This window comes from Trichechus manatus, unplaced genomic scaffold (assembly GCF_000243295.1).
Source record: "Trichechus manatus latirostris isolate Lorelei unplaced genomic scaffold, TriManLat1.0 scaffold00014, whole genome shotgun sequence".
NCBI lineage: Eukaryota > Metazoa > Chordata > Mammalia > Sirenia > Trichechidae > Trichechus > Trichechus manatus.
Genome location: NW_004443950.1, coordinates 18,885,626 through 19,006,257, shown reverse-complemented (window position 1 = coordinate 19,006,257; position 120,632 = coordinate 18,885,626). Strand labels below are relative to the sequence as shown.

At 51.0% G+C, this 120,632-nt stretch overlaps 1 protein-coding gene and 1 non-coding gene across 2 annotated transcripts; both read left to right on the top strand.

Annotated features, from left to right (window-relative positions):
• Positions 1–3,087: 3,087 nt before the first annotated feature.
• CHST8 (carbohydrate sulfotransferase 8) lies at positions 3,088–83,370 on the top strand. The gene is made up of 3 exons (XM_004371605.1): positions 3,088–3,217; positions 81,592–81,629; positions 82,243–83,370. Exons 1-3 carry the CDS (start codon positions 3,088–3,090, stop codon positions 83,368–83,370), a joined length of 1,296 nt encoding a protein of 431 aa, XP_004371662.1.
• Positions 59,409–59,479, top strand: TRNAE-UUC (transfer RNA glutamic acid (anticodon UUC)). The gene has a single exon. It is a non-coding gene; the product is annotated as a tRNA-Glu (tRNA).
• Positions 83,371–120,632: the final 37,262 nt, after the last annotated feature.

Sequence of the window (120,632 nt, the reverse complement as noted above, 5' to 3'; positions counted from 1 at the left end):
GCCAGCTTCTGTGCAGGCAACGCAGTGATCACAGATGCCTGAGTCTCCTTTGTTCGTCCTCAAGGAAGCTTTGGGCCTTGCTTTGGAGGCGCTTCACTGGCCATTTTACCAGGCAGCCGTATGCTCCAGCCACCAAATTGTCGTCCTTTCTTCTCTCCTTCTCTCTTTCCCACGTTTCTTCCCGCCTTATGAATGGCCACCCTGGATCAAATTGGCTTTGTGGCCTCTGTCTGCCTTGGGAGTTGGGTTGCTGCACCACAGCCAGCATGATCAGAGGCTCACGAAGGTGTCTTTACAGCTGGGGGCCTTGCCGGCACCCCCGATGGTGTGAGCATGTAGGCACGTGCCAGCATGCGCCTGACACTTACGCACGTGTGTGCATGTGTGACCTTGTCCACATAGCGGTAACTGCTGCAGAAAGTCCTGGACTCTCCCATCGCCCCGCTCTCTCATCTAGAGCCTGGCCCCTGCTACTTCAGTATACAATGTCATTCCTACTCTTCTAACTTCTTCCCATGGCTCCCTAGAAAGGGGTTAAGCCAACTGCTGTGGGTGGACATCCTGCTTCTGCATCAGTCACTCACTCCTCCCCAGCACCTCAGGAGCTCCCGGCTAGCACCTGTGGGCCCAGCAGGGTCTCTGCGTGCAGGGCCTGTCAGCACTTAGCAGTGCCGGGGAGACCAGGGCACCAGCCCTGGGCAGCACTGACAGCAGCCTGGTCCTCCAGTGAGGCCCGGGACCTGCACTTCATCTGTGTCTTCCAAGGACAGTGAGCCAGGCCCCCAGGACAGTCCCGTCCACAGCAACCATGGAGTAAGGGGCTTCAAGGTCTGAGCCTTTGGGGACTTGTGGCTGCACATTGTCATCCATTAGCCAGCCCGGGGCACGAGTGTCCTTTGTGGGTGTGAAGCCCTAGTGAGCCCTTCTCTGGGGCCGGCGCCATGGCGGTGAGTTTGATGCCAGCCCTGAACTCTGAGCCAGCTTCAGAAGACACGGAGGCTGGCTCAGCGCCACCTCTCACACAGCAATGCTGGGGGTCGTGGGAACCACCTGCTCAGCACAGCCCAGAGAGCCCACGTTCAGTCACATCCCGGTGCATAGAGGCCTGGGGCAGGTTAATTAAAGTTAACTGAGTGAAAAAAATAATTACAGAGACTGCAGAGGGGAGAAACCCAGACCTGCAATTTAACACTCCTCAGCCCCTGAGCTTTTCTCAGAAGCACTCTAGTCCTTGGAATTTTTTCTGGGCCCGGGAGGGAGGGGCATCTCTCTTCATCACTTCCTGCCCGGGGCCGTGAAGGCTGGATGCACAGGGTTGGTACATGGGGTGTCCTCCCTCAGTGCACGGGTGCCCGGTCAGGGATGGGTCCCTGGCCAAGCTCCGCATCCTCGTGCAGAGCAGCACACCTGGACTGGAAGCGTACAGCCACAGAAGCTGCTGGGAGCTGCCACTTGGCCTCGGCCTCCCTTGGGCACTGCCCTGTGTCAGTGTGGAGGGCCTTCACAAGGGCTTCTTGGGTGGAAAGAGGGTGGTGTCCCAGGACCCAGGCCAGTAGGGCTGGTTGAAGGTAAGGGGACAGAGTGGCTGCCTCTCAAAGGGGAGGTCCCTTGGGTACCTGCTGCCTGTCCAACCCAGGCTTTCCATGCAGACACGTCTTCGGCACCTCCCCCCTGCTATCCTACACGCTGCCCACTGCAGGCATGCCCATCCTTCCTTGGGCCAATAGCTTTAAGGAAACGCTTCTTGACCCACAGGCTGGCCCAACTGGGGGTAACTGGCTGGTATTTGGAGCCCTGGTGGTGAAATGGTTAAGAGCTTGGCTGCTAACAAAAGGTCAACAGTTCAAATCCACCAGCTACACCTTAGAAGCCCTATGGGCAGTCCTATAGGGTCGCCGTGAGTCGGAATCAACTCGGTGGTAACAGGCTTTTTTCTTCTTTTTGGTTTTGGTTGGTATTTAGGTGAGGCTAATGGTTAAACGCTAGGCTGTTAACCAAAAGGTTGGTGGTTCAAATCCACCTAGAGGCACCTTGGAAGACAGGCCTTGTGATCTGCTTCTGAAAGTTCACAGCCTTGAAAACTCTGTGGAGCACAGATCTACTCTGACACACATGGGGTCATCATGAGTCAGAATCAATGTGATGGCAACAGGTTTGTTCTTTGGGCAGGTTGGTTGGTATTTGGAATTTCTTTCTCAGCCCTTCAGGAGGAACCCAGGAGAGCAGCCTCCCTGGGTCTCCAGTGGCCACAGCATCAGGGCCCATCACTAAGGCTGAACGTCATGGCCAGCCTCTGAGCTTGGGTCAGAGGCATGTCCGGCTGCCTCATGAGGAGCAGGCCAGTGGTGGTCTGGCCAAGTTTCAGCTCTTCTGGGATAGCTATCCAGTGGGGCTTCAAAAACGACAGCTCAGGCTGGTGTGGAGAGAGTGACTGGGGCTGGGGGCAGTCAGTCTGTTCCTGAGTGTCCTCTGGGGCTGGGAGGCTTGTTCTGAAGGCCTCTTGCTCCACGGAGACCCTGGTCCACAGCATTCCCAGGAAAGAGTAACAGTGGAGGTAGATCCAAGGGCCTCTGTATCCACAAGGCCATTGTGAAGGACAAGGGTTGGATTCCTGCCTGTGTCCTAGACCCTGTAAGGGGAGCACTCATGCTTGTATGGAAGCTCAGCCTGGACAAGTGCGAAGGTGGCCACTGGTCACCTGCTGTGGCCCGCAGGGCCCCATGCGGGGCTTCCCCAGGCAGGTTCTGGAGAGTGTCCTGCTCTGTGGTTTTCTAGGAGTGCAGATACAGGAGGCCCTGGCAGGAAGCTGGTTTCCTGGCACAGGTGGTGACAAGACTTCCTTCCACCTCCTTTTGGGCTTGAAAAGCTGGAAGGGACACACTTGAGAAGCCTCTGGGGGGATCCATGCCACGCCTGGGTCACATGCAGTGACGGGCTAAGCCCACGCTGGGGGTGCCCTGTAACTCGGTGGTGGACGCTCTTTCTCCTCTTCTTCCCTGTAGACGTGGCCTGATGGATGCCCGGTGTGGACGATGAGGGACGAGCGTGCCTCCCACACCCCAGAGGTGACCCCAGAGCGAGCCCCGGATGCCCCTGCGACCCGGAACCATGCACCTGGCCTGCATGTTCTCCTCCATCCTCCTGTTTGGAGCCGCAGGCCTCCTTCTCTTCATCAGCCTGCAGGACCCCACGGAGCTCGCCCCCCAGCAGGTGCCAGGTGAGCCTCACCTTCCCCGTGAGGGTGCAGACTGGCGTGCTGAGCACAGGCCCTCCAGCTGGAGGACACAAGGTCAAGTGTGTGCCAAGATCCCCAGCAGCCAGAGGAGGGGTCTTGGCTTCTGACTGGTGGGCTTCAGCCTCAGAGTGGCAATGCTTGTCTAAGGTCAGACCACCAGCCTCTGGGCTCTGGCCTTTGACCTCCAACTGGCACATAGCAATGGGGCAGCCTCTCTGGGGAGTGCTGTTTGATGGGGAGCCTGACCGTCTGTTCAGCGGTTGCTCCCCTTTGGTGAAACTCAGATTTAAGGAGGATTCTGCCACCTCTTGAGACCTGTTCTACATTGTCTGGGACACCTCCTTGAGCCCATGATTCCGAAGTGCCTTAGTCATCTGGGGCTGCTATAACAGAATTACCACAAGTGGATGGCTTTAACAAAGAGAAATTTGTTCTCTCACAGTCTAGGAAGCTAGAAGTCCAAATTCAGGGCGCCAGCTCCAGGGGAAGACTTTTTCTCTCTCTTGGCTCTGGAGGAAGGTCCTTGCCATCAATCTTCCCTGCTCTAGGAGCTTCTCAGCACAGGAACCTTGGGTCCAAAGGTCGTGCTCTGCTCCTGGCACTACTTTCTTGGTGGTATGAGGTCCCCCTGTCTCTCTGCTTGCTTCTCTCCTTTGTATCTCAAAAGAGATTGACTTAGGACACAACCTAATGTTGTAGATTGAGTCCTGCTTCATTAGCATAACTGCCTGTAATCTGGCCTCATTGACATAGAGGTAGGATTTACAACACATAGCAAAATCTGATCAGATGACAGAATGGTAGACAATCACACCATACTGGGAATCATGGGCTAACAAATTTGACACACATTTTGGGAGGACACATTTCAATCCATCACACCAAGTGTGACTTAATTTTCCTGCATAGCCCTGAGGATCCCTTGAGTCCAGCACTTCCAGCCTGGGCAGAGGGGTTGGGGTCCTCCTGGCTCTGTGAGACCGAGAGCTGCTCCTGCTGGTCCCCCACTGGCCCCCCACTGGCTTACCTCCTGTGCCATGGCAGAAGCTGCAGTCATCTGGGGGCAGGTGGTTTGCTGGGAGTGTAGAGAAGTGAGGGCAGAATGGGTGGTTCATTGCCTCGGGGCAGATGAAATGTGGGGAGGGGGCTCAGGCAAGCTCCCTGCCCGAAGGAACCTGCTGACACCGCTGGCACGCAGCCTCCTTTGAGCATGGTAGGGCTGGAGGTCAGCAGGCGTGGGGCCGAGGCCAAGGATCACCTGCTTTGGAGTGTGAGGAAAGCGTCATTCTCAGGCCAGAGCAGCAACATCTCTCAGCAGTGGCCCTGTGGACCTTGTTGGGAGGGTCCTTGAAGATACTTGCTTACAGCCCACGTCCTCCAGAACACGGATATGCCCGTGCACCCCCGGAGACTCCCTTCTCCCAAGGGACACACACACTCACATACACACACACACACACACACACACACACTCGTGCTCAGTGCTGTGAGCCAGGGGCAGCTGGAAAAGGGCAGTGGAGACCAGAGGTGCAGGCCGAGGGATTCCTGAGCCGTCCCTGCCTGCCTCCCACAGCACAGGCAGGTGGGCACCACACAGGCACGTGACCCCGTCCTCGGGCAGGGAGGAAAGAGCGCTGTCCTAGTTCCCAGGGCTGCTGGAACAAAAGGTCTCTGGGTGGCACAAATGGTTAAGCACTCGACCACTTGCTGAAAGGTTGATGGTTCGAACCCACGCAGCACCTCCTCAGAAGACAGGCCTGGTGATCTGCTTCTGAGAGGTCACAGCCTTGAAAACCCTAGGGAGGCGTTCTACTCTGCACACACTGAGTCGCCACTAGTCAGGATCAACTCGACGCCAGCCAACAACATCAGTTGTAACAAAGTTCCTCAAACTGGGTGACTTAGAAGAACAGAAATGTATCGTCTCACAGTTTTGGAGGCTAAGAGTCCAAATTCAGGGTGTTAGCAGGCCCATGTTCTCTTGGGAGGCTCTAGCGGAAGGTCCTTTCTCCCAGCTCCCGGTAGCCCGGTGGCCTTGGCTTACAGCTGCAACGTAACTCCATAGTCACGTGACTGTCTTCTCTCCCTCTGTCCCTTTTTTATAAAGGCACCGCTCAGATTGGCTTAGGACTTGTTATGACCTTGTATTAACTGATAACATCTCCAGAGATCATGTTCACAAGTCACGTGCACAAGTACCAGGTGTTAGAACTTCAACATATATATTTGGAGACACAGCTCAGTTTGTGACAGGTACCCTGGCCTGCAGGCTCCCTCCAGCTGTGCCCTCAGCTTTTACCCACCCACCCAGCAGTGCTGCTCCTCTGTCTCTGCTCCCGATTGCTTTGCTGCTGCAAACAGGTGTATTTGCCCGCTCTGGGTGGCCCTAGTGCAGACCAGGGGCCCAGATGCATGGGAGGGAAGGCAGGAGGAACACCAGGAGGCCAGAACTGGGGCCCTGCACCTCCCCTTCCCCCGCCCCTGGGCCTGGCAGCTGCCACCAGAGGCCGTTTGTTGGGGAGGCTGATGAGTGGATGCTTTCATCACAGACAGTGGGTCAGAGGCAGCTGAGGCGGGCGGGTGGCCCCCAGGGGACGGCAGGCGAGTCATCACTGCTGACTCCTGTCTGGGCTGAACCCTCACAGTTGTAGCTGTCAAAAGTGGGTCTGGCTGCTCCCCAGGCTTCCAAAGAAGCCAGCACACGTGACTGAGCTTGCTTCTGTGCGGGGACTCTGCAGCCTCCTGCAAGTGCCCCGGAGTAACCAGTGACACCCTGAGTCAGCAGAACCAGCCCTGCTGACCCCCGAGCCCCACAGGGCAGCACCATCAGGGAGGAGGAGAGCCGGTCCCCGTGGGTGGGTGTTAGCTGTGCTTAAGCAAACTCCAGAAGTGGCGCTCAGACACTGCTGAGACACGTGTCTGTATGCCCTTGGTGCGTGCCTGAGTGTGAGTGTGCATGCGTGGTGGTGGGGACATGGGCAGAGCGGCCACATGCATTGATGTCACTGTCAGTGCCTGCTGTGGAACAAGCCTGGGAGAGAAGGATGAGCGAGTCTGTGGTGTCCCCAGGAACGGGGACCACACGCCCAGCTGCAGTGCACATCAGGTGCAGGCGGGATGTTCCTGGGTAGGAGACTGTCCTACTGCACTGCAGCCAGCTGGCAAAGCAGAGTGCTGGCCTCTCCTTCTGCGGGCAGTGGGCTCCCATCCCTCACATCAGCTAGCATCTCTGAGTGCACGCTCCTGTGCACCACCCCCTCCCTGTTACCGGGATTCCTGCTGGAGTGCACTGCTTGGAGAAGTCTGGAGCCTCTGGTAGGGCAGGCATCTAGGATAGCCTAAAGCTGGGGTGAGCAGCCGCAGCAGCAGGGTGGCACCAGCCTTGCAGAACCAGGTAAGGAACACGCTTGGGTCCTGAGCCATGCCCTTTGACTGTGAGTGGTGCTGGACTGCCCTTGGCTGGTGCCAGGTGATGGGCAGACCTTCATCACATCAAACCACAGTCATAAAACTTTAAGTAATGCTTACGTTACTTTTCCTGAGCAAAGTACTCCTGACACAGGCTGTTTGTGTTGATTTGTTACTATTCATTTATCCTTCCCCTGTACTTCTCACAGCAGCCTAATTGTGATTCGGGACCAAGAAAGCAATATCAAAGTAATTTTCCACAACATTGGTTACAATTTTCTTCTGATCTTTCAAGTGAAACAATCCCATCCTGTTGGCTTCTCTGAACATATAAACTTTGATTACGTTTATCTGTTGGAAACCAGTGCTTACAAAGTATATGTGTCCAGCCTTCTCCCAGTGGATTTCTGCCGAGGGAGGTGCCGACACAGGGCTGCCCTGCCATCTAGGTCGGGAGAGGCCTCTCGGGGGCCCCCGTCTGCAGAGGAAATTCCACACGGGTCGCTCTGGCTTTCACTCTAGTGGAAAATTTCCTGCGAACCAAGTTCCCTGGGCTCTGCTGTTGGAGGCACTGACGCAGGCAGGAGAGTAGGGATGGGCTTGAGAAGGCAGGTGGGAGTTCTTAGATGCTTGTGATCCCTTGGGATCGGGACGTCTTTCCTATTTCTCCCATGCACCACCAGGTGTCAACAGGAAGCAGCAGCCCCTGGACGTCTCATGGACCAGTCAGCAAACCTCACCTGGCTTCATGCATAAGAAGGAATCTTAGGAGATTGCCAGGTTTTGTAAATCAAGCCATGTTTTTAAAAAGTTTTGCAATATTAAATTAAACTTTTTGAAACCTGAATAGCTACCCGTTAACTTACCTGCAGGGGTAGTGGTGGTTCAGTTGTAGGATTCTTGCCTTCCATGCTGGAGACCCAGGTTCGATTCCCAGCCAATGCGCCTCACACGCAGCCACCAACCATCTGTCAGTGGAGGCTTTTGTGTTGCTATGTTGCTAAACAGGTTTCAGCAGAGCTTCTGAACTAAGACAGATTAAAAAGAAAGACCTAGCCATCTACTTCCAAAAAATCAGCCAGCGAAAACCCTACAGATCCCCAAGTGTCCATCAATAGATGAATGGATAAACAAAGCGTAGTGTATACACATAATGGAATATTTCTCAGCCATAAAGAGAAATGAAGACCTGAGGCGTGCTACTACATGGATGAACCTTGAAGACATCAGGCTGCGTGAAATAAGTCCATCACAAAACGACAAATATTGTTATGATCTCACTTCTATGAAATAAGCAAATATCTAGAAATCAAAGATTATTAGTGATTACCTGGGGTGTGAGGGAGGGGAAAGGGGAGCTTTTTGCTTAGGGGGCATTGAGTTTTCTGTGAATGGTGGCAGAATAATTTGGAAAAGGATAGTCAGAATGGTTGTACAGCTTAAAAAATATAATCCGTGTCACTGAATTGTACATGTAGAAACTGGTGAGGTGGCATATGTTTTGTTATGTATATTTTCACCAAACAAAGCAACAACAGTAAAAAGACCCTCTGGATCACAGTGGTCCAATCCCGTTGTGCATGGGGTTGCCCTGAGTTGGAGTCTGCCTTGATGGCAGCTAACCACCACCACCTAGCTGCATTCTAAAATTAGACTTTCTTACCCACCAGAGAATTCTCTTATCCAGTTACAGTTATTTTTTTAGCCTCCGGTATTGCCCAAGGTGAGGGCTTCTGCCCTCAGGAAGCTGATTCCTTGGTCCAGGAGACTCGTCCCTTCCCCAGGTGGAAGATTTGGAGACCAGGCTCGAGGTGGGAATAACAAACCCCAATGTGCTGGCTCTGAGGGTTGCAGAAGGCAGGCTTCCTGTGGTTGGGCAAACTGAACTTTTATGAGCTGACTTTCTTTATGAAATTTTTAGTATGGAGAGTTTGGGACATACCGAAGTAGACTAGAAGGGTACAGTGAACCCCATGTACCTGTCACCCAGCACTCCCAATGTGGTTAGGCTGGCCTCAACCACTTACTTCCCTCCTTCTGTATTATTTTGGAGCATATACCAGATACCATATCAGTTCATCCATAAACATTTCAATATATTTCTCTGCTTAAAAGATAACTTTTTTTTTTTAGCATGACTGCTATACCAATATCAAACCTAAAAGACAGCTAATTCCTTAATATTATTAAATGCCCAACCAGTGGTCAAATTTTTAATTGTCTCATAAATATTTGTAGAAACAGCAGGGCGGTGGTGTCTGACCTCCTCTAACTTCTTAAGGGGAAGGAGAAACAAGATGAGCAGCCCAAGGCTGGTTCCTATGAGGCAGAGGTTAGACATGCCCCCTCTCTCGGCCATCCTTACCAATTCTGACACCAGCTGTCCCTCCCATGGCACTCTACTTCTTTGCTGGGTTCAATAATTTCGTTGCAATGGCCACACAGAACTCACAGACAATACAATTGCGGAGTTTATTAGGGAAGTAAGAGGTTATAGTTCAGGTTCAGCAACACTCAGGATACGGCTCTTCCATTGAGACAGCCTCGTTCTAGCTGTGCCCACAGGCACACGTCTCTGGCCCTCGGCCTCTGCCCTGCTCGGGCAAGTGTTACAAAGCTTTTAGCTCTGCTGGTAAGTGCCCAGAGGCAGCCTATTCTGCCAGCAAGCCTGCTGCCCAAAGGCACTCAACTTTCTCGCTCTGTGAGCTGGGAAGCCCACTTTGCAATCCTTTGCTCCTCTCTCCTGCCGCCATTTCTCTGCCACTGCTTCTCACTGTCTTCAGTGCCACAGCTCTCTCTCTCTGTGTGTGTCTCTCTCTCTGTGACTCTCTCTCTCTCTCTCTGTGTCTCTCTCTCTCTCTGTGTGTCTCTCTCTCTCTCTGTGTCTCTCTCTCTCATTTTCTGGGTCCAGGAGCCTCCCAGCCAGGGATTCTGGGTCCAAAGGATGTGCTCCCCTCCTGGCTGTTCTTCCTTGGTGGTGGTGGGATCCTCTCTCTGCTCTGGAATTTTAAGCCTTGTGGGATGGCAAAACTGACCAGTCCCCTTGACGGGCCACAATTACCCTGTTTGCACAGTCTCGCCCAATCACTTGGGTGGGAGTTACAAGACCATGGCGAGAAACGCCACACAAAAGCGATCCCTCACGCTGCAATATTGTAACTGCTTTCTTCCCCCAGTTTGTTTCATCCAGTATCCAGATAAGGTCCACACATTGCACTTGGTTGGTAAGTCTTTTAATTTATAGGTTCTGTCCTAGTTTCTGAGGGCTGCCATACCAAAATACCACAAACTGGATGACTTGACAAATTCTCTCACAGTTCTGGAGGCTAGAAGTCCAAAATCAAGGTGTCAACAGGGCCATGCTCTCCCTGAAGGCTCGGTAAGAGGCATCCCTTCTTGTTGTTTCTAGCTTCTGGTGGTCCTACGCATTCCTTGGCTTGTGGCAACATAGCTCCAGTTTCTACCTTCATCTTCATGTGGCCATCTTCCCTGTGCATCCCTCCGTGTCTGTTTTTATAAGGACAACAGGCATATTGGATTAGGCCCCACCCTACTCTAGTATGACCTTATGTTAACCAATTACACCTATAAAGATGCCATTTCTAAATAACGCCACATTCCCAGGTACTAGGGGCTAACATATCTTATATTCAACATATTCATATTCAACATATCTTTTGGGGGAACCCAAATCAACCCATAATAGGCTTCCTCTCCATCTCTATTTTTCGCTTGCCATTTATTTGAAGAATTCTTGCCTTACATGCAGGAGACCTGGGTTCAATTCCCAACCAAAGCACCTGATGTGCGGCTACCACTTGTCTGTCTGTGGAGGCTTGCCTGTTGCTATGATGCTGAACAGGTTGCAGCAAAGCTTCCAGGCTAAGACAAACTAGGAAGAAAGGCCTGATGACGTACTTCTGAAAAATCAGCCATTGAAAACCTGGTGGATCAGAACAGGATGGAATCACAACTCACGGTGTCCCCACGAGTTGGAGGCTGACTCAATGACAGCTAACAGCGATTTATTTAAAGAAACCAGGTTATTAGTCCTGTAGAGGTTTCCACTGTTGGGATTTTGCTTATTGTGCCCCTTTGGTATAGTTTAATTTGTCCTCTGTTCTCTGTATTCCCTGAAAATTAATTAAATGTAGCAGTTTGATCAGATAAAAAGGTTGAGATATATGTGTGTGTGTATATATATATTTTTTTTTTTTTTTTTTTTTTTGCAACAACTCCCCCGCGGGGTGCTATGTTCTTCATCAGGAGGCTCTCATCCACTTGGCTCTCTTTGGTGATGTCATTAGCCACCAATGATCGTGCCTAGATCCATACACTCGTTAGGGATGACACGCGGGTGGTGTTCTAATTTTATTATTCCTTCTTCATTTTGTAAGTGGAATGGATTTGGTTTCAGTGGGGTGAGTTGAGTTGTGGTTAGTAACCCACGAAGCTGAAGTGAATGGTGGATTGACTGCTTTATTCATTAGTATATAAAAAATATGTTTTTTTGGTTTTTAGCTTTGGCTTTTGCAGAGAGAGTTTTCTTAAGTGGGGCCACTCATGTGCCAGCCGAAGTAGGTCTTTGCTCTCGCCTGGAGTTATGGGGCTGTGGATGGTGGTGTGGGGAACCAGGGCTGGGGTGACAAGGGGGAAGGCAGCCACAGTTGACAGCAGAGTTCTCTCTCAGGGACTTCACAGTGCAGGCAAAAGGACTGGTGGACAGCCCCTGATGGATTTTTGGTCTCTAGCCTGCCCGGGGGCCTTCCTTGCAGGGCACGGGGGCATTCAGGGGTAATAACAATAATGTTGTTATGTGCTGTCAAGTTGATTCCGACTCATAGTGACCCCATGGGACAGAGTAGAACTGCCCCTTAGGGTTCCCTAGGCTGTAATCTTTATGGGAGCAGATTGCCAGGTCTTTCTCCTGCAGAGCCACTGGTGGTGGGTTCCATCTGCCAACCTTTCGGTTAGCAGCTGAGCGCTTAACCATTGCGCCACCAGAGCTCCATAATAACAATAATAGCAAACATTTGCTGAGCATTTCATGGGCCACGTCCTGTGCTAAGCACTTTACGTATTTTAATGCATATAATTCAAGGGCTCAGCTGCTAACCAAAAGGTCGGCAATTCAACTCCGCCAGACACTCCTTGGCAACCCTATGGGGCAGCTCTACTCTGTCCTATAGGGTCACTGTGAGTCAGAATCGACCTGACAGCAACAAGTTTGGGTTTTCCGTTTGTTTGTTTGGATGATCACCCCCACTTTAAAGCTGAGGTGCCAGGCACTCACTGGGGAGGATTCACACAGTAATCATCGTTAGTGCTTTCAGAGCCCTTCCCCCCATGCCAGGCACCATCACGGGCAGCTTGCACGTGCGTAATGCTCATTTATACGTTAAAAACCCCACGCGTCTACCACCGCTGACGGCTCTGACCAGGATCACAACAGAGGGTTCTGGACAGAGCTGGAGAAGGTTGTAGAGCATAATTCTAACTCACAAAAAAAGACCAGATTTACTGGCCTAAAGGAGACTGGAGAAACCCCGAGAGTATGGCCCCCAGACACCCTTTTAGCTCAGTGGTGAAGTTACCTTCGAGGTGCACTGTTCAGCCTGGGAGCGGACAGCCCAGTAAAACCATGAGAGTAACGAGGTACAGGAGTCCAGTGACAAGGCCCAGAAGGCAGAAGGGGAGTAGGAAGCTGATGATAGGGAACACAAAGTAGAGTAAGGATATTGTTGATGTGTTGTGAGATTGTTAACCATTGTCATAGGGCAACATTTGTAGTAACTGTTAAATGGGAGACTATTTTGTCCTGTAAGCCTTCATTTTAAGTGAGAATAACAGCACAATTAGAAGAGCGTAGTCAATGTCACTTAAATGTGTATGTAAAAAAATTTTAGAAATGGAAAAAAAAAAATTCTAGGTACATGCAATGGTCTGTAACAACAAACTTGTGCTACTTTGTGACACTTATTAAAATATTATTATTATTAAGAAAAAAAAACCCACGCGTTAAGTACCATTGCACCATTTCACAGATGAGAATACTGAGGTACAGAGAGGTTAAGAGGTGTGCCCAAGGCCACACAGCTTCTCAGCTTCAGAGCTGGGATTTGCCCTTGGCAGGCTGGCTGTTGACGACTACAAGGTACTACCTTCCTGGCAGCTGTGACACCATGCACTCCCTGGTCTGGGCCCACAGCAGAGTGTGGGCAGAGAGAACAGCATGGATAAAGATTTGGAGGCCTGAGAGAGTGGTACGTGGAGAACTCTAAGTGTTAAGGGGCTGGGTAGGACCTGAGACCACAGCTCAGCAAGCCCTTGGAGCATTGCACGGGAGCCTCTGGCCCAGGCAGAGAGGAGCTGTGGCTCCTGAGAAGACTTGCTCTAGTGGTTGCATGTCTGGGGCTGTGGGCAGGGAGCAGGGGAAGAGACATGACAGGCTCAAGGAGACCAGCTGGGAGGGTGTTGAGTGACCCAGGAAGAGACGGCAAGGACTGGGGCAGATTGGGGGCGGGGGATTCAGGGACAGCCAAGGAGTCAGGAGTCGGGTGAAGAGTTGCTAACCCCGTGGGTGGACGAGAGGGTAGGAGGGGTGAGGAGGGCAGTGGTCTCCGTACAGGATAACTCTGGAGTTTCTGGCTCTGGCAGATGGGGGCCAGGGGCACCATTCACCAGGCAAACACGCCAGAGGGGGAGTGGTCTTGGGGAGCGGGCAGGAGATACGCATTCCACTTTGGGCTTTTGGCACCTGAGATGCTTGTCAGGATGTGTGGAGTGGCCCTGTAGCTCTTCCACCAACCACACAGCCCGGGACCGGGTGAGAGAAGCAGGAAGCCCCACCTTCTCTGCTCACAAGCGCATCCACTCCTTCACTCTCGTACACCAGGACTGGACCTTGGGCAGCACACTGAGCTGACCCCCTGGGACACACAGGGAGGAAAGGGCTACTGTCTGGGGCCATCCTGGCCAGGAGAGCCATCCCTGTGAGGGGCTGGCGTCTGTAGACTTGTGTCTGCTCCATGCTTCCAGGCCAGGAAGCTTCCTTGTGTGGCACCCTGCACTCCCTGTTGGGCTGGACGTCACCTTTGTGAATCCACCTTCCTGCTCCCTGTGTCCTGTTCAAGAGCACATGCTGTAAGCCTACCACAGACCCAGGGCAAGATCTCTCCCATCTGTGCAGACCCCTGTGAGCTCAGCCCGCTGAGCTGTGCTGGGAGGGGGAGGGGTGCAGAGGAAGAGCGAGAGCGCAAGGAAGAGACTTGGGCTCAGCTCTCAGGAGCTCACCATCTGTAGGGTCAGAAAAGGAGCTTACCCAGCCCTTTCCCTCCAGGACTCCAATCTGGGGGCAGTGGAAGGGAGAGTTGGCCCTACCTTGGAGGGGCTCTCAAGGAGGGAGACAGAACTCTCGCAGGAGACAGAGCAAGGCAGGCTGTGAACTCTGGCTTGATAGCTGCTGCAGTGTTGAGAAAGGGGCTCCCAGCAGAGCTAGAGGAGTCAGGAGGGTTTCCTGGAGGAGGGGAGCTGTGGGCTGCTTTTTTACCTTCTCTAGCACGCAAGAGGTGATCAGGAGGTGAGCTTCAGGGCTGACCTGCAGCATCAGCAGTGAAGAGGGCTCCATAGGAGCCTGAAATCTCTCCAGAGTGTACACTGCTGAGTGCCTTGCCCAAGATCTTACAGCTGGAAGTCGACACAGCCGAAATTCAGACCGACCTGCATCTGATGGGTCTGGGTCAGGCAGGGTGGTGTCAACCAGAGAAAGTGTGGCCCTCACCCTCCATTCCAGAGTCACCCGGGACATTCACCAGCTTGTGCTGGTGCCCACAGGCTCACTGCCATGCCAGAGGTTTGTCTTGGTCCCCTAGTGACTGTCTAGGTGTGTCCCCCCAGAGCTCTGTGATCACACCACCAGGCAAGAGCCCTGGGAGGGCTAGGGCCACAGAGAAGCTCCTGAGAGGCTCACAGCTCAGGAGCGTGAGGGTGATGAGTAGGTGGAAGTGCGTGGCCACCCCTCCACCACCCTCTGGGCAGCTGGGCCAGGCTGGCCTCGGGGGAGGGCCCACCTGCTGGACCTGGCCCTTCCTGAGCCAAGGTGTTGAAGTCCACGCTCCTTCCCAGGCTGGGGAGCAGCCCCTCTGGTTTGCGTGGAGCTGTTTGCTTTCCCCAGGCAGGTGGGTTTTACTGGAATCCCCATGAGTCTATTTCCTGAAACCATTTCTAGCAGCATTGCGGAACATCGTACATATTTCCTACAAACCTTGCGAGGCTGACACATCCTTGTTGTGACTGTGAATATCAGAAGTGACATGTAATTGCAGTGATCCATCCTGTTAAGTAGCTGGCAATATATCATTGCAAAATCAGCAGGGCTAGGACTCTCACAATCCAGTGTTTCTAAACAATGTACCTGCAGCATCTTCAGACTGTCTTACCAAACACTGCCGAAGGGTCACGAAGGCTGCCTGACCCTTCCATGGCTTGCCTTCTTGGATCCACAGCAAAGAGAATTTTACCCAGGGAAAAACCACCCACCAGATTTTCAGACTCATCAGATAATGCCCCAGGCTCTCAAAGTCAGGACTGTGGGTGGGCACGCTTGGAAAATCACTCCTTCCAAGCATGACCTTTAGCTTCCTGCCCCCCTTTCCTTGTAAACTCCAGAGTCTTTGTGGGAGTTCTTTCTGGTACCATGGGGTGGGCAGCGAGCGAGGGAGCTATACCATTGCTGTATAGGCAGAAGGAAGGAAGCCGGGTGGGGTCAGTGTGGACAATGGAGGATTGGAGACTGGAGGACCAGGCAGGTGGCCAGAGCCCAGGGGTACAGATGGCTGGGCCCCACCATGTTGTGGTAGGAGCATCAAAGCAGGGCCTGCTGCACTTCACAAACGCTGGGGGAGGAGGGGCACCAGTCACACTGTTCTGTGCTAATTCCGGGCTAGCATTCACTTAGACTAGGGTGTGAATGGTGCTCCCTGTAGCTGTGCAAAGTGGCAGTACTGATGAAGGGGCAGAGCATGGAGCCCCCACATGTCAACAGGCCAACAAGTGCCAGAAGTGAGGGTCAGAGGATGCACCCCTCAAGTCTGGGTATCCTGAGCCCCAGGATTTGGTGGGCTGGCTTTGGAGCCTCCACTGGATCTGCTGTGGGGAGGGGTGGATCTTGAAGGACCCTCACTGTGGCACTCCCTGGGAGACCCTGATCTTAGGGGTGCCATTGTGAGACTTATCTCTGCAGAAGGAGTTTATCTACCCCGACACCATTCCTGGTGCAGCCCCACCCACGGCTCTGGCATCTGCATCTGCCATCCGGTGTGGCTTTGACTTCCTGGGTTCCTCCGCCCCTGTGCATGTGGAGGAAATATTTCACTTCTTCCTTCAGAAGATGCCCTGGAGGTCTCTAGCCAGAGCCTCTCTTTCCTTTGGTGCACTGAAGTATGCTAAATGAAAAATAATGAGCACGTAGAAACTAATAACAGGAATCACCTAATTCAATTAGGAAACAGGCATCATATCGCTGTAATCTGAAAATTAATATTAATAGAAAATGGTCCCAGAATTGTTAAGTTAAAGGTTCCTAGGGGTGGGGAATTAAAAAGGAGAGCAGAATGGAAAATTGGGACAGTCATATCCAATAAGAGCAAGACTTATGTTTTTCAGCGAACTCAACTAAAATGCTAAAAGTACAAACAAAATAGTTGTGTGGGTCTAATGAAGTAACAAACATAAATGACTTTGAACACCACAGAGCTCCGCACGTACGTGTATGGTGATAATTTTTAAAATGAGACAATGTAATTAAGCTTCAGTGTGCGTGAAACATAGTAACAGTTATTGTTCACTGGGTGCCAGGCACTATCCTAAGTGCTTTCGTTTCATCTTCCTCCACCCTAAGAGGCAGGCATTATTACCTCTATTTACAGACGCCCAGGGGCTAAGTCAGTTGCCCATGGTTCTGCAGGGAGAGTGACTGAGCCAGGCTTCGAACCTGCGCCTTCAGATTCCAATTCCCTGCTCAGCCCACTCTGCCCCCCTTACCTGTTGCTACTAGTTAGTGTCATGGTCTGTATTTCTTTTATTTTCTGATGTTATTCTACCGTTTCCTCAAAAGACATCATTTCTTGCAGATTTCGGCTGCAGCCTGCCTCCCTGAACCCGCCTCAAAGACTCCCTGAGCTGTTTTGGTTAATAAAACCACGACAAAGACACCTTCTGAAATTACAGCCCTCTGGAAAACTGGGTCTCCCACTGTGTGCTAGCCTGGGCCGTTCTCAGGCGCCCCGTCCCCAGGAAGCCCTGGTTTCAGGCTGTGTCTCCACAGCAGCCAATTGTTTCACCGGGGCCCCCCACAGGGGTGAATCAGGCTCTGTTCCCCTGCCACATGAGTCACGGCTTAGGGGCCCAGAATAGGTCTCAGGTGTGGGCTGACTCCTTTCCCGCTCTGCCTGGCTGGAATGAATTGGAGGGGCGGGGGTGGGGGAAGCAGAGGGGAGGAAGAGGAAGAGGAGGAGGAGGAGGTCAAGGTACGTGTCTGAGATGCCCCCGATTTACGCCTGGTCTGGAAGGCTGTGTTGCGCCCAGGCCAGGTGTTGAGGCCAAGCAGGACTCTAGCCTGGGTGTTGGGGAGGTTTCCGCACGGTACTGAACTTCCTCTCCCCACACCTGCGCCCCGTCCTCCCCTCACCCTTTCCCCACTCACTGACCAGGCATCTTCAGTGGGGTCACCTGACATCAGTGCCAACCCCCACTCCCATTGTCCAACCTCTTGGCCCAGGAGATCTGCCTGGGAGAGGGGGAGGGCAGGGGAGACTCCAGCCTCAAAGTGTCTCAGTCTCCAGGGGGTGGCCCCTGCTGCCTGGCCCGCCTGCTCCCTCAGTCTCACCCTGCCACTAGTCGCTGGGCACGGTGGGGACCAGGGTCCGAACACACAGTGAATCTGAACACAGCACCACTGCCAGCATGGCGAAGGGACCCGTGGGGTCCAAACACCTTCCTATCGAAGCACCCCCCAGCCCCCCACCTTCCTGGTGTTCTCCTAGAGCCCTCCGTCCCAGCATGGGCGTGGGGAAAACGGTTCTGTGCCCGGCACACACTCGAGAACGTGCCCTGCACACGCTCAAGAGCAGGGCAGTTGCTACAGCGTCATTGTTCTCCATGGCCACTGGGTGGTTCTTGTTTTTTTAAACCCTGAAAAGGTCATGGTAGTAGTTATGACAACGAAGCGCTGGAGGGCTGGTTCTTGAGGCAGATCAAGGGCGTGGGCTTCTCAAGAAGGCCCATGGGGGGTGGGCTGAGGCCTGTGGCCTCAGGTGAGGCCTGTGTGAAGCTCAGCCGACACCACCTGCCTCCCGCAAGGTTCTGCTAATCCTGGTTATGGTGACACGCTTAGTGTGGCTCTGGGGGCAGCGGCCCCTCTCCCCCTCTTCCCCCTCCTCCTCCCAACATTTGCAGGAAGTTGGGAGTTGCCAGGCAGATGGGGTTTAACCGTCACCTCTCTGCTGAAGCTTTTTTGATGAAGCTCATTTCCCAGCTTTTGTGGGGCTCCAGTTTTAACTAAATCATGGTGGAACTCAGTGGATGAGTTCTCTCATCTTCAAATTTTATTTACGTGAGGAAAAAAAGCTTAAATCCGCTCAATTGCCCCAGACCTCTGCAACTCAGGGGCCCTGCCCGAGGCTGCTGGCACCTGATGGGGCTGGAAGCGTGCCTGAGGGTGCTCCAGTTCACTGGGGTCCAGGCGGGAAGTCGGGGGCACCTCTCCCCTTGCCCTGAGACCTGGTCGCAGCATTTCTTGGCCCTTCCTCAGAGGCCCGGAGACCACTTAGAGTGGGCTGACCCTGTCCAGACTGACCTCCTCACATGGTTGTCCCCAAAGCAGGCCTCGGAGGTCCAGTTCCTGCTCAGTGGTTCTCAACCTAGGTGGTTCTAAGCTTGGGTTGGATTGAGGGGGTGGTCTGTGAACCCCTCACCAAGTTTTGGTTGTGTGTCCGAATGTGTCATCCTGGGAAGGCCTCGAAGGTGATCATCAAATCATGGAAGGAGTCCTATGACCCCTTCCCTCCTCATGACATCACAGGGAGGAGTCCTTGACTTCCCCAAAAGGCTGCAACCACTTGTGAAGGCATTTGACTTTTGCGCTGGGGGCCTGGACCCACCTGGGAGGGAGGAAATGGAGAGAAAAAGGGATGAGGGGATGTCATTGACAACCATGTGGGATCATTGGGGTCCATCAGAAAGTATCTGAGTGACGCTGCCAGGGAGGGAGAGACCACGGTGTTTTGGGGGTCAGGGAAGGTGCTCAGCTCCCACTTGAGTTCTGTGTGAGAATGTGGACCCAGCGTGGACAGATCTCCCCCTTTTTGTTTTTTCTTAAAGAGAAGCTTATTATATGCCGTCCAGTCAGTTCTGACTCATGGTGACCCCATGTACAACAGAACGAAACGTTGCGCACTCCTGTGCAATCTTCCTGATCTTTGGTTTGCTTGAGTCCCTTCTTGCAGCCACTGTGTGCTGAGTACCTTCCAACCTAGGGAGCTCATCATCCAGCGCTAGAACCGACAGTGTTGTGCTGTGATCCATAGGGTTTTCACTGGCTCATTTTCGGAAGTAGATCGCCAGGCCTTTTTCCTAGTCTGTCTTAGTCTGGAAGCTCTGCTGAACCTCTTCGCTGTGGGCAACCTTGCTGGAATTTGAAATACTGGTGGTATAGATAGCTTCAGCATTCTATCAATTCGCAAGCCACCACAGTATAACAAACTGACAGACAGATGGTGGCAGAGAAGTTAGGAATCTATATACATATGTGAATCTGACTGATTTTCAGATGGCAGCTCAGATTTTAGAAGGTGTTTTTCAGAGTTCGATGACTGGTCCCGCTTGGCACCTTCTATTGGTTGGATTGGATGGACTGGATGGAGAGGTTCTGTCCAGTATCCCAAACCTGCCCTCCTAAAGGAGGCCTGGCCCCTGCAGCCATCACTGACTCTGCACCGGGCCTCCCTATGCCCCCTGGGAGGACAGAGGTGGTAGGTCTCCCCGATGGGGGAGGGGAAACTCTGCTGACTCTTTGCAGCCTTGGCTGGACTCCCATCAAGCCCAGCCCAAGTGGGTCATGGGCAGAGAGCTCCTCCAGGTGACTGCTGACTGACAGCAACCCCACAGAGTCCTGAGGAGCCCCTGTCTGAGTCGGGGGGCCAGGAGCCCCGCCCGTGTTTGTGATGTCTCAGACATTTGTTCCCTCTTCAGGCAGGGGGCCTGGGGGCCCAGAAGGTGGTCCACGGTGTGGGGGGGGGGACAGAAATCAGGGGTTGGGGTGCTGAGGGGGAGCACACAATTAAAACTGTCCTTTGTCTGCACACAGTTACTCCTGTGGAAATATTTACACCCACCAGCGAGCTTCCATTGCTGTGAATAAACGAAAAATCTTTTCTCAAGAAGATTTCCTGCAGGGGAGTGGGGAGGGGGGCTGTGGGTGCCCTGTAGGGTGCGATTGGGTTTAAATGGGAAAGGATTTCTCCCACAGTGAGGGGGTGGGGGATGGCTCCACTGGCATCATTTCTTCCCCATCTAGGACACCGTCTCTGTGGCTGTCACACTTGTCAAGGGTACGGGGAAAGGGGCCAGGCCTGGCCCAGTACAGGGCGCTTTGCAGACTCTTCCTTCCCTACTGCTTCTACATCGGGGCAGTGTCGTCGGGGCTGCGAGTGGGACTGGAGAGTCCCAGACAGCCTCAAGGAGGCGGCACCTGGAGGTATGGAGCTCCTACTGTGCCCCGGGCACTGTGCTTCCCATGCTTTACAAATATGCCCTCACTGGCTGCTCACAACATCCCATCTCCATTTTACTGATAGGGAAGCAGAGGCACAGAGAGGTGAAGCCACTTGCTCAAGAACACACAGCCAGTGGCAGTGCCTAAACTAGAACCTGGATCTTTTGACCCCCAAGACACAGGGTCTTATTGGTGACCCCAAAGCCCCAACTCTGAGGCCACAGTGGTAGAGGGCCAGCAGTGGGACCCTGCCCGGCACCGCCAGGCTGATGTCTGGGCTGTTTCATTCCAATGTATTGCAGACACACCTTCTTCTGGCCCAGGTACGCGTGCGTGTGCACTGGTGAGAGATGTGGGCTGCTGTGAACGTGTGAGCGTGTCTGGCTCTCATCCATGATCGTGGACATGTGCGAGTGTGTGTGCTCACCCCTGTATTAGTACACGACCATGAGGCATGTGCCTGCCTCCGGCGCACAGCTCCGGTGGGAGACACTTCACACACCAAGTGAAGTGTGCTGGCTGCTCTGGGCCACAATGACATTTTCACGGAGGATGAGCAGACCCAGGACACGCACCATTATGGCCCAAGGAGGGGCAGGTGACTCCGGCACCAAGAGCTGCGTTATCTGTCAGTTGTAAGCCATAGAAGTGAGTAATTGCCATTCCAGCAGGAACTCAGCAAAACCGGTTATTATAACCCCTGCCTTCGACCCGAACAGACCAAATAATGAAATTACCTTCATAATATTTCAGGTCGAGTGATCACTGCTTGAATTAGTTCCTCCCCAGAACCCAGCCAGAAGTAATAGCAGTAATTAAAGGATTTCCTGGGCTTAAAGCTAGTCTGCTCGTCAAGCACGTGCAGTGTGGGGTTTGCAAAATTCACTGTGTCTCATCCCTTCACCGGGGAATGGGGAGGACAGTTAGCAAGAGCAGAAAGACCACGGCAAGAAGGAGGCTGGTTCTGACTGCTGGAGGCACCTTTCCATTTTCACTCGTTTATTTTAGAAACATTTATTGAGCACCCACCTGGGATGGGCACTGGGATTCAGTGAAGAATAGGGCCACAAGATTCCTGTTCCCATGGAACTCATAATGAGTAGGCTGCGGAGAATTCCTGGTTTCCATCCTGTCTCCTTTCCAAGCAGGCGTTTCAGCAGAGTTCCCAGGAGTGGTGGGCACTCCTGGAACTGCCTCGTCCTCCACTTTGGGGCCCATGAGTTTGATCTGAGCCCGCACCTGTGCTGGGACTTCCCAATGATCAGAGAAAGAGAAAAGGAGGCTTGATGCACATCTCACCAGTCCTGTCTGCTAGACAGAGGGGCAGGGGAGCCAGGTTTAACAGCAGGAGGGGTTGAGTTGGGGCTTCCCTTCACACCCAGGCTGGGACATCCCTCCACCAAGGCTGTTTCTGATTTCTCTTTGCCTCACTTAGGGGAAGGCATAGCCCTCCACGGGGAGCTCCCAGACTTGGACAGAATCTGCCAGAATCCCATGAAAGCAAATACTGGTAGTGTGGCCAATCCCAGCAGTGTGGCAGACTGAGCTGATGTGCTCACCCTTCTGGGTAAAATAGAACCTAACAATTCTTTAAAACTGAAGAAGAAATCTCAGGAGCCAGAAAAGGAAAGAGACTTAGAAGCAAAGCCTTGAGTGAGCTCCAGGGGACACCTGCCAAAGCTTTTAAAAACAGCTTTATTGAGGTATCATTTACATGCCATAAAACTCACCTATTTTTAGTGTACGATGCTTTTTAGTAAATGCATAGAGTTGTGCAACTCTCACTACAATCCAGCTTTAGAATAGTTCCATTTTTCCCCCCACCCAAATCCCTTGTGACCATTTGTAGCCATTCCTATTCCCATCCTCAGTCCAGGATAACCAGTAGTCTACTTTCTGTCTCCATAGGTTTGCCTTTTCTGGACAGTTCATATAAATGTAATCACACAATAAACCCGCTGCCATCGAGTGGATTCCGACTCATAGCGACCCTATAGGTCAGAGTAGAACTGCCCCATAGAGTTTCCAAGGAGTGCCTGGTAGATTTGAACTACTGACTTTCTGGTTAACAGCCATAGCTCTTAACCACTATGCCACCAGGGTTTCCAGTCATACCACACGTGGTCTTTTTCCCTGGCTTCTTTCACTTGACATAATGTATTTGAGGGTCATCATGTTGTAGCTTATCTTGTAGTTCATCCCTCTTTATTGCTGAATAGCATGCCATTATATGGAGTTTTTTGTTTAGCCATTCGCTAATGGACAATCAGATTAATGTTGCTATGAACATTCGTGTGTAAGTCTTTGTGCAAACATGTGTTTTCATTTCTCTTGAGTAGACACTTAGGGGTGGAATTGCTAGGTTGCATAGTAAATTTACGTTGAACTTTTTAAGAAACTGCCAAGCTGTTTCTAAAGTGGCTGCACCGTTTCACGTTCCCACCAGTAGTGTATGAGGGTTCCAGTTTCTCCTCATCCTCATCAACACTCAGTTATTATTTCTTTTTAATTATAGCCATTCTAGTGAGCGTGAAATGGTATCTCATTTTGGTTTTAACTTGCATTTCTCTAATGACTAATAATATTGAGTATATTTTCAAGTGCTTATTAACTGTTGGAATATCTTCTTTGGTGAAACACTTATTCAGATCTCTTGGCCAATTTCAAAAATGGGTTATACGTCTTCTTGTCGAGTTGTAAAAATTCTTTATTTTTCTAGATACAAATTCTTTATCAGATTTGCAGATATTTCTCCCAGTCTGTGGCTTGTCCTTTTGCTTTCTTTAAAGTTGTCTTTTAAAGTGCACAAGTTTCATATTGTGATGAAATATAATTTATCACTTTTTTCTTTTATGGATTGTGTTTTGGTACCTCAAAGCCATCTTTGCCTCACCTAAGTTTATGAAGCTTTTCTCCTACGTTTTCTTCTAAAAGTTTTATAGTTTTTGTTTTTACATCTATGTCTGTGATCCATGTTGCTGTTGTTAGGTGCCGTCGAGTCGGAACTGAGTCGGTTCTGTCTCATAGCGACCCTGTGTACAACAGAATGAAACACTGCCCAGTCCTGCGCCATCCTCACAATTGGTCTTATGCTTGAGCCCATTGTTATAGTCCCCGTGTCAGCCATTTGTTGAGGGTCTTCCTCTTTTTTGCTGACCCTCTACTTTACCAAGCATGATGTCCTTCTTCAGGACTGATCTCTTCTGACAACATGTCCCAAGTATGTGAGACGTAGTCTCGCCATCCTTGCTTCCAAGGAGCATTCTTGTTGTACTTCTTCCAAGACAGATTTGTTCATTCTTTTGGCAGTCCATGGTATATTCAGTATTCTTTGCCAACACCACAATTAAAAGGCGTCAATTCTTCGGTCTTCCTTATTCATCATCCAGCTTCAGCATGCATATGAGGTGATTGAAAACACCATAGCTTGGGTCAGCTGCACCTTAGTCTTCAATATGCTTTTCAACATATTGATCCATATTGGGGTAATTTTCATGTATTATGTAAGGTGATGGTTTAAACTCATCTTTTTGCATGTGAATGTCTGATTGTCCCAGTACTATTTGTTGAAGACTATCTTTTCCACCATTGAACTGCCTTGGCACCTTGGTAAAAAAATAAGTTGACTATTAATGTAAGGGTTTATTTCTGGAGTCTCAATTCTATTCCATTGATCTGTATGTCTACCCTTACTCCAATACTACAATGTTTTGATACTGTAGTAAGTTTTAAAATCAGGAAATGTAAGTCCTCCAGCTTTGTTTTTTTTCAGTATTTTTTGTCTATTGTGGATCTTTTGCATTTCCATGTAAATTCTAGGATCAGCTTGTCAATTCCTGCGAAACAAAACAAAAAAAGTAGGTGGATTTTGATAGTGACTGCATTGAATCTAATGATCAATTTGGAGAGAATTACCATTCTAACACTATTGAGTCTTCCAGTCCATGAATACGGAATGTCTCTCCATTTACTTAGATATGCTTTCTCTTAGCAATATTTTATAGCTTTCAATGTACAAGTTTTGCCTTTATTTTGTTTAATTTATTCCTAAGTGTTTTATTCTTTTTGATGCTGTTGTGAATGAAATTGTTTTCTTACTTTTGTTTCTGGATTGTTCCTTGCTAGTACATGTAAATAAATTGATTTTTGTATATTAACCTTCTAACCTACCATTTGTAACCTGTCTGTCTGTATGTCCACCTCTCTGTCCACCATCTGTCCATCCTCACTTGCAGTGACATACTGTAAAAACTCACCACGGCTTAGTTTGTGACTCCTTTAAAAATGATGTGAGTCCTCACCCTCTGGACAGTAGCCAGGCATCACTCTCCTCCCCGGGGAGAATGACGCCAGCTCCCCAGGCTGAGCATCACCATTTGTTGGTAGGTTATAGTTCCTAGTTCCTTAGGATTTCTACATGCAGAATTTTCTACAGCATTCCATGTTGTCTGCGAATAAAGAGAGTTTTACTTACCTATTTCTGATTTAGATCTGTCCCTTAAAGTTGTTACCTGTGCTTTAGATTAACTGTTGTCGGTTAATACTCATATAGATAATTCTTTATAAGAGTGCTATGCTCGGGCAAACATTCTTTATTAATTGGACTAAATTGTAGTTTAATGATGGCTTCATGGGATAGTTTTTGGTTCAAGTTTAAAGCAGAGCCTCAAACCTGTTTTTTCTGGTTTGAACTCCTGCTGAGAGTTTGCATTTCTAACAAGTTCCCAGAGGATGCTAATACTGCTGGTTAGGGACCAGTTCTGAGAACCACTAGTAGATCCATGGTTCTCAAAATTTATTATACATAAGAATCACCAGGGCATCTTGTTAAAATGTGGATTCTGATTCAGTATACCTGGGATGGAAATGCAGATTCTCAGCAGGGGTTCAAACCAGTTCGAGGCACTAGTTTAAAGATTATTTCCAGGCTTTAGATTTGGGGGTTCTCCCAGTCTCAGTAGAGCCAATAAGTCTGGTTTCCATATGAGTTTGAAGTTCTGTTCCACACTTTTTCTCCTTTTGATCAGGATCCATCTTTTGGGTTCTTGATCAAAACGTTCAGTAATGGTGGCTGGGCACCATCCATTTCTTCTGGTCTCATGGTAATGGAGGCAGTAGTTTATGGAGGCACTTAAACCTTCAGTCCATTTCCTTCTCCAATTCCTGTGTCTCCTTCTTCCTCTGCTGTTCCAGGTGAATAGAGACCAGTTGTATCTTTTGTGGCCACTCTCAAGCTTTTAAGACCCTGGGCACTACTTACTGAACTGGGAGGTACAACAGAAGCTCTAAAAACAACATTAGGCCAATTGACTAGATAGACCCATGTTGCTGTTTCTTTTTGGGGAGAGAATTTGCTCTGCTTCTCACTCAGCCATTCCAGGGGTCCTGCCTCCAGGACTGGGGTCTTGATGCCACACAGACAGGAAGTGAGGTCTCTGGATGAGCTGCAGGTGTGACTGCTCTGTAAATAGTGCCTTCAGAAGGCATCAGAACCTCTGCCTATTGGCCCAGTTTGCCTGAGACAATCTTATTTTACACCTGTGGTCTGCTGTAATTGTCATTGTCCCCCTCACTATCAGAAATGACTTGGTTTTGAAGATGAATGGTATGGCCATTATGTAGATATACTATAAGAAGAAAATCTAGGTAGCAAGAGTGGGATGTAAGAAATAGTGGTAAGGAAATACCTTGTAAGCATATAAATAAATGTTAAAACTATTTAGTTTAAAATAATAGTAAAATTAACTTTATAGGGATCCTAGGACAGCAATAACAGGGAAGTTTAGATGGGGATCTTTATGTTTTGAGGGTGGAAAATGCAGATAGTAATAAACTTTGGACTTTATTTAAAAATAAGGTTAACTGCAGAAAGTATAATGTATAACTTCTGAGCCCCTGCCCTGGCCCCTCTGAGCACAGCTCACTTCTACAGGTGGGTGGCTGACTTTCACACGAGTCTGAGGATGCAAATGCCTCATCTTGAGAGGGGCAGCACTGAGTCAGCCCCGAACCAGAGGAGGCTTTTTGCCCCAGCCTCTGGACTCCTGTCTTCCACCCAGTAAGGGTGCTACAAACCTGCTTGGCACCTGCTCTGGTCATTCTCTGCCCTCCTAACCTGTCTGTATTGCCACCTCTCTGTCCACCATCTGTCCATCCTCACTTGCAGTAACATACTGTAAAAATTCACCACGGCTTAGTTTGTGACTCCTTTAAAAATGATGTGAGTCCTCACCCTCTGGACAGCAGCCAGGCATCACTTTCTTCCCTGGGGAGAATGACGCCAGCTCCCCAGGCTGAGCATCATGAGTTGTTATCACAGGAGAGGCTGCGATTGGGGTTTTGAACATGCTATTCAAAGCCTGGCTGTGGAATGTGGGACTGAGCAAGAGTAGCTTGAATACCACAGCTCCCACCTGGCACCAGGAGGGGCAGGCACTAGCTAGAATAACAGCTCTCAACTCGGGCTGCGTGTTAGAATCCCAGTGTCCTGGCTACATCCCAGACCAATCAAATCAGAATCTCTAGGAGTAGGACTGAGCCATTGGTAGTTTTCAAAGCTCCCCGGGTGATTTCATTGTGTGAGCAGGGTTCTATCCCTTCACCATACTTACTAAGTCTGTATGCTGAGCAAATAATCTGAGAAGCCAGACTGTATGAAGAAGAATGCGGCATCAGGATTGGAAGAAGACTCATTAACAACCTGCGATATGCAGATGACACAACCTTGCTTGCTGAAAGCAAAGAGGACTTGAAGCACTTCCTGATGAAGATCAAAGACTACAGCCTTCAGTGAGAATTACACCTAAACACCAAGAAAACGAAAATCCTCACAACTGGACCAATAAGCAACATCATGATAAACGGAGAAAATATTGAAGTTGTCAAGGATTTCATTTTACTTGGATCCACAATCAATGCCTATGGAAGCAGCTATCAAGAAATCAAATGACATATATTGTACTGGGCAAATCTGCAAAAGACCTCTTTAAAGTGTCACTTCGAGGACTAAGGTGCCCCGACCCAAGCTGTGGTATTGTCAATCACCTTATATGCGTGCAAAAGCTGGACAATGAATAAGGGAAACCAAAGAAGAATTGATGCCTTTGAATTATGGTGTTGGTGGAGAATATTGAATATACCATGGACTGCTAGAAGAACGAACAGATCTGCCTTGGGAGAAGTACAGCCGGAATGCTCCTTAGAAGCGAGGATGGTGAGACTTTGTCTCCCGTACTTGGGCATGTTATCAGGAAGAACCAGTCTTAGGGAAGGACATCATGCTTGGTAAAGTAGCAGGTGAGCAAAAGAGAGGAAGACCTTCAACGAGATAAACTGACATAGTAGCTGCAGTGATGGGCTCAAACACAGCAACGATTGTGAGGATGGTGCAGGATCAGGCAGTGTTTTGTTCTGTTGTTAATAGGGTCGCTATGAGTCAGAACCAACTCGATGGCACCTAACAACAAATCACATGGGCATCTTATTAAAATTCCGATTCTGATTCAGTAGGTATGGGTGGGGCCAAGAGTCTGTATTTCTAACAGAAAGATTAGGATCCTGCCACTGAATGTTTCATCAGTAGACCAGCAGTACCAGCAGCACTGGAAGCATCTTAAAAGTGCAGACCTTTGGGACCGACCCCAGACCTGCTGAGTTAGAATCTGCACTTTGACAAGATTCCCAGGTGGTTTGAAGATCCTTTGAAGTTTGAGAAACACTGGTTAGAAGACTTTAATGCCCTGTTAAGCCTGAGAGATGGAGGACGCTTTCTGGGTCCTGTTAGGGGTCTTAGGTGGACATCTCTTCATGGTCAAATGACAAAGCCTGGCTTGGGTCCTTCAAGCTTCTGATAGCTCTTTGTCTGCTCCTCCTCTGTCTTGTCTTTTGGGTTGTCTACTCTGGAAGATGGTCTAGCTGTGACTTTCTTTGCCCCTCTCCAAGGCCTCAACTTCATCTGCCTCCTTCCTCAGCCCATCCTGCTGTGGGATCCTGAAGTCCAGGGCTGGTCCCCCACATGGCCCCAAGTCCTCTGAACTTTGGCTCAGACTTTCTGAGACTCAGACACAGGGAGGAAGATGGCCCAACCTACTGACCACCAAGCCACTGTTTCTCAAAACACTCCATATTCTCACTCCTCCCCACCCCGACAGATCCAGCCAGCTCCCCACCTGCCTCCCTGCCCCCTCCCTCCACAGCATCCAGGCCAATGTCATCTTCTCCCACACATCTTTGTCTCTCTGGATGACTCATCCCTACTGTGTTTCATATTTGCCCTACTGCCCTTGAGCTGCCCCACCTTCTCCAGTCACTGCCTTGGGCCTTCATTCAGTAGCTTCCTCCTGTGTGAACTCTCTTCCCATCCACTACAACCTTACAAGAACAGAGCACTGATCTTGGGAGTGGGAATCCTGGGTTCCAGTCCTGCCACAGGGTTGCATCTGGCCTTGGCAAGCCACTGACTGCCTTATGCCTCACTTTCCTTACCTGTCAAGTTCAGGTAACCATGTCCACCCTACTTGTCTCACCACTTAGGCTGAGAAGCCAGTGCTGGCTATATCATTGCCAGAAGCTCCTGGTCCTTGGAGAAAAATTCCTGTTTCGAAGGACTGTAAAGAGCTCCAGCCCTGCCCTTGAAAAGTCACTTCCTCACCCTGCACCCTAGTCCTCCCCACAAGTGCCATTCGCCTGCAACTGCTGTTTGGTCAAGACTGTGGATGTGCTTTGAATGGCCTGAGCTCCCAATCTATGATTCAGCTGCTTTGTCCTGCTCTCCCAGTGTGATCTGGGCCCCTGCTGGAGCTCGGACCCCAGCCCACATTCCTGCATTCCTGCGTGTAGGTGATGTGGGGGTCTTGACTAGGCTGCTGCAGCTACTCCTGGAAGCTGAGGTAAAGGGTGGAAAACACTGACACGGTGGGGCAGTGACCGACCAGGCTCCACTGTTTGTGAACAGTTTCTGAACTGGTAGCAACAGGCCTGGAGGGAGAGCTGATAGGACAGTGATTTAGGCAATGGAAGACAGGACTTCCCCGGTCCTGTCAGCTCTGCATCCCTGCATGCTTCTGGTTGCCTTGGCAACTCAACAGTTTAAATTTCTCTCTCCTGGGCATTGGTGTATGTTCAGGCAGGAGGTGACAGGACCCCTGGGGGTGTGCGCCTCTTCAGCGGGCTAGCAACTTGGAGCTCAGGATGGTCTTCGCCTCTTCGCTGGAAGTGAGGTTCACTGGCCAGATTATATGAGCATGTTCAACCACCACCGATCCTACCATTGTCCCGTCCATCCTCCCATCAATCCATATATACAGCCCTCTGTTTATCCAGTGGAGACCTCGTGGCACTGTGGTTAAGAGCTTGGCTGCTAACTAAAAAGTTGACAGTATGAATCCACCAGCTGCTCCTTGGAAACCCTATAGGGCAGTTCTACTCTGTCCTATGGGTCATTATGAGTCGGAATCAACTCAACAGCAAGAAGTGGTTTATCCAATAAGCAGTTACTGAGCACCTGCTGTGGGCCCAGCCTCATGCTCACTGTATCAGTTATGAGTTCTATGAGTTCCTGGCCCTCCAAGTCAAACAGGAATGACTCTGTGGGTCCAGCAGCACCTGGGAAAGCATGGGGCGTCAGGAAGTTCACAGATTTTTCACCTGGCACATGTGTGGGCCCATTTAGAACTTATTCTCAATATACATATTTCGAGCCTGTCTTCCCACCTTCTGCCAGACCCTTCTTGTATATATATAATTTGCATAAATATAATGACACTCCAGATACTGTAATCTGCTTTCTTTCACTTAACACTGCATGGTGGACCTCTATCCGCCTCAGTACATATAGATTTTTTTTTGAATCCCCTTTTGCAGCTTTGTGCTATTCATTGTAAGGATGCATCATTTATTTGTTTAGCCAGGTCTTTACTAATTGATGTTGAAGCTGTTTCCAGTTTTTGGCTATTCCATAAATTATTTCTGTTTCCTCTGAGGACATCTTTTTCTGTTTGCTTCTTTTGGTCTCTCTCATGTTGAAAACTATCTTCAGATGCTTAGTGACCCTTCGCTGTCATTCATGGTTGAGAGTGGGCCATGAAATACCTGATAGTTTGATATAAGGTAGTGGGCAGGGCTTTACTTCAGGGTGTTTGCTTGAGGAGTCAGCCTTCTTGCTGGACAGTTGCAAGGGAGATACTTGGAATCTCTAGCTTCTAGAAGAGACCCTTGGTGTGTGCAGGATGGAGAGTGAGCCTGGGGCTCTGACCAGTTCATCTGTAGGCTTCCAATCAATTCTCTTATTTCAGTGCTGCCCTGCCCTTCCCCTCCCACCCTGGAGTCCAAGTCCTTTGCAGTCCCATCAGCGTGTAAAAATCTTCTATCTCTTGCCAGTGGCTGGGGTAGGGGAGCCCCCAGTTGCCCGGCTGCTGGATTTTCATTCCCACACTTCTCGCTGCCCTCTGCAGGCTCTAGTACCTCCATGCCCCAAGCTTCTCTGGATTCTGTGGGGCAAATCATTGGTCCATACCAGCCTCGGCAGGCTCCCTAAGCTTGACTTCCTCATCCTTTAGAATCTGCTACCACCCTCCATCTGCTTTGTCTTCCAAAAATTTGTTGAAATCTGTCATCTGCTGCCGTTCCCCCTCCAGTTCTCTTTGTTCCTGTGGACCTCTATCAGTTTTACTCCTTTGCTGTCATTTTCACTGGGATCTTCGGAGGGAGATGAGATAAATGTTTATGTCCAGTCCACCGTGCTTACCCAGAAGCCTCTTGGCTTCTCCCCAAGAGGAGGTGAATGCCACAGGGGCACAGAAGCAGCTCAGACTTGGCTGTGAGTTCTCTGGGAATTTGGGGTGGTGGTTGTTATAGCCACCTCTGGCTTAGGAGGGAGAGAGACAGAGGCTGTCAGTGGAGTACTGTGGGTCTGCCCTTTGAGGCTGCCCTGAATCCCTCTTGTTACTCTGGGAGAGGAAAGGAGGCTCCCCGGGTCTTGCTTGCATGACCGCGGGCTCTGGACTCCAGAGATGTGTCAGTTCCCAGGATGGCGTCTACCCCAGGCCCAGGCTCGTGGGACCAGGGACCTGCCCTGCCTGCCAGCCCCTTATTCCCCGGTGATGTCATAGGTGTGACACCCCAGAGCTAGAGACACAACGCACCGTCTGCCACCTCCAGAATGAAACATGTTTTCCAAACTGTTGCTGAAACTGCTCGAATGTTTTTTAAAAACGTTGACACTTCCCTCGATACAAAGCAAATCCCTTCTGTCGGCCGGGGGTGGGTCGGCTGGGGGAGCCGAGAGCCTGGGGAAGCAGGACCAGGGCACTCCTTCTCCTTGACTCTCCCCGGGGCATAAAGGAAGCCTGGGGGGAGACCCAGGCCCAGGGGTGGGGGGTGGGGGGCGGGGTTGAGTTGTGTCCCTCCAGGCCGAGGTGTCTATAAGACGGGAGGGGAACTTGCAGGACAGGCAGAAAGGGGCTGAGCAGCTGTTGCAAAATAATCTGTGTTGACAGTAATTTGTGTTTGGTTTTGGCTGACTTTTTCCTTCTGAGGCCTCTGTGTTTTCTTGGAGAAGTGTCTGGCTTCTGTATTCAAAAAGCCTGAGCTCATTGAGGAATTGTTCTAAAGAGACTGGATGGAGGTGAGGGTCTCTGAAGGACCTGGGGCAGATAGAACGTCAAAGCCAAGAGGAAAAGGAGTTTGCCCAAAGGCTGGGAAGAGGTCAGTGCTTGGGTTTCCCTGGGCAGCGGATGGCAGGCCCACGGAGGTGGCAGGACCTCTAGAGACAAGACTGTGGGGGACATCTGGGGAGGCTGGACCGTGGCCTGAAATGACCCCCTGTCTGAAATGAAGAGCCAGGTTAGGGAGCTTCGCAGGACTCGAGAGGGTGGGAGAGACTCCCCTCAGCAGGACGGGGGCCAGCAGCAGTTTTCTGTGAATTAGAAATCATCCAGTAACTTGTGGAGAGGGACGGGGAGCAGCTCACGGCCAGCCTGGGCTCTGCGCTCCAGCGTGGTGGGCAACGGTCAGGCTCGCGCGAGCAGCTCTCCAGCTGACCAGGGAGGCCAGCCGGGCTGGCTTATGGCAGAGCCACTGCTGTGGTCACACACCACCGTGTCAGGGGCTGGATGGAAAGGCTGTAGCCACAGAGAAGATGTTGGGCTCTGGCTTCCCGAGACGACAGCTTCGGCTGCTGTGTGCTTGCCCCACGGCAGCGCTTTGGAGGCAGGGGAATTCTTACTCACGCCCTGCACGTGGAGGCTGGGAGTTTGCGGCTGGGCCTCCTCGGCTGGAGATCCCACCCCTCAGAGGAGGGAGGAGGCCAACAGGTTCCTGGTACCTTGGGGGCGAGGAGGGACTATTTGGGCCCTATGACCTGCCCCCCACCCCCAGTCCCAAAGTCACGCCCAATCGAAACTCCTTTGCCAAGCCTGGCATCCTCTCACTGTGGACGGGGCAGCAAAGGACCAAAGAGAGGGTTCTACCCTTATTTCAGTCCTTTCGCCTGGGTCTCCCATGGCGACTGCAACAAACCGCACTGATGAGAGCTGGGTACTTTCTCTGTTCCAAACCCACAAGGGTGCAGGACTGGGGAGTGGGCAGGCAAGGGGGTGCAGTGTCAGGAGCTTCCAGGGACAGAGCACTGTCCTGTATCAAACGCCATCCCTCCGCTTTCTCTCCCTCTGCAGTGGTCAGCTTAGCCTGGGGGCCTGGGGTGTGGAGAGAGGGAGGCGCCACATCAGGAATAGCTATGGTGCTGAAAGCAGGGTGGCAGGCGGCACTCACTGTTCTCCGCCCGACCTGGAAGCAGGGAGCAATAGCGTTCAGGCCCTGCCCATCCAGGGTGGCCAAGGCTTTATCTGACCAGAGGTACTGGGAGCCTGGTTCCAAGGTCCCTAGTTCCAGTGATGGCTCCCAACCCAACCCATTGCCGTCAAGTCGATTCGGACTCATAGCGACCCTATAGGTGATGGCTCCAGAGGTGTGCATTTTCCTTGCCACCAGCAGAGGGCGCACTGAGCCAGCTCACGGTGTCTAGTCTGCCCTTGATCCTCCTCTGTCCTTGATCCTCTCAGACTAGACACCCCCAGGACAGGCTCAGTCTGTTCCTGTCTCTGTCCACCCCCAGAAGTCTTCCCGCCTCCGTCAACATAATGGGTGCGCAGCCTGACACATGCGAGATGCTAGGTGCTTAATAAATCGTATGGATGGATGGACAGATGAACGGAGGGACAGGTGAGTGGGTACGTAGATGTGTGATGAGAAGGGAGGAAGTGCCAGAGGCAGCTCAGCAAAAGTGTGTTGGTAAACTGAGGCCGTATCCCTGGGAGATGAAGTTCTCTCAGGAAACAGGGAAAGCTGAGCAAAATCTCCAGGAAAAGGGCCCCAATGCAGCCCCCCAGCCCAGGTTTCCCTCTGTTCCTGCCTTCCTTCCCTCCTTGTTCTCAGACTACACCCTTTCCTCTTCACCTTGGGCTGGGCATTCACAGTTGGTGACGCAAACCCGCAGTGTTTCTGGGGAGAGGTAAGCGTTTGCTGGCCCAGCAGCCCGATCTTGCACAGTGTTTTTTGCTCCTGAGCTGGTCCCGGCTCTGGCTGCAGATCTGAGTGCACTAAGTGGATTGATAACATGTCAGCTGTTTGCCAGGAGCAAGGGGAGGAGGCGTCTGCATGAATGAAGCCCTGAGTGACAGGTAATCATTTTTCACCTGCTGTTCACCCTGCCAAAGATAAGCACAGCTCAGCTCACGGGCCTGCTGGAAACCAGGAGGCCCTGTCAGAGACTCCCCTGCCAGCACCTTCCCATCAAGCCAGAAAAGCTTGCTTGGGTCACGTTTCCACTCCCAACATGTGATCCAGCAGGAGTGTTGGGGCTCTGTAGGTGTGTGTTCGTGCCCACGGTGTGTGAACACATGCATGGCTGTGAGTGTGAGCAGGAGGGTGTGTGCAGGCCTGGAGGGTGTGTGTGCATGCCTGGAGGGTGTATGTGCATGCCTGGGGGCACATCTGCAAGTGTGTGCACATCTGGCGTATGTGTTTGAGAATGTGCGTGTCCCTACCAGTGTGAATGTGTGCACATCTGTGCATCTCCTGGGTGTCCCTATGAGGGTGTTCACACACAGGCATCTGTGAACGGGTCCCCCTGTCTGTGTGCATGCGCATGTGTGCCTCCATAAAGGCATACAGGCCAGAGGCTGCAGCCCACTTAGAGACTTCTGAGTCCTCCATCCCGGATCCTACCCTGAGCCCTCCCACCCCCTCCGGCCAGTGCCTGGAAGGGAGGAGTGGTGGTGCTGTGCTCACCCACTGTCCTTCCTACCGGAGAAAGCAGGTGCCAGAGGGAAGAGGACAGCCTGGAGGGAGAAGGGCCCTGGGTTGGACAGAACGTTCAGTTACAAGTAGGGCCATCAGGTAGGGCTGCATTTAGGTGCTGTCTCGGTGCCATCAGAACTCCGCTTCTTCACTCCTGGCCTCTGCCTTCCCCAGGTGGGCTTCACCCCAGGCAGCCTGGCTCCCCGGTGTGGCCCTGGCCTCTCGGGCCCCCATTATCACCCTTGCTTGGTCACCTGACCACCCTTGAGCCATTTCTCGTGGCTAGGGACAGCCCGAGCTGGTCCAGCTGGATCCCACACCCCTCCCTGGTGTATGGGGCATCACCTCATCCAAACCACAGAAGCTGAGAGTGGGGAGAGGTGGGTTCCTGGAGGAAACATAGGTGCTGTCAGGGATGGGAATGGGGATGTTGGGTGGGCAGAGGAGTAGATGGGAAATCCAGGCAAGAGGCTACGTTCCTCTCTGGGATGTGGTTTTATGTCCCAGGCACAGCCTGAGGGCTGCCAGCCCTGGCTCGTTGGTGCCCCAGTCCAGAGGCAGCATAGTGGCAGAGCCAGCACCCCTACCCAGGCTCCAGCGGAGGTAGCTGATGTGCTCGCTCTGGCTTCAGGCTTGGGACCTCACTGGGCCTCTAGCCACGTGCCTCTTGACCAAGCTCCTCTTGTATCAGCTTCCCAGGCCCTGAGCCAGCTCCTGCCCCAACACCCAGGTCCTACTCCTGGCCAGGCCCAGCCTATCTCTTCCTGTTGCCCATCCCCCTTCCCGGCAGACCCTGCTTCACGGTGCCCTGGGTGTGGGCCTGGCACCTCTACCGTCCCCTAGCCCTGTGCTGTCCCTTAAAAGAAGGGGAAGGTGGAGGGGCCAGGCACCCACAAGGGGCCAGCTACAGCGGTAGGGGTGGGTGGCTCGTCTTCCCCAGTGATCCGCCCATGACGAGGAGGAGACCAGGGCCTCTCAGGATGCAGCCAGAGAAGCCGCCAGCAGCCCTCCTGCAAAGTGCAGCTGCTGCGGGGCTGCTCCAGGCAGGTGTCTCCATGAATAATTGAAGACACCTGAAGATGTGCACCCGCAGCCTGGAGGATGCCTCTACCCCACTGAGAGCAGGCAGGAGCCCAGAAAATGCTGCTGGGTGGGCCTCATCTGCCAGGGACAGGCCCAGACCAGCCCCTCTAGGCCCTGACCTCTGCCCCGCCCACGGACCCGCCTCTCCTACCCCACCTCCCCTTTCCTCCCCTCCTTTGGTGTCCCCAACTCTGGAAGGGGTCAGCAGAGGGCCTGCTGCAGGCGGCAAGTGTAGCAGAGCTGGCGGCGAGGAGGCTGCTTTTGGGCGGGGGCATCGTTGGGCCTGGTGAGGATTGATGCCGGAACCCCCAAGCAGCCCCTCCTCTCTGCACCTGTCTCCTGGGCTCCGAAAGGCCCGCTCCAGAGGCGTGCTGGGCCCAGGGAGAGAGGCCATAACGGCAGACCCCAGCTGGAGGCCAGGCCACGGCAGAGCAGGATACAGCTGCTCACAGGGAGATCCCTGGAGGAGGGACCTGTGGTTGATGGAGGGAGAGCCTGAGGTCGTGATGGCCCAGAACTCCAGGGAGCCAGTGTGGGGCAGGCAGAGCTCAGCTCCTATCCAGACACCAGCTGGCTCTGTGTGTGTGTGTGTGTGTGTGTGTGTGTGTGTGTGTGTGTGTGTGAGAGAGAGAGTCACCTATCTGGAGACAACCTGGGTGTGTGTGTGTGTGTGAGTGTGTGTGTGTGTGAGAAAGAGAGAGTCAGCTCCTATCTGGAGAAGACCTGGCTGTGTGTGTATGTGTGTGTGTGTGAGAGAATGTGTGTGTGTGTGTGTGAGAGAGAGACAGAGTCAGCTCCTATCGGAGATGACCTGGCTGTGTGTGTGTATGAGAGAGAGAGAGGAGGATGTTGTCATGAAGGACAACGCGTGTGTTCAATACTGCGTAGGATGTGTGGGCAGGTATGTGGTTGTGTGTGTGATTGTGGGGACATGACATGGCTGTATCTATGGTCTGTGTGTCACAGACTCTTTCAAGGCTAAGAGGGTCCCGGGCAGGGAAGAGCATCTCCCTTTGGCCCCAGGACTGACACCCTCACAGCCACAGGGGACTTATCTGAGCGGGCAAACCCCCCTGCCACCGCCCCATGGAGGCACCTTCCAGAACCTCACGCTTGGAGTTGAGCCTGAAGTCTTAGTATTCTAAACCTGAAATGACTGGTAATTACATTTGTGAAAGGTGAGAATGAAAACCCAACAGCCACAGCTGCTTTGTGGCCGCATTGGCTCGGGGTCCCTGCTCGGTCCCGGTGCGGGGCCCTCAGCCAAGGCACCCGCTCCACCCCTGACTGCCCCGCTGGCAAGCTGAGTGAGCCTCAGCATCCTTGTTAGTAACAACGGGCGGTTGGTTCTGCCTTCACCTTCATCTTCTCGTCTGTTCAACATGCTACACAAACGTAAGGTGCTATTTACACCCTCTCCATGGGGCGGTGTGATTGACACAGTGACTGCAACAACGGGCTCAGACATACCAACTGTGGTCGTCCCCGCTATCCGTGGTTTCGGTTTCTGAGATTTCAGTCACCCGCAGTCAGCTGTGGTCTGAAAACGTGAAAATGTGAAACCTCACGCCGTCCTCCTCCATCCTGCCCGGGGACCTCATTCGCGTAACTTTCATTACAGTACATTGTTAATAATTGTTCTGTTTTATTACTGGTTATTGTTGTTCATCTCTTACTGTGCTTCATTTATAAATTAAACTTTCTCATAGATGTGTCTATATAGGACAAAACGTAGTCTATATAGGATTCGGTACTATCCGAAGTTTCAGGCATCCATGGAGGGTGTCTTGGAACATATCCCCTGCAGATAAGGGGGGACTACTGCATTGTGAGGATGGCGCAGGAGCAGGCAGCGTTTCGTTCTGTTGTACGTAGGGTCACTATGAGTCAGAGCCGACCCCACGGCACCTAACAACAGCAAGCACAGGCTTTAAGGAGCCCTGGTGGCACAGTGGTTAAGGGCTTGGCTTCTAACCAAAAGGTTGGTGGTTTGAACCCACCAGCCGTTCTTTAGAAAGGCCTGGCAATCTGTTCCTGTAAAGATTACAGCCTGGGAAATCCCATGGGGCAGTTCTACTCTGTCCTGTAGGGTCACTATTTGTTGGAATTGACTCGATGGCAGCAGGTTTTTTGGTTTGCCATGGGCTTTCCCTGGTCCTCACCAGACTGGGAGCTGGAGGCCTCAGTACAGAGGTGAGGAGAGAAGGGATGGGGGGTGTGTGGGTGACCCAGAGATCAAGACTGGTCCCTTCAGCCTCTTGCCCCCGTCGTCTCTGGCCCCCTTTCCCCTCGTGTCTGTTTATCTGGTCACAGCAGATGCTCTGTGGAGGCCCAGGTAAGAGTAGCTGGGGCTGGAGGCCTGGCCACAGGGTCTGAGTGGCTGACACCCTGGGCTGAGATGGATTTGCCCCCCTGGGACACTGAGAATGGAGTCACTCAGGGCTCTTACCTGGAGGTGGTCCTGGGCCCTCTAGCCAAGAGAGGAGCTTCCAGGATGGGGCACAAAGGCCATCACTGTTCACTGGGGTGGGAGTGCACTCTCCCCCTTGCTCCCTCTCTGGATATGGAAAAAGGCGGTTGGCTGGGATTGGTGTTGTCCAGGGTCCACCCTGAGACCTCCATGGAACCAGGCAGAAGGCTCTCAAGCCACAGATCTTTCGAGATGTCTAATGTCTGTACTGCCTGGCTGGACAGAGTGGAGGTTGTGTTGGTGGACAGGGCAGGTGACAGAGCCAGCCACCCATCAGGTCACATGGGACTGGCCATTTAAGCGTGAGGCATTAGCCATGGGGTTGAGGGGAGAGGCTGCAGCCCCTCTGGGTGGAAAATGGGACAGGACTCAGCTCAGTTGGTTTCCCAAGTATAGAAAGCGCCAACCAGATATGCTGCCTCTGGACACAGGCGCCAAGCCCAGAACATGACAAAGGCCCGGTTGGGGTTTGCTTCTTCATTCTGACTGCTTCCGTAAAGTGAGTTCCCACTGGCAGGGGCCTGGGAAACACGGGCTGGGGGTTGTGAGCAAAGGGATCCCTGGGAAAGTATGTGCCAGTGTGCCTGGCATTGGGGCCCTCCCGTCTGCTCAGCCTCAGCCACGCCCCCACAGTCCTCCTGCCTCCCCGATTGCCCCTGACACATAGATCCCGTCCCAGCACACACATCCTGTTTCCTCCACCCACCTCCCTTTGTTGTGTCTACATCCCACCCACGGTCCAGAGCCCAGCTCTCCAGTGCCGTCCTCCCCCTTGCTTGATCCTGTGCTGCCTTCTCCCTTGAGGGCCCTATTCCTGTCAAAGTTGGTTGGGCCCCTTCTGTGCCAAAGATAAGCTTCATCAGAGTCACGCAGGAACCATTGACATCTCCCCAGGTCAGTAGCTTGAAAGCTGCAAGATGACCCCGACAAGACATGACCAGCCATACCACTTTGCTCTTCGAAACCACGCATTTCCTTGCGCTGAGGCTGACCTTGTGTTCCTGGGGTGCAGGGAATGTGGTGCTTTGGGCATCTCCCCCCTGGAAGTCCTCCATCCACAAGGCCGAGGATGGATAGGCTGGGCGGGACCACGTACTCGTGGGAGCCCAAGAAGCTGGAGCTAGACTCCCCACGCCAGGACTCAATGGTCCCCATGGAGTTCCTGCCATGTGTGGCCCAGGGGCGTGGGTGTGTTCTCAGGGCCCTGCAGGCCTGTGGGTACCTGCCCCGGAGTGAGCCCGTAAATGCCCCCGCATCCTAGTGCGGGCCGCAGCCCAAGGAGCTGCTGGCAGTGTGGGGGCTGCGTGCAGCTGCTTGCTCTGGATGTACATCTCATCGTGTGGCTTCTTTATTAATCCGTGTTACGAACAGACTCGGGAGTTCGTGTTGTGAATCCCACCGTTTGCTCCCGTTTCCTCCGGGCCCCCCTGGAGGAGGAGCACATGTTAAATATTTGCGGTTTTGCTGCGTTAGGTTTTAAAGTTCAGTAGTCATTACCGTGACCAGGTGCCAAGTGACTCTGCTCCTGGGGGAAGACTCCTATGGTCTCGGGCTGGTGGCTGCGCTCCAGGCCAGCCTTCTGCGTGCTGCTTGCACTATTGGGCTGGTGGCTGCGCTCCAGGCCAGCCTCTGCGTGCCGCTTGCACTGTCGGGCTGGTGGCTGTGCTCCAGGCCAGCCTCTGTGTGCTGCTTCCCCTAACCTTCGCATCTTTCCTTCCCGAGTTCCCCTGTCCTGGCCTGGCCTCCGCTGCCTGGCTGAGCCCTGAGCCAGCCAGATGGCATCATCTGTGGGTGGGGGCCAAGGAAAGGGCAGCAGGTGGCAGGCTCCAGCAAGTGCACTAGCTCCCACGAGGCTCACTGCCACGCCCCTGCCAGTCCACACCAGCCCTGGACAGCAAGTGGAACTTTCTTCATTTCCAGGATGGATTTTAATTTTGTAAATTCTAGACCCCCAGTCTGCTTCATGTCAGACAACCTAGCTAGACTCTTTTGGGTAAATTCAGTCCAACTCATGGTTTCTTGGACAAACTCAGGGTAACTAACATGGCCTTACCCAATTCAGATTCTCTCCTGGCTCAGGCCTGGGGTAGGGGTGGCCTCTGGTTGCATGATGCTGCTCCTGGGTGGCTCCAGTGGCAGGGGAGGTACCCTGTAGCTTTTGGGTGGCCATGCCTCTCCCCTTGGCTTTGCCCAGCACTCCACCCTATAGGCCTCAACAATGGATGCCCTTCAGGGTGCCAGCTGGTGCCCAGGGTGGAAAAGGAGCACATAGCTGAACCACACATACCCACCCCCACAGCCCTCATATAGCACAGAGAGAGTCGGCACATCTCTGACACTTGGGGTGGGTTTGGTTGGTATCACCAGCCTCTCCTCTGGGCATCCCTGAGTCATGGGCATCCAGATGGGCTCCACCTCTGTGATGGTTAATGTTGTGTCAGCTTGGCTGGGCCGTGATTCTCAGCGGTTTGGCAGCTATGATGCAGTTTGGCAGCTATGTAGTGATGCAATCACCTCCATGATGAGATCAGATATATTGTAATTACTTCCGTGATGAGATTTGCTATAAGCAGCCAGTCAGTTGAAAGGGAGTTTCCTTGGGGGTGAGGTCTGCATCCAATATAGGTCGACTTTCTGGCAAAGCTCACGGGCTTTTGCTCACTCTGGATCCTGCAGCTGGCTCCTCACCTGACCTCCAGTTCTTGGGACCTGAACTTGGGAAGTCAGCTTCCGCAGCCTGTGAGCCAGCGGTCTGCTGTCTGACCTGCCGATCTTGGGTTTGCCAGCCCCTGCAGCTACATGAGTCAGGAGGAGTGTCTTAGTCATCTAGTGCTGCTACAACAGAAATACCACAAGTGAATGGCTTTAACAAAGAGAAATTTATTTCTTCACAGTAAAGTAGGCTAGAAGTCCAAATTCAGGGTGTCAGCTCCAGGGGAAGGCTTTCTCTCTCTCTTGGCCTTCTCATCAGTGTTCCCCCGGACTAGGCGCTTCTCAGTGCAGGGACCCCACCCCACCCCCCGCAGTCCAAAGGACAAGCTCTGCTCCCATCACTGCTTTCTTGATGGTATGGAGTTCCCAACTCTCTGCTTGCTTCCCTTCCCTTTTATCTCTTGAGAGATAAAGGGTGGTGCAGGCCACAGCCCAGGGAAACTCCCTTTACATTGGATCAGGGATGTGACCTGGGTAAAGATGGTGTTACTATCCCACCCTAATCCTCTTTAACATAAAATTACAATCACAAAATGGAGGCCAACCACACAATTCTGGGAATCATGGCCCAGCCAAATTGTTACACACATTTTTGGGGGGACATAATTCAAACCACGACAAGGAGCTTCCAGCCTGACCCACAAACTTGGGACTTTCCAGCCTCTACAACCACATGAGCCATTTCCTTGAGATAAACCTCTCTCTCTCTCTATATATATATATATATATTCTTCTCTCTATATATATACAAGCTTCATTGATTTTGCTTCTGTAGAGAACTCAGCCTAAGACACCCTCAGAGGAGAGTTGCTTAGGAGACAGGTGCAAACCTCCAGTGGAGGAGCACAGAGCAGGTGAGGGAGGGAGGGAGGCCTTGTAAGCTGTGACCAGGATGGGGCCCCTGGCTGGAGGTGGCTCTCACACAGGATTGCTCTGTCTGTTTGGATCTGAGTGGGTCCTGTTTCTGTCACTGGATGGGTCACGATGGCCAGGGAGGACATAATGTTCTAATTGGCCAGGCTTGTTCTGAGTTACAGGCCTGTCTCCACAGGTGAGGGTGGAGTCAGCCACACCTGAAGCAGGGACCTGAGGGGGTGGTTTTCGAGGGGACCTCAAGGGTGCCTTTTAAATAGAAGCTAGGTGGTACACGCCACAGATGTCCACCCTGTGTCCACATGTGGGCAGTCATGGGTTCCCGGGGGCTGGAAGAGATGAATGCCCCCGATGTCCCCACCAAGGAGAACAGGCCCCCCTTCCCCCCACAGAGGGCAGCGAGGCTCTCCTAGTCTCCCCTCAGGAGGGAAGCCAGGCATTCAGGTCCACCTGGCTGCCGCCTGAGGGTGAGGTGAAGCTTGGAGAAATCCATCTCCCGGTGAGGAGGCCTAGGCCGTGTCTCCCAAGGACACCCCCTTTGCCTAGCTCTGATGGTAGATGAGCTCGGGTGACTTAGGCTGTCGCCTCAACCTCTGACTGTCCTCACTTCCCAAGTGTCATTTCTACCTTGTTTCTCTGCTGTCTCTGTTTGCACACACTGCTTCCTTGTGCCACGCAGCGCCCTGAGCTGGGATTTCTATTGGCGGGTATGGATGCTGCCGCCAGCTTTGGTGAGGCAGGCGGGCAGGGGGACGGGTGGCTGGACTGAACTTGTGTATTCCTCTGCCTACCCAATTCCTCATCTCCACCCTTATCGGCTTTGTTTTGTGATTGGAACAGGGCCAGCTTTGCTTTACCTCATCTCTCTGTGACATTTATCAATAGGGAGCCTGTCCCGCACCTACTCTCTGACCTAGAATCACAGAAGAAGAACCCATCACCGGTGATAAGTTCCACATCCCCAAGCTGAAGGCTACCCCCTGAACAGCCTCCACTTCCCAGCGCTCAGCTGACCCACGCTTGGGTCATACCCCAGCCCTCTTCCACTGCAGACTCTCCACCTCTGACAGCCCACTGTCCAGCAGCCGCCTCCAGTCCTTTGCTTCTCACTGAGGCCTCCCTGAGACCCTGCCCTGTCCTGACCCTGCCAGCTTCTCCCAGACCTCACAGCCTTCCCCCACAGACCAGCCCCCAGCAGACTCCTCACTCTCCACTCCATCCCGAGTGCATTTGTCCGCCTGTTTGTCTCTCTGGCCAAACCGGGGGCCACCTCATAGGGTGGGAGCAGGGCAGGGGTGCCTGAGCATCAGCACGTGGGTGCCAGATGGACTTTGAAGCCAGCAGAACGTGTGTTACCATCAGAGGAAAGGCCGGCTCACATGAGCTCCCACTGGTGAGGGAGCAGAGGTGAGGAGGTGGGATTGCGTGGGGCCTATCACTGGTGTGTGCTGGACCAGTTTCTGGGCAGATGCAGCTCTGGACTGACTGCAGATTTGAAAGCCTGAGGCAGAAGCTGTGGAGACTCTCGTGGGCCAAGCTGGGAGGGGGCGGGCCTGGGGCCTCCATTCCAGTGCAGCCCAGGCAGAGCCCCCCAGGTCGCCTGAAGGACCACACCTGGCACTTGGTGATAAGAGGTTAAGAGCAGATCCCGACCATCGGCTTCTGGGAAACACTCCTTCTAAGAGGAGGGTGAGAAGTTTCCTGTGAAAAGCTGTTGTTACTGTTAAGCAGAGCTACTTTCCGGAGTCTGCTCACTGCTGGGTTTAAAAAATTCTAAGGGGCCAGGAAGGAGGGTGCCGACTGCCGCTAATACCCTCCTCAAAGTGCCCCTAAAAGACTTCCCATGGAAGCTGGCAGCTCCCTCTGGACAGAGACAGGAGGGCAGTGTGTCACCGTGGTAAAGGACCCAGCTCTGCCCCTCATCTGTGGGGCCTTGGACAGACCACCTAAACCCTGTAAGCCCTTGTCTTATCACCTGTAAAATGGGGGCAATAATAGTACCTGTCTACAAAGTCAGAAAATCAGACAGTGTATTGCATTGGGCAAATCTGCTGCAAAAGATCTCTCTAAAGCATTAAACAGCAAGGCTGTCACTTTGAGGACTAAGTGCCCCTGACCCAAGCCATGGCGTTTTCAATCGCCTCCAATGCATTTGAAAGCTGGACAGTGAATAAGGAAGACCAAAGAAGAATGGATGCCTTTGAATTATGGTGTTGGCAAAGAATATTGGATATACCGTGGACTGCTGGAAGAACAAACAAATCTGTCTTGGCAGAAGTACAGCCAGAATGCTCCTTAGAAGCAAGGATGGTGGGACTACATCTTATGTACTTTGGACATGTTATTAGGAGGGACCAGTCCCTGGAGAAGGACATCGTGCTTGGTAAGGTGGAGGGTCAGTGAAAAGAGGAAAATGCTTGACAAAATGGATTGACACAGTGGCTGCAACAATGGGCTCGAACACAGCAGTGATTGTAAGGATAGTGCACGACTGGGCAGCGTTCTGTTCTGTTGTACAGAGGGTCAGTATGGGTTGGAACGGACTCAACAGCAGCTAACAACAACAGAAAAAAAGTCAGAAGGCTCAAATGAGATACAATAGGGAATGTTTAGGGAAGTATCTGACATATCCCGTTGATGTTGAGTCGGTTCTGACTCATAGCGACCCTACAGGACAGAGTATAACTGCCCCATAGGGTTTCCAAGGAGCGGCTGGTAGATTCAAACTGCTGACCTTTTGGTTAACAGCCAAGCTCTTAACCACTGCACCATCAGGGCTCTGTCTGGCATATAGCCCAGACCCATTGCCATTGAGTCGATTCTGACTCATAGCGACCCCATAGGGTTTCCAAGGCTGTAAATCTCTGCGGAAGCAGACTGCCATCTTTCTCCTGAGGAGCTGCTGGTGGTTTTCAAACTGCAGTCGATCGCTTTAACCACTGTGCCACCAGGGCTCCTATCTGACGTATAGTAGGGTTCCAAAAGCTTAGCTGTCATCGTCGTGAAGTGTTAAGTTAAATCTCCTTAGCTCTTGCCCCTACATGTTTGACCGGGCCTCCCCCCCTTGAAAATCACCCCCCGTATTTCTGGGGGTGTCCCAGGGTGTCTCACGGATGCTCATAGCAAGGCCTGTCTGCTGTCCAGTTGGTCACCGGGTGCTACCTGCCATTTCCGGCCCTGATCCGGCCCCTCTTCTGATCCTGTGTGTTCACCAGACACCACTGTTTCCCTCGGCTTCTATAAGCAACGAAGGCCTGGACGTCTCAGAGTGCCCCATTGTAAGGCGTGCTGGTGCAAAAGGAGTGAGGGTTCATCTCCCCACGCCCCTCTCTGCTAGATGCCAGTAGAGCAGCTCCCTGTGCCCAAAGGTCTTCCTCTCTATTTGGGAGATGCTTCTGTTTATTCACAGCCCCTCCCATAGGACACAGACTTGGCCCCACAGGGGTGGGCGGGGCGGGGAGGGCTTGGACTAGAGCAGCCAACACCATGTGGTGCGTGGGCTGCCTCTATCCTGAGGACCAAGTGCCCATCACTGGGGCAAACTCCGCCTTACGGTGCGTTCTCTCTCTGGAGGGACCCCAGCTCCTCTTGCTTCTAGATCTGCGGAGGTCTCCCCAGGTGGCTGAACACAACTGAGGCCCTGCAGTGGATAGAGTTTGGGGCCAAGCAAGATCTCCCATTGTGTGTAATTAGGTCTGGTGGCCAGAATCCTAACATACAGTCCCCATGTGACCTTGGGCAAGTAATTCCACTAATTTATTTCATTAATGTACATTGAGTGCTTACTGTGGGCCAAGCTCTGTCGTAGGCACTGTGGGTACAGAAAAATAAAGAATTCTTGTTCTTGGGCCTTCATCCAGTGCATGGAGGGGCATCATGGAGCCAAGTACATAACATTTCTTGCAGAACAAGCCAAAAATGTGTCTTAATTCCTACTGTTAGCAGAATGATACATCAGCTACCGGCTGTTTTTCTCCAAGTATTACCTTTTACTAGTATATTCTCAGCCATCAATTCATCCACCCAATTCATCCATTCATTCATTCATTCTACAAATATGTATTATAGAATGTCCCAGGCCCTGTCAAAAGCATTGAGGATGCAGCAGCGTACAAGACAGACAAAGTCTACACCCTTGAGAAGCTTACATTCTCTGGTGGGGAGGGCTGGTGGCGGGAGGAGACAGCAGCAAATAATAGAAGTGGACACGGTACTGTCAGACAGTGATAAATCCTGCGAAGGACACAGGCAGGTCTGGATGGTAGAGAGTAGTGAGGAAGGGTGCACGTTTGCTTTGGTCTAAGATGGGATAAGCAAGGATCTGGAGCAAGACATTGATATACTTGAGAATCAGAGAAGGCGAGTGTGGCTGGAGCCAAGTGAGAGACTGGCAAGCTGGCTGCAAGCAGGCATTGGAGAGGTTGGCAGGGGCCAGTTCGTGTAACCTCTTAAAGGCCCTATTGTGAAGTTTGGATGCTGCTTCCCTAAGTGGATGGTATATTAGTTATCTATTGCTGCATAACAAATCGCTCCAAAACTTAGCAACTTAGAACAGGAACACTGGTTATCTCACAGTTTCTGTGGGGCAGCTTAGCTGGGTGCTCCGGCTTAGGGTCCCTCACAATCTGCAATGCAGACATGGTTGGGACTGCAGTCTATCTGAAGGTTTAACCGAGGGAAGATCTACTTCCAAGCTCAGCCAGGTGCCTATTGACAGAGTTCAGTTCCTCGCAGGCTGTGGCCAGAGCCTCCTCCATTCCTTGCCACATGGACCTCTCCATAGGACAGCTCGCATCATGGAAGCTGGCTTCTCTCACAGCGAGTCAGCAAGGCAAGCTAGGCAGAAGCCATAGAGTCAGTGACTTATCTCACAGGTGACATCCCATCATTTTTGCCATATTGTATTTGTTAGAAGCTAGTCACTAGGTCCAGTCACTAGGTCCATTCATGGAAAGGGGACAACGAGGGGTGAAACCAGGTAGTGGGGCTCATTGGGGGCCATCTTGGAGGCTGCCAACCACTGAAGTACTTTCATGGGGAAATGACATGATCTGATTTACAGTGTAAAAGAATTGTTGTGGCTGAGGTATGGAGAAACAGCTGGGGGTGGGGTGAGAGTAAATAAAGGAGACCAGTTGGGAGAAATTTTATTTCATTGAGAGTAGCTTCGTTCTATAAGGTGATGTGGATCATAGTACCTACCTTATAGGACAGTGTGAAAGTGGAATGAGGTAATACAGGGACCGTGGGGACAGTGGTGGTTCCGTTCCCAAGCAGTGCACCTCAGGCGCAACTACAACCCGTCTGACAGTGCAGGCTTACATGCTATGACGCTGAACAGATTTCAGTGGAGCTTCCAGAATAAGAGAGACTAGGAAGAATGGCCTGATGATCTGCTTCTGAAAATCGGCCAATGGATCACAGTGGTCCAATCCACAACCTATCACGGGGATAGCAGCATTTCATTCTGCTGTACGTGGGGTCACCAGGGATCAGGGGCTGACTCAGTAGCAGTAACAATAACAAATACAGGGACCAGGTGGACACGTGGTCTTTTTTGCTCTTCAGCCTCAGGGAAACAGGAGAGCCGGTCTCAGCAGGCAGAGATAAGTGTGCGAGGATTGTCGTTGTTGTTGGTAGTTGCTATGCAGTTGGCTCCAATTCATGGCAACACGATGTAGACCGGAAAGAAACGTTGCCCGGTCCTGTGCTGTCTTCTTGATCCTTGGTATGTTTGAGTCCATGGTTGTAGCTACTGTGCCAGTTCATCTCACTGAGGGTCTCCCTAGCCTTTCCTGGCCCTCCCCCTTACCAAACATGATGTCCTTCTCCAGCAATCAGTCCCTCTTGATGATGCATTCCAAGTGTGCAAGTCCGACCTATTCTGTGATCCATAGATGTTTCACTAGCTAAGATTTGGAAGTAGATTACCAGGCCTTTGTTCCTCATCTTAGTCTGGAAGCTCTGCTGAAACCTGTCCACCATGGGTGACCCTGCTGGTATTTGAAATAGCGGTGACATAGCTTCCAGCATGACTGCAACATGCAAGCCACCACAGTACGACAAACTGACAGATGAGTGGTGGCAGGTGCTGGGGTCAGGGTCCTTCCCTGAATCCACATGCTGGGGCAGCTGAACCTCCACTCTAGCTCAGCGGTGTCTGCCTCAACACCAAGCCTGGCCCTGCAGGTTCAGCCAAGAGCTGGATTGTACACTGTTGTGATGATGCCTCTTTGTTTTGAGGGTCTGCAAAATAGTCCTCTGAGGCCCATGGTTGCCCTTACTTTAAGAATGAGGTCAAACACATCCACCAGCCAAACAAAAGATCCTCTTGTCCAATCCTAATACCAGGAATCATTGTTCTGCAGTGGCTCACACCTAGTGTATGAACCCAATCCCAAGTGCCTACGTCATTGCAAAATGCAACTTTCAGGCTTATTCCTGCATTCATTTTATGTCATCTTGTATGTTTTCCCTTCTTCTATCATTCTCACTTTTAATGCATGCTATTGTGTTCTTGTATGCTTTCCTAAACCCTCTCTGGATGGAACATTTATAAGTGATTGCCCATTCTAGCTCCAGCCCAGAAAGAAAGTGTAACATAAGAGCCGGAACTTCCTCTGTGCATCACACCTGACTTTCGGGAGCACGTTCTCAAGGCCCCACTTCCACACCCGCAGCCTGCTGCAAAGGGAGCTCTGTCAACTTCCGTCAAAGGCAAAGCTCCTTTCTCTGCCAGCAGACACTGGGGTGCTGCCCCTCAGGTGGGGTGGGCACGGAGAGGCTCCTGATTCCCCACCATGCCCAGCATACAGCTCGGGGAGCCCTGACTTACCTTACCTTGAGATTCTTCCCTACCTGGGGTTGGGGGAGTGGGTGGAGACCCTGCAGCATGAGCTGGGGGTGAGGTCTCTTGACAGCCATGCCTCCTCCCCAGGTTGGCCCCTGAAACATTTGCTCCCCTAAGTATCAAGCCAAGCAGAGGCTGAGCGGGGGGGTCTCTGTCTGAGGGTCTTCCGTTTCAGGCCAGAGGCTGTAGAAATGTCAGACAGGAAGCTCCCGTCCCAGCGGAGAGGGTGACATCCTTTAAAGGCATGTGCTTGTTGGTAGGCAGCTGTGCCAGCCCTGGCTTTTGATCAGAAAATCCTTGCCTTTGGCAGAGACAAAGACAATCCCTGGAAATAGCCTGGCTGGGGAGAGATGGAAGAGGAGGGGTGGGGACATCTTCAGCCCCTCCCACTGGCATGCAGCCTCCCACCCACTGAGTCCTGACCTTGCTTCTCAGTGGGGAGCGAAGGGGGCACGTCCAGACAAGGCTTACAACACCTCCCAGACAGAGTAAGCAGTTGAGTGCGAGAATTCACAGACTGATGAGGAAAGGCATCAGATGTGCCACTGGCAGCTTAAGAATGTGAGAAGAACAATGCCTCCAGCCAATCACTCCCCCTGCCTTCTGCCTCCCCACCCCACGGCAGCCAGAGCGTAGGGCCCGCTCTAGTACGCTCTCTCTTTCTCTCTCTCTGATACACACACACACATACTCACTCTTCACATCAGCCATAGAAAATCATATTATTCTGGGAACCAGCTCTTCCTCCTACCACAAGGAGCACTCACACCGGTAACTGGCATTAAGCGTTCTCTCCATGTGTTTCAATTTGAGGATGCCGTGTTTTCTAAGGCATCATTCCTCCACCTGGCAACATCCTTACAAAGGGAGCTGCTTCTCTGAGGGCCATGGGTGACCTCAGCCCAACACAGCCTAAGATTTGTGGCGGCAAACAGATGGAGGGACAGCTGGGATTCAGAGCCCCAGCCCCCTCTAGGAAGGGCCCCTTGCCTCACTCGCCTGTTAGGGACTCTCAGCCTGGGGGCAGTCTCAGGAGGCCCCATGCTGAGGTTGGGAACCCAGCAGTGCTCCAGACTCTGCTCCCAGGCTGAGTAATTTGCTTTCATCCTTGCCCCTGTCAGATATGCTTACTGAACTGAGAATTGGATCCTTGAAAAGCAAGAACGAAGTCTTGGGGACAGACTCGAGTGCTCCACAGTTGAGGTGGTTTTCTGGAAGTTGACAGTGGAGGACTAGCCAGGAATTGATTAAGCCAGGCTCAGCAGGGACATGGTATTCTGCTTGGCTCCCCACAGGCACCCTCGGGGAGTCCCTGCTCCCAGCTTTTCCCATTTGACCCCAACACCTGAGGGCCCCCTGCCTTTCTTCATCAACTAAGAACATGGGTGGGGAAGAGGAAGGCTTGGTCTAACCAGGGGCCTCAACCTTGGAGGCATATCAAGATCACCCAGACTCTCCCCAGACCGTCCTAATCAGAGCTGAGGGGTGGGGGTGGGTGGGCTTCCTGTGGGCATTTAGAACAGCCCCCAGTTGTTTCTGGTCTAGCCACTTCCACCTGCTTCCCCCTCGCAGGCTGTTTCCTTAGACTAGCCCTGCCCTCCCCATGGAACTGTGGCCTCACATTTACAGAGAAGGAGCTCTCTGAGGCCCCTTCTTAGGCACTGGGGTGTCTGCTGGAGCTCAGAAGAGATTAGTCCCCAGTCCAGTCCCTTCCAGGTCAACTTTGGGAATGTGGGGTTCTGAGGGGTCCCATGTCCTTGGGCTGCCAAGAAATGTCCTGTCCAGATTCCCTTTGTGTTCTTGAAGAGGTTCCCTAGGACCAGCAGATACAGGTCACCACGCACTGCCTCCATCCCTCGTACAGCAGAAGTTGGGAGTCTGTGGCCACATAGGATGCAGGTCACAGACCTGCCACCCCACACACATATGAAGGAAAGCCTGTGTGGCTGTATCTTTGGCCTTCAGACCCAGGGGCAGGGCTGAGTACATGTGGGAGCTGTCCCAAGCATGGAAATTGGCTGCTCTGGTGGCCAGAGATAAGGGTTCTTGTGGATATGATCAGAGCTGAGACAAATGAAGGAGACAATTCACCCCTCAACCCTCTCACCCCCAAGGTATCAGACTAACAGTCAACTTTTCAAAATCCAGAAAAAGGCCACAGGACATAACTCCAGGGAGGGGGAATTGTCCCCAGGGAGTCCCGGGGCTTGTCCCACTCTGCTCTCAAGGGCAGCTATTTCCCCAGGATGGGCATCCCGGTCGCCTCCTTTGGGGCTCCCCCGGACCTTCTCTATGTTCTCTGCCCGACTGTCTCCTTACACCTACGCCCGGGCTTCTTACTCTCCACCTGTCTGCGTGTCGTGATGTTTATGCAGCTGATAGCCACACACCTGGCCCCGGGCTGTGACTCAGCATTTATCTTCAAGTCCTGGAAAATTTTCTCCTGTCATCTTCAGCAACAAGTAGTTGCAGTTCTCATTGTCATAAGACCAAAAAAAAGAAAGAAAGAAAACCGAACTGTAGCTGAGAAAATAGATCTGTGACTTCCACCCTACAGTGGGAACATCTTGACATTTAAATCCAATTACCCTTTTCCCATCCCTGATGAGGATATGACATGCAGCTAGAGAACATTCTGCTAGATAAATATATCATATTCTCTGACTGCTCAAAACTTCCCAGGGCTGATTTTGGAATTCTGTGTACCCTGCCCCCCATCAGCCCCTGTGTGAGGACAGGGTCATAGACTGGCCAAGTTAAACGGCCCTGAAAATGTTTGCTTGGTTAATCTCTACAGGATTTGATTTCTGCCCTTCACCAAGTCATTAACTGGGAAAACGGAACTAACTGCAGAAGCAGGAGGACCCTTGTCCTTTGTAACGAATCTGCAGTCATTCGGAGCCCCCTCCCTGGGCTTTTGGCAAAGGGCCACATGCCGATTGGCTGCAGGGAGAACAGGATTCATTAAACACATCCCTGCATTACTTCAAAGCTCCAGTCCTCACAGACGCAGAGTCCAGATGAATCAGAAAGGCAGCAAGGATCCCTTGTGCTATAATTCTAAGGTAAATAATAGTTTTTTTCTGCCATCTAGAGAGGGGGAACAGACATTCTTTAGCAAGTGCCTGGCTGGAGAGGGAGGCAATAGGAGGAGAAGAAATTACCGGGATTAGCGAAGGCAGTGAGCACCCTGATTCTTCTGCCTTCCAAAAGGGCTCCCTGGTGTGGGCCGTATCCAAGGAGATTGGGCGAAACACCCCACCCCAACCCAGCCTTCCTTCAGAGACTCATTTACCGCTTAAATTACAGGATTTGTTGACTTGCCTCACTCCATTTCCACCTGCAGAAAGAGAGAGCAAGAAAAATATGAGTTCATGGAGAGTTAGAGTCTCATTTTAACTATTAGTTCCAACCACCTAATCTCTCCTGCACCCCACTCCCAGTCAAGACGGTAACCAGCCTGAGCTGACCCTTTCCCCAGTCCCGCAGGATGGAGTGCTAACAAACAGGGAAAGGCCACCCCCCACCCTGGCTTCACCCATCCCCTGGAAGTCACTGAAGCAGGAATCGCTCCCTCCCTCCCTCCCCTTCCATCTGGCTGGGGTGACCAATTATCTTCCTCCCCGAGGGAGCGTGTCATCATCCTTAGGCACCCAGACAGCCTTTGCAGTTGTTCGTCCCAAATTACACTCCTCTTTTATCCTGTGTGCTCAGAGCTGGTTAATAAATAGAAATTAAGTCATTTCTTTACTTTTTGCTTCAAATCACAGCGTGAGACTGGAGTGGTACGCATATTTGTGACTGCATGGGTGTGGAACTGTGTATCTGCTTGTGTGTTAAATGGAATTCAAGACTCATTCCATCAGCACCAAGACGTTCCCAGGAGTTCATACATATTTGTCTTTTTTTCGGAAAAGCACAACTGATCTCTTCTAGTAGTCCCTGAATGCTCAGGCAAGAGGTCAAAATGAGATGTCTCTCCTCAGACAGCAGGCTCTGGGCATCTCTCAGAAAGAGAAGGTCAAAGGGTCTGATGAGGCCAACAAATAAGGGGTGCCCCAGAGAGCCAGACCTAGACAGCCCCATTTCCTGCAATCCTCTAGTCTAGGGTGGCTACCAAAAAAAAAAAAAAACCAAACCCATTGTTGTTGAGTCGATTCTGACTCACAGCAACCCTATAGGACAGAGTAGAACTGCCCCATAGGGTTTCCAAGGAGCACCTGGTGGATTCAAACTGCCGACCTTTTGGTTATCAGCCGAACTCTTAATCACTACGCCACCAGAGTTTTCCCTGGGGTGGCTAGAGGAGGTCAGCTCTCAGAACCAGGGATGAAGGTCACTTCCCTTACAAGTCCTTCTATACTACTTTTAAAAGCAAAGTATGTATTTTAAAATATTAACTAAGTCAAATTGTAGAAGATGCTTGTAACTTGTCCTGGAATTCGATGCAGTTGTGAGCCTGTGCTGAGCCATTCAGTAAGCTGCCAGAACCCTGAGTGGAGGCGCACAAACTGGTTCCCAGGAGCACACCTCGTAAAGTACTCACACGAGTACTCACGGGTACGCACATTGGGCTGCGGGATGCCTTGCTGGAAATTCTCAATCCCTGAGGGGGAAGGGACTCTCCACTGACCTCAGGGATCTTCCTTGGGGCTCTGGGTATCTCAGGCAAACTACATGCCATACTACGTTCAAAGTCTGAGCACCTGGCAGGCTGAGAAGACCCTCAGATTTCCCTGTAACCTTGTGGCCTTGTAGCCTATGTGGCTGTCTCGGGTTCCTACTGCTGTCATAACAAAATACCACAAACGGGGTGGCTTTAAAGAACAAAAATCTTTTGTCGCACAGTTCTAGAAATGATAATTCCAAATTCAGGGCATTGGCAGGGCTGTTCTCTCTCTAGGGGAAGATCATTTCTTGTGTCTTTCAACTTCTAATAGCTCCGAGTGTTTCTAGCTGTTCCTTGGCTTGTAAATGTACCTTCACACGACATGTTCCCATCTTCCCCGTGTGTGTGACCCTCTTTGTATTTGTTCTCCCCTTTTGTAAGACTTCACTCAGAAGGGGTGTTAGAACTAGGACCCACCCTACTCTGGTACGGCTTAACTGATAATATCTTTAAAGAAAGACTTTATCTCCCTAAACAAGGTCACATTCATCAGTACAGGGGATAGAACTTCAGCACATCTCTTTGGGGACACAGTTCAATCCGTAACAGTGGCCATGGGGCATGAGAGATTGGGTCTGGGACAGAGACACCCTGTTGGATAGGTCAACTTCAGAGAATTAGTGGGAATACCTTCCCTGGCCATCACCAATTCCTTCTCCCCAGGGAGAGGAGAATCACATTGAAATAGACCCAGAATAAGAATTTAAGGTGAACACTTAGACTCCTGCAGGTTAAACCACAGCAAGGAGTTTCAACTAAAGGTGCAGAGGAGTTGCTCTGAACATTTTGAACATTTTGGAGGTCTCCCTCTCTTCCTTTCTTACACACACACACACACACACACAGCTCACTATTTCAGGAGGTTCAAGGACCCTTAAAGTCCATTACATGTTGACCAACCTGCCTTCCTGACTAGACAGTGAACCTTTTGAAGGATAAATTATATGTTTATTTTTGTATCAGCCCCCAGAACTGACCTCATGTGTGCATGTATAAATTTTGGCTTCTAAACTTTGTGTTAGGAACTTGAGGGAAGGTCATGGTGTTGAGATCCAGCTGTGGTCTTTTCAGTTAATCGTGCTGATGACCAGGACCTTACATGGATTATCCATGGTGTTGAAAGACTTTACACCCAACATTTCCAGGAGCCTCCTATCCCAGGGTGTGAGGGCACTGGTGCTTCAGAGGTAGAATTCTCACTTTTCACGCAGGAGACTTGAGTTCGATTCTTGCCCAATGCACCTCATGCACAGCCACCACCGGTTTGTTATTGGAGGCTTGTGTGTTGCTATGATGCTGAAAAGGTTTTAGCAGAGATTCCAGACTATGGTGGACTAGGAAGAAAGGACGGATGATCTACTTCTGAAAATCCTAATCCATGGGATTAGTGGTTACCAGGAATGGGAGGTGGGGGGGGGGGCAGAAGTATCACCATCCTCACTTCTTAGGAGCATTCTGGTTGTATTTCTTCCAGGACAGATTTGTTCCTTTTTCTGGAAGTCCATGGTATAGTCAATATTCTTTGCCAACACCATAATTCAGAGGCATCAATTCTCTTCAGTCTTCCTTATTCTTTATTATGCTCTTTTAAGAACTATTTATATGGGATCAAAGTGACACAGCAACTGGAAAGATTAGATAGGAACCTTAGGGGGCAGTGAGTTTATGTTAATGAGAAAGGAACAACTGAGAAAAGGAGGGTGAGCACGGTTGCACAACTCGAAGAATGTAATCAGTTTCATTGAATTGTACGTGAGTTGGTGTATGTTTTACTGTGTATATTCTCAACAACAATAAAACTCTATGGAATACAATGGTTCAATCTGCAACAGATCATGGGGATGGTGCAGGCCTGGGCAGCGTTGTGTTCTGTTGTGCATGGAGTCACCACCATGAGTTGGAGCCAACTCGCTGTCAGCTAACAGCAACCTATCCAACCCTGAATCCTGGGAGCTAGGCTAGGGGAGCTGGGGAGAGGCAGCACTGAGAGCTGTCCGTGGTCCTGAAAACAGCCTTGCTTCCCCTTCCCATTGGCTGAGATGCCACCACAGTGGTATCTGTGGTTCCAGGCCTCAGTCTGGTTTTGATGCTCTGATTCTCGGTCCAACTTAGACCTCAGCCAGAATCTGGCCTTTAGAGAGCCAGACAACCCCATATGACTCAGGGCAATCATGCTGTGAGTCCCTGGCATGATCTTGACTGAAATCAGCTCTGCCCGGAACCTCAGTCCTGACAGCCCCTACACCAGAGCTGGCCTCTGGCTGGAAAACTGCATTTCCACCTCCGCCTGTTGGATGTTGGGCTCCCTGGGAAAGCAGAAAGAGATATGTGTGCAGGGAGTTTATTGGGGTTATATTATGACACAGAAGGGAGGGGTTTAAAATAGCTTTAGAGCAAACTGTAAATGTACACTGTTGTCCATTCTAAGCCAGTATGAACTGTTTCTGATATTCCTTTCTGACAGGGATGGAAAAGAACATATTTGTCAGACCAGTGATCACATACCACGTATCTGAGGCCATGTAAATCTTCTCTAGCAAAAATATCACATCTGACACAGTGGTTGCAATTGGGGCTACAATGTACAGAGTTGCAGTAGTATGCTTTCATCCTCCAGGACTCATTTGTCTTTTGTAGGGATTAGGCTGGTGAATTTGATGGTGATGACTACCTCTACATTCTTTAGGTCTTTAAAGGTGGCACTAATCTCTGCCATTCCCCCAGGAAACAATATTGCTTTTGATTTAATATTTGACTCAGGGGACAAGGTCACTTTCAAAGGCTTCCACTATGATACCTCTTATCCCGCAAGTCAAGGACGTGGGGCTTCTGCCAGCTATCATGTATGTCCATTCCAACTACACATCCAGAGACTGGGGAAAAATGATCACCAGATGGGTCTCTGAGCCCAGTGAGAGCCAGACTTGGGCCATTTATTATCCCCATATGCCCTCATTCTAACAGAGAATGCTATGGTGACACTTTAGGTCCCCAGGTGTCAAGGTGTAAATGTCAACTTGGACAAAAACCCAAAAATGTTTGTGTGTGTCCCAGTGTACACTTATCCAAGTAAATGGCCATAGATCACTTTGGGGAAGGGCTGGGGAAACATTACTGTGTATACTTTGCCATGATGGTGTGTGGCTCTTCCTCTTGGAGACCTGTCCTCTCATTGAGTTTTGGATCTGAAAACTGGACAAAGGGACTGTGAATTTTATTGCAACAGTTGCCCTCAGCCTCCTGATCATCCATCCGTGAATTCTTTTTGTTGTGTGTCTTGGTTAATACCCTTGGCTACCCATCTTTCTTGACTTAGGGATACCATGTTCTATTAACCACCTGCAAAACTTTCTGCAGGTCAGCCCCTCTTGGCCGCCACACTGATGTTGCTACTCATTAGGATAATTGTGCACACCCTGTTAGTGATGGTTAAGCACTGGCACATGGTTTCTACTGTTTCAGGATCCTATCATCCCCATGACGACGACGATGATGATGATGATAGGATCCTGAAATAATAGTGGTGCAGTGGTTAAGAGCTCAGCTGCTAACCAAAAAGTTGGCAGTTTGGATTCACCAGCCACTCCTTGGAAACCCTATGGGGCAGCTCTACTCTGTGCTCATTGCTATGAGCTGGAATCAACTCGACGGCAACGGGTTTGGTTTTTTGGTTTTGATCATCCCCATCGGAGTCCAGGTGGCACAGTGGTTAAGAGCTTGGCTGCTAACCAAAAGGTTGGCAGTTTGAATCCACCAGCTACTCCTTGGAAATCCTATATGGCAATTCTACTCTGCCTGTAGGGTCGCTATGAGTCGGAATGGACTCGACAGCAACGGGTTTGGTTTTTGGTTTTTGTCATGCCTATTGACATCATGGCGCCTAGTTCTGTAAGGGCATCTCCTGCCTTCAGCCCTGTCCTACAGAGGAGAGCACCAATGAATTTCTCATTGATGCTGGTGCTGCTCTCATCAGTGTATTCTATATTGCCTTAGAAAATTAGGACATTCCATGTTCTTCCACAAAACAGCCATCTGGTGGACTTCAGCCTTATGTAGTATCTCCACTCCAGCATGACCACTTTTTTGAGCCTTTTGATCTCTACCATTACTACCTGCCACAGCAGTTCTGTCATTTCTGCTTCATTTGATGTGGACTATTGTTTTCTCCAAATTTCCAAGAACCATCTGAGTAGCATGTTAGCATCGTCTTCCGGGGTCCTTACCATACTGTTAAATCCTGCCAGGAGAGTGCTTCCTATCAATGACTTCTTCTTTTCTGTCCTCGTGACATGGCACTCTCAGGATCAAGTCCTGTATGTACTTTCCTGCTCCTGTTGGTGCCTGTTTGCTAGGTCCTTCACCTTTCCCAGGGTAGAGTCCTTTTCCACCCTGAACAAATCCAGCACGTGCCCAGGTAGGTCATGTTGCGACTTAACCCTAGTTATTGGTCTAGTGGAGTAGGGGCAGATCCTGAGGAGGGCATGTGTAGTCTTGCAAGACAGAGACCTGTGTAATGTCTTCAATTAAAAGAGGAGCACCAACCTTTAATATGGAGAAGTAGGACTCTTCTGCAGACCCAGAGGGTTCAGGGGAATGAGGGATTTGAGATTTTTGCCTATATCAACCCAGGTGTCCCCATCCCATTTCTCAGGGTCCCATTCCTTCTCGGTTAGGTGCCTGCCATTGCTGAGACTTTAACCTCTCTGAAGCTCTGCTACTCTTATGATTAAGTCCGGGGACTGGTCCTCTCGCTGCACAAGATGACAGTCCCTGTATGCTGCCAAAGAGACAGCAGCCAATCAAGTCCAGTGTCCCTAAGTTACCATTTACCCCATACTTCTCAACCTTCTGATACCTTTTTGGGCCCATCAGTGCGTTTCTTTCCACCAGTATACCATTCTAATTCACCACCAGTAATGATTCTAACAATTGCTACCTCTTTCTAGGGGCTATCTGTGCTCCACCGGTAGGGGGCGTCATCGCCAGCTGATCTGCAGGTGATTGAACTCTAAATTTTCGTCTTAGCATCTGCTTTCCAGACCACTGGCACCAACAGTCAGGTTGCCCGGGCAGCAGATTCTGAGGAATGCATTAGGGTGCCCTGGGGTCAACCCTTGTGGGGGAGGGGAGGGATACAGGAGTGGGCGGAGGGAGAAGTCAGGCTGGGATTTAATCAGCCAGCCCCTCAGGGAACTCTGGAGCTAGGATGACCCTGCAGAGTTGTCCTGAATTGGGGCGTGGGGACCAGGCCTTTATACTCCACATCAACCAGTTGCTGGATGCAGGCAGCCCTGGAGAAGGAGGTGTGACCTTGGATGAGGCAACTTTCATCAGCAGTCAGTGAGCTCTGGAGGGAGACTCAGCTATGAGCTGTCAGTCACAGAGTTTCCACGGCATCCACTACACAGCCCATCATGCCCAGAATCTTATCGGAGCCCACCCTCCGTGGAGCCTTCACCTCTGGCTCACACCACCCCCACTTGACCCCATCATTCCACATGTGACAGAGAGTGCCTCAAGCCTCCCTTGTGGGGGACAGTTTTTCCAAATTGCTTTGCTTACTTGGAGATGATGGAAAATAAACCGTGGCTGATGTTATTTAATGAGCTTCTTTTTCAGTTTTATAGGAGCCTTTTCCTTCCAGGTATTGCTGTTTACCTTCTGAGATACAAGCAAGATCTCTGCAAACCAAAATAGCTTTTTTTTTCCCAACAGAACACTTTAGAGTTCTAAAATATGTTCACACAATTTTTTTTTACCAACTTAATTGGGGGATAATTTATATATATAAGAAAACATATTCACTCTAAGTGAGTTTTGACAAATGCACACCCCTAATTGAGATATACGACATTTGCATCACCCCAGAGCATTCCCTCAGGCCCCTCTTCACTCACCACCCTCCACCTCTGCCCCAGGCAACCACCGAGCTTGTTTCCAAGTGGAGATCAGTTTTACCTCTTCTAGAATTTTATGTAAGTGAGATCCTACAGCGTGTACTCTGTTATATCTGGCTTATTTTGCTCAGCCTGTTTGTAGAGGGCATTGGTGGTTCAGTGGTAGAATTCTCGCCTTTCGTGTGGGAGACCCAAGTTCAATTCTTGGCCAGTGGACCTCATGCACAGCTACCACCTGTCACCAGAGGCTTACGTGTTGCCATGATGCTGAACAGGTTTCAGCAGAGCTTCCAGACTAAGATGGACTAGGAAGAAAGGCCTGGTGATCTACTTCTGGAAATCAGCCACTGAAAACCCTATGGATCACAACAGTCTAATCCCTTTGTACATGGGGTCACCATGAGCATTCGGGGGCCAACTCGACCGCAGCCAACAGCAACATTTGTGAGATTCATCCATGGTGTTATGTGATGGTAGTAGTCTGTTTTCTTTTATTGACAAGTAATGTTCCATATACTACAGTTGGTTTATTTACAAATTGTTGATGGACGTGTTATTTTAATTTATTGGACACAGGCCATGTTGTCCTAAGTGAAGCTCAGGCAGAGACATGGCGTGTACCGGCCATGCAGCCAAGAGGGTGTCAGTGGGAGGAGGGCTCTGTGAGCTGGGCTTCACTTCACTCCAGCATCACTTAACAAAAGACCCCCTAGGAATTAACAATCTGGCCAAATAATGGTGCATTTTGTTATTTCTTTCAAGGTGTGTATTTTTCCAGAAGGTGCTCTGGTCATTTTCTTTGGATGCTATTTCAGTTAGCATCCTGCCAAGCAATATTAATTCTCTTTTTTAATTCAGGATAACAGTAATTGAGGGGCAGGCCTGCAGAGCAATCAGCTTGGCAGATGCACGTCAGACTATATATCATAACATGAGACATTTTGAGAAAATTGCTTTTCCTCCTTGAATGCCAAGTCATAAATAATTTCAGGTTGGAAAGAGCTCTGGGAAGCGTGTGTTTGACTCCGGGGTACGGCCTGTAAATACTGGGAGCCATGGAATAAAAAATGAGGGGGCAGATTTGTGGGGTCACTTCTAGTCTGGACCTTGCTATAACTTGTAGTAGACGGTGTAGGTGCCCCGCCCAGACCAGCTTTACTTGGTGGGTGCACCCATCCCCGGTTGCTATGAGTGTGGGTTGCTAATGGCTGATACACCTGCACCCTCAATCAGAGACTTGCCCTCCGCTGACAGGAGTTTCATCTCCTGGAAAGTGACGCCTTGACCCTGGAGGCGACCTACAAAAAAAAAAAAAACCAAAGTCCTGATTTATAGTATTTGCCAATTTCTGTGGTGTAAATACTTCCACTGTGGCTAATCCCAAGCTACCATGCAAAAATAAATAAGTTGCTTAGGGGCATAAGCATATGCAATAAAAGCATTTTTAAAAGGCAAGGGAATATTATAAACACAGACATGAATATAGTAGTTACCCCTGGAGGGGCGGCAGGGGGATGTCTGAGAGGGGCACAAACGGCGCTTCAGTGACATTGATAAAACTCTGTTTCTAAAACTGGGTGCTGGATACCTGGGTGTTTGTTTTTATTGTTCTTTATACTGTATCTGGAGCCCTGGTGGCATGGTGGTTAAGAGCTCGGCTGCTAACCCAAAGGTCAGCAGTTCAAATCCATCAGCTGCTCCTTGGAAACCCTGTGGGGCAGTTCTGCTCTGTCCTGTAGGGTCGCTATGAGTCGGAATGGACTTGACGGCAATGGTATACTGTATATAAAGGCAATGGCGGTTCCGTGATAGAATTCTCTCCTTGTATACAGAAGACCTGAGTTCAGTTCCCAGCCGATGCACCTCAGGTGCAGCCACCACCTGTCTGTTAGTGGAGGCTTGCATGTTGCTGTGATGCTGAGCGGGTGTTAATGGAGCTTTCACACTAAAGTGAATTAGAAAGAAAGGCCTGGCTATCTACTTTGAAAATCAGCCGGTAAGAACCCTATGGATCACAACGGTCTAATCCACACCAATCCTGGGGATGGCAGAGGACCAGGTGGCATTTTGTTCCATTGTGTGTGGGGTCACCATGAGTCAGAGGCTGACCCTATGGCACCTAACAACAGCAACGTATACTGTATATATAGTATACGTTATATATTTTCTTTTGCATGAATAAAATGTTTCATCACAAACACAATTCTAAGAAAGCCTTTTAAGCTTTAAAATTGTTCTCACTGACACATATGCGGCGTGGTTTTTGGGGAGACTGCAGAAGCAGCTTGAAGGCTGGGTTCTGGCTACTCATGCATCGGCATTCTGGGTGTGAGTGCACGTTCACAAATCTGACGGGTTCTGGGGAGGAGGAGCTTGGTCCCTGTGGGTGGAGATTTCTTTCAGGAGAGACAGGAAGTGCAGGTGAGGGCAGGGCCTTGGACAGAACTGCCCTGTCCAATGCCCCCTCCCACCGAGGACCACGGAGAATGCCTGGAGGCCCAGGCCTCCCCTCCACTCGCCCAAAGCCAGTTCTTTGAGAGAGACCTTTTCCCTAGTCTCTTGCTCGCTCTCCTCCAGGGTTTACCCCTAGGACCTCAGGCCCTGGGCCTGGGGGCCCACTCCTGAGGAAAAGCCACCAGAACGGGCAGGAGAAAGAGGCCAGAGTTTACTGCCTCCCTGCATCCTGGGCCACCCGTCTTTCCACCTCCTACCCTCAAGCCTCAGGCCAGACTGTCTCTAGGGGCCGCAGAGGACAGAGACACAACCCCACATCCGCCAGCAGCCAGGCTCCTGGGGACCCACCTTCCCAGCCTCCTTGTCTTCGGTGTGGAACTTTTGATTCTCTTAATTGATTGCCCATCCAAACCAAATCCGTTATCATCGAGTGGATTCCAACTCATAGCGGCCCTATAGGACAAAGTAGAACTGCCTTATAGGATGTCCAAGGAGTGGCTGGTGGATGCGAACTACTGACCTTTTGGTTAGCAGCTGAGTTCTTAACCACTGCGCCACCAGGGCTCCTGATTGCCCATACCCAAAAACCAAACCCACTGCCGTGGAGTCAGTTCCAACTCATAGCAAAAGCAAAATAAAACGTGTTTAGTTTTCCACAAGCATGAGAACAAAAGCCTCAAGGTATCCCTAGCCACCTACCCCCCCAAGGGCGAGGGAGGAGAGGCAGTGGTGGGCACGGGCCTGACTCCCTTGGCCATGGTGGCAGTCCCCTTCGGCCTGAGCTCCCCTCCATGACAGCACCCCGGGTCCCTCAGCAGCAGCAGACGCACCCCCTTGCTGGTGAAGGCCTGAGGATTTCCTTAGGAGCTCAGATGATTATCAAGTACAAGGGGGAGGAATGGGGACGTTCTAAATTCTCCTTTTAATAATGAATCCCATTTCCTCCTGTAGCTGGTTTGCTTGCAACAGATGCTGTTGCAGAAAATGGAACAAAATGGAAGACATAAAAAAGGCGAATAATTAACTCAGCCGAAAAGCCTCCCCAGCAGATGTCGGGATGGTGGGGCAGGGTGCCCAAGGCCCGCCCCCCACGCCATTGCCTGGCACTGCTGCCCTGTGCTACAGTGGGAACCCATATGTTCAGATGCTTCATGGCTCGGCTGGGTGTTAGGGAAGCAGAGAGCCGCCCTCCCGCTGTTCAATAGCTGATGACCGTTTTTCTCCAATTAAACTGAAATTGAAGGATCCTCAGACTTAGACACCCAAGTAAAATCATTAGTGCTTAAAATGTTAATTGTGCTCAGATGTGCCTTTGCCTGTGGAGGCTGGCTGCAAACGAGCTTGCACGTAGTTCGTCCTCTGCAGAGGGAACCTGAAGACACATCTGTCCCCGCACCCCGCTCCTACCAGCACCACCAACCAGGCTGGCCTCCCAGGATCCCCGGCGTAGGCAGCCAGAGGCCAAAACCCTGGCGCCCATTCTGACAATGGGAGGCCTGTGTGACCCCTGCCCGCCTGCCCAGTCCCCTGACCTGTCAGGGACAGTGGGCCAAGGGGCTCCCACCCAGTCCAGGCGCTGACAGGCAGTGCCACATAGCAGTCAGACAGGTCAGCCCTAGAACCGGACCAGCAGTGTGGACAAGGGAAAGATACTTTTCTGAGACTCGTTCTTCTCTTGCAGAACAGGGTTATAAAATCTACCTGCTGAAGTGCCATGTGAGCCGGGGCCACTTCTTTATCGACTCTGTGTCCTCAGCACAGAACCTACACCCCCGCCAGGTCCCACATGAGTAACTACGGAAGCAGTGCCCCCCCCACCACCACCACCAGTGCCAGGGGCAGAGTCGTCATATCCTCCAGGCAGGGCTGAGGGGCCCAGCCTGGCCATTCATCAGCTTGCTCAGGGCTTGGGGTTAGGTTTTGTGCAGTGGCCTCGAGACCGTCCTCTCAGGGGTGTGGGTGTGGTGAGACCAGAAGGGAGGCCGTGCCGCCACCTGCACCAACCGCGTCTCACCAGCCTGCTCCCCAACAGCATGGAGAGGAATTCACCCCCTGAGCCTTCTCCTGCTTGTTACTTTGCCCACGCGTGAGCGCCAGCTTTTCTCTGCAGAGATGATGCGCCTAAGAGGCTTAGGCTTCTTTACGCTAAGGAAATCCACTTAGATACTCCGTGTTCCCTAATCCACCACATAATAAGATTCCTTTATCTCTTGTTGTCATGGGAAGTATATATTAACTGATTAATATTAATGTGTTGGCCAATAAATATTAATATCTGAACGGATTCATACTTCACAAGGCAGAGACGCTGATGAGCACGATAGAAGCTAGAACCAGGGCAAGCTGTCAGGGTTTGGCAGGTCCCAGAGGAGGCAGCCGGAGCCGCCGCTGCCCCTTGTCATGGACACCCCGTCATTAGGAGCGTCTGCAGAGCTGGGACAGAAGTGTGTTCGGACTCTGATTGTGGCAATTAAAATCCTTGCCATCCAAGGCAGCATATTTTATCATTTAAATAGCATTTTACAATCTCCTAACACATTTTCCCAGTAACATTGTTAAATTAGGTGATAGAAGGTCATTTTTGCTTTTGAAGCTGAAATACTGTTACCATTATTCCTTATCTGCCTGGAATTAGAAAGGTTTTGGTATTATATGTTCTAAAGGTTTCATTATCAAAATTTGCTAGACTTTCTAAAACAAACCAACAGAATTTTTTTATTTTTTGCCCTTGTTTTAATCAAAGATGGACAGAGCCTTTTGTCTTCTGACGCTGGAGATGGCTTTCAGCGTTTGGTGGAAGGAGGCAGCATCTTTCCTAGTGGCCAGGATTGTACAGTGAAGTCTCCAGAGGGTCACTGGGGGCCCCTTGTTTATCTTTGATTTGGAGCTGCCACCATCGCTGTCACCTGTGCTGCATCCCCGAGTGTCAGGGAAGCCAGAGAAGGTCAGGGAGCTGTCACTCTTGCCCACAGAAATGGCACAACCAGAGCCTGCACTGCATCTTCAGCCAGTGGAGCTAGCTGGAGCCTGCTGATGGCCAAGTAGCTTCCCCTTCCTGGTCCAAGCCTCTGGTCCAGGCCATCTCCCCTCCAACTACCCACCTGTCTGCCCCCAACCGTGCCTGATCTCCATCCCAAATCCCTTCCCCTAGACCCAGAATTCAGTTCCTGAACCCTCACCCTCCCTCCCTACTCTCCTGCCCTCACCTCATCTGCTTGCAAGCTTCACCCCATCCCAAGACCAAGCCCCCTGCCCATTCCCTCCCATAGCCTGCAGGAGGCTGAGTTTTGATTCATGACCGAGATGCTCTCTTCCTAGGGCAGAGAGATGTGTTCTTGGAAGAGCCCTGCAGCCTCAGAATGCTGTATCAAAGACAGCTTGCTCATAAGAGGTCATGGCACAGGGTAACTCAGGGATGCCAGGCACTAGGGGAAAGCCACCGTTGCCAGGGATGTGGCCCCAGGCCCTGCTCGTGGCATATTTCAATGAGAGGTGTGGCTCGGGGGATCAGGACGGGGAGAGGCTTGTGCTGCACAAGTGGTGTCTTCCAGGTCAGATGATGGCACATGAATGGTGGGTAGATGGCACGTGGGTGGTGTGTGAATAGTGGGTAGAATAGTGGGTGGAATAAGATGAGGATGGTGCATGTATAGTTGAATGGTGAGTGAATGGTATGTGGATGGTGTGTGGGATATCCCATAGATGACGTGATAGCATGTAGATGGCACATGGATCATAGGTGGGATGGTATGTGGATGGTGGATGAATGACGCATGGATGGAGTGTGGGTGGCACGTGGGTGGTGTGTGGATAATGGGATGCCTTCCCCAGCCAGCTAGAGGCTGATGCAGAGAAGGAGCCCCTCAAACATTTGTATCTTCACTCCAAGGATATTCAAACATATGGACTCTTCCTCCTAAGCTTTTGCCCAGGAGATCTCCATGTAACACCGAGTCTCTGGCTTTTAAAGCAACCGTAAAAGCAGCACTCCTCAGGGAGACCTGCCTGAGGAGGGGGCTGGAGGTTCTGGTGCCACGTGGCAGCTCTCTCCTCGAGCTAGAAGCTGGCTGTGCATCCATGGCTCTCTTGTGGCCTCTAACACACATGGTGCCCTATGCTCTCTGCATGGTGACATGGGTATGTCAGCAGAAGATCTGAACAGGAAGCCTGTGTGAATCCAGATACACCTGTGTCTGGACCAGGGCTGAAGCCCCTGGCTGGGCCCTCAGGAGACACCAAGGTCAAGGCCCATCTAGGATAAGCCACTGTATTTTCCCTGGATGAGCAGACCTTTCCCTGCTCCCATTCCCTTCCCTTCTGTTTTGGTGTCAGAAGTAGAATTCACTTTACCAGTGAGGAGGAGGTTCACTTGCTTGCAGTCTCCTGGCTAAAAGGCAGCACTCACTGGGGTGGTGGGAGCAGTCCAAGCTGCTCTGTGGCAGCCCCTGGAGTGTTTGCTTGTCCTTCAGCCACTACCCTGTCTAATGGTGACAGCTGGTGCCAGAGGTTGGAGTCTGTGACAGCATCTCTGATCGAACTTCAGCAGAGTATGGGTACTGGGAAGGCAAGACTGCTGTTTTCTTCCTAAGCCCGCTTGGGATCCAATCTCAGTCTGTTGTGGAGGTGAACCTTGAGGTTGACTTTAGAGAGATAGAGATAGATAGCTGCTGTCGAGTCGACTCTGACTCATGGCGACCCTATATACAACAAAATGAAACACTGCCCGTTCCTGTATCATCCCGTCAATCGATGAAATGTTTTGAGTTCATTGTTGCAGCTATCGTGCCGATCCATCTCACCAAGGCTCTCCCACACCTTCAGTTGCCCTTTGCTTCACCAAACGTGTTGTCGTCCTCTAGCAACTGATCTCTCCTGATGACATATCCAAAGCAAGCGAGTCAAACAATGTTTTGTTGTGATCTGTAAGATTTTCATTGGCTAACTTTCAGAAGTAGATTGCCAGGTCTTTCTTCCTAATCTGTCTTAGTCAAGAAGCTCTGCTGAAACCTCCTGGTGTTTGAAATACAGGTGGCATAGTTTCCAGCATCACAGCAGCACACAAGCCACCACAGTATGACAAAGTGACAGATGGGTAGTGGAAGGTTGATTTTAATTCCTCTGAAATCTTGCTCTGCAGGGCAAGGTCTTGGTGGAAAAGGGTCACTTTGTGCTGACCATCTGAGTGGGAGATCCTAGCCCAGGGGGCACCTGTCTGCAGCCTGGTGCTCATTCTCCCAAGAGACTCACTCCTGCAGAGCAGTCTTACCTGCCCACCCGTGGCTCTCTCTCCCCACCAAGGACTGGGCTGCAGACTAGCAAGTGGCTCTGGTGTGTGCCAGAACCTGTCCTTAAGGAGTCAGATGCAGACTCTTGGGCCCCTACCTTGGCTGGTTCCTGTGCTTTCTTGGGGATGGAGCAGGGCAGACAGTTGAAAGCTGGAAATGACATTCTCAGAATGCCTGCCACCCACCTGCCACCCCAGCACAGGATTGTGCTTTCCTGTGGAGCCCCAGCTCTTCTGAAACACCTGCCATCTCCAACGGCAGATTCTCAGAAAAGCCTCAGGCATCCGAAGTCTTCTGACACACCTGGTTGGCCTACCCCCACCTGACACCACTTGTCTTGGGCTCACCCTGCCCTGCACGGTTGATCACAGCAGCTCCTCACTCCGTAATCACCTCCCAAACAAACAGAAAACATGTTGGTCGCCATTGTAAACATCCCCGGCGTGATTTATTACCATCATCACAATATTTTGTTTGGAGCTGTAAACCTCCCAACATAAGTCATTAGAAGGAATGACGTTTAATCCTGCAGAAGATGCCACGGTGGGCTGCGTGGCTCTCACTCAGCTAGTGAATCATTAATTCTAGAGAGAACGACATCCCCCAGCATAGGCAGCCCCTCATCTCCACCACACACAGGCGTGGAAGGCTGAAGGTTCAAGCCAGGCTACTTTTGCTTCTTGGAGTAGCACATTCATGACTGCAAAGGGGTGCTCCAAACCCAGACCTGGTCATCCAGACTGAAGTTTTAATTCTGCAGGAGATGCATGCAGCTGGGATTGGCTGCCTGTGATCTGCTTTCTTGGTCCTGATGGCCATCACGCTGGTTGGACTTCAAAGGAAGCAGAAAAACAGCTCAGAACATCTTCTTTAGCTCTCCTTTCACGGTGACCCCAGCCACCCTTTGAGGAGCCATTACACAGCGAGTGTATTCTATTCGCAAAGCTGGCAGGTCTAATTTCCTGGGTTTTGCTGCAGATGTGCAGGCAGAGGCTAAGAAGAGCCCTGTTAGCCTTAAAAGGAATGTCCTGGGGCCTCAGAGCCATCCTCCCCAAGGCAAACACCGCCAAGAGCTCCTTGCAAATGGCACCTCCCCCAGATGAAGGAGACACCCGAAAGTGCTGGAGAGGGAAGAGGACCGGGGGTCTTAACCAAGGGATTGCTTTAGAAGACTTTAGCAATTCTTAGTACACATGACAATTGTGAAACTTCCAGGTGACATTCCAGTGTTTAGCCCTACTTAATATTCTTGTGTTCAGAGCTACCTAGGGTGGCGTTATGCTGCGATGTTGGCTGCGGGGATGTTGGAAGTTGCAGGGCTGGGCTGGGTGTTTTGTGTCTGTGCTGCCTCCAAAGACTGAGGAGCAGGGGGAAGGAAGCCCCCGGCCTTCTGCTGGCTAATGGCTGCCGATTTTACCCAAACTGCATACTGTGTTCCAGCTGAAGCTTCTACCGACAGGCACTACGTGAGTCTTGTGTGTCTGGTTCAGTATGGCCAAACCCAGAGTCAAAATCCTCTCCCCCACTGGCTCCCCTGTCCCCTGGACCTCCCTTGTGTGAAGGGTTCCAGCAGCATGAATGGGGGCTCCCCTAGATATTTCCCTTACCCTCACCCCTCATACCCATGGCACACCAAGCCTTCCAGCCCTGCTCACTTGCTGTTTTCCAAATCTGCACTCCCTTTCTCCTCCCCACTCCCCTGCCTGCCTTCCGGCCTCTCCATGCCTCAGCTACATTATGACATGTTGTTGTTGTTAGATGCCGTCGAGTCAGTTCTGACTCATAGAGACCCTGTGTACAACAGAACGAAACACTACTGGGTCTGACGCTATTCTCGCAATCGTTGCTATGTTGGAGACCATTGTTGTAGCCACTGTGTCAATCCATCTCGTTGAGGGTCTTCCTCTTGTTCGCTGACCCTCTACTTTACCAAGCATGATGTCCTTCTCCAGGGACTAGGTTCTTCTGATAAGAAGTCTGAAGTATGTGAGACGAAGTCTTACCATCCTCACTTCCAAGGAGCACTCCGGCTGTACTTCATCCAAGACAAACTTGTTCATTCTTCTGGCAATCCATGGCATATTCAATATTCTTAGCCAACACCATAATTCAAAGACATCAATTCTTCTTTGGTTTTCCTTATTCATTGTCCAGATTTTGCATGCATGCGAAGCAATTGAAAATACCATATCTTGGGTCAGGCGCACCTTAGTCCTCAACATTATAAGAATCTTAATTTCTACACCTCGCTCTTCTCCAGGCCATTCCTTAGTTGCCCCCAGAATGACCTTTGAACATGCAGCCAGCAGGGCCTTACCCCCACCCTCGCCTTATTGCATCTCTGCAGCTAATGCCCAAGGATTGGCCACCTTTTGTGAGCCAGGTGCTGTGCCAGGCTCTGAAGTTACCTGGGGCTGTGGTGCCCAGGGCCTGCCGTGAGTGGTGTGGGGCAGAGCCTAGCCCCAGCATAGCTGTGATGGGGCCTTGGGAGGGTAGGATGTCACCCGCAGGTCCTGACTCCTATCTGCTCCCTATGGTGGTCTGGGGTTGCTGTGGTCAGCCCACACAGCCCAGTGGGGTTGGCTGCTTCCTGCAGGGTGCTGGGCTGGGCTGGGCTGGGCAGAGCCAAAGGGAGTGGAAGTGGGCTCTTGGCCAGGTATCCAGGCGAGGTGGCGTCCCCACAGCCAGGCCCTGTCGAGGCCATGATTGGCACCTGCACTCAAAGGCCGTACCCCTCAGAGAAGCCAGTAAATCCTCAGGCCAGAGCCTTCCTGAGCTGCTCCTTCCCCAGTCCTGGGCAGGACCCAACTCCAGGCTCAAGACCCTGCCCTTGGGAGATTCACCTCCCTCTCATGTGCGGACAGCGACTCTGCAAACCCAAGGCAGAGAACAGTGGGACTGACCACCAGGGCCCCTCTGAGGGCTCCAGCAGCCCCTGGCCTTGCCCCTGGGGACCTGTGAGATACCAGAGTCTCTGTTCTCTTGGGGTTACACGGAATGACCTCTGAAATGCAGCTTCCCCTCCGTGTTCTCTGTGATGCTGAAGGAGACACTGGAGACGGAAGGGCCTAGAGCTGGAGCTGGAGCTGCCCATCCACGGTGCTCACCCCAGCGGCCAGCCAGGAGAGACTGCCACCCAACCTGGGGGCACCTCTGCATACCATCCATGAATAATGTGAGCCACCATTGCACAGCCATCTGGGGGACTCTTCTGGGGGCCAGCACACCCACCCCTGGGCAGCCCCTTTTTCAGACTCACTGGCAGGAAGTGAGATCTTGTGTGACCTTGTGTCATCTTGTTTGACCTTGGGTCTAGTGAGTCCAACTCCCCCTGGGGGCCCAGGAGTGCTTCCCCAGGGGCCTGAGCGCCTCCCTCAGGGCAGAGCAGACCTCACAATGGGGTCACCTCAAGGAAGCATCTGCTGGGATGGATTTTCTTCTGTGGCTCTTGAGGGTGTCACAGGCGGCAGCTGTGGTGGCTCTGACACCACAGGCCCCTCAGTAATTGACACTGCAGCTAGAACGGCACATCCGGGGCTGGCAGGACTGGACAGATCATTATTTGCGCCCGGCCACGGCGTTAATGAGGCTGCCCAGCTGGCTGCCTCCTCCAGTGACCTGGCTTCTGTTCCAGTGAAGAAGGATGCGCCACTCCATCCTCCTCCCAGCCGTGCCAGTCATGGAGCTGGGCAATTGATTTTCTTGGCATTTTTCGTGCAAACAGGCAGTCCCTCAGTGGAGTCACCTCAGCCTCTGGCTCCAGCATGAATCACTCATTTTTGTTTCCCAGTCACCACATTGCAGGCATTTACCAATTCTTAGGCCAAATTAGACCCCTTCTTGCAGAGCTGGCTAGAGAGCAGTCGGCCAGGTGCCCTGTTAACCAAGCAGGAGGGTCATTATGTCCATCCCGTTTAACCCAATGTGCACTGGTGTGGCTCCCCGGGGACCTTGGGGAAAGGGCAGGACTCACCCAGGCTCACTGCCCTGGGGCTTCAGGAACTGGCTGCCTCAGCCCTGATCTTCTGCCTCTGAGAAGTGCTGGCCGCTCACCTGGTCCTGGAGGACCACAGGAGGTGGATTGTGCTCCTGTGTACACACATCTGCTGTGCGTCTCTAATCAGCCGCTGCCCACTCCTTCACTCCCTGTTATGGACTGAATTGTGCCCCCCAAAAAATGTGTGTCAACTTGGCTAGCCCATGATTCCCAGTATTGTGTGATTGTCCACCATTTTGTGATGTGATGTGATTTTTCCTATGTGTTGTAAATCCTACCTCTATGATGTTAATGAGGTGGGATTAGTGACAGTTACATTAATAAGGCAGGACTCAATCTACAAGATGAGGTTTTGTCTTAGATCAATCTCTTTTGAGAAATAAAAGAGAGAAGTGAGCAGAGAGACAGGGGACCTCATACCACCAAGAAAGTAGTGCCAGGAGAAGAGCATGTCCATTGGACTTGGGGTCCCTGCTCTGAGAAGCTTCTAGACCAGGGGAAGATTGATGACAAGGACCTTCCCCCAGATCTGACAGAGAGAGAAAGCCTTCCCCTGGAGCTTGCACCCTGAATTTGGACTTCTAGCCTCCTAGACTGTGAGAGAATATGTTTCTCTTTGTTGAAGCCATCCACTTGTGGTATTTCTGTTATAGCAGCACTAGATAACTAAGACACTCTCCTTCCTCCGACTCTGGACATCTACTTGGGAGACCCACAGTCACCTTAGACTCCATGAGGTTCTGTTCCTCCTTCTCAGGAAATGATGCCAGTGTCCACCAGCTGCTCAAACCAGAAACCGAGTCCCCGTCACTCTGCTCCCAGTCAGTCCCCAGGTCCAGCTGCTGTTCTATGCTAGAGCAGGTTTATACTGGCTCGTGAGACCCAGTAGTGCGCATCCCCTCCCAACATGAGTTCCCATCAGTGGCGTGAAATCTGCCGTGGTGGGAGTATTTACTGTACACCATGGAAATCCTCAGACACTGCGAATCAGGGCTCTCCCCCACCCATCCAGAGAGCCAGTTGTCAAACATTTAACAGCACACAACCATGATTATTCCTCCTGAAATATTCTTCACATCTCCCCTTTTTTCTCCCACTACCCGCTGGGTCCAAGCCTCTGACATAACCCGCCTAGACAATGGCAACATCCCCTCAACCAGCCTTTCTGCTCTGTCTTTGGCTCCTCATCCCAGAATGGTCCTTAAATGCAAAACAAGTCTCCATAGTTCACAGTGCTTCTAGGCTTCCCCTGGTCCTTACCAGATAAGGTCTAATGCCTTTGCCAGACCACAGGCCCTTTGTTTGCTGGCCCCTCCCAGCTACAAACAGGTCTGTCTTGGAAGAAGTACAGCCAGAGTGCTCCTTGGAAGTGAGTATGGCAAGACTTCGTCTCACATACTTTGGACGTGTTATTAGGAGGGACCAGTCCCTGGAGAAGGACATCATACTTGGCAAAGTAGAGGGTCAGTAGACAAGAGGAAGACCCTCAATGAGATGGATTGACACAGTGGCTACAACAATGGGCTCAAACATAGCAAAGATAGTGAGGATGGCGCAGGACCAGGCAGTGTTTCGTTCTTTTGTACATATGGCTGCTGTGAGTCAGAACTAACTTGATGACATCTAACAACAACAGCCAGCCACTATGGTCCTGCCTTTTGACGCCCTTCAGTCTCTGTGTCCTAGCCTACTGGTGTTCAGTCCTCCCCTCCCATGAGCCCTTCTGTCACGGCGCAGGGCCACCAAGCTCTGCCAGGAGTACCCCATTACCCTTAGGTGCCAATAAATTATCATGACCTTAGGGAGACCTCCCGATGCCCTGGGCTGCTGACATCCTCCATCACACATTGCCAGGGACGTCCTCTATTGCTGCCATCACATATGAAATTGCTTGTTCAGTGCCTGACTTCCCTGCTAAGGTGAAAGCTCCAAGAGGGCAGGGACCACCACTGTCGCATTCAGGGCTAAGGCACTCACCGGTGCCTGAGACACTGCCTGGCTCAATCAACGTTGAGTGAATGGACACATGGTAGTGGGGAGCATGGCTGGGTTCTGCATGATGTGCTACAGGGTGGAGGGCCAGCTGACTGATCTCATTGCCACTAACGTACTGCAGGACAGCCAGTGATGGGAAAAGCCAGGGGTCAGCGAGTATCATGCGGACAGTTGTTTCTCAGCTGCTGCAACATTTGCTAGCTCCTGCCCATCCTTCCTGGCCTGGCTGTGTTGGAAGAATACATGAAGGAAAGAAAAGGCACAGGTTGCTCTAAGCCGCCATCCCCACTGAGCAGGGGAGCACGCACGCGTGCAGCAGACACACAGTGGGATGCACCCCTGGGCACACATGGTGTAACATAGAAAACATACCAAGTCTGGGCCCCATGCAGCATGCACAAATGCACACGTGCAGGGTGTAATACACTCATGGCATGGATGCTGGGGCCACACACACCCCCGCAGACTGCCAGGAGAGCTGTGAAGAAGGAGCTGAGGCCCCCTCCCTTGTGCACAGGCAGGCCAGTCCCCTGTTTGCGGAGCTGTGGCCAGCATGAACTGGGCTTCTGCACCAGTTAGAGCTTTCTGGGGGCACTAATGTGGGGGCAGTCTCCCGGGGGGCACGCTGGAGGGGTGGGGGCTGAGGATGCCCCCCCCAAGTGATTGGCAGGTGGGGTGCGGGGCAGCTGTTGGGTTCACAGTCAGGCTAATCAGCTGGCCGGTTGACTGACAGGCGGCGCAGATCCTCGCCTGGTTGACAGCTCCCAGGGAGTTCACCACCAGGGCTGAGCTGACAAGGAACCACCCAGCTGAATCGTGGATGCTAATCATGAGGTGAGGGAATGGAATCAGCAAACAAAACAAGGAGCAGTCAGAGCCGTCAGGAGCCCATCGGCTTCCCTCCCCTGCAGACCGGTCCCAGAGCCACTGTGCTCCAGGAACCTCGGCTGCTGTGGAAGTAACCAGGAGACAGCAATCCAGGAGCCCAGCAGCTGGCATCCAGTGAGCACACACTGTGCCCACGCCGCATCCTCCTTTGCGCTTGTCAGCGTGCAGGATGGGTATTCTTAGCCCCATTTTACAGATGAGGAAACTAAGTTTCCGCAAGGTCAAGGGACTTGTCCAAGGTCACGTAGCAGTGCTATTTTTTTTTTCTTTAAATATGCTGACCCTCCATTCTGTAGCTGGGATTGGAGCCTCCAGGCAGAGGGAGAGGAAGCCCCTGCTCTGTTCTGGGCCAAAGGCCAGGGTCACTGCGTGGCCAGTGCAGGACCATCGCTGAGTTTAGCTGTCTCACAGCAACTGGAGAAGCTCACCACTGAGGCTGAGAGAAGAGGCCCTCTGCGGCCACAGCCGCACACTGCTCCAGAGCTTGCTGGACTGACCTCTGTCCAGCTCCAAGGTCCATACTCGGCCCTGGCCACCCAGCCACCTCCCAGGCCCTGGAGCAGCCAACACTTGTGTCCCAGGCAGCCCCACTGCTAAGGAGTGGGCACGGCTGTGACAGAGGCTGGCCTTGGCAGAGAATTGAATACAGGTAGTCCCTGACTGGAGCCCTGGTGGCGCAGTGGTTAAGAGCTTGGCCACTGACCAAAAAAGGTCGGCAGTTTCAATTCACCAGGAGCTCCTTGGAAACCCTATGGGGCAGTTCTACTCTGTCCTGTAGGGTCGCTATGAGTCAGAATCAACTCGACAGCAGTGGGTTTGTTTTTTGGTTTTAGTCCCTGACTTACAACGTATTCCAGTTATGACGAACCACACTTCCAGCCGTCTTCGTGGGTGTGGGTGTGCGTCTTACGGTTAGTAGTGTATATACTACCTACAACGTGAAAATATATCTGTAAGTTTATATGCAATGTTTCCAACCCCCAAAGACAAAGATCGGATTTATAAATATACTGACAATAAAAGGCAATGATAATGAAAACTAAAACCAAGAAAAATGAGGTATTCAACTTACGTCAGAACCGACTTACAAGGAGTCTTCAGAACAGAAGCCCGTCGTCAGTCGGGGACTACTTGTATGTTGAAATTTCCTGTGACCACAAGTGAGAATTTAAGGCACTTCAGTGAGGCGTCTGCCATCTGCATTCTGCACCTCTGGTCCAGGCTGCCCTCTAATTGCTGAGTGTGTTTAAACTTCAGTTTTGCATCTAATCTGCATTAATTAGCAACTTCCCCAGAGGAAGGTAGCAGCTCTCTATGAGGCCACGGGAATTGAATTCTTGCTGATGGGGGTGATTTGCCCACACCCTTGGGCCAGCAGAGACCTCTAAAGGGCAGATCCTGAGCTGGTAGGAGAGCAGGAAGAGGTGTGCCCACCGCGAGGCACCAGTCCCCTGGCAGCAGGTCCGTGGCCTGGTGTGCGGTAGATGGGGGGCAGCCAGCCAGGCATCCCGAAGTTCATGGGAGTGGGACTAGGAGCAAGGAAGCAACTTGGGCACCTCGTTCACAGGCAGACCACACAGACCCCCTCTGGGCAGCATCAGCCCTACTACGAGCATTTATTGAGCTCCTGCTGTGTGCCAGGCACTTGCCAGACTCAGACACGGATGAACAAGATTTGGTCCTTGCCCCAAGAACATGGAGCAGACCTACACAGCCCATCGTTCCTGATTGGACACCCATCTCAGCAGGTGAAATATTACCTCACCTCCTCCAGACTGCCTCCGCCCCGTCTCCAGTGACCTCTTAAAGCCCCCTAAAGTCATATCACTCTCTCCTTCAGAAGCCTCCATGTCTCCTGTGGGATGGGGTCTGGCACCTCCCCCAAGGGCCTTCTCCTCGACCCCAGTGTGTAGCATGTCCACCCAGGCTGCATTTTCTCCTACTAGCATCCCTGCATCTGGGGTGGCCACCCTCTGGCCGGGCACTGCTATGTGAGGTCTCGGGCACTATGTGACCTGGGCTATCTGACCTGGGCTGTGGCTAGGAGGGCCTCAGGACTGGAACCCAGAGACATGCAGGGATGACAGCAGCCCCGGGACAGAGGTCTTCCAGGTGGCATACGCCCTAGGTGCCGAAGCTGCTGCTTCTAATTAGGATGTGGCGCAGCAGAGCAGAGGCCCGTAGCCTGTGGTACCCAGGACAGCCGCGCTCCGTTCCCAGCAGGCACTGCTGCCGAGGAGTCGGGTGCGGCTGAAGCTTGCTCAAGACTGTGCACATGTGGGGGGACCAGGCTCAGAGCTGCTGCCTTCAGTGGTCTTCCTGCGTGGGCCAGTGTGATGGGCAGCATAGTGGACATATGAGGGGACTGCAGATGGGGGTGGGACAGCCTGGCACGCAGCCCAGCCACCAGTAGATTCAGGACATTGAAAAGTTGCCAAGCAAACAGCTTGATGCAGGAAACCCCAGGACCGGGAGATCCAAGGACTAAGAGTCCGAAGTTCCCCATGAGGCAGGGATTCAGACCCACGCGCATCCCTCTCCCAGCCTCTCCCAGGGGGCCCCCTCAGTTCCCATCCCTGTCCCTCTTTGGGGCCCCTTCCCCCAGGCCAGTGTTCAGAGTGGGAGGACCCTCCCCCTTCAGGGCCTGGGGCTGGGATTTGAGCAGACTCAGCAGCTGTCATCCTCACGCACCATCAACCAGGGGCTGGGGGACATCAGGGCTCCTGAGGCACTTCCCGCCCCTCCTAGGCTCTTGACCCCCCTTTTGACCCGTGTTGGCATCACCCATCTACATGACCTGACCAAAAGGCTGGTCCCCCGACCCCTCCCATTGGGTCCTGGGCATCGGGGATTGGAGCCTTTATGTAGTACCCAGCAGATGGCCCTCATGTGACTCTGGAGAGGAGGGGATAAGGGACCCTTCTCCTTGACAGCCCACAGGCCGGTGAAGTCTTCTCCCCTGCTCTGCCCCAGAGCCAACTTTGTTATTGAGAAACTGGCCTCACAAAGCCCCCTCAGCCTGTGCCTCCCCTCGGTGGGTAGCCAGGATGCTCTTGAGTCAAACACCCGGAAGAAACACTTCAGCCAATGAAGAGTTCGCCGGGCGGAACGTATTTGGCAGCTGCAATAACTCACACCCTGTTTACTCTCAGCGACGCTCACTCTTACCTCATGGCACATGTTTCAGCTGCTCTACAAATGTCATCTGTCCAGAAAGAGAAAGTGGTGGTTTACTGCTTCACGGTGGGGGTGGGGGAGGGGAGCTTCCTTACAGATTTTTAGCATTATATTGAGAGGAGAGGGCAGGTACCTTCTATTATTATTATTGTGCTTTAGATGAAGGTCTACAGAGCACATTAGTTTCTCATTAAACAATACACATATTGTTTTGTGACTTTGGTTGCCAACCCCATAACATGTCAACACTCTCTCCTTGATCTTGGGTTCCCCCTTACCAGCTTTCCTGTCCCCTCCTGCCTTCTCATCCTTGCCCCTGGGCTGGCGTGCCCATTTAGTCTCATTTTGTTTTATGGGCTTGTCTAATCTTTGAAGGGTGAACCTCAGGAGTGACTTCAGTACTAATTAAAAGGGTGTCTGGGGGCCATACTCTCAGGGTTTCTCCAGTCTCTGTCATACCAGTAAGTCTGGTCTTTTTTACAAATTTGAAATTTTGTTCTACATTTTTCTCCGGCTCTGCTGAGGACCCTCTATTGCGATCCTGATCAGAGCAGTCTGTGGTGGTAGCCGGGCACCATCTAGTTCTGCTGAACTCAGTCTGGTGGAGGCCGTGGTAGTTGTGGTCCATCAGTCCTTCGGACTAATCTTTCCCTTGTGTCTTTGGTTTTCTTCATTCTCCCTTGCTCGAGGCGGGGGGTGAGAACAGTGGAGTATCTTAGATGGCCACTCTCAAGCTTTTAAGACCCCAGATGCTACTCACCAAAGTAGGATGTAGAACATTTTCTTTATAAACTATGTTATGCCAGTTGAACTAGATGTCCCCCGAGACCATGGTCCCCAGGAGGGCAGGCAACTTCTAATCTGAAATGGAGCATGTACTGGCGGGCCGTGTTCGTGGGCAGGGGTTGGGGTGGGGTTGCATGGCACCATTGGTACCACTGGGTGGAAGGGGAGGCTGGGACTTACCTAGATTGTACCTTCATTTGGGGGCTTGAGAGGGGCTTGTGGTGGTCATATTGAGGCCAAAGGCCCCCTTGAGATCGCTAGGGTACTGGCACAGATGACTTCTGATGGCAATATGTCCCTTAGCTGCCCTTCCCTGGCCTCTGCACGGAGCTTTCCAGGGTCCTGAAGTACAGCCCACTGGGGAGTGTGCAGACCTCCGTCTCAAAACGTGCAAGGCTCCTCGGGGTGGAATTTGCTTCAGCCTTTATAGGAGCCATGTGTAGAAGAGCAGCGTCCTCCATGGGAGAAGTAGACCCCAGGCCTTTGGCAAGGGGAAGAGCCCGTTATGCTTCTTTCATTAAGAGTCTGTCCTTATTAAAAAGTGACTGTGTGGGGACAGGGTCAATTCACCCTGCCCAGAGAGTTGCCGTAAGTCTGGGAACATACAGCTTGTGGAGAGCTCACAGGCTCCACATAAATTCTGTTACTGGTTTTCCTGAAGAACAAATTTTCTTTCCAAAAGGGTCGATTGCAGCCACGTTGGCTCTGTGGGCAAACATGGCCAAGAGGTCAGGGGACTCAGCCCCCCCACCCAGCCCATGCCAAGGGCTCTGGCCCGGCCAGCCTTAGAGTGGGCCAACCTTGGAGATGACCCATATTAGTTTCCTGGGGCTGCCATAATACAGGTTGGATGGCTTATAAGAAACTTATTGTCTTGCAGTTCTGGAGAAGTTCAGATTCAGGGCATGGGCTGGGCCATGTTTTCTGTCCACTCTAGCCCTGGTAGCCCTGGACTTTCTTGGCCTTCCTTGGCTTGTAGATGAGTCTTAACCTGTGTCTCCCCCTGTGTGTTTCTCTGTCTGCTTTCCTTTTTCATAAGGACAACACTCAGATGGATTAGGACCCATCTCACTCTGGTATGATCTCATGCTAACTTAACTGATAACATCTTCAAAGACACTATTTCCGAACAAGATCACTTTCACAGGCTGGTGGCACAGTGGTTAAGAGCTTAGGCTGCTAACCAAAAGGTCAGCAGTTCGAATCCACCAGCCACTCTTTGGCAAAGAGTTTAAAAAACCAAAAACCAAATCTGTTGCTGTCAAGTCGATTCCAACTCATAGTGACCCTATAGGATGGAGTAGAACTGCCCCATAGGGTTTCCAAGGAGCAGCTGGTGGATTCAAACTGCTGACCTTTTGGCTAGCAGCCTTAGCTCTTAACCACTGTGCCACCAGGGCTCCTCATAGGTACTAGGGGTTAGGGATTCAGCATATCTTTTTGAGGGACACAGTTCAATCCATAACACTACCTTAGACTCAGAGCCCAGAGGTCCAGGAGACCATGCTCTCCTGTCCAGTCTGTCCAGGACTCACGACTCACAACCCTCCCAGGCTGGGGGACAGTGCTGGTAGGAGGCCACAACCTTAGGGGCTGCCACTTCCATAGGCACATCCTCTTCCATTTTCACCAACCGGCTAGGTGCCTTCTGTAAGTGGCTCTTCAGTCCCACTTTTGCCAAATCTAGCATGACTTATTCACCCAGAAGAGGGATATCAGTAAGCATCATTGCACCTTGACAAGTTGTCAAGAGTGACAAGCAGAGTAAATTCCTGTATCTGAGACTCTGAGGAGAGGTGATTTAGCAGAGCCAGCTGCCGTTACTAGAAGAAAATAATTAAGGTAACCCAACAATGTAAAGGAAAACTGAGCTGCAGAGCGGGTCCCTTCTCTTGAAGGGATCTGTAATCGTTGGCTGCAGGAGAAAACTCCTACGTGCCAGAGAAAAATGAGCTCAGTACAGTGAAGATGGCATGAGGAAGAGGAAGGGCTGGCTGACAAGGAGGAAAACAAGCTCTTTGGTTGAGAGGGACCCTGAGGGGTGCATCCAGCTTTACTGGAGCTTCCCCTCATCCTCTGTGGGACAGTCTTGGAAGCCTGTTTCAAAGCTCCCCCATATGCACACAGATAAACACACCCATGCACATAAGCTTGGGAATACCCAGGGAGGTGTGGGCACTCTGCCCTTTGACCAAGGAAGGACATAACACTGTCCCCAGCCCAAAGAGATCAAAAAATGGCATTGCAGCAGAAGAAGGCATCGTGCTCCCAGTCCATGAACTCAGAAAATGTAGGCTTTCCAGCCCAAGGGTCACCCCACGCCCCCCTCCTTGCTTCCTAATGAATGAAGGAGCTGTGTGGCCGCATCCACAGTATGAGACCAGGGCTGAGCCTGGACCTCACAGAGAAGTTGGTGGAGTCTCCAGGTCCACGGATGGGGGATCTGGATGTCGTGTCACCAGCTGAGTGCCAGCCCTGCCTCAGTCCCCTGTGCCCGGTGGGAGCTTCTGGACCTCTGCTGGGTGCCCAGAGATATCAGGGGAAGGGCTGGGGCTCTAGAACCTGGCCCCCAACCCCAGGCAGCAGGCAGCAGCCAGCACCCCGTCTGGTGTGGTCGGACATGGTGCCCCGTTATACCAGTTTGAAGTTCTAGCTCTCTGCTTGTTTAAGGGGTGAGTGGTTCTGATTGTGACTGTGACTCTTGGCAAAAACCTCAGAGGAGAAAAGCCCACCACATGGCACAGGGGAGGGAAGAGCCCTAGCGCCTCAGTGGCCAGGGAGGGGCTGGGGGAGGAAGCCCGGACTCCTAAGTGGGTCTCCTAAAGGGAAAGCCCCTTCTCCACCCAACAACTTCCCCCAGAATAGACCAAACAAGGTACGAACCAGAATCCTCTCCTTGGGCCAGAGGTTTGTCTCACCTGAGTTTGTCATCCTGGGTGGCCCCAGCCCCCACCCAGGCAAGGGCCTCCTTAGTGGGCAAAAGGGGCATTCTGTAGCGTGGCCCACGATGTGCTGATCTCTCTCCATCTTCCCAGTCAGCCAAGAAGTGCTTACTGGACAATCATTCTATGCCTGAGTACTGCTCAGCCCTTTGGAGGAGACCAGGGAGAGTAGGATGTGCTTTCCAGCTCAGCACCAGAGCCCCAAGGCTGGCTGAGAAGGCCAAAATCCTGAAGTTAATGCCCAGGTTAGGGAACGTCCTGGAGCAAGGGGCGAAGCCCCAGTCAGAGGGGAAGGAATGTTCTGGCACACGCAAAGGAGTGCGTGTGAATGTGTCATTACAGGTGCAGAGTCCATGTGGACTGGAACAGGGAGGGCATGGCCGAGGTGGTATGGAGAGATGATAGCAGCTTTCTGAAGATCCCTTTCCCTTGTGACTCAGTGCCTTGGGAAAGTTGTGACAGCGTGGGGTTGGGATTCTTGTGAGGTCTTGATTACTCCACTGGGCAGTGGGTGGGCATGCCTGGACAGGAGCCACCCTTCTAGACCTACGTCACTTCAGGAGGTGAGATGCTGAGGTGACCATCAGCTCAGAGCCAGTAGAACCGTCCCTTTGCTCCAGCCCATTTTCCGCGTGGCATTAACGTGAGCTGTGGCCTCCGTTCACCCCATAGAGCTGCCTTTTCACAGAGCCCACCCAAGCCCCGTCCAGGCTGGGCACCCACAGATAGGAACCCTTGGAGCCAGCAGGTCCCTGGGAGCCCTGTGGTTCTTCCACTGCTAACACTCCTATGTTTGCTTTTCAGGAATGAAGTTCAACATCAGGCTGCAGCAGCCCCACAGTGTGAGTTCTGAGAATTTGATAAATCTCAGCGAAGCCTTGGGGGAAGAGTTCGGGAGGGCACGGTTGCAAATTTGGAGCTCAGGTTGAATTCATTCTTGGAAAGAAAAATGTGTCCGGCCCATCCGAGGAGCCTTAGGAATAAAGCTCGGGACTTCGGGCCTGTGAATTTCCCCTTCCTGGTAGATGGCTGCTCTGGGCTGTGCTAGCAGATGCAGTGAATTTGAACCAGCCCCCAAGCAGGCCACCAGCCCCAGCTCCCACGCTCACCAGGCATAGGTTCCTGGAAGACCTGCGCCATCTTGTGGCCGAGAGGACACTTGCATCTCGGGCCCCACACTCCTGGCAAGCCCATGGCCAGCTGAGGACAGCCCTGTGCTGTTCAGCTGGCCAGTGATGAGGGGGCGGGGCGCCAGGGGAGGGCCAGGCCAGGGCTCAGCGCAGATTGGTCCATGCGCAGGCCCAGGCTGTCTCCCTCTCCCTCACCCTCACCCTCAAGGGTGGAGCTCAGGCCACAGAGGATCCAGGGACCCTGGCCATGGCAAGGGGCTGGCCTGTGTGACCCTGTGTCCAGCTGTCCTGCTCACCCTAGTAACCATTTCTCTTCTTGTCGCAGGACTTTCCACCAGGCAGTTCCAAGGATGGTGACTTGAAGGTGCCCACAGAGAAGGGTACCCGAGACTGGTCTGATCCCTCCCCCAGGGGCCTCAACCCTCAGTGGGACAGCCTGGGACCTCTGGTGCATGACCAGCCAAGACCCCATCTAAAGATGGGGGCTCGCCTGCGACTCCAGCAGCGGCGGCGGCGGCTGCTTATCAAAAAAATGCCAGCTGTGGCAGCCATCCCAGCCAACAGCTCAGCCAGCACCCTGCAGTGGCCGGGCCCCTGGACCCTGAGCGGCCACTGGGCCATCCTGCAAGAGAACCAGCAAGAGCGCAAGAGGGTGATGCAAGAGGCGTGTGCCAAGTACCGGGCGAGCAGCAGCCGCAGGGCGATCACGCCACACCACGTGTCCCGCATCTTCGTGGAGGACCGCCACCGCGTGCTCTACTGCGAGGTGCCCAAGGCCGGCTGCTCCAACTGGAAGCGGGTGCTGATGGTGCTTGCCGGGCTGGCCTCGTCCACCGCCGACATTCAGCACAACACAGTGCACTACGGGAGCGCCCTTAAGCGGCTGGACACCTTCGACCACCAAGGCATCCTCCACCGCCTCAGCACCTACACCAAGATGCTCTTTGTCCGTGAGCCCTTCGAGAGGCTTGTCTCTGCCTTTCGCGACAAATTCGAGCACCCCAATAGCTACTACCACCCTGTCTTCGGTAAGGCCATCCTGGCCCGGTACCGGGCCAACGCCTCGAGAGAGGCACTGAGGACGGGCTCTGGCGTGCGGTTCCCTGAGTTTGTCCAGTACTTGCTGGACGTGCACCGGCCGGTGGGCATGGACATCCACTGGGACCACGTCAGCCGGCTCTGCAGCCCCTGCCTCATCGACTATGACTTCGTGGGCAAGTTTGAAAGCATGGAGGACGATGCTAACTTCTTCCTGCGCCTGATCCATGCACCACAAAACCTGACCTTCCCCCAGTTCAAGGACCGGCACTCACAGGAGGCGCGGACCACAGCAAGGATCACCCACCAGTACTTCGCCCAGCTCTCCACCCTGCAGCGGCAGCGTACTTATGACTTCTACTACATGGACTACCTGATGTTCAACTACTCCAAGCCCTTTGCGGACCTGTACTGAGGGGCGGGCCCTGCTCCAGCCACGCCCCCTCCATGGAGCATCCTGCTCTCCTGTCTCCATGGCCCCCAGTCCAGCAGCTGAGGGGTATCCTGAGCAACAGGGCCCAGAGGCCGTGAGGAGTCATGGCTGTGGGTAAAGCAGGCCCCAGGCTTGGATGAGGACTCTGGCCCTTGTCTGAGACGCTCTCCCTCACTCCTTGGCTGAGGGAGATGCCCTCAGGGGTAGGCTTGACACCCCGGGAGTCCCAGCTGCCTTCACTCAGCTCAGCCAAGTGTCACAATGACCAGGGAAGTCTGAGGCCCAAAGGAGGAGGGCCCCAGCCATGAGGGATGTCCTGCAGTCCCTGAACCATTGCCTTGTACCAAACCACATGGTTTGCGCTTTTCTACAACCCAGGGGGAGCTCCCCTGGGAATGAGGTTCTGAATAAAGCACATGGTTTCCAGAGCAGCTGGGTCTGCACTCTGTCTGGTGGTGTGGGATCACTTGGCCCCTTCCCCTGCCATCGGGAGCTGTCCCCTCCCCAGGGCAGCCTGGGCCAAGTCCTGCAGGCCCCACCGTAGGGAAGCCCAGGGCTGATGGCCTCGTGTATGAGTTGGGCAGAGGACCAGCGGCTCCCACTCAGGGACCAGCAGCAGGCCCACCTCACACTCAGGCATCTGAGGCCAGGATCCAGTCATCTGCGCCCTCCCTTCTCAGTACTGCATGTTCACCCTCAAAGGAGAGACAGATCTGTCCACATGGAAGCCCCTGGGGTCCCTTCTTGTCCATGTGATCTGTGGGGGCCCCTGAGGCCTGCCAAAGTAGTGGCCAGCTCACTGGGCAAGCCACCAATTGGGGCTGCCACTGGGGTCAGTGGGGCTCTCCCCAGGGGTCGCAGTGGGCATGGACTTTCCAGGCAGGGAGTGATGCCAGCCCTGGCTTTATGAACCTCTGGACTAACCAGGGCTTTGACCCAAAATTGTCATCTGCAGACCCCCTGACCTTAATCCCTGGCTCCATTTACCTGATGAAGCTACCTGAGAGCTCCCAGCAGAAGCTGTGAAGGAAGCTCTTCCTCCAGAAGCACACATTTTCACCCACAGAAATGATTCTGAACCTCTCAAAAGCTGGGGTGATTGTTGAAAGATCTGAGACAAAGTGTCTGGTGGAGCTTTGAGAGTGGGCGTGACTGCTTGTGGGAAAGGGGAACTGCTGCCTATTTCTGGGAGTCTTTCCGTCTGTCTGCCTGCTTCTGTGTCTCTGTCTCTCTCTGCCAGAAGCCTGCTGCATATCCTCTGAATCTGTCTGTGGGACTGTCCAGGGGTTTGTCTGCTCCCACAGGTTAGGGGAGGTGCTACTGTTTCCTGAGTGGATGCGCCGCTGGATTCTGTTCAGGCTCACACCAGCAAGCTGCTCCATCTCCCTTCCTACCTCCACTCCAGGCTCTGAACACCTTTAAAGAGGGAACAAGGAGCCAAGGGGGCCTCCTGCCTGCTTAGGGCCACATGCGGCCAGGAACTGAGTGGGTGTGATGCCTCCCCTTGGGTTCCCTGGACCGTGGCCTAGACCATCTGGCAGAAGGAGCCCAGAGGGGGAGGGGAAAGGTACTCACAGACGGAGGGTAGGAGGGCCAGAGAGGCTGACCCCCGCATCATCCAGGCCAGGGTTGGTGAGAGGGGTAGGAGGGGCAGACAGATCATGACCCAGAAGCAGCTGCCCTGGGCTCTGGTGCTCACAGGGTGAGACTAGGTCCACAATGAAGAAGTGTCTCTGGTCATAAACCTTTGGTGCAGCCTGAGGCAGAGTGTCACAGTGTCCTCTGCTCAGCAAAGGGGACACCTGGGAGTCCAGATGGGGCAGCCTTCAGGGCAGCTCTACCCACCGCCACCACCACAACCATGGCTGCTGCTGCTTGGAGACATCAGGATTGCCCTGGGGAACCATCCCCACAATGTATGTGTGAGTGTGTGTGAGAGTGAGAGAGAGCGTGTGTGAACACATGACTGCGTGTGTGAGCATGTTTGTGAGAGTATGTGTGTATGTGTGTGTGCATGTGTGAACATGAGAGTGTGAGCATGTATGAGTGTGCAATGTGAATGAGTGTGTGTGCATGCATGAGCATGTGTGTGTGTGAGCATGTGTGAGTGTGCATGTATGAACATGAATGTGTAAGCATGTGTGTGAGAGCATGTGTAAACTTGAGTGTGTGACCTTGTATGAGTGCATATGTGAACATATGAGTGTGTAAGCATAAACATAATGTGTGTGAGCATGTGTGAGTATGTGCAGTGAACATGAGTGTGTGTAAGTGTGTGAGGATGAGAGTGTATATGTGTATTAGGGGGAGGTAGGAAAAGACACCTTTATTTGTGCCACCTCTTCAGAGACAAGTGCCTGAGTTGGAAGATCTCCCACTGTGGACACAAGATACCCATCAAATAGGGCTTCCCTTCTGGGTGGCGATTGGCAGGAGACAAGGTCAGTGCTGGCAAGAATAGCAAGGCCTTGAGGCTTGCCCCTTGCCTAAAGAATTTTCACTGAGCTTCCACCCTGGCCCAGTGTTGTGCTGTGCACCTTACGGGAGGAAAGAGGTCCAGGGTTCCTCTTGCTGTCATGGTTAGAATCTGATGAACAAGGGCTGGAGGGAGGCAGGCCTAGGTCCTCCTCTGCCTGGCTCAGGGGGTGTGAACACTGGAGCGTGTTGGAGGAAGTCAGCATCACTTACTGGTAGAAACAATAAGAAAGGCCTGATAATACTTCTGCTTCAACTAGATAAGTGTCCTGAGTCATTGTATAAAAATGTATTTCTTATATAAAACAGTCTGCAGGCCTGGCTGTCTATGAGTGGTTTGAGGCTGGGGGTGGGGGAGCCAAGTGGAGGGGTACCCTCACTCCTGTCCCCACCTCCACTCCTAATCCACCCCAAATGTCATACAGATCACCCTCTGGAAGAGCCTTCTAGGAAATAACCACAGTCATCAGTCAACAGCCCCCAGCATGACCTCCAACTATAGGCAGTAGGCCTGGCCCCAAGACCCAACCCTAAATCCACTCCAGCCCCAAGCCTCATATAGCCCTAGGGCCTAGGAGGAGCAGACTGTGGCCTGAACTGCCAACAGAGGAAAGTGTGTGCATATGTGTGTCCATGTGTCTGTGTTGGTGTTTGAGCCTGTGGGAGTGGTGGGTGTGAGTGTGTGAGTCTATGCATACGTTGCATATGTGCCTGTATGTGATGTGGTAGGTTCTGTGTGTGTCTGGGGAGTGCCTATGTGTGTGTGTACATGTGTGTGAATTTGCATATGTGTCTCTGTGTGTGCGGGGCCATGGAGTTGGGAGAATAACTGCCCAACTCCTATGCCCTTCTTCCGGCTTGGTCTCTGAAATGGAGGCCTCTCTGGGGTAGCCCCCAGCAAAGTCCCAGCCGGGCTTTTGCCCTAGGAGTGGCTGAGACCTCGCCAGATGTGAGCCCTGCTTTCTGAGCAGCCAAGAGAACATGATGACCCCACAGCCTAGTTCCCTCCAAGCCTGTGAGCCCCAGAAGCCCTGGAGCCCCCTGGAGAGATGGAACGTGATGTCCAGCCAGAGGTCAGGCATGAGATTCAGACACCTCTGGCCTCAGACACAACCAAATCCTCCCTCTCCCCACTGTTCCCATGTGGCCAGGGCCCACTGTAAGCAGCCCAGCACAGAGGCAGGTGGTGGATGAAGGGACAGCCCTCTAGCCCTCTCCCTTCCCCCTCCCAGGCAGTGCCTATTTGCCACTTCATCCTTAGGGGTGAGCCCTCTTGATGAGGGAATGGGGGGCCCAGGACAGCCCGTGGCCCTGAGGCCTTTGGGTGGCCTCACTCCTCCCCCTCATCTTGGTCCTTTACTCTCTGGGGGATGCCCATGGCCAATCAAGGGAGTTTCCTCCTGGCGCCTCCCACCCGCACAGTGCAGTGGGGCCCAGAGCCAGGAACGGGCCAAGGTGGTCTCCAGGAGCTGGGGGCAGGGTGGTCTGGGGCAGGCCAGGGCTCAAATAATGCTGCTCCATCTTTGGGGACCTGTGCTGATGGGTACAATGACCCCTAGGTGAGAAATAAACAGCCACCTGGAAAGCTGTGTCCTGGGCGCAGGGAGAGGACAGTGTTGCCAGCTGCTCTGGCTGCAGGGAGCTGGCTCTGAGGTCCACTGGTCCAGGCTGGAGGAGGGTGTAGGAGAGCCCTGAGCTCTGGCCCACCCCCTTCAATCCTGGCCCAGCAGCAAAGCCAGTGCTGTTCCCAAACTCTTCACCTTGCCGGAAGAACACGTGGCACAAGGGTTTCAGCTGTGAGATGGCAGCAGAGGGTGGCCAGGGTCTGGGCCAGGCTGGGGCCACTTGGGAACAGGTACTCCTGTCCCCTCCCCCACCCCTGGGCCGGCCTCCTTAAATGAGGCTTGGGGAGAGGACTTGAAGCCTGAGACAAGGGTCAGAGGTCAGAGGTCAGAAATGAGTCCTTCCCAACCATAAGGTCCAGTAGGCCCTGCCATGTTGCCTGATTTGCCAGCCTGAATCACGTGCACATGCTGTGCTGGGTGCTATGCTGAGCCCTCCATGCCTCTCCCAGCAGCCCTATCCATGACTTCCTGGACCCACTTTACGGGTGAGGAGACTGAGGCACAGAGCTGCACAGCGACAGGAGTTGGAGCTGGGGTTCTATCCCCAGGCAATCTGACTGGGACCCATCGTTCTGTGCCAGTGGTCCTGCCACCCCCAACTCCCAGCATCTGTGCCCTCCGTGGTAGTGAGAGGCGGAGTGGGCAGATCTCCACAGGCGCAGAGACCGCTCGCAGCCACCAGGTGGCGCTATGTCCTAGCGCCTGAGCAGCGGCTCGGGCATCCCCCGCTGGGCCACAAGGTGGCGGCAACAACCCGACTGGTTGCGGCTCCAGGTGGGTGACGCCTCCAGCCGACCCACAGGAAACCAGCCATCCCAGCCTCAGCGAGACCGTCCCTTCCCCTGACCCTGCCAGTCTTCTGCCCTCTTTCTCGCTCCCAGCCAGGAGGTCACGAGGGCTCTGATTCTCCAGCTGTCCCCTGGCCGACCTCCGAGTTTACTCTAGAACCTGCTGGCTCCAGGGAGACCCACCTGTTCTCATCGACTCCCCTAATACCAGGCCCCCAAACATTCCCCGCACCTCTCACCCCTCAAATGGGCCTAATGAGGGCAAGATGGTCCCAGGGATCCCTTGCAAGTGCAGACTGGTGGGCAAGGAGGGCACAGGCCGTGGAAAGGCCAGTCAGTGTCACCGGGGGTGGGGGCTGCCATCCCCCTGACTGGCTTCAAGCCTTTCTTCGGCAAGTTTAGACTGCGTGCCTCCTGATCTCTTTCATGACCTTGCGCGTTGCTCCTTCTGTCTCACTCCCCTGGCAAACCCCAGCCCAGCCTGCCCCCTGCGCCTTCTCCTGCCCCCTGAGCCTCCTCCTGCCCCCTACGCCTTCTCCTGCCCCCTGAGCCTCCTCCTGCCCCCTGTGCCTTCTCCTGCCCCCTGAGCCTCCTCCTGCCCCCTGCGCCTTCTCCTGCCCCTTGCGCCTCCCCCTGTCCCCTGCGCCTCCCCCTGACCCCTGCACTGCAGAACACCCTGTGGAGTTCACTGGGTTCTCTCTAGACTCATGATCACAAAGCTCACAGGGGGATCAACAACCTCACGGGCTTGTCCTCTACTGCCAATGAGGGTGAGGTCAGGGCTTCTCTGACCTCAACTACAGCACGAATGCGCACGCACACGCACACACACACACACACACACACACAGGCACAGACACTGACATACCCCGCCTCACAAACACAGACACAAACATACACAGAGACACATGCATGCAGACACACACATAGCCATCCTCACAAGCACACACGCAGACACATACAGACACTCAGAAGCCCACACATCCACTCCTGGCCCAAAGCCAGGACACACAGCCACGCACTCGCACAGACACACCAGGAACCTCCACAGCTAATGACATGGCCTCTCACAATTTGGAGCGCTGGTGGCACAGTGGTTAAGAGCTCAGCTGCTAACCAAAAGGTTGGCAGTTCGAACCCACCAGCTGCTCCTTGGAAACCCTATGGGGCAGTTCTACTCTGTCCTATAGGGTCGCTGAGTGAGAATTGACTCAACGGCAATGGGTTTGGTTTGGGGTGTTTTTTGGACCAACACAAAGTCCCTCACTGTCTTACAGCACGTTTATCCACTTCACTTGAGCCCTGTAATCCCTCTCCCCTCTCTGCACCTGTCAGGGGTCTCCCCTCTGCTCTCCTCTGGACCCCAGCCCTTTTGTCCCCTTCTCAAAGATACCAGTCATGCATTGCCCCCCTCTCCCGGGCCACTGGGTTTTCCCATCAGCAGAAAACAAGCTGTAAAACCCCACCTTGAAGAACGAAAGAGCCCTCAGCCCCACACCCCGCTCCAGCTATCACCCCGTTTCTCTCCTCCCCTTCCCGGTAAAACATACCTGCTGCCTCCGCTCCTTCACCTCTCTGTTTACTCCTGAACCTGCCACAGTCTGGTTCCCAGTCCTACCACCCACAGAAAGGCTCTTGGCAGCATCCTCCACCACCCCACGTTCTGAGCTCCACAGGCGCTGCCCTGCCTTCGTCTCACAGCCCTGCTGGCCGTTGGCCACCTCCTTCCCGGGTGCTCTCTCCACGCTTGATTTCCTAGACGCCCACTTCCCTGGTTTTCCTCCAGGAGATCTTGGTATTTCCTTCTCTGTCTCCTTCACTTATTCCTCCTTCTCTACCCAGTCTTTAAAAGTTGGGGAGCCCCTTGGCCCAGTCTTTGACTCTGCTTTCTGTGCGCTCATCCTTGAATGAGCTCACCCAGCCTGGGGCCCTAAATACCTCCATGCTAGTGACTCCCGAATTTGCACCTCCAGCCTGGACCTCCGGACGCCTGTGGCCACACCTCTTTCGCCGCCCCAGCCCTCCCTGCACCTCCCCACCCCCTGCAGGCCTCCCATCTCAGCCTGTGATTCCTGGGTCCACTCTGGATTTTGCACACGGAATTCCTGAGCAGATCCCTTCCGCTCTGCTTCCTAAGTGTATCCTGAATCCATCGACTCTTCTCTCTTCAGTGCCTTCATCTTCATCTGAGCCATCTGCTGGCTGGGCTCCTTGAGTGATCAGGAATAATAACACTTGTGTGGGGGCCAGTACTGGTTCAGTGGTAGAATTCTCACCTTCCATGCAGGAGACCTGAGTTTGATTCCCAGCCAATGCATCTCATGCACAGCCATCAGCCATCTGTCAGCAGAGGCTTGCATGTTGCTGTGATGCTGAACAGGTTTTAGCAGAGCTTCCAGACTAAGATAGACTAGGAAGAAAGGCCTGGTGATCTACTTCTGGAAACCAGACAACAAAAACCCTATGGATCACAACCGTCTGGTCTGAAACCAATCATGGGGATGGGGAGCGTTTCCTTCCATCGCGTATGGGATTGCCATGAGTCGGGGGGTTGACTTGATGGCAGCTAACAACACGTGGTGTTTACTGGTTTACCAGATACTGCTCTAAGCATTTCAAATTTAATCTTCCCTACAGTCTTATAAGAGATACAATAATTATCTTCCCCATTTTTTACAAATAAGGAAATGGAGACACATAGAGATTAATTCGCCCAAGGTCACACAGCTACTAAACGGATGTTCCAGGATTCAGACTCTGGTGGTTTGGCCCCAATGCCCACGCTCTCACCCACTAATACGTTTACTGCCTCTCTGGTGCCGGGGGTAGGATGTTTCACTGGGGCAAGGGAAAAGAACAAGCTTTCCTGGGCAATGGAGGGACATTTCCAGGCACTGAGTGCCCATCTGAGGTTTGTTTGGTGAAAGCACAGGGACACCAACGTGCCGTATGGCGGCTTCTGTGCAGCACAGAGAAGCGGGGAGCTGGGCTCCTCTGGGCATGTGTGATGGCAGGAAAGAAGGGGACAGAGAAACAGTGATCCAAGGGATCTAGGCTAGACAAGCAGAGGCATGAGGACAGGATGGGCTGATGGGCAGATAGAGGTGATGGGGTCTGTGGAGGAAGTGAGATGGGAGTTGGGAATCTGACTGGAGATGGTACAGTTTCCTGTGGTGACAAGGGCAGACTGTGGCCAGGGTGGGCAGGGGAGAGGTTCACTGGATGCAGATCACCTCAGCTCTAGGGCTTGTAGACAAGTCATGTCCCAGGGACATAGCTTCTTCAGCCTCCTCCGGGGTCTGAAGATGCCATTATCCTACACCCACATCCACACCCAGCCCCATCAGCCTATGCCTGTCGCCTGCCTGCTAACCTGCCTGCCTGGATCTGCCTATCTGTCCTGTCTGCATCGGCCTGAGTGTCTGGGCCAGCCTGTCTGCTTGGGTGGGTGGGGGTTGCGAGGGCTACAAGCCAGCCTCCTCTCCTGGGGTGCAGAGCCAGGAAGTGGGGGGCACGGAGCCCGTAAAGCTGGCCAGTACCAGCTGGAGAGGAGCCTGCCCCAGGCCCAGGCCCAGCCCAGGCTGCTGAGCCCTGGAGCCTGGTCTTGGGGAGCCATATGAAGGGCAGTGCCTGCAGGCCTGGAGAAGAGACCCAGACCAGGCAGGACGGGCCAGGGCGGGTGAACCCAGGAGAGGAGGGGGAGCTACATTCTTGCTCTCTAAACCAATGCGCTGAATTTTCCTTTTCCTTTTATTTATCTCTTCTTCTTAAATCCTGTTTCTCTCCCTGAGGCGTCTAATCTATTATTTAACATGGGATCGTGCGATTGAAACTCCCAGGCAAATTGAAAATTGTTTGTGTTTGAGGTTTCAGGCATGAAGCTGAGGCAACCATTTCTGGGAGATCCCGGGAACCTGGGTGCTGGCAAAGAAGGAGCTCTCTGCTTTTCCAAGGGGCTGGGTGGAGCAGGGTGGTCGTGGCACCTACGGGCCCGGCAGGCCCGGGGCACATTCTCACTCAGGCCCTGCGTGCCCAGAGCCCACAGCTCTGGGATCATCCATCTCCACGTGGCATTTCACTTGGGAAGGCTGTCAAAGCCTCCCACCGACCAAAGTCCTCCGAGCCCAAGCAGGTGCAATCAGTCACCCTGGCCTGCGCGCCCCTGGGGGAGAGGCCTCAGTCACAGGAGAATTAATGACATGGGGACAAGGGCTCACCATCATTTTTCAGGGTATGGGTTCTCCAAGGAATTGCAGCCGAGGTTGCCGACCTAATGGGGTCAGTGATGAGTGAACCCAGAGGCTGGATGGTGATCATTGGGTGGGGCTCAGGGTAGGGCGTAGGGGTCCCAGCCTGAGAAGCACAAGGGCGAGGCCTTCTGGACCCCACCTGGGAACCTAAGGGCTGAGAGGGCATGGACCTTCGCATTGGCTCCATCGAGGCTGGAAGGAGAACCCCGGGGTAGAGCAGTGGGCTTGAGAAGGTGTAAGCCCTGCGTGGGTGCCTGCAGCATGTACGTGCAGGGGTGCATTTGTGGTGGGGGCAGGACAGATGCCAGGTCAAGCGCAACCTTGTCGGCCATGACAAGGACACTGGGTTTTGTGCTGAAAACAATGAAGGGCTTTGAACAGGGGAGTGACCTGGTCAAGACGAGGTGGGGACGTGGTCGGCACGCATCCGTTCCACATTTGGGGAGCGTGTACATGTGTAAGGTGCTGTAACAGGCACTGCAGACACTTGGTGACGGGGTACTTTTGGTCCTCCCCTGGGTCTCCCTTCTCATAGGGAATCTCTAAGGCCCAGCATCCAGGACCACAGCGAGGTGCTGGGATTCCCCACACAGCCCTCCTCCACCCAGGCAGGTCTCTGGAGCTTCCGCTGCCCCCGCAGGAGCACTGGTTGGGGCAGGGGTCTCCCAAAACTCTCCCGGACCAGCCTCTCCAGACTCCAAAGCTGCTCCCCGCAATCCTACCCCAGGCCCCTTTGTACAGCGGTTCCCACCTCCATGTCTCTGCCTGCTGTGTCCACCAACATCTGGACTCACTCACCCACCCTACCCTCTGCAGCGACGCGGGAATCAGAGTCAGGCCCGGAGACCCCGCCAGGCCCAGCCAGAGTCCACAAGCCGGCTGGGTGATGTTCCAGCTTAGCATCAGTGTTTTCAGGGACCCATGGTCTGTACACAAAAGTTTATCACAGATCACACACACACAAAGACACAGTCGCGGCGTCACTAGGGTTGGTGTCACCCAGTGTGGTAACTCATGGTGTCATCCTCCCCTCCAGTGGGCGGACCAGCTGGCGAACCCCTTCCCCGTGGGCAGAGTGGCCCGGCCCTTCTTGGCCCTTCCTGGCCCCTCCCGGCCCCGCCCCCTGCTTCTCCCCGCAGCTCCTCCCCTCTCCCATTGGTCAAGGCGGAGACCCTAATCTCCGCAGAATGGTTGGCTCCGTGGCCCACCTGCTCGCACCCTGACTGGCGGGTGACGGGAGTAAAGGGGTATGGGGGTGATGGGATGGGGGGTAGGAGAGGTAGAGGGGTGGAGGGTGGTGACGAGTTACCACACTGGATGGGGGGGATGGTGACGAGGTACCGCACTGGGTGACAGGTGACACCGACCCTAGTGACGCCACTACCTTGCTGGCCCCTCCGTCATTTTGGTGTCACCCCCTCTGACAGTGTCAGGGGGTACGTCCTGCACCCCTGCAATCCCTAGTAACGCCACTGTACACACACACATCTCAGTAAGTTTCCAAAGGCGGGGATGTAAAAGCCACATATTTGGACAACAATGACAAAAATCGGAACCTGCAACAGCTGGACCCTTTTGGTGTAAGAAACCTGTATGCACCACTTCAGGTAAAGGAGGGCCACCCTGAGGGGTAGCAGGCTGTCCGGTGGAAGCTGAGGACGGGAGCACACAGCGGGACCGCGGGAACTCTGGGACCAGGACTGTCTGAGAGCTCCCTCTGCCGCTGCTTTGTGCTTCTCTGTCCCGTTGTGGTCCTGCTCCCCTGCTCTCTCTGTGCCCAGAAACACTGTCAGGGGACATGCTGTGGGCCCTGCTGCCCAGGTGGCCCTTTCTCTATTCCTAGTCCCTGTCCCAGGGAGACTCTGATGGACCCAGCCGTTCTATCTCTAAAACTCAGTCCTAAGAAACTGCAGGCAGTGGAGCAAAAGTTTGTGTGGGAAAATGTTCACCGCAGCATTATATGAGCTATCAAAGGACTGGGAACAGCCTAAGGAACCCATCAATAGGAAAATGGATGAACAAATATGATCCATCATCCGTGCTACCAAATACAAAGTGGTAAAAAGAAGGCAGTAGGCTCTTTCATTCATTTATTCAACAAGTACTTTCTGAGCGCCTACCCAGTGGAGAGGACACAATAGGGAGCAAAACAAACTCCACCTCTGCCTTAGGAACTTGGTCTACTGGGGGAGTCTGACTCTCACAAAATGGTAACACCTGCACACATAGCATCATGACCTTCACAAGGGCTATGGTGGAAAGGACCTTGGCAGAGAAATCAGGAAATGCTTCCCAGAAGCAGCAGCAATGGAGCCAAGATCAGAAGGACAAATGGTAGAGGAAGAGAAGAGAACACGCAAATGGCTGCTGGCCGACAGTCCTGAGCAGTCAACCCTCTTAGGGGATTGCCTGGGCTAAAGACAGCTGCTCACCCAAGATCACACACACTGCCAATGACTGATTGTCATGGAGGTATAAAGGCCCAGCACTCTCACCCCAACTAGAGACAATTCTGAAAAGTCATCCCAGCTTCAAAGCTTCACATGCGACCAGTTGAAGCCTTTGCTGAGATTGCATCTGTGGTAGAGAAAATAATGGCCTCCCAAAGATGTCCACATCCTAATCTCTGAAACCTGCGAATATATTACCTTACATGGCAAAAGGGACTTTGCAGATATAATTAAGGATCATGAGATAGGGAGGTTATCCTGCATTATCTGAGTGGGCCCAATTTAAGCACAAGGGTCCTTACAAGAGAGCTAGGAGGGTCAGAAAAGGAGACAGGATGACAGAAGCAGAGGTTGGAGTGATGAGAGGAAGGGGCCATAAGCCAAGGAATGCAGGAGACTTCTAGAAGCAGGAAAACACAAGGAAATGGATTCTGTCCTACAGCCTCCAGAAGGAATGAAGACTTGTGAATCCATTTTAGAATTCTGATCTGCCCCCACCTCCCCTACTAGCCACTAGGCCAATAATTAGGGATTAAGTCACAATATAATCTGGCCAGGGAGTGCTGGGCAGGATAAGGGAGGAAAGGGGCTATATCCCAAAGAGCTACAGGACCTAGACAGCATGCACTGGCAGGATCCAGGAGAGCATATGTGGGCTTGGATTCTGACAGTGCTCGGTCAAAGAGGGGTGGAGCATAAAGTTGGAAGAGACTGGACAGTTTATCAATATGGGAACACTTCCCTGCTCCTGAAGCATGGGAAAAACAATGGCCCATACTGAGTGAGATATAAATGACAGCATTGCTGTTGGATGGCAGAAAAAAGGATAAAAGGACTCAGAGAAAGCTATGCAAAGCTAGAAAAAAAAAAAAAAAAAAACAGTAGATGACTATGTTCTACAGGAAGGCCTGGAGGATACATCACTTACCAAAGCAATAAGGAATGAATGAACTGGTAAGAGGAGCACCGATATCACTATGAAGTTGAGTGAAGGCTCTGCCCTGTAGGCCAGGGATGATGCCATGGAACTTAGATCATTGATAGCAATAAGTACCAGAGAACCCTGAAAAAATAGAGGCCTGAAGGTGTCACCTAACCATCAGAAACCCAGTAGATGCAATTATTGCAATGAGTGGCAAGGTCAGAGTGACAGCCAAGGTGGTCTCACCTGCAGAGAGTTATGAAGATAGGTAATAGAACATGGTATTCCATGGGAGAAAATAGATAGGAAGTCAACAAAAGTACTACTCAATCTGTACCATCAGAAGAAATCAAGAATGGGTGTTTAGGAGTCTGAGGGCAATCACCCCAGTAAACAAGTCATGATTCTTTGCCAAGTTTCTGGATCTGAGCCAGTTTTCAGACCAGGAGCCCGGTGACCGAAGGAGGGACTGGGTCCCAAGGATCCTGTAACACCAAAGCAAATATACATAGTAATGATACCCCCAGTCCTTCTCCAAAAGGACCCATAATCTTTTACTCAGGTAATTGTACATGAGGAAAGGGGAATACCCAAACAAATCTAGGACTACTGAACAGAGTCTGGATTAATACTGATGTCTTGAGACCTGATGCATCATCATAGCCCTCCATAAGAGTAGGACATATGACGACCAGGTAATAAATGGAATCCTGGTCTAGGTCTGGCTTACAGTGGGCCTCCTGGATCTGTATATTCACACAGTGGTCATTTTCCCAGTCCTCCAATGTATAATTAGGACAGATACACTTAGTAGTTTTGTGCAACCCCCACACTGAGTCCTTGCTCTGTAGGGTAAGAGCTTTTCTAGTGGGGAAGGCCAAGAGGAAGCCTCCAAAACTTTCCCCCAACCCCTTCTAAGATAGTAACAATATCACATTCTGGGGTAGAGGTGGGGATATAGCAGAAATTGGTGCTACCCCTAAAAACCTAAACGGTTCAAGGGTGGTAGTCCTCGTAGTATCTCCATTGAATTGACCAGTCTGGCCCCTGTAAAAACCAGACAGATTCTGGAGGAGGAGAGTTGACTACTGCAAACTCAGCCAAGTAGTAGTGAAAATTACAGCTGCTGTGCCAAATGTGGTATCCTTGCTAGAGCAAATTATCATCATCTCAGTATGTGGAATTGGGCCACTGATCTGGCAAATGTGTTACTTTCTACCTCTACTGGAAAAGAGGATCAAAAACAGTTTGCATTCACTTGGCATGGATAACAGTATGCATTTGCGGTCTTGCCCCAGAAATACGTTAACTCTCCAGCCTTCTGTCAAAGTATAGTCCAAAAAGACCTGGACTGATTGGACATCCTGAGAATATCGTATTGGTCTGCCATATCAATGTTGTGTTGTTTTTGTGTGCCTTCAAGTCGATTCTGCCTCATAGTGACCCTAAATGACAGAGTAAAATTGCCCCCATAGGGTTTCCTAGGCTGTAATCTTTACGAGAGCAGATCACCAGGTCTTTTCTCCGGCACAGCAGCTGATGGGTTCCAACTGCCGACCTTTCAGTTAGCAGCCCAGTGCTTAACCATTGTGCCACCAGGGCTCCTTACCAATGATCTCATGCTAATCAGAATGAACAGGCAAGAAGTGCCTAGTACAGTGTAGGCCTTAGTAAATCTCATGCACTCCAGAGGGTGGGAGACAAATCCAATGAAGTTTCAGGGGCCTGCCACATCAGTAAAAATTTTACAGACCCCAGTGGTCTGGGGGATGTCAGGACATCATCTCCAAAGTAAAGGACAAGCAATGGGATCTTGGGCCTCCCACCTCAAAGAGGGAAGCACAATGCCTTGTAGGCCTCTTTGGGTTCTAAAGACAGTAATATTCCACATCTAGGAATATTACTCCAACTCACATACCAGGAGATGTGAAGCTGCCAGCTTTGAGTAGGTCCAGGGCAGGAAAGGGGTTTGCAGGAGGTCCAAACTGTGATGCAAAAGGTACTGACTTTTGGGCCATGTGACCAAGAGGACCTTATGGTATTAGAGCTATCAGTATTGGGAAAAGACACTGTAGAATTTTTTGCAAACCCCAAAGACAGAATCACAATGCAGACCCCTAGGGTTCTGAAAAGGAGCCCTGGTGGCACAATGGTTAAGTGCTCAGCTGCTAACCAAAAGGTCGGCAATTCGAATCCACCAGCCACTCCACGGGAGAAAAGACCTGGCAATCTACTCGCAAAAAGATTCCAGCCTAGGAAACCCTACGGGGAAGTTTTACTCTGTCGTGTAGGATCACTGTAAGTCGGAATCAACTCAACGGCACACAACAACAACAGGGTTCTGAAGCAAGGCCATGCAATCAGTATATGAAACGAGGCCATTCCATCTGAAAAGCAGATCCTGGTATGTTACTGAGCCCTGGTAGAGGCAGAATATATAATCATGGGACATATGCATGCACCTAACGTAGCCACAACTGCCCATCATGATTTGGCTTTTGTCAGACCCACTAAGTCAAAATGTCAAAGCAAATCCAGCAGCATCCATCATAAGATAGAAGTGGTACATCCAGCAAGAGCAGGATGAGAGGGCAAAGCAACTTGTATGAACAGGTAGCCTAGGCTCCCTTGTTATCCACCACTGTTGCACCAAGGCCTCTTCCTCAACTCACCTATGGCCACGTGTTGGCGGTGGGGTATGAGCAGCTGATTAAAGAAGAAAAAGCCAGAGCTTGGTTCACAGATGTGTAGGCTTGGTATGTAGAAGCAAGTAAAACATGGTTGCATGATACCCCTACTTAGGGGTGGTCTTAAAAGATAAGAGTGAAATGAAATCCTCCCAGTGGGAAGACCTTTGCGTCTTGTGCCTGGTCATCTACTTTGGTGGAAAGGGAAGTGGCCTGAGGTCAGAATCTACATGGTCTCATAGGCAGTGGCTAATGGCTTGGCCAGGTCATGAGGGGCGTGGATGGAGAAAAATTTGAAGATAGGGGACAAGGCTGTCTAGAGAAAGCATGTGATGGACATATGGGTGGGACTTGACACAAAGTATGAAGATATTTGTATTGCAGATATCATCCATCATGGAAGAGGTACTAAACAACCAAGAATAACTCAGCCAAGTGACATTGTTATGGATGGAACTGTGTCCTCCCCAAAATATGTATTGGAATCCTAACCCCTGTACCTATGGATGTACTCCTGCTTAGAAGTAAGGTTTTCTTTGTTATAATAAGGAGGCCATATCAGTGTTGAATATGTCCTAAATCTAATCACTGCTGAGTTATAACAAGAGCAGACTGGACACAGATTTGCACACATACTGGGGAAGACAGATGCCATGAAAGAATCACCCAGAACCAAGGAACACCCAGAGTGACCAGCAAGGAAGGAATCTGAGGCCTGTTTGGACTTCTAGCCTCCAGACCTGTGAAAAAATAAATTTCTGTTCTTCAAAGCCACCCACTTGTGGTATGTGTTACAGTAGCACTAGGTAACTAAGACAGACTTCAATCAGCCTTTATCTTTGACCTCTTCACCGCTGCTACAAAGAGTACATGAAAGAAGTAGGTGTGGTGGTAGGGATGGAGGTTATAAGTCCAACAACAAGGGCTCTTTCTCACCAAGTCTGATCTAGCTAATGCTGTTGCTGAATATCCAATCTTCTAGCAACAAAGACCAACACTAAGTCCCAAATACAGTACCATCCCTTGAGGACATCAACCAGTCACTCGCTGCCAAGTTGACCACATTGGATCTCTTTCATCCTGAAAGGAACAATGATTCATTTCTTCAAAATAAATATATATTGTGGATGTGGGTTTGCCTTTCCTGTCCACAGGGCCTGAAACAGACCACTACAAGGGCTTGCAGAGTATTTGATCCACCAGCACAGGATCCCACATAACTTTGTGTCAGATAAAGGAACTCACTTTTAGCAAAGGAGGTTCGAGAGGGAGGCACATGACCCTAAGATGCACTGGTCATATCACTTCTGTACCACTCTGCATCTGCTAATCTGATAAAGCGATGGAAGGGCCTGTTTAAAGCACAGATAAAGTGTCGACTCAGAGGTGATACTTTGCAAGGATGGGGTGCCGCTCTCCAGAGAGAAGTGTATGGTTTAAATCAATAATAGGTTGACATGGTCTACACATGTATGGTAGACAAATGGCCCCCTAAAGATGTCCATGTCCTTACTCCTGGAACCTTGACTATATTGCCTTACATGGCAAAAGGGACTTCGTAGATGTAATTACATTAAGGATCTTGAGATCAGGAGATTATCCTGGGTTACTTCAGTAGGCCCAAGGTAACCACAAGGGTTCTTATAAGTGAAAGAGGGAAGCAAGAGAGTATCAGAGTGACACAACATGAGAAAGACTTGACCAGCCATTGCTGTCTTTGAAGATGGATGGGAACCATGAGCCAGGAGACACAGGTAGCCTCTAGAAGCTGGAAAAGGCAAGAAGAAGGATTGGTAGATGAAAAATACGCCTTTGGTGATAGAAACGACATGGGAGATCGCATGATAGATCAATGACTTATTCATTGGAAATACCCTTTTTCAACAACATGAATGGCTACTATACACGTGGACCTCGCCAGATGGAATACACAGGAATCAAATCGACTACATCTGTGCAAAGAGAAGCTTATCATTATCATCAGTCAGAACAAGGCCAGGGGGCCGACTGCAGAACAGACCATCAATTGCTCATATGCAAGTTCAAGTGGAAGCTGAAGAAAATTAAAACAAGTCCACAAGAGCCAAAGTACAACCTTGAGTATCAACTTCATTAGCCACTAAAAAAATCCTGTTGCTCTCAAGTTGATTCTGACTTCCAATAGGACAGAGTAGAACTGCCCGCATAGGATTTGCAAGGCCGCAAACTTCACAGAAACAAACTGCCACATCTTTCTCCTGTGGAGCGACTAATGGGTTCGAACTGCTGACCTTTAGGTCAGCAGCCAAGATCTTAACCACTGCGCCACCAGGGCTCCTTCTTTAGCCATTAATGAGATGCAAATCAAAACCACAATGAGATAGCACTTCATTCCCACTAGGATGGCTAAGATTAAAGATATGGAAAACAAGAAATATTGGCAAGGATGTGGAGAAATTGGAACACTTGTCCATTGCTGGTGGGAATGAAAAATGGTACAGCCCAATGGAAAACAGTTTGGTGGTTGCTCAAAAAGTTGAGCATAGAACTATCATATGACCCAGCAATTACGCTCCTAGATATGTATACCTGAGAGACTTGAAAGCAGCAACGTGAACAAGCACATGTACACCAGTGTTCATTGCAGCACTATTCACAATAGCCAAAAGGTATAAATAACATAAATGTCCATCAACAGATGAATGGGTAAACAAATTATGGATTATACATACAATGGAATACTACCCAGCTATAAAGAGCAATGAAGTCCTGATACATGCTACAACATGGATGAACCTTGAAAACACTATGCTTAGTAATGTAAGTCAATCACCAATATTGGACAAATATTGTATGATCTCACTTATATGAAATATCTAGAATAGGCAATAAATAGAGATCAAAGTTTAACAGAGGGTACCAGGGTCAGGATGGAGCAGGGAAGGAGAAGTTGTTATTTAGAAAGCATTGAGTTTCTGTTTATGGTGATGAAAATTTGGCAATGGATATTGGTGATGGTTGCACATCATTGATGTAATTGACATCACCGAATTGTATGTGTGAAAAATGTTGAATTGGCAAATGTTGTGTTATGTATATTTTTATAACAATAAAAAAGAAAAGAAACATCTAAAATCTATAACATAACATTACAGCTTAAGGAACTAGAAAAAGAAGAACAAACTAAATTTAAAGCTAGCAGAAGAAAGGAAATAATAAAGACCGAAGTGGAGATAAATGAACTAGAGAATAGAAAAACAATAAAGAATATCAATGAAACCAAAAGTTGGTTCTTTGAAAACATCAACCAAATTGACAAATGTCTAGCTAGAGTGACCAAAAGAGAGAGACAGAGAGAAAAAGATAAGACTCAAATTACAAAATTAGAATGAAAGTGTGGACATCACTACCAATTTCACAGAAGTAAAGAGTTGTAAGAGAAAACTATAAATAATCGTATGTCAACAAATTGGACAACCTAAATGAAATGAACAAATTTCTAGTAACACACAAACTACCAAAACTGACTCAAGAATAAATATAAAATCTGAATAGACCTATAACAAGCAAGGAGATTGAATCAGTAATCAAAAATCTCCCAAGAAAGAAAACCCCAGTACTAGATAGCTTCATGGGTGAATTCTACCAAACATTTGAAGAGGAATTAACATTGACTCTTCTCAAACTCTTCCAAAAATAGAAGAGAAGAGAACACTTTCTAATTCGTTCTGTGAGGCCAGCATTACCTTGATACCAAAGTCAGACAAAGACACAACAAGGGAAAAACAATAACAACAACAACAGAAAACTACAAGTCAATATCCCTTATGAATATAGATGTAAAAATTTGCAATAAAATACTAGTAAACCAAATTCGGTAGCATATTAAAAGGATTATATACCATGATCAAGTAGAATTTATCCCAGGAATGCAAGAGTTATTTAGCACACTAAAATCAGTTAATGTAATATACCACATTAATAAAATGAAGGATGAAGAAAACCATAATCATCTCAACTGATGCAAAAAAGCACTTGGCAAAATCCAAGACCCTTTCGTGATTAAAAAAAAAAAAAAAAAAAAAACTCAATAAATTAGGAATAGAAGGATACTTCCTCAACATGATAAAGACAATATATGAAAAAGCCACATCTAATATCATACTGAACAATGAAAGACTGAGCTTTTCCCCTAAGATCAGGAGCAAGACACAGATGTCCACTTTTACCACTTCTATTCAACATAGTACAGGAAGTGCTATCCAGGTAAATTAAACAAGAAGAAGAAATAAAAGGCATCCAAATCTGAAAGAAAAAAGTAAAATTATCTCTGTTCATAGATGACATAATCTTACAGAATATTTTAGAATCCTAAAGAATCCACAAAAATCTGTTAGAGTTAATAAACAAATTTAAAGTTTCAGGATACAAAATCAAAACACAAAAATCAGTTGTATTTCTATACATTATCAATAATCAATTCAAAAATGAAATTAAGAAAATAATTCCATTTACAATCGCACCAAAAAGAATAAAACACTGAAAATAAATTTAATCAAGGAGATGCAAAACTTTTGCACTGGACACTACAAAACATTGCTGAAAGAAATTAAAGAAGACTAAATAAATAGACATTCTGTGTTCATGGATTAGAAGACAGAATATTGTCAAGATGAGACATAATATTGTTAAGATGACAATACTACCCAAAGCTACATATAGATTCAATGCAATTTCATCAACATCCCAACAGCCTTTCTCACAGAAATAGAAAAATCTATTCCTACGGAATTAAAAGTGACCTCAAATAGTCAAAACAATATTGAAAGAGAAGAAAGTTTTCAAATCCCATTTAGAATAGTGTTTTCTTTGATATGTTAATGAGGCCCAATCAGTGTAGGGTGTGTCCTAAATCTAATCACTTCTGAGATATAAAAAGAATAGATTAGACACAGAGAAAAGCAAGTACAAATGGGGTAAAGAAAGATGCCACTTGAAGATCACCAAGGAACCAAGGAACCAAGGAACACTAGAGTAGCTGAGACAAGAAGTTTCCCCCAGAGCAGACAGAAAGAAGGCCTTCCCCTAGAGCCAATGTCCTGGATTCAGATTTCTAGCCTCCTAAACTGTGAGAAAATAAATTTCTGTTCTTTAAAGCCACCCACTTGTGGTATTTTTGTTATAGCAGCACTAAGAAACTAAGACACCTAGCAATTCCACTCCTAGGTATGTACCCGAAAGACTTGAAAGCATGGACTCAAACAGATACTTGTACACCAATGTTAATAGCAGCATTAGTCACAATAGCTAAAAGGTGGAAACAACCCAAATGTCCATCAACAGATCAATGGATAAACAAAATGTGGAATATTCATACAATGGAATATTATTCAGCCATAAAAGAAATGAAGTCTGACACATGCTATAACATATAGTAAAACATTATGCTAAGTGAAATAAGCCAGACACCAAAGGACAAATATTGTATGATTCCACTTATATAAGGTAGTTAGAATAGGCAAATTCATCCAGGCAAAAAGTAGAATCAAGGCTACCAGGGGTGGGGGAGTAGGAGGTAATGGGGAGTGATTGTTTAATGGGTATAGAGATTTTGTTCAGAATTAAAAAAAAAAAAATCTGGAAATAGATAGTAGTGATGGGTACACAACAGTGTGAATGTACTTAATGCCACTGAATTGTACAGTTGAAAATGGCTAAGTGGTAAAATTTATATTATATATTTTACTACAATAAAATAGGAATGAGCTCTTGATACATGCTACAACATAGATGCACTTTGAAAACATTTTGCAAAATGTCTTGCTTAGGAGCAAAACACGTGAAGTGTATATATAAAAACATATAGATTTATTTTAATGGAATGGCTCAAGCAGTTGTGGAGGCTGGCAAGTCCCAAATCCCAGAGTCAGGCAGCAGGCTGGAGATTTCTCCTGTCTCACATAGTTGCAGGGGCTGATGAACCCAAAATCTGCAGGTCAGGCAGCAGGCTGCTGGCTCATGTCCCAAGAATAAGAGGTCAGAGGTTATCTTAGTTATCTGGTGCTGCTGTAACAGAAATACCACAAGCAGACGGCTTTAACAAACAGAAATTTATTCTCTCACGGTCTAGGAGGCTAGAAGTCCAAATTCAGGGTGCCGGCTCCAGGGGAAGGCTTTCTCTACTGGTTCTGGGGGAAGGTCCTTGTCATCAATCTTCCCCTGGTATAGGAGTTTCTTAGCACAGGGACCTCGTGTCCACAGGACACGCTCTGCTCCTGGCTCTGCTTTCTTGGTGGCATGAAGTCCTTCTGCTCTCTGCCCGCTTCTCTCTTTTATATCTCAAAAGAGATTGACTCAAGTTATAACCTAATCCTGTAGATTGAGTCCTGCCTCATTATCATAATGGCCTCTAACCCTGCCTCATTAACATCATAGGATTTGCAACACAGGATAATCACATCAGATCACAAAATGGTGGACAACCACATAATACTGGGAATCATGGCCTAGCCAAGTTGAAACACATTTTGGGGGGACACAATTCAATCCATAACAGAGGGTGACGATGGAGCTCCCTTCACAAATTTGTTCTTCACAGTTGTGGTGAAAGGTGTGTCCTCTGGGAATTCCTTGGGGGTGGAAGGGATAATGGTTTTACTGGGGAGGGTGACTTAGTAGACAAAGATGGAGTAATCTCTTCAGATATGAGTGAGAGGGCTTGTTCTGTTGGCAGGAGTGATTCAACAGAATTTAGGGACTCAGTGTCCCCAGCTTCCTGATTATCTTCCCATATGTCCTCATCCCATTTCAGAATCCCATTTCTTCTGAATCAGTGCCCTTACTTTAACTTCAGACACAATTCAAGGCTGGGAATTCAACTGGCATTGTAATTCAGCCACTCTTAGGATAAGACTCTGGGTTTGATTTTTGGCAATATCAGCTCTGTTACTATAAGAAATAAGGCTTTCTTTCAGGGCACAAGTGGCAACTTTTAGGTCCTTTATGTGGCGCTTCAGCTGTGACTCTCTAGCCTTGAGCTCATCCCTTTCTTTCCCCACTTTGAACCAGTCAACCAGCTTCCTTATACTTCTCAGTCTGAAAAAATTGTAGAAAAGTGTCAAATATTCAATCACCTAGAGCCTTGTCTCTCACCAATATTTGATAAAATGGTGTGATATTTTGCATATTTCTATTGCTGCCTCGCACATTTGTAATGTCTTCTTTACTACTGAAGGCAGAGTCTTCAGTGCCTTTAAGACTAGCCACACTTGAGAACCAATTCAGAAAACTCATCCTTAAGATTTTGTTCCTCTATCTTTTTGGGGAACAAAATGCATAAGAGATGGATGAATGGATAAAGATAGAGATATGGGTGTTTTTCTTTTTGGTTGTCATTGTTTTTCTTTACACAAAGGTTAGCCAACAATATATTCTGTTTATTGGTTGCTATTTTCACTTTACAATATATCTTGGAAATTGTTTCAAATCAACATATATAGACCTATGTCATTCTTTTCAACAGTTATATAGAGTTCTATTGTATGAGTGAACCAACTACATGTTGTTATTCATTAAAAAAAAAGATTCTGTTCCTCTAAAACCACTCTCAGTACCAAATGCCTTAGGCTAGGTTCTCTAGAAAAGCAAAACATGTGAAGCGTATATATAAATATATACAGAGAGATTTATCTATAGGAAATGGCTCACACAGTTGTGAAGGCTGGCAAGTGCCAAATCCATGGGTCAGGCATCAGGCTGGAGGCTCCTCCTGACTCACGTGGTTGCAGGTGCTGAAAAACCCAAAATCTGCAGGTCAGGTGGCAGATGTCTGGCTCACGAGTTTGCAAGAGCTGATGAATCCAAAATCTTCAGGTCAGGCAGCAGGCTGCTTGCTCATGTCCCAAGAACCAGAGGTCAGGGGATGATGAGACAAATGCAGGATTGAGAGAGCTTTGACAGAACATCCATATATATTGGATGCAAGCCACACTGCCAAGGAAACTTTCATTCCAACTGATTTGCTGGTTACATCAGATGACAAAATGGGGGATGTCTTAGTTACCTAGTGCTGTTATAACAGAAACACCACAAGTGGATGGCTTTAACAAGAGAAATTGATTCTCTCACAGTTTAGGAGGCTAGAGGTCCAAATTCAGGGTGCCAGCTCTAGGGGGAAGTCTTTCTCTTGGTTCTGGGGGAAGGTCTTTGTCATCAATTTTCCCTTGGTCTAGGAGCTTCTCAGCACAGGAAACTTGAGTCCAAAGAAGGGGCTCTGCTCCTTTGGTCTTGGGTGACTCCATTCTCCTAGTCCAACTGAGTGGTGACTCCACCTTTTGAGACCCCAGAGGTCATGGCCCTACCCTATGAGACTCAGGCAGCTCTGCTTCTTGTGTCCTTGTCTGTTTAGCTTCTGCTTCCTGGTTCCTTGATCTCTCAGCTCCTCGGGCCTCTCTGCCCACATCTGCCCTGCTGCGGTAAGTGTTCCAGAGCTCTTTAGCTCCGCTGATAAGTGCCTGGAGACACCCCGCTTGTCATGGATTGAACTGCATCCCCCAAAAATATCTGTCAACTTGGCTGGGTCATGATTCCCAGTATTGTATGATGTATTTTGTAATCTGATGTGATTTCCTTATGTATTGTAAATTCAATCACTATGATGTAATAAGATGGATTAGTGGCAGTTATACCAATGAGGTATATAAGATTGGATAGTGTCTTAAGCCAATCTCTTCTGAGATATAAAAGAGAAAAGCAAGCAGAGACATATAGGAACCTCACACTACCAAGAAAGCTGTACCGGGAGCAGAGTGCGACCTTTGGACCTGAGGTTCCTGTTCACAGAAGCTCCCAGACCAAGAGGAGATTGATGACACAGACCTTCTTCCAGAGCCAACAGAGAAAGCATTGCCCTGGAGTTGCCACTCTAAATTTGGACTTGTAGCCTACTGAACTGTGAGAGAATAAACTTCTCTTTGTTAAAGCCATCCACTTGTGGTATTTCTGTTACAGCAGCACTAAATGACTAAGACATCACTCCTCCAGTAGTAAACTTCAGCCAGAAGGCACTCAGCTCTCTCGCTCTGTGGGTCAGCTCCTTCACTGTCTTTTGCTGGTCTCTTGGTTCTGCTGCCGCTGTTTCTCTGTTGCTACTGTTTCTCTGCTGCTGCTTGCAGTCTGCGACATCCCCAGTGTAACAGCTCTCCTCATTTCCTTCATAGTCCTCACCAGAATTGTCTTTGACATCCATAATTCCACCAACAGTCTCTTCAAGGAAATCCAGGCTTTTACTATTAGGCACTTTAAAATTCTTCCAGCCTCTATCCATTCCATTTCAAAACTGCATCCACATTTTAGGTATTTGTTAGAGCAGTACCCCACACCCAGTACCAAATTCTGCCTTAGTTATCTAGCGCTGCTATAACAGAAATACCACAAGTGGATGGCTTTAACAAAGAGAAGTTTATTCTTTCACAGTCTAGGAGGCTAGGAGTCCAAATTCAAGGTGCCAGCTCCAGGGGAAGGCTTTCTTTCTCTGTTGGCTCTGGGGGAAGGTCCTTGTCATCAATCTTCACCTGATCTAGGAGTATCTCAGTGCAGGGACACTAAGTCCAAAGGACTTGCTTTGCTCCTGGTTCTGCTTTCTTGGTGGTAGAAAGTCCCCCTGTCTCTCTGCTTGCTTCTCTCTTTTATATCTCAAAAGATATTGACTTTAGACATAACCTAATCTTATAGATTGAGTCCTGCCTCATTAACATAACTGCCACTAATCCCACCTCATTAACATCATTGTTGTTGTTGTTGTTGTGTGCCGACAAGTCGATTCCAACTCACAGCAACCCTATAGGACAGACTAGAACTGCCCCAGCTGTTTCCAAGGAGCAGCTGGTGAATTTGAACTGCTGGCCTCTTGGTTAGCAGTATGAGCTCTGAACCACTTCACCACCAGTAGGATTTATAACACATAGGAAAATCACATCAGATGACAAAAAGGTGGACAATCACACAATACTGGGAATCAGAGCCTAGCCAAATTGACACATTTTTAGGGAACACAGTTCAATCCACAACAGGGGATGATTACATAATATCTGCCAAACCACTGATAATCATGGCCTATCCAAGTTGACACATAACATTAACCGTCACACTAAGTGAAAGAAGTCAGTCACAAAAGATCACATATTATATGATTCCATTTATATGAAATTTCCAGAATAGGCTGATCTATAGATACAAACTATTTGAGTGGTTGCTTAGGGCTGGGAGGGCGGGGATCATGGAATGGGAGATTTCGTGGGGTGGTAGCTAAAGGGAACAGAGTTTCATTCTGAGGTAATGAAAATCTTCTAAAATTGACTGTAGTGATGGTTGAACAATTCTGAATATACTAAAACCCACTGAATTGTATACTTTGAGTGGGTGAATTGTATGGTATGTGAATTATGTCTCAATAAAGCTGTTACAGAAAGAAGGAAGGAAGGAAGGAGGGAGGGAGGGAGGAAGGGAGGGAGGGAAAGAGAGAGGGAAGGAAGAAGAACCCTTTGCATGTTTTTGGGCAAGCAGCTACATAGTCTTCAGAAAAGATCCTTCTGGTTGTCATAGGGAATAGGATGAAAGGAGCAAGACCGAGAGCAGTGAGAGGATAGCTGCCACAGGCCTCCAGATGAGAAATGGTGGTAGCTGGGCCAGGGTGGTGGTGGTGATGCAGAAAAGTGGGTGAATATGAGGAGAAATGACACAGACCTTGGTGACAGACTGGAAATCGGAAATGGAGAAGAGGGCAAAGAAGAGGTTCCTGTGTGACCCAGTTTTTGGCTTGTACAACTGAGCCAGTGGGGTGAGACAGGGACACTGGGAGGAGGCCAAGTTGGTAGGGGGACATATCATGAGTCTGAGTCTGGATGTGTTGAGCCTGAAGGATCTCTGAGACGTCTCAGGGGAGGCATCAAGGTAGTGGAATCTGCAGGTGGGAAGAGATATAAACCTGTGAGACATAAAATGTGGGTGGTAACTGACCCCACAGATCTGCATGAGATTATGGAGGGATAAGGTATGAAAGAGAAAAAGAAGTGGCCTGGGACTGGCCAGATGGAGGAGGATGAGTCAGCAAAGGAAACTGAAAAGCACTGGGCTGAGTACTGGGGGGAAGAAACAGGTGAGTTCTGCTCTGCCCTGGATGCCAAGTGCAGCAGCCAGTATAGGCAAGGTTATGCTTCAGAAACAAATCTCCCTAAAATCCCAGAGACCTAAAAAGACAAAGGTTGATTTCTCCCCCACTGTACAGGGCCAGCATGGATCAGCAGAGACTCTATTTGTCCTGGTCACTCAGGGACCCACGTTGATGGAGGCTCCATCTTGACACCAGCTTCCACAATTGCCTAGACAACATGAGAATCGAACACTGGCTCTTTAAGTTTCTGTCTCCTATTTTGCTGGCAAAGAAAGTTACATGACCTTGCTAACTTCAAAGGAGGCAGAGAAGGATAATCCTACCAGGAGGCCCCAAAGGAAGAGAGTTGGGAGTTCTCGGTGGGCAGCACTAGTGACTAACACACCAAGGAAAGAGTGACCAAGAGGAGGGGTTGGCTGTCTGAGCCAAATGTTGCTGTGAGCCAAGTAACATGAAGACAGAAATGGCCTTTGATTAACATGATATGGAGGTCCTGGTGACCTGAGAAGGAGGTGTTTGGTGGCCTGAAAGGGCCAAAACTCAAACTGGAATTGGTTGGGAATGGACTGGGATGTAAGTAAATGAAGACAGGAAGTGTAGACCACTATTTCCATTATGTCAGCTGGGAGAAGTGGAGGGAGACAGAGAAGAGGCCGGAAAGGTATATGGAAAACAGTTTTTTCTTTTTCAGTAGGAGATAACTTGAGTGTGTGTAAAGGATTCATTGAAAGGGAGAGGTTATCTATGCAAGAGAAAGAAGGGACAATCAACAGGGTAAGGTGAACACAGAGATCTGTATGCATGACTGTACCTAGAGCCCTGGAATTTCCTGTCCAAACAGCTCTGAGCTTACTACCAGGGCCTGCAGGGGCCTCTTACTCAGGCCCGTTCTCCTGAGTGAGGACAGAATCCACCAGTGTGTGCAACCCAAGGCCCAAGAGGTGGCCAAGCGGTGGCTGTTTGTGGGGCATGTAGACAGAGTGTGGAGGTACAGGCTAGGGTGTCCATATGTGTACACTTGAGGCCCCCGCATGGTGGATGGAACCAGGTGTGGGAGAGAAAGGGGATGGGCCAGGGACCAGCTCTTCCCACACCACTCTTCCAGCACACTGCTCCAAGGAACTGAGAATACTAAATTTGAACCTGACCTTCCAGGTCATTATAAAGGTATTTGTCAAGGTGACAGGATATAATGTATTGTTATTTAAGAATTTGCTAGCTTGATTTATACCTTTTATTTAGACATACAATATGTGGGCCTCTGTTTATCTTCCTTTTCTGGCCCCAACAAATGTTAGGCGTGGACCAAGAACATGTGAACCGAGAAAAGCAAATAATAGAATAATGTGCATAACATAATCCCAATCCAGTTAGTGTGGGAAAACTATATATAATACAGCTATGGAAGGATGCATTCTGATTAAGTCAGCCTTTGCTGTGTGACCACCACAAAATCTCAGTGACACACAACGGTAAGGATTTATTTCTCATGTGTCTTTGTCTCCTGCAGCTCTGCCCCACTAGTAGCATTCTGGGGCTCAGCCTGGAGGGTCAGCGGCGGCCCCGGGGCATTGACTTCCTGTGGCCATGGCAGAAGCTTGAGGCTCAGCCACAGGAGCGCATTTCAAGAGTCATCTCCCTCCGCGTCTGCTAACTTCCCTTTATTGTTGTTGTTAGGTGCGATGGAGCCTGCCGCCAACTCACAACAACCCCATACACAACAGAACAAAACGCTGCTCGGTCCTGCACTATCCCCATGACCAGCTGCAGATGGTGATCTACTTCCATAAATCAGCCAATGAAAACCCTATGGATCACAACTTCCCTTTAGCCAAGCCCCAAATCCGGGGGTGGAGAAGCACATTCTGCCAATCATAGCCTGTGGCAAGGGTGTGGATGCATAAGGCTACTACCAAACCAAAAAACAAGACCAAACCCGTTGCCATCAAGTCGATTCCAACTCATAGCAACCCTATAGGACAGGAGAGAACTGCCCCATACGGTTTCCAAGTAGCACCTGGTGGATTCGAACTGCAGACCTTTTGGTTAGCAGCCATAGCTCTTAACCACTACACCACCAGGGTTTCCAAAGCTACTACAGGCACTGAAAAATCAGAATCAATAATTGAACCTACCGCACATACCAAACTAAGATTCCCTAGGAGGAGGGAAATGAGATTTTCAGAGTGTGAGAGGATTCATTTGTAATTCATTTCAATTACTAAAAGAATACACGCTTTCATTCTTTTACAACTTGTATGTCTTCCCACATTCCTTCTGTAATAAAATAAAAATAAAAGGATCTCAATTCTCCCCAATTCCAGTCAAAATCCTAACATAAAATTTTGACTAGTTGATTAACCTGAAAGACTGGCTAGCCATTTAGAAAAATAAATTCTTTTTAAGACCCTCAAATCATAAACAAAACTTAATTCCAAATGGATGAGCCACCTAAATGTAAAAGCAGAACTGTAAAAATTCGTATGGAGATAATATTTCACAATGTATCAATATGCCTTTTCTTTTCGCACTTCCTTGGGTGACCTTCCAGCTTTTGTAGCCTAGAGGTGGAGGGGAGTGGAAGGAGAGAGAGGAGGAAGGGAGGGAGAAGGAGAAGGGGAGAGAAAGGAAGAAGGAAAGAGGGTGAGGAGCGGCTAGGAGACAGAAAAACGGTGGAGGAAGAGGAAAGAGAGGAGGCTGGAAGAAGGGAAGAAGCTGTCAAACACCCATGAGGCCATGCACTTTTCCAGAGCACTCTGGGAGGAGGTAGAGGGTCTCCTTCTCCATTGTCCCCACAGTGGCCAGAAACTACCATTTTCAGTGACTGCATCAAAGACCCAATTCCACCAGGAGAGGCCATGTAGGCCTTGGCCAAGGGACGGGGTCGGGACAGGAGGCAGAGGACCTGTGTGAATCAAAGGAGTGACAGGAAAGGTGTCTACCATGCTCAGTGACATGCGAACAGCGAGTTGCAAAAACAAGATGCAAGACGAGACATACATTCCAAAGCATTTATGTAAAAGTTTAAAAGGTACACAAACGTTACCATTGTGTGTGGCTACATTCATGTGTTGCAAAAAGTAGAAAAACGTGCATAGGAATGCTGCAGCTTCTGGATAGTGGCTACCGCCGGAAAAGAAAGGTTTAAGCTGGTCTATATCATTTCAGATATAGGTGGTGCAGTGGTTAAGAGCTCGGCTGCTAACCAAAAGGTCGGCAGTTTGAATCCACTAGGCGCTCCTTGGAAACCCTATGGGGCAGTTCTACTCTGTCCTATAGGGTTGCCATGATGGACTCATCAGCAATGGTGTTTTTTCTTGTTGTTAATAATTTCATTTGATTTTTAAAGAGGGATCTGAAGCAAATATTCACTTGCTTATATCTGGGTGGTGGATATATAGGTGTCTGTTATATTATTTTGTATTTTTAAAATAGATGATGGGGAAACAGGCTGTAAATCAATATGGCTTGATCCCAAATTTTAAAAACACGTGTGTGTATGAGTGTGTGAATGTCTCTGTGCTCAGCGGGTGTGCACGTGTATCTGTGTCTGTGCTCTTTGTATGTGTCTATGCGCATCTGTGAGTGTGCCCACGTGCGTCTGTGTATCTGTGTATGAGCTTCCGTGTGTGCATCTTCATGCGTGTGCAACAGTGCGTGTGTCTGTCTCTTTCAATGTCTGCGTGTACCTGAGTGTATGTGTGTCTATGTGTCTGTGCAATTTTGTCCATAATTGTGCATTTCTGTGTATCTGTGTCTGTGTGTCCATGAGTGTGTTTATCAGTGTGTGTGTCTGGGCCAGTCTGTGTGTGTGTGTACTTGTCTCTGTGTGCCCATGAATGGGAAGAAGACTGGGTGGACAAACACCAAATCATTGGCACAGTTCTTTCTGGAAGGAAGAAACACAGGGGACTTTTGTTTCCCTTTTGTACATTTTACTGTGGTTGCATTTTTTTTATAAGGATCATGTACTCTTAATTAATATTTAAAAATACTTTTAAAAAGAGTAAATAGATTCACGGTTTGAAAAGTAACATGAAATTATCGGCAGATCCTCAGTGCCCTCTGGGGCTCCTCTGAGCTGGTCTGCCCTCTGCTGCCTGCCCTGACCTTTGATCCCATACCTTCCCCACAAAGGCCCTAAGGGCGGAGGACCTGAGGGCACTTTCCAGCCCCACCCCAGGGGCATGGCCCAAAGCAAGCATGAAATTTCTCTGAAGTCTCCAGTTTTATCTCTAAATGCTAGGCAAATTTTGCATTCTCCCCTTTTTATGTTTATCTTAATTATATAATCATGCGGTATTAATGCCCAAATCCTGGAGTCAAGAAGCCTCTCAAGGGGACGCCATCTCACTCACTTTCCCAGGCTCCTTTGCACCGCCTGAGGGTGCTGCTCTCCAGGCCTCTGAGATTAGCAGCACCTGGAGGAGGGTGGGGACAGAAGCACCTGAGAATCTTTGGAAGGTCAGTTGGGAACGGAAGCTAACCACAATCCTTTTCGGCTCCCAGTTGCGGAGCACTTACATGGACATGCCAAATTATTCACATACGTTATCACGTTCTTCACGCGTGTTATCAATCACATTTGATTCTCCCAAGAACCCCACCAGGCAGGTACTATTATTGTTCCACCTCTCACACATGAGGAAACTGGGTCTCCAAGAGGTTAAACCCAAGGTCATCCAGCCGGACTCAGACTCCTTGGTTCTCTTCCGGCACAGATTGTCTCCTTACGGTGCCAGGAGAGGGAATTGCCTGTGATGAGAAAGAGGGTCATTTTACCAGCTTTGGACCAAGGAAGAAGCCCCAGGGTAGGTTTCTGACCTACCAGTCTGCTTGTCTCACAGGCTTGACTCCTCAGGAGGGAGAAATTCCCTCAGACCCTTGCAAGTGCATCTGCAAAGCCTCTACCCTATGACCCCAGGGTCACTTTGGTTGTCACTTGGAGCCAGGGTGGTGGCCACACGAAGTTATTTCGGGGCTGGACTCAATGTTTAATGCTGTCTTCCCAGGGAACCAGAATAGGCTTGTACTGACTGAAAACTGGTGGACCTCAGAGAGGGCCTCCAGGCCCCCTAGGGATCGCAACAGCCTCATCTTGCCAGCCATCTTCCCAGCTTGCTCCATAGTGAGTGCTCTGGGACCTTGAGGCTGTTCTTGCGCTTCTTCCCACGTAGGGACCGGATCTGTGTGGAGATTCATTGCCCTGCTGAACCCCAGTTGCTGTTGACAGTGAACAGCCTAACCCTCCCCCCCAGAACCTGAGGGGCTGCTGGGGAGGAGGAGTCCAAAGGTGAGGAGGGTGGAGGGTCCTGGGGCCAGCTGTCTGGGTGGGCAGCCTGGAGGTAGCCATGCCCTGCCAGATCACCTCAGTTTCTACTTCCCTTCCAGCTCCTAACCTTTGAGAGCCTCAGCCATGAACACAAAATCCATCCTCCTTCTCCCAGCAGAGCCTGACTTTGCCCAGTATCCACTTTCCTCCCACCCAGGGCGGCAACCCCAGCCCCACTCAGCCCGGGGAGGGGGGTTAATTCTGGTTGCTCTAAACGAATCCCTTCCCCAGTGATTGGCTAGGGAGTTGTCATGTGACCCAGTTTGGGCCAATGGAGTGTGAGGAGGAGGATTGTGGGGCTACTGAGATAACTCCCTTGCTCTGGATGGGTGTCTCAGTAGGTGTGAGCCTTTGAGCTACATTAATCCTGAGACCAGAGAAGAGCTGGCCAGAGGACAGGCCAAAGTGCTGAGGACGACAGAGGAAAGTGGGAGGGGCCCGGGTCCAGGAAGACTGCTAAGCCACTGAATCAACTCCGACGTGACTCTACCTCCTGTTTCCCCTCATGTGAGATAATGCCCTTTGCCACTGAGTCAATTCCAACTCATGGCGACCCCATGTGTGTCAGAGTAGAACTGTACTCCATAGGGTTCTCAGTGGCTATGATCTTTCGGAAGTAGACCACCAGGTCTTCCTTTTGCAGCACTGCTGGGTGGATTTGAACTGCCAAACTTTTGGTTAGTAGCTGAGCACAAACTGAAATTTTCCTTATAGTGAAGCTCTTCTAAGGTAGGTTTTGTTAATTGTAGCCAAAAGCACTCTAATCCACACAGACTGTTTTGAGAATTTGATGAAAACTCTGAACCCTCTCTTGGGAAAAAGGCACAAATGCAGAGTTTGGAGCAAGTCGAGGCTTCTCTTGGTCTCCCAGAGGCCCATCCACAGGCCACCTCCACGCTAGGATTCATGGTCAAGAGATCTCCATCTTGTTTCATTGCTGTCACCCCGATAGTGTTCCCCAGGGAGGGCAAAGCTAGTTCGGTTCTGAGCAGCAGACCTGGACTGTAGTTGGAAGGTATGGTGGGCCTCAGGCAGGAAGGAGGGGGCTGCCTGTAGAACGGAGGGACAGCCCCTGCCTTTCCCTGCACCAGAACCCCTTAGTGCCCACTGCGCATGGTTCCCGGCACCAGACAGAGCTCAGCAAGTGCTGGCTGTTTTGTTTTATTCCCTTCAAGGTCTGGCAGCAGCAGACTTGGACCTCTGCTCTCCGGGGAGTGGGCTGGCTGGCCAACAGATGGGAGGCTCTGTTTGGAGGGGCACAAACAGTCTCATGTTTTATTACTTCATTTAGCCTCTGGGTTTTCTGGGGTCCTAACTAGGAGGGAAGACTCTGAGGATTCCCAGGGTGGAGGCAGAGGCCAGGTGGATGCCAGACTAGGAGCTCTGGGCCAGGCCAGCTCAACCCCAGGCTGGATAGGGGCCATCTCTGAGTCCCTGGGTGGCCCAGACCAAGGAGGGTCTAGGTTTCACCCCAGGGGGCCTGGAGGGAGGAGGGGAAGGAGACCGCCTTGCTGAGAGGGCAGCAGTGCGTCCCTCAGCCTGTCGTTCGCTGGTGTGGTCACAGCCTTCCTGAGAAGGTTGAGTCCAGCAGACTCTGTGATCTCATTTTGAGCTCATTCTACTTTATCTTTATTGACATCCTAATTTTTAAAGGGAATTTTCAAACAACAACAAAAAGTGCCTAATCAGAGTAAGGACAGTGTTGACATGTAGCGGGGTTGTTAACCATTGTCATAGGGCAACATGTGTACTAACTGTTTAATGAGAAACTATTTTGTTCTGTAAACCTTCATCTAAAGTGAGAATAGCCGCACAACTGGAAGAACGTAATCGATGTCACTGAACTGTGCATGTAGAAATTTTTGAAATGGTGTATCTTTGACTATGTATATTTTCACAAATAAAAAAAGGGTGAGAAGGGAGAGGGTTGACATGTCATGGGGTTGTTAACCTATGTCATAAAACAGAATGTGTACTGAGTATTCGGTGAGAAACTATTTGTTCTATAAACCTTCACCTAAAGTACAATTAAAAAAAACAAAAAACAAAAAAGCAAAAAAAAAAAAAAAAAGTGCCCAATCACTGGAAGCCAGTTTGAAACATCTGGAAACCTGAGGTCTGGCCTGCAGAATCTGGATGCAGGCCCTGACCTGCACTATGCTTTCTATGAGCACAGGTAAAGAAGCCTACCACCGAGTACAGGTCTGAATTTTAACAAAATATGAAGTGTAATGGCTGAGTTACTTAGCTATATCTCAACGATAAAACAAGTTACATTCTGACTAGATACACATCCAATTTCGTCTCTTGGAATGCAGTAATAGGACAAGATGTACTTCACAAGATGTTTCAGTATGTTTTCAGTCCTAATTATATATCTTCGATTAGAAAAAAGTCACACCATTTCATTATATACCAGAGATCATAAAATGCCTATCACAGTCCATGTCCAAGTCTCTCAATGTAAGAGATGGTTGACATTTAGCCAGGAACTTTTAAAATACTTGAGAAAAAATTATAACCCAAACTTCTCTTCTTAATGACATGTATAAAGTTCAGCTCTTTAATGAAAGCATTCCGGAACATGAAAACAAATTACCCAGCAACATTAAGGAAATAAAGGTCCTTCAAAATGGTTGGTTATTGTTTTGATTAAACTGTGCATTTTTAATATAGTTGGTATAAAGCGAAACTCTTAAAAAAACACGTAGGAATTTAAAATAAAGTAGAACATCCTATTTTCAGGGTCACCAATACCACGGGTGAGATTTGTCTCTTAAACAATGACACTTAGTATCTCTGTAGTTCCATGAATACTTTTGAAGTGTCATATTAAAACCAATCTCTGGCCTTGAGGCAAAGAGAAGCAATTAGTCTTGGAGTTGTGAATAAATAAAAATCCATTTATACATCCGTCCTTGACATGTACCTTGCAAATCTTAGAAACTTCATCTAGTGGGAAAAGAAACGTTAAATCATGAATACCAATACTAATCACGTTGCCATGTGGCTTCCTGAAACAGTTTAGTTTATACCAATCTTTTAAGTATTAATTTATATGTATATATTCATCCATATTGAACACAGAGCAAAGAAGCTTTAGCACCTAGGACAGAGGAGCCAGGTGCTCTGGGGGCCGCCAGGGTCATGACAAGCAGGTTTTGAGTGGGTCCCTGTTCCTCAAACAGGGTGCATTTCTCATCCCCCTGTCGCCTTAAGTATGGGCCTCACTCAATGGTCTGGGAGGAGGGGAAGCTTCTGTTCAGGCAGAAGTTCCCGGCACCCACATACGAAGGCCTCCAGTTGTGATTCCAGGCAGCATTCTAGCGAGGGCTCAGGAGGTCAAAATATTTGCATATTTGCTCCACGACTTATTTGGGTCCATTCCTTCAAAGCAGGAGTCCTGGTGGTGCAGTGCTTAAAGCGCTCGGCTGCTAATCCAAAGGTTGCGGTTGCGGTTGGAACGCACCAGCCGCTCCTCGGGAGAAAGATGTGGCTGTCTGCTCCCATAAAGATTACAGTCTTGGAAACCGTCTGGGGCAGTTCTACTCTGTCCTATAGGATTGCTATGAATTGGAATCGACTCCATGGCAGTGGGTTTGGTTTTTGGTCTCCCTCAAAGCTGGGTACAGTGTGTGTAGACTGGGCTTCGCTGTTTCTCGGCCCTGCAGCTCCCTGGAAAGATGGGGGCGGTCAGCCACTAAGCTGACCAGCCCTCAACGCCTGACCTGGCTAGGGTACGGAGTGCAGACAGCGGCGCTGTCTGGACGAAGCTGGGAGCCAGAAGCCCGCGAGCGGCAGAACGGGCGGCCTTTGGGCGGCGGTACAGCCGCCACACGGATCCCTGACCTACTTCCAGGGCCTCTTTCCGTTCGAGGAGCAGCTAAAAATCCATAAATTAAGGAAATTAACTGATGGGGCCTGCGGCATCTTTGTAAGCTATTTAAATCTATAAATTTACAACATCTTCTGCATATATCAAGTAATTGAACTAACTGCAGGGATGTAACTTTAATGAGAAAATTTCCCCCATATCCTGTAGTTTGAGTTCTAAAATAAATAAATAAATAAAGCTTTCCCTTAGGAGGAAAGTTTCTTATTCCCGCGTGGAGAACTTACAGAAGCGCGGACCGGGCGCGCTTTCCTCGTGCGGGGTTCCCTAGTCAAAGCAGGCAGGCCCCACTCGTCATCCTCCCACCAGCTCCGGGGCTCCGGGCCAGCACCCAGCGCCCCCCACCCGCCCCCGTGAGTGCAGCCGCTAGAGGGCGCCGACGGCCAAGACAGAGCTCGGGGTGCAGGCCCCAGCCGAGCACTCGGCCGGAGCGTAGCCACCCTCAGGTGGGAGCCGGGCTCTGGCCTGGGCGCCCTCGGAGCCGAGCGGGGGCGCAGTGCAGGCCGAACTCGCCGGAGGTTCCTCGCTCCGTTTCCTAGGAGCCGGGAAATGGTCGAGGAGGAGGAGTGACGGGCGGGGCACAAGGGAAAGAGGAAGGGGAGGAGGCGGTGGAAGAGGAAGGGGCAGCCGACACAGGGATCGGGAGGGGCGCCCCGGGAGAAGGCCTAGGCGCAGCGGGGAGCCTTGGCTGCAGACGTCTCCAACGCATCGCGCGCGTAAAGGAAATGGCGCGTCTGGCCGCAGGCGGCCGGCGGGGCGCCCCCTGCCCGCCCCTCTCCCGCGGTGACCAACCGCGTGTCCGCAGACGTCACGGGCAGCGCTGCTCCCCGGGAGAGGGGCAGCCGAGACACAGACCAGGGAGGGAGGCCGAGCAGGGGGAGGGGCGGCCTGTCCGGCGGCTCCGCTCCAGCCCGGCGACTCGCAGCCCAGTTTAACAAGTCCCGCCCCCACCCCCGGGCGCCGCGGCGGCTGCTGCTCTCCTCTTTGTAACCGAGGAGTCAAGAAATGTGAGAAACGTGCCCTGTGTTACTTATTTGGGAGCCGAAAATTTATGCCCAGCTGAAAGCGCCCGGGGAAATATTACATCAGATGAAATGACAATGATTAAAATCAGCTTCTCTCCCACCCCCTCCCGAGCCCAGAGGAGGCCCGGGCGCCGCGTGGCCGGCTGGCGGGGGGCGGGGTTGGGCCGCGGAGGGCGCGGGGTCTGAGCGCACGGTTGCCGGGAGGGTCCTGGCGGGTGCTCAGCGGGAAGGCGAGGGTTGCGAGAGAGGCGGGTTGGAATCGCCTAGCAAAAGGAGGGGAAACAGCGCATTTTTGTCGCCTGGCGCGGCAGGCGCGGGCGCGCGGAGCTAATTGCGACTCTAATCCTCTGCCCCGCGGCGCAGCCGAGCCCCGAGCCAGGAGTCGCCGCGTACGCCCGCTCGCGCTCGCCGCGCTGGGTCATTTGGAGCCGGATCGCTGCCCTTCGCGTCCGGGCTCGGCCGCGGCGGGGCGCGGGCTACGGGGCGGGGTAGGGGGCTGGTTTTCTCCCCAGCAATCGGGGGAGGCCGCTGGAGAGAGAGGAGGGAAGAGAAGAGGTGGGAGCGGCGGGAGGGCAGCCGGAGAGCGGCGCGAAGAGGAGGAGGAGGCGGTGGCGGCGGCCGCGAGGAGGGGAGGAGGGGAGGGGAGGCC

What these genes read in the sequence shown, in the direction of transcription:
- CHST8 (XM_004371605.1), top strand. Translation starts at nt 3,088, where the DNA reads ATGCCCCTGCGACCCGGAACCATGCACCTGGCCTGCATGTTCTCCTCC. An exon ending in CGCCCCCCAGCAGGTGCCAG is followed by an intron (nt 3,218 to 81,591) that starts GTGAGCCTCACC and finishes TTTGCTTTTCAG; the next exon opens with GAATGAAGTTCAACATCAGG. An exon ending in GGCTGCAGCAGCCCCACAGT is followed by an intron (nt 81,630 to 82,242) that starts GTGAGTTCTGAG and finishes TTCTTGTCGCAG; the next exon opens with GACTTTCCACCAGGCAGTTC.